Genomic DNA, 125,284 nt, shown 5'->3' on the forward strand with positions numbered 1-125,284 from the left:
GGGGAAAGGGATATGAGCAAATTTTCTAGGGTAGTGGTAATGCTCCACATCTTCTTAAGGGGTTAGAAATACATTTGCCAGAGCTATGTAAGTTTGTGCATGGAAACATGTAAGAAGAATAAAGAAGTCAAACAACTATTAGACTCCATTTAGTGATATTCCTGTTGAAACACTAGAAGGAAAATGTACTGATGTGCTGAAAGTTACTTCAACAGCAAAAGGAAGATGGATCCATGACTGAATAGAGGAATGGAGTGATACACAATAAATGAGAAGCACAGGGTACAAAATTTTTCCATTTTTCTTTAGGTTTGAGAAATTTTATAATAAAAGGAAAGGAAAAATACCTTCCCTGCCCTCTTAGAGTTATATATTGTCACAGAGGATAATCAACAGCAAATAAAACTATTAAGTAAATTATAGATTGAAATAGAAGATGATGAGGGTTGGAAGAAACCAAAGGGACATCGGTGCATGCTGGGTGGGACTCACCATTTTAAACAGGGTTTCATGGGGGACTTCCTGAGGAAGGTGGGGAAAGTAGCCTGCAGCCCAGGGGATGAGTGATCCAGGGGAGGAAAGGAGATGTGAGAATATCACAACATCACATTGCACCCCCTGCATGTGTACAATTAGCATGTGTCAACTAAAATTTAAAACAAGAAAGAAAAAGGTTGTTGGGAGATGTCAGGTTTTGAGCAGAAAAGAGCTTGATCTGACTGATCTTAAAGGAATCCTTCTCTCGTCAGGGTCTAGGGAAGATGACAGCTCATCCATTCTAAGTTCAGATCATGTCTTCCTTGTGGTAGGAATCAATAAATATTTGTTGGATGAGCAATTATAAGCGTAAAATGAAAGTCTTACAGTGGAATAGAGATATTCTTGTACGTGCTTTCTTTTTCAAACCAGAATCATTTACTTGACAGAGGCATTTTAATTGAGCATTTTGAAAATGTGGCAAATGCACTCTTTGGTCCTCTCCATGGAAAGATAAAATAATAAGCCACGTCTAGCCCCTGATTTCTTCAGTTACAACAAAGAAACTGCAGACTTTTGTTATCACTGTAGTGACTAGGAGAGTGATGGCCACCATCTAGGCCCCCCTCTCACCAATACACGCACCTTCTTCCCCTCTCCAAGAATTATCAACCAACTTAAGGGAATAAAAGGTTATGATTTCCCATTAGGTGGCCCTGGCGAAACTTCTGCTCCATGGAGCCCATGTCTGGCCCTTTATGCCTGCAACACATGACCCAGGCTAACCTTCAGCATGAATCCACAGTGATGCTGACTTGCCTGGCCCCATTCTCTCCTCTGGAGACTCCCAGCCTTGTCTTTGAGATCTCTCATTTCCCTTCGATAGTCTGACTCTAGGAGATTATAGATCCTTTTGCTTTCCCACTTAAATATATTCTAGGTAGCCTTGCTCTTTTAATATTTACAGCTCATTCACTCACCTACCACCGGCTCCTAAGTTTACAGGCGATAAAGCACCTTCACTTACTCCAGCCCTGCACACTGGACACCCTGGACTTCCTTCCCCTCAGGTGACTACTCAGGTTCCTCAGGACACCACATTAGTGGGAAAAGGACTATTCAGATGTCCCCTCATAATCCCAGTGTGCCTGGCCACTCTCTGAGTCTCAAGGTTACCTTTGAACCTCTGGTTAGGAGCTTTCATGCAATTTGGAACCCTGTTGCCTGCAGAAGGCTCCCAAAGTTCCAATAATGGATTTGCAAATTAAGCTGCCCTAGAACTTTCTGTGCCAGGAGACAAAACAATTCTTCAGCAAGAGCAAGTGCTGACTTCCAGCCATTTGTATTATTTACTACTGAGGCCAGAAAACAACCCAAACAACAAAAATTTGGTATTTTTAGATGTTTTATCAAGTGAAAAAAAAAAAGAGTTTACTACCTTCATTTAAAACTTTCACAATTTTGAGTGAAGTATACATTAATAAATATTGATAAGTTAATATGAACATAAAATGTGCATTAAAAGTTTTTTAACATAAAAGACAAAAAAAGCAAATATCCTTATTTACTTGTTGCTTAGATTATAGAAAAGTTGTATCAGTTCTTTAGCCATATCAATTGAATCGTTACCATCTGGATTCAATTAATAACATTCTGAAAGAGTGCTAGAAATTTTGAGCAACTAGCTGGAAAAAAATGTCTTGGATTATGTATACAAAGGAGATACATAAACATAGAGATTTAGAAACCACATTTGAATTATGAATTCTGGGGACATAAACAGAATTCATTAATGATTCTAAAATAAGAGTCTTCTGTTTGAAACTACTTTCCCATGGGTGATAAAAATTTATAACAAACAGTAAGAGACACGAGTTTCTCATTTTTTATTCTCCTTATGAGGCAAACATGAGTGAAAATGAAAATTCCCAAGAGTACTCATGGGAGTGACAAACAAGGAGAAAAGAATTGAATGTAGATAATTCACAAAAAGTTAATGCCCCAGTTGCTTTGATTTCCTCTAAATAAAGGTTGGTTGTAATTGTTGGATAATAAGAATATTTTGTTTCAGATGTGACAGCAGCATTTCAAATGGATTATGGTTTCACATTCACATGGAGTAAGAGATTAAGTTTCTGATTTAATTTATCAATGATTCAGGATATGGGATGTCCCTATAGGGCAAAGGCAAATGCATCCTTCTTTAGTGTGGTTCCCATGGCAACACTTGATACTGACCATGCAGCCAGCAACACTAAATTTCCTGACATCAGAATCATGGTTATTCTTTAGCACACTTTTGGTTATTTGATGCTTTCTGATATCATCCTAACCTTTTAGGCTTTCAATTACCCAACTGGCTTTATTACAGAAACTCGAAATCTCTGATCAAATATTGCCCTATCAGACCTAGACCACCCTACATAAAAAATATTCCCATCATTCTCTATCTCTTGAATCTTATTTTATTTCTCTTCAAAATATTTATCACCCTATTATTTGTCTATTGTTTATCATTCACCTCCCTCCATTAGCAAAGCAAACTCTATGAGAGCTGGGCCCTTTGGTCTTCTTCATTGTTATATCTTTACACCAAAGAATGGTGCCTGGTAGATAGCCCCTCGATAAATATTGCCTAATAAATGAATAAATGGAAAAATAACAACTTAGTAGAAGAGACTCTGTTCTATTTTGGATAGTTTAGAATGAGGAGCTTAGAAACATGGGTCAAAAACAGAGGAGGATATTGAAGAGATGCTAACTCAGATGATCAACGATACTGAATAAAAATGGTGGGGGTAGATGAATTCATTCACTAAAGAAACAGTGAGAAGAAAATGAGTAGAGAATCTCATAGAACACCAGTTTTTAAAAGTAAGGTACAAAAGAGAAGTGAGGAGGAGGAGGAATGAAACTTAGGCACACAGTTTTAAGGAGGCCACTGGTCAATGGTGCCCAAACCTGCAATGAGTATCAGCTATATAAGAGCAGGTAGCTAGGAAGGAACACATGATGACCTATGAAAGGCCAGTTGGAGTGAAATGCTGAATCAGAATCCAGGTTGCTGTACCTTCAGAGATAAAGAAAACCAGGATAGAAAGGGAGCAAGCCAAGATCCTCTCTCACATCACTGGAGCTGCAAGGAAATATTTGTTGAATAAATCATACATAGATAGATAAATAGATAGAATTTCTCTTCAGAACCCAAATGGCACATAACTTGTGACTGAAGTCAAGGGATTTATATGGTAAACAAAACATTTTTTTAACAGCACAGATTGTATTAAGGTATTTCCCTAATCAAAATCAATTTACTGAGCAGCTTTTCCTCAATAAGCACAGAGTGTATTTCTACAACTTATTATTAATGAGCTCCTAAGCCTTTCATTTTTATTCTAATTTTCTATTTTTGTTTAAAATGCATTCTTGGGCAATGGAGTGGGACCTGAACCTTGCTCTTTGGAATGGGGAGCCTCTCTGCTGTACACAATGGATTTAGCTTCCCAGGTATGCCAGAGGCAACTCTAATGTGTAAAGGAGCATGCCCTAAACTGAACTCACAAAGGCCTAGCTGTGAAGGTAACATGATAATAAATGCATGGAAGAAGAGACTGTGCTTTCCGCTAGAAGAACCAAAAAAATAATTACATGGAGAAATATATTTCCAGTGAAGTTTAAATAGAAAATTATGATTAAATTTCTTGCTTTTCTGAGTACACAGCAAAGCAGACTAAACTGTGGTTCTCAAACTAGAGCACACAAAGAAATCACCCAGAGGGCTGTTGAAACAGAGATTGCTGGGCCACACTCCCAGAGTTTCTGATTCAGTATTTCTGGGGTGGAGCCAAATAATTTGCATTTGTAACAAGTTCCCAAGTGTTGTGTATGGTGCTAGGAAAAAAAAAAAAAAAAAAACACTCCCAAGAACCACTGGTCTATGCAAAATATACCATACATTTGTATAACTTCTTTTCCTAACTTTCCCCTCAAAGAAAGCACTACTTCCCTGGCTTTCTTAAGTTTTTCTTGTTGAAAAAAAAAATTTTAAAAATTGAAACTTTATAAACAGTAATGAAGTGGTATGAGGAATTAGCTTATCTGAGATCCAGCCTTTCACCCACTTTAGGGCAGAATGAAAGTTTGAACTTAATTCAATAGATGTTGGCCCCTCAAATGAAATCATACTAACATAATACAAGTATCCAACAATAAAAATCGATCTTTCAATTGCAATCTTTCAATCGCAAAACATTCATCACATAAACACTTCTCCCCATCAAAGTCTCTTAATACTTTTCTAGAAAAGGAGATTTGGTGGTCATAAAGTGACAGGAAAAAAAATAACTCTGTGCCACACAGATCTTTTCCATTTTTTATTCATTCGTTTTATTTTTTTGAGCCCAAGAGAAAAAAAAATAGCACACCTAAAAAGGTAAACAATCTAAAAGTATAATACTTAAATTGAGATCTTTGTAATTGAATTATTTGTCTTCCTTTGATTAATATATTGATAAAGAGACCAGATGCATCCTAGGTAGGCATTAACACCAGTGTGCAGAGCTGATAGAGCTGTCTAGCGAGGCTCTGAAAAAGTGTCTCACCTGCTCTACATATGAGCAATTCCAAAGAGGTTAGGGTCACGCCGATTTAAACATTTGTAAGAACAAATTAATACCTGGACAGGTACCAGCTGTAGATTTCTGCTTATCTTCCAGTTCTAAAAAAGTAAAGATTAAAAATTAAATTAAGGCAGGATCCAATAAATATTTTTGATTGTAATAACTATTCACTCAGAGGTTTCAGAACATTGACTTCTAAAGGACACACTCTTTTCTTTTATGCTTGATTTGCTCTTTTCCCAACACAAATAAACAAACTTAACTAGATAAGAAATGCATACTCAATATCAAACAAAATTCAAATGATAAAGGATTATATGTGCTTTTATCCAAATTTTAGCACACAGTTCAACCATAAAGTGCTTGGTTGAAGGTGAAAATAGTACATAAACCTGACTCCTGTTGGACAGGGGCATTAAATTGTCAGTCAGCAAAACACTGGCTGAACTTTCCTCTGGGCATCTCAGTTTTGCCTATCCAGCAGCCATTTCCTATGGAAATTAACTTTCCTAATATTCTTTGTTCGCTATCTAAAATGTTCATTAAGAAGTTCACTGGCTAGATTTCCAGCAAATTGTTCAATGCATGACTTAAAATTTTACACTTCAACAACTTCTGTTCTTACTTCTCATTGTACAAAATAGGTAGTCAAAATCCTGCCATCCTGAATACTCAGAAAATATCCTGAATACTCATGTTCCAAATAACCATAACAAAACCCTGGGTTTGATCCTCAGCACTGCCAAAAAGAAAAAAGAAGAAGAAATATTCACAACTTCAAAGGCTTACCATTTGTATGCTTTGTAATCAATTTCTGGAGTCAACATAGTTCTCAGTAAGTGGATTCAAAACAGAGACATAAAACCAGCACTTTAGTCACTTAACAATGCTCTCTATGTTGCTTTACCATGAAACAATTTGGCCAATATCACAAACCACAAAGAGAGATTTGATTACTGTTCTATCTACTCTTCCGCAAAAGAACTTTGAGATCCTATTTAGAGGTTTGAACACCACGTACACACAGTTATTAACCCACACTTGAGGGAATAACAGCCTCCTTAATACAGGTGACCTGTCACAGAGGGGGGCCAAAGACATAGGTCACATCACCTTCATACCTACCTCAAACAAGGACTGTGAAGCACACTATCTTAACCACAAAATATTTTGGGTGAAGGTAAAAAGAATATCTACAATCCTGACTTATTCCTACAAGGATGTTAAGCTGATCAGTTAGCAAACATTTCCTGAACTCCCCAGTGAGCATCATGGTTTTGTCTGCTTAGTGCCCATTTCCCACTCTAATGGCACAAAAGGCCACTTTTTCCACTAGAAAACCATTCCTCTTCCAATCTCAGTTCCTGTGATGGAGAGCACCAAGGCCACAGATCATATACCTCCTGATTCAAGAAATGACCTCATAACTCAGATTCAGCCAATGACCCAAGCACTTCCTTCTGACAACCTTGATAGCCTTGGTAATCACATGATCCAATGATGCCAAGGAGTAACAACATTAGGACTTTTTTCTAGATCTATTGAGAGAGGAAAGCTCTCTTTCTATTTCATAGGGTACAATTTAGGGAGCTCCTACCTAAAACTGAAGCAAAGACAAAAGAAAGCAGAGACAATAAGTAGAAAAGGACAGATAAATTTGGAAACCTGGTCTAGTGATGGCTAAGTATTCAGCCCGACCAACCCCTGGCCTTCATTAGTTGAGTTAATGTGTGAATTAAGGTTTTTTTTTTTAACATTCAACCAAGAGTCCTAATCAATTATAAGTAACCTAAAATCTGCATGATATTAGGCAAAGTGCCATAAATACTAAAATATGCAGCAAACAATCCCTCCCTCCAAGAACCTTTTTAGCAGTTGGAAAGACAAGAACTAAACACAATAAATAACTAGAAACATATGGCTAGTTCTATAGTGATAAGTTCTATATGAATGCAGAGAAGGGAGACATTACCATAAACTGCACCGATGTAAGATTCCATAATATTAAAAAAAGGCAAGCTGGGTTTGGAAGGAAGAGGACTAGATGTGGCTGCCTGTAGAGGAGGCCAGAGGACATTTTTTTAAAAATTGTAAACTTGAGAGCAGAAATTCAAGAATGCACGTTAAGAGTACGGGGGAAACAACACAGTTCAAATGATAACTAGACCAGAAAAGATTAAACCAGGGGATATCAACAATACATATAGGAGTAAAAAGAACTTAAAAGTATTTTTGCAATGAGAGACATTATAATATTTTGAATGTACTCTAAATGAGATAATATTGATTACTTAACTATAATTGGTAAGTGTTGAAATTGTGCTGGGAGAACAAATGGCAAAAAAACAAAACGGATTGTAGTCTTTCTCCTTCCAGATAGTAGACAGCCCTCTCATCCAACAGCTCTTCCTGCCCACTTCTGAAACTTATCTCAGCTGGAACGATGGGACTATCGAAAATAAACCATGCCACATCAATCTTACTCAGCTCCCATTTAAGACATCAGAACCAATAACAGAGCCGTGAATGAAGAGGAACAGTTTAGAGAAAGAAGCAAAAATAAACCACGGGAGCAAGTGGGGCCATACTGTTATCCAATGTGCTTGGTCCGAGTTTCTTCATGAGATGAAAAGTTTATAATAGAAAGTATTAAAGGCATTTTCTATTTCCACTGTGGTTTTAGCCATCTCCCTTGTGTCATTTAGAAATTACATGGGCAGAGTTTGGGTTGGCTCTTGTTGCAAGCAGGAATGTAAAGTGTCTGTGCCCTCTTTTCCTCTTCTGGGGAGGATTATGATTTAGTTAATTGAATAAAATGTTTTGTTCAGATTTTTAGGAATTTGTTTTGTGCAAGGCCGTTATCACTTTTGTAGTGAATATGTAACTTTGCTGGTTATTATTCTCTAAATTAATAACTTTCGTTTGTAGTATAGTATTTCTCAGGGCTATGAACTGTTTCCTGGGAATTTTGCTGAGTAAAAAGGATTCGACATGACTTCTGGAAATACACTTTTCCATCTAGACTCATCATTCTCAGTAAGTTTGCACGAGAAAAATTCTCTAATACTTCACTTTCATATGCTGAAATTTCTATTTCCACTTGTGGTTTGGTCTCCATTGTTTCTACTGGTACAACATATGTCCATTTGAAATGAGCATGTTACAAAGGAAAAGTGACACACTCTGTGGAGGACCACTCTTCATAAACCTCATTTAACAAATCCTCCCGACTGTCAAAGACAGTTACTACATTGTTGTTTACAAATAGAAATTAAAACACCGAGCAAAATATCCTTTTTGTCAAGCCAAAGACAGAGAAGATAAAAAGAGTTTATAGACATGCTTTTGTTTTGAAAGGATATCATTTAGTAAAAAAAGCTTTAAAAAGTGAAACGCTATACTTAAGTTTAATTTCTCACTCTTCAACTATTTTTATTATTTCCTAAGGCAAATAAACTCAATTATATCCCCCTTCTTCCTTCAGGGAAAAAGTAGTTTTCCACTCTAAACTTAAATATGCATGTTTTCTAAGTTTTATGTTTGTTGAACTGGTAGAATTGGGATATTTTTAAGTCATTCAACATATGACTCAATGACAATGACTTCCATATTTTAAATGTTGATAAATTAAAAATTATTGAATATATATGTATGGCACACAGTATAAAGTTCAGATAAGGTTTCAATATTATGTGAAGCACAAGAAATAGAACAAAGAGTAAAATAATTTCCTGTTTCCTCAGGAAAAGATATCATGGTAGACGAAACAATATCCCCATCCCAACCCTTACAAAGATAGCGACATCTTAATTCACAGACCTATTATATATGCATGTCACATTACATGGCAAAAAAGAGTTTTGCAGATATGAATAAGTTAATGACCTTAAGCTAGGTAGGTTATCCTGAATTACCCAGGTGGGCCCTAAGTAATCATAATCATTGTTAAAAGTGGAAGAGGGAGGGCTGGGGGTGTGGCTCAGTGGTAGAGTGCTTGCCTCACATGTGCAAGGCCCTGAGTTCGATCCTCAGCACCACATAAAAATAAATAAATAAAAATAAAAATATTGTGTCCATCTACAACTGAAAAACGAAAACAAATAAAAGTGGAAGAGGGAGACAGAAGAAAAGGTTCAAGTGATATGAGAAAGGCCAGATCTACCAAGACTGGCTTTGAAGATGGAGGAAGACCATGCATTAGGGAATGTGGGCAACTCTAGAAGCTATAGAGTACAAGACAGTGGATTCTCTTCCATAGTTTCCAGAAGCCAACTCAGCCTGTAATGCCTGTTAGCTCAGTGAGACTCATATTGGATTCCTGACCCATTGGACCACAAGACAATGAATATCTTCTGTAAAGTCCCAAGTTCAGGGCAATTTGTTACAGCATGAATAGAAAACTTAACAGTGGTCTCACATTCCAGATTAGCAGGACTTGTTACAAAGGAAGAATGACACTCTCTCTTTGAAAGACCAGGCCTGAGGAAGGCAGTCTCTCTCCCTCTCTGGAGTCAAGGCAACTGCAATCTACAAAAGACTTTGGTCTATTCCCTTCATTGTCCAGATGAGGAAACAAGTTCAGATACAGCAAGAAAGTAGGTGACCTACCTTAGGCCTCATGTTCAAGATACAGACCAGACTAGAATCCAAGTTCACAAGATTGTGTTAATCATAGCTTGTCCCTAGCCCTTTCACTAATGAATGGTTGTGATTAGTGGACTGATATTGCAGAACAGATTGATAGCATTACCAGTTGTAGGAAAGTGCATATTTTCAGATAATGTCCAAGAGAAGCATATTGCTCTACTCTCTTCCTGTTTCAGGTTGATGATTACACGTGTTCACTTGAATCATCCAGCATCACTTGAAACTCCTCACCGATCTTCTTTCCCTTCACCCCCCGCCCCCCGTCATAGGTGGTACATTCTGTCATTCCCTTTTTGTGGTATCTCCCTTCAGTGCACTTACTGCTATACCTTTTTCCTACTATAAGACGGCCATTCTAACCTTTCTTTAGTTCCTCTTCAACCTCCAAGCACACTACTGCTAAATGACTAAAAAACTCTAAAAATTTTTTTTTTTTATATCATGGACTTGCAGCCACACATTCAGTAGATGCCACTCAAAATTGGGTCAGTTTCAAACATCTTAGTCTATCCTATAACAGGCTTATAGAATTTTACCTCTTTTTAAAAATTCTGTCTCTTCTTCCCACTTCTGTACACAAACCAGTTTTATTGATTCACTGCCCTGGGAACATGATCTATTCTCCTCCGTGCTGCCCTCCTCTCCTAACAGGTCCTCTCAGCTTCCTTCTCCATCTGTCTAAATTCTGCCTCTTTAAAGGTCTGGTGTAAGACACCACACTTTTCTGGGTACTTCCCAAGCCAGAGAACCTGCAGCGATCTCCTATTCCACTGGGGAGCCCTAAAGCAATTGGTCTCTACTACTTGTTTAGCAGTTAGCTTTGACTGCAAATGTCTCTTACGTTTTTAGAGCTTAAATTCAAAATTTTAAACCACTAGGGACTGAGTAGGTCCTCTACTTATTTACACCCAGAGTTTCCTGCTTAAAGTAGGCCCTCATATATTTATGGAGTAACTAAAAATAATTTCTTAAATCCAAGATGGAGATTCAGATGACAATTCCTCTGAGACTTCAATGACAGTGCAGGCAAAGAGCACTACTCTGTGGTTAACTCCTCCATTTAGGAAGGGTTGCCATACATTCAGATACACACAGGACAGCCTGGTTTCTTGATAGTTTTCCGGCTATTGATAATGTTCACTTCCACTCTCAAAAGCATCTTGGCTTACATGACAAATTCCATTGTCATTCTACCCTTAGAGCATTTTGGACTGTGGTAAAGGCAGAAATTAGGAAAAAAAAAAATCCTACCCATATCCAAGCCATGCAGGAAGCTAAGTGGAATTCTCTCTTCTACAGACTGGTCCTGCTCGCCGCTACTACCCCCTGCAAAATCAGTGACCTTTGAATTTCACATGGGAGGTTCAACATTTTGGTGATGCACAGCTTCAGATAAATGTACTTGAGTTGGATACATTTTTAAGATTCTTTAGGAGAAAAGAATCGTAGATGCTGCATATAACTATGACTCTATCCAGCAGTTTAAGAACAAAAGGGAGAGATTTCTAAAGGGAAAAGAGGATTCGGGGAGTTCTTATAAGAATAGAAGTAATCAAAACACAGTGTGTGAGTGCATTTATACTATAATTGTCTTTTGCTATTTTCTGAATAAAATAAAGAGAGTACAATACCATTTCAATTTTTCTGAACAATAAATACATATTACTTTCACAACCATTTAGTATTCGAAATGGGATGCCTTCTCATCCTCTTAGTGTCTAATGTACATTAAATTGACTAACTGCTGCATAAATGTTTTAAAACCTACATTCGTTTTCACAGTTGACTGGTTGAAATGATCAGTTTCATAAATGAATGTCAGTTGTATCTTAACAGTAATAACTTTTTACTGCAAAGTAAGATTTTACTCTATAAGTAATGAGTAAAATTATTAAATGTAATCTTATATTATGTTTCATTACTGGCAGTTTGTCATAAAAAAGGGATTAAGGTTACAGATTTCATAAAGTAGATGAGCGTTTTCACTCATTTGTAGTGAGACCTATTCAGTCTAATCTCTTTTGAGGGTAGTTTTAATTACATTACATCATACAATACAGGGTTGAGAGTTCATGTCCAAACTGTTCCCTCCCTAAACTCTTCAACTTTAAAGGAATCTGGGGAAATGTTAAGTTCAACTAATGAAAACTATAAGAAATGAAAACTATCAAATGCATATCTTGGGCACAGGAACACTCAAGTGTTTGGAAAGGATCTTATGAAACTATTTAGGTTACTAGTCCAAATGTGGCCCAAGTTAGTAGTAACTAAAAAGGATTAATTTTTGTTGCTGTTTTAAAGATTTATAACCTTAGTAGTTAATACTGAAATACCAATTACATTAGAATTATTGATAATTCTTTAATCGCTAAGGGCTAAAAACTCAGATGGCAGGATTCAAACATTTAGAAAAAGACAACAGCTTCCAGATGAATTATAGTAGAGATTAATATTGGAGACGGAGTGTCATTTTTTACCGTCTGTTTTCCAATCATCATGCTACTATTTCCGAAAGCAAGCATGGCATAATCTCACATTCACCTAAATATAAGACATTGTAATTGATATCTGGTTGTTTCAGTGTTTTATGTCAGGAATTAATGCCATCTATCACCCAGGGTTCTCCCTTCTTTGAATGCAAGCACTGTTAGCAGAACATTCTGTAAGGCACAAAAGGACAGACAGTGAGATGCTGAGATCTATCAAGTGGGTTCTCTCTTCATGATAAAGTCTTTACTGTAAAGATCAGCATTCTCTAAGTTTAGTTCCTGAAGGGATAATCAGAAGTTGATTTTTTTTTCTTAAGGGAGGCTTCTAGACAAACTAATGTTTGTATAATTCCTATCTTCTTAAGTAGAAAAGCAGCATAAAACCCTAAAGATATATAAAAGTGACCATTTACCAACATGATGGTTAATTGATTATCATCCCCAGGTATTTTATGCATGTTTTCATTCTGTAAACAAAGAACTAAGCATAACAAATGTATGTTTCAATTGCTGCTCACCTGGTAATAAATAATCAAGTCTCTTTAAAATTTTAATAATTTTTTTTCTTTTATTTATTTAATTTATTCTATTCTAGTACAGTTTTTTAAAATACAAATCAGATTCATTAAATTTATTTATTTTTTTACTGTTCGTTCAAAACATTACAAAGCTCTTAACATATCATATTTCATACATTAGAATCAAGTGGGTTATGAACTCCCATTTTTACCCCAAATACAGATTGCAGAATCGCATCGGTTACACATCCACATTTTTACATACTGCCATATTAGTAACTGTTGTATTCTGCTACCTTTCCTATCCTCTACTATCCCCCCTCCCCTCCCCTCCCATCTTCTCTCTCTACCCCATCTACTGTAATTTATTTCCCTCCTTGTTAATTATCCCATTCCCCTCACAACCTCTTATATGTAATTTTGTATAACAATGAGGGTCTCCCTCCATTTCCATGCAATTTCCCTTTTTTCTCCCTTTCCCTCCCACCTCATGTCTCTGTTTAATGTTAATCTTTTCTTCCTGCTCTTTCTCCCTGCTCTGTTCTTAGTTGCTCTCATTATATCAAAGAAGACATTTGGTATTTGTTTTTTAGGGATTGGCTAGCTTCACTAAGTAATAATTTTAAATACCCTTAAATTTGCTTGTAATGATTAGTAAGTTCTGTTGTTTAATAGATTTAATACTATATACTTATTCTTGTTTCTCTGTCATATTTTGCACTATCATATAGTATTACTAGTTTACCATTTTAAATTTTAATGATTTAGAAAGAATGGTTGTTTCAAAGCAAAATAATTTTCCTTTTCAAAATATTTTTTCTCATAATCTTTTTACACTCCACTGCCTTTTGTCTATCAACTTATCTAGCCATATAAGTCTAGATTTTGAGTTCTTTTCCCTTTGTGAAGATATTATTTTGTTTTTTATGGCTTCTATTACTGCTAAGAAAAATTTACTTTCTGTCTACTGTAATTTCTTTATAGGTGACCTATATATTTTTCAAAACATTTTGTCCTTAGCTCTTAATAGTCTGTCTTTGTTATGTACAGTTTCACCAAAATGTGCTTACATATGGATTTGTACTTATTTATTCTACCTGACATTCAACATGATTTTTCAACCTGAGAGATTATATCTTTCTTCAATATTTTCTGCCATTAACTATAATCTACACCCAGATGTCTGGCTTATTTAATTTAACTACCATGTTTTTAAACCATGCTATATCCCCCATGCACTCTGTTTCTGTTTTTATAGTGCCTTCAGACACATTTAGCTGATTGAAAAAATAATTCTAACTTCTCTTTTAATATTTTAAAATAAATTATTGGATACCAAATCTCTTTATTTTTTTTATTTCCTTTCTTCCGTCTTTGTTGTTTCTTCAGTGATAAATAATGTTTACCATTGTGTGTGTGTAAAGTCTTGTAACAAAATTCTTCCATCTATCTTTTCTGACCTATATACCAGTGGTTGTATGTTCCATTCCAGAAATCAGTAGAAGAAAATCTTTATCTCTCTTTTATATGATGGTCTTTCAACTGAATGAAGGTAGCTACTAGAAATACCTATATCACCATCAATCGATAAATTTATTTGCATACTCTCCTATGGTTCAAAATAAAAATGTGCACACCATAGTGCAGCAAAAAGAAATCTGAAGGTAATATTATAAGGAACTATATAAGATGAAGTCCTAATTCTATTGTTTGATAGATTTGAAACTTGTTAAAAAAAAAACTACTAGACTTTGCTTAGCCTTAGTTTTCTCATCTATGGCTGGAGACAATGAAAACCACATCAAAAAGCTAATATGATGATGGAGAACTCAAGTTACTCAAATATTACCTCTAGTGGAAAGTTTCCTTTAAACTTCCTATGTAGATACTCACTGTCGGTGATTCCATAAACATGGAGGTATAATGCTTTCTGAGAATGCTTATTACATTGCATTTAAAATAAATAGTCTGTGATCTGCTCAGTGGAGTGGATTGTGTCTGGGATCTGAAGAACCCAACACAGCACCTTGAAAACAGTAAGCACCCAATAAAGGTATTAAAACAAACAAACAATAAAACAGTAAAAATAATTTTGTAAATTGAAAAGCACTACTACTGGCCATTTTCTAGCTATATAAAAACTTTCAAATCTCCTCTTTAGCATATTCAATTCCCTAATGTGGTGGAATACAACAAAGCTCATTATGTGGTCACCAAATTCTAGCTCTATTGATTTCTAAAAGTATCAAGACACAATCAAAATATTAAAATCTTACAACTGGTGGCACATAAAACACACTGATTTCAAGCTCCACCTTCTGCTAGCTCCCTCCACATCCTACACTCATGCACATATTCCCGCACCTCAAAGTCTTTTCTCACCTTCCAGGAATCACACTGTAGCTCTCTTGCCTTTTAACTCTACATTTTATGGAGATTACTCAAGATTTGTTGACCTTCTGTCTTCTGGTTAATGCAGCCTGCTTCCAACCCTGCCACTTAGTGACACAAAGGACACCATGGTCCTCCTCCGATTTTTCATCATTTTTTTCTCTCATCTTGGCATATTTAATAATTGCATCTTTGAGCCTATATTGGAGTAAAGAAGGGACCAAATTTTCTCATATTCAAAGCATAGTGTGGAAGTGTTTGAAAGAGGACCAGCAATGGGACTTAAAAAGTCAGAACAAGACAACACAGGGAACCCGATGGATAGACATCAATGGGAGTAGACACCATCATGGAGCAATGACCATATTCAAGGTCTAGATAGGATGATCATATACCTCAGGGGATGCCCACATATAACAAAGGACATTGGCAGAACATTCTGCTCCCACATCCTAATGCCATGAAACTATTTAAGAGGTCCAAAAGATGGATAGTACAGGAAGAAAGGGAGGGGAAGGAAATTGTAAATGATAAAGATTAAACCTGAAATAACTAACAACATCCTAAAGTCAGCACACAAGCTAGGAATTGACTAGAATAAATTTTCCAGTAGAATGGGAACCCAAATAAGAAGAAGAAAAACAAAGTTCTATTTCTTACACATCTGCATTTTAAAGTTGGACAATTAGTGCACTCTCTACTAGATTTTTTTTCTTCTATCCTTGTGTTTTCCTTCTTGTTCTCCTATGCTAATTCTACATTCTTTCCACCTTTTAAAAATCACTGTCTTCAAGGGCTCTTTCTCCTCATTGGGTAAATCTCCTTGGGTAATCTTCATTTCCATGGCTTCAATAAATAGTATGCTTACATAAAACAATTCTGTAATTCACATCACCAGATCAAATTTCTTTTTGTCAAACAAACATTTCTTTTTGCTATAGCATTTACAACTATCCAGGTAGCTTTTATAGACTAAAACTACACCCAAAAATCAATATGTTGAAGTCTTAACCCCCAGTAGTTCTCAAAGTGACTGTATTTGGAGATAGGATCTTTAAAGTGATAATTAGGTTAAAAATTAAGTCAATTATTGGGAGTTCTCATCAAATATTATGAATATCCTTATGAGAATAGTAAATTTGGACATATACATGCACAGAAGGAATACCATGTCAAAACAAGGGAAAAATCAACCCTCTACAAGTGAGGGAGAAAGCCCACCAAAGAAGTCAAGCCTTCTGACACCTTGGCCTTAAATTTTTAGACATCAGAATTCTGAGAAAATAAATTTCTGTTTTGAAGGCCCCAAATCTGTCTAGTCTATAGGAGTATCCCTAGCAAACTATGTAATAGCTTTCAAAAGTAAGTTCCAACTTGACATACAAGAGCCCTCTCCCTCACTCCGCTTGTGTTTCCAATCTTATTTCCCACATGTCACCTTCAGAGAGTTCTAGTACTCCTTGTGCAATTTACCTGTACAAGATTAGCTTTGCACAGGTAGCTGCCTCACCCAAAATGACTGCCCACTGGTCCATGATCTACTCTAATGCCTCCCTATTCTTCAAAGCACATTTCCAAGAGATGCCTTTTAAAATAAGTTTAAACCTTTATTGTGTACCCTCCATATACCATATATAATCACTGCAGTTGGCCTCAGGTATAAATCAAGGAATATCCGATTTAGTTGAGGTACCTTCTTCTCATAGCACCCTGTGCACCTCCATATCAACTTATTACAAGAATGTCATAAATCCTTTCTTGCTGAAAGCCTTTGATTAAAAAAGAATAACTCCCCTTATTAAGCATCTACTGTGTTATCATTACTAGGCACCTGCTATGCTAAGTATCATCTATGCATTACCACACATATCCCTCACCACATCCCTGTAAGGTGGACACTATTATTATTGCCATTTGACAGTGGAAGAAGGTTTGCCTCAAAGAGAAAATTAAGCTTTCACTGCTAGCAAGCACTGGGGCTGTTCTTCAAGCCTAAATTGTCCGATTTCAGTCACTTTATTCTAATTCCACTTCTTGCAGGAATTTCTCAATGACCAGGGTACTGCATTCCCATATGCCTGTCAAAGAACCTGACTCATAACAGGAAAAAAATAAATGAGTTTTAGTGGATAAACAAATAATTACAGGAACCTCTTCAACATAAATATCTTAAATTTGGTTGAAGTAGATGAGGAATGATTGGGTTGTAAACCTCTGAAAGATGGCCCAGGACATCTGGTTGAGAACAAAAAATCATACACCTGAATTTCCTCCTTAGAGTTTTTTACCTGGAAAACTTATTTGACTTCTCTGTGCTTGGAATTTCTCATTAGTGTCCTGGGTTGTTTTGGACATTAATAAAGGTATTTTAGGAGACGTGTTCAACACAGCATCAGACATACACTTGGTGCCAACTAACTGTTAGCTGTCATTATTTTTATTAGGTTGCAATTTCTGCAAAAGAGATTTAAAATGAGACTAGCAATTCATCAGATGACTTTGAGATGGAATCTGTCAGAATAGAAATGAATAGGGCAACTTGTCCAAGGTGTTCATAACATGGCCAGTGGAAAACAGGGTTTGGGGCAACTTTTGCCAAGTAATCTGACATGTTGTAATCATTAAACGACTCTTGACTACAACAAGCCATTCCAGATGGTAATGTGAACAATTCACAGATAAGTTACACATGTGCTCACGATTACATATTTACTCCCATCTTGTGGACTAAAACATTCATTTCTATACTTTCTCACTGATGCTCTCTCTTTGCTCTTGCTGCTTAATTCCAGCCAGTTTTAAATTTCTCCTAACCCATTATTTCAATGTTCTCTTTGGCGACATGGTTTGTTCTGGGTCCAGGTTTTTTTGAAACTTTGACATTAGCCCTCACTGGTAGCAGGTCTGCCAGATTGTGCTCTATGCTGCATTTGATGGAATATATTAATAACCTAATAAAAAGAAAAAGAGGAGCTGGTATTCAAATCCAGATTTTCTGATTCCAGTAGATACCAAACATATACCAGGCTGTGTGTGAAGTTTTCTACAAATGATGAAGGGAACCAAAGCAGTCCTTGAATTCCTGGTACTTACGTTCATGGTAAAGAAAGTCCTTGAACACCAGTGAAATAAATGAATTCAAATTTTTCTAAGTGCCATGAAGACATTTCCATAGCAAGAGCATCAATGTGTTAAAGGATTAGACAATTGAAATGGCAGTTTCTTATTCAAAAGGAACTTCTGTAGGCATATAATCACTAAAATAGAGGCTTATATACATGTTGCTGGGTTGAGGACACTTTCTTTGATTAAATGTTTCTTTTTTAAAATTCATTTTCTTAAGATCAAGTAGATCTGCCTAGTACAGACATGATTTTTCATGAGTGGATTAAGAGTGGGGAAAATTAACCTTCCATTTAGGCTCCCAATTCCTCAAGAAAGTATTTTACAAATCTCTTGCCAATTATGGTGATTATGGTGATGGTACAAATTTCTTAGAAATGGTTTATATGAGGAATGAGACCCATATACTTTCTGAATTATTTTAGCATCATTCCTTTGTGATGAGTGAGAGCTCATTCATAAAGAAGTGGGTTATCATGTATAACATTTTTTCTATTTGGATTAGTAGTCTTTGTTTCTTTTATTTATTTTTATTGGTGTATTATAACTCTACATGACAGAGGAATTCATTTTGCAATATTCATATATGCACATAATTTGACCAAGCTTGTACCTTCCTTTTCTTTCCCCTCCTCTCCCCTTCCCCCAATCTATTTGATCTACTCCACTGATCTCCTATTATTGTTGTTGTTTTAATCTGTGCACTGTTCTATGTATATTAAATTCATTGTAGTATATTAGCACATAGATATAGCAGAATTTTGTAGACTTTATTCCCCAGTACTTTTCCATGCCCTTCTCTTCTCCCTCCTTCTCAATCCCCTTCCTCTACTCTATTTGTGTTCCTTCTATTTTTGAGAGATTTCCCCTACCTTTTTGTATAATATGTGTAACATTTGCAAATACTTGCTGGATTCAAAAACTATGGCAAAAGACATTGTGAGAAAAATTTTAGAAGCTCCATACCACAACCATAGCTGGCTTAGATCTCTTACTCATTGGAGTAAAATCCCATTGCTCTGCAATCCTGTCGCCTGCTACACAACATTCCTGGGTAAAAACCTGACATCAGGTGATGTGAACTAAGTGACAATCCAAATTTCATCCTACAGAATTATAAATTATCTACTTAAAGTGGTTCTTATAAAATCTGTGTTCTGGAGCTGGATTGTACAGGCTCAGTGGTAGAGCACTTGCCTAGCATGTGTGAGGCCTTGGGTTCAATTCCCAGCACTGCATATAAATAAATAAAATAAAGGTCCATTGACAACTAAAAAATAAATAAATAAAATACAATAAAATCTGTGTTCTGCTTCTTAGATGTGAACAGTTAATACTGGGAACCTCCACAACCTATTCATGGCTTATTACAGCTAAAATAACCTACATATTTTATGGACCATCAACTGGGGTTACTTTTGATAAAAACTCTCTGCTTGATATGAAGCACAGATACTTATTTATTTTTATTTCTTTGAATCAGAATCTTTTCTTTTTATCCTAGAAATTGATACAATCTCTCTAGGTAAGAACTTTTCTTGGTTTTTGTCATCCCAATTTGTTCTAGACCAAATGAATTTTAAAGGCAAAAATATAAGAAGCCAATGAAACAAACTACTAAAACTTGATGACTTTAGGTTGACAGTATAAAAAATGTCCACTGTATTAGTCACTCAAGTTTTTGAGCTGATTTCAAATTTTTTTCAAAATGAAAAGTTGGTGGGGAAAAGTAGTTGTTCTTACTGGACTTTATCATGAACGGCACACAGCTAATTTCATAAAAGAAATTCCCACAATTAACAGTTTGGAGAAACCTAATATAGCTCTGAAATATAAGTAGTGATGATCTCATCCAGCAGTTAGAAACGTAAACCTATGAAACAGCAACTAATAACGCTAGCGAAAATACATTATCAGCATCCCCATAAGCTCCCGACTGTCCTTGGGGAAGAAACAGCTGTGAGAGCCCTAATCCTGGCTCCAAAGACACTTAGGAACACAGATCTCTGCTGTAGGAGCCTTTGTTCTGCTTCCAGCCGGATAAATGGAAAGCCTTTCAGCATGACTTCCAAGAAGCAGACAGATGGAGAGAAAACTCTACAATGTGCTCTCAAGCTGACTTCCTGGGGATTTACTCAGGGGTTCCCAGGTGGAAGCCAAATGAAAATATGTGTTGGTCACCCATACACACAGTGGATTTACCCCTTCACCAATTCTCGCCTTTTCTTTTTGACTATTATTCATATCTCACCTTGGTCACTAGAGGTCATTCATTAATTCATACATTCAATCAATGAGTCTTGCTCTCAGCTATGGATAAGGCACTGAGGAGTCCTTGCTCACTAAAAATGACAGCCCTGAACAAGAAGGACAGAGATTCCCCGCCCTGATTGCACATGAAAATCAACAGGGAAACTTGATAAAATTGTAGATGCCCAGGGCCTTATATCCACAGATTCTGATTTAGTAGGTGTGGAATGGAATGTCTGTATTTTTAAATAGCTTTGTAGGTAAGTTTGGTGAGTGATTAGTGTGATAAGATCCACTGAGGCAGCTGTAAGCCAACTCAGCTGAGATCCTTTATTAGCACAAAGACTGCCTCAGTGGAATGACACTTTCAATCGCTAAAACCACAAGGTTTAGAATCACACTCTGTAGAAATGATATAAGAGATCATACATATAGTTCTGCTCCAAAATCTGCCCCCCACTGCCTCCCGCCACACAAACTCGCATATCCACAACTCTAGATTCCCAGCACACTGGATCAGAGTCGGGCTTCAAGCTGCTCATATTCTCTGGTTGTAGGAATTTCACACTTCCCATGCCCAAACAGAACTTCTATCTCTCCCCCAACAAACCTGCTTCTCCCTTAGTCATCCCTATATCAACAAAAAGCCATCTGCATTCATGTAGTGATTTAAGCGGGAAAACTGGAAGTCTTCTTACTTCTTCCTGCAAACATATCTCACTCAGATCCATCTATCTCCACTGTCTCCACCATCCTTCTCTCTCACCCAGTTTGGGATGATAGCCTTCTGCCTAATATCCTCATTTCCTCACCTTCTTCTAATCCACCCTCCACTCAGAAGTTACCTTTTTGAAATACAAATCAGGATATGTCACTCTTACTTAAAATCCTTCAGCTAGGTTTCATTGCATATTGAGTAAAAGCCAAATTCCTGAGTGAGGACTGCTTGGTATTCTGTGAAACAACTTTTGCCTACCTCAGTGTCACTTTCGATTAATACTCTTCAATCAGACTGAACTGCCTTTCAGTTCCTCAAATCAGTAAGTGATTTCCCATCTCAAACTTAATACACACTGTTCCCCCTCCCTGGACATGCTCTTCTCTACTTCTTTATTGAAGCAACTCCTCCTCGTCTCTTAAGTGTCTGTTAAAATGTCCTTTCCTCAGTGAGGACTTTCTTTATCCCAGATTTTAAAAGGGAATTTCTCTGTTCCTTGTTTATGACATCTACATGTTATGATTTGAATTGTATCCCACCCCTGAAAAAACAGAAGGGTGAATCCTTACCCCCAGTGCCTTAGAAGATAATCTCATTTGAAGACAAGACCTTTGCAAAAGTAGTCAAGTTATAATGAGGTCATTAGGCTGGGGATGTAGCTCAGTGATAGAGCACTTGCCTAGCATGCTTAAGCCCTGGGTTCAATACCCAGTACCAAACACACACACACACATACACACACACACACACACACACACACACACACACACAAAGAGTTTAGAATGGGCCCTAATCCAATATGACAGATGTGAGAAGGGGAAATTTGAACACAGATGCATAGAGAAGGAAGAGAATGTGACAAGACGTGGGGAGAAGAGAGCCACTTATAAGTCAAGGAGAGAGGCTTGGAACAGACTATTCCTCACAATTCTCAGAAGGAAAAAAACCTGCCAATAACTTGACATTTGACTACAAGCCTCCAGAACAGAGAAAGAATAATTTCTGTTCCTTCAGCCACCCAGTATGTGGTACTGTTACATAAGCCTTAACAAAATAATATATTATCTGTCCATGTCATAATATTTATCACAATTTTAAATTGCATGTGTGTTCATTTGTTTAATGTTGGCCTCTTTCACCAGATGATAATCTTCAGAATGACAGGAACTGCATCTGTGTTTGCTCATTTATTTAACATTATTACCAACCATTGCACTATGTGCTGTCCCAAGAAAGGCCAGTGTTCACCAAAAGCAGAGAGGAAGTTATGACATCAAGAACATATGTTGGATGGTCTAGAACAGATATAGGAAAACTACAGTTCCTGGTCCAAATTTGGCCCACATTCTGTTTCCGTAATTCACATGAACTGGAGTTTTCACATTTTACACAATTAGGAAAAAATATTTAGTGATATGTGAACATTATATGAAATTAAAAATTTAGGTTCATAAATAAAGTTGTATTGAAATATAGACACATTCAATTACACATTGTCTACACATGCCTTCATGCTACTAAGGAGAGTTATGTAATTGTGACAAGAACCACGTTGCCTAAAATATTCACTATTTGGCTAATTTTAGAAAAAGGAACCTGCTGGGCACTGGTCTAGAACATGGTTTATGAGCTACAAACTGGCCAGGGGTGCTTAACTTCCAGGTGACATAATGCTATAGCTCACATCCTGGCGCATTTGGTGTTCTAAAATATCATTATGACACAAAGTAACCAGCATGTGCACCTGTTTTCCACCCAAACGACATTATAGACTACTGAAAAATTCTTCTCCCTAAGAGAACAGAGTTCTGGTTTTATTAATAAAAATAATGAAAAATTATTTACTGATTACAAATTTTCAAATTTCCTTGGAACTTTGATAGAAAGTATGTTCTCATAAAAAGTGTGAAAGTAAATGGGTCATGATTATCATTGCCAGATACACAAATTTATCGACCCCAAATTAACCTACTACCATAGAAGTCAATGCTTAGATATAAATCTATTTAGTACAGGTAGATTTTAAAAATAAGGACAAAACATGGGAGTGTGCCTCATGTTCATATTCACAGGAAAGTACCATTTACCTTTGGTGGAGGAATGAACCGAACACATTCCAGCCATATGGATAAAAAATATTTTCCACATATTGGACATTTTTTTCCCTGAGAGATTAAGTTCCTGACCTCTGGATACTGTTCAATAGCACACATTAGGAAAGGATGCTTTTTTGCTAGCTGATTCATGACATATCTTGATGTTATTTCCTAAATTAAAAAAGAAGAATATGGTTTCTAAAATTGTTTTTTTAAATCTTACATTACATTGATTCCCATATTACTAATTCAAATTTCTTATTCCTAAGTTTTTGTTAAATGAAGATTCTTCAGTATAATGAATTAGGTTGTAAAGGACTGACATTGTAAATAAGTTTGGTTTTAATTAATATAAGTAAGTTGCTTCCATGGTAATACATTTATGTCTCCCGCATACAGAAATCAAAGTCACAATAAATTTTCACTACCTGTTTAATAAAGTAATACATAGTTTAGGCTCAAATTTGGTATATTTCATTATAGTAAGCAGGACTGCACAAACATTCTGACTGGACTCAAAAATTGAGTGTATCATATTCACTAAGGTCTAAATAATTTTTATAATTATGGCTTACAAGCCAGTATCATCTTCATCAACTAGCAGCTTATCAGGAATGAAGAATCCCGACTATATACCAGTTGTACGGAATCAAAATCTCAACAAAGTGCCCCAGTAATCTGTGTGCATATTAAAGTTTAAGAAGGGCTGTTTTAAATGATTAGCCGTATTAAGTACTTGAATATGCCACCTTGTTCAAGAGCAATAATCTCTATGAACTAAATCTCTGAATTCAACTTCTGTTAGACCTGGTTACATAGGTGTTCAACTGATTTGTGCAATCATAATATTATAATATTAAATAATAATAGAGGTAGTGAGGAAATGGAAGTTGCCTTTTGCCATGACCATCAGCAACATATCATCCTAAAGTAAAAGTATATAATATATAATATGTAAAATCAAATCTTCACTAAGAACACAAACATTTGCCTCACTCCCTAAATGCTGCCCGTTGTCTATGCTAGGAGCACAGAAGTCCTGTATAAATGTAACACAAACACTGCTTGAAATGCTAATGGTATATGGGCATAGTTTACTTAGAACACTTTTTTTCCTGGCCAAACTGAAGAATTCCCAGGAGGATAAGAATAGTCTACATCAGGCTCTGATAGGAATCTTTGGGAATATATGCACGCATGCATACATACATAATCTTTCACTCATTAACCCCAATTAAAATCTTTAAAATTTTTTAAATAAAAACAAACTCCTACAAATTCCTAGAGCCCTGTTCCCTGTTACCTCATCCCTCCCAGTTAACAAGAGACTAGGGAGTTGCTGCAAACAACCCTGAGTGTGTGTTCCTTAAATGTCTGATCCTTCAATAGCACATCCTCCTACCGGATTCAGCTCATTCTCCTGGGTAGTTATAGGACTGAGGTCAGCTGAAAGAATGAATCTGAAAGCACTAATATTACCAGAACTCCTAATTCAGATGTTCAATGTCCCCCTTTTTCAAACTATGTAAGCAGAGCCTAGCTGGTGATTCTAAATGAAATACATTGTTAGCTACATGAATTCAGTGGCTAGGTCTCACTAAAAAGCTGAAGAAAATTCATGGGTAAGTATTCATCAGCCCCAAACAGAATTTGTTGAAATGCATGGGACCTATAAATAGGTTCGTATAGATCACTTTTCCCCTTCATGATTGCTGGACCCAAACATGTTAGTTGCACTCAGTATATCTTGACAATTCTGACATCAACCTTTATTTATATTCTTCTATTTGCTGCCAATGTGTTACTTTGGAGGAATAAATGTACACCATTAAAATATAAAGTAAAGCTATTACCTGGAAATGCAAGTATATATGAAGTAAAATACTATTTACCTGAACAATAGTACCTTTTAGAACACCTCTTAGAGATATATTCAATGCATTTTAGGGGGCAATAAACAATTTAGTAATGGCCTAAGTACAGTGTTATTAAAAATTAGGATATCTTTTATAGGCAAATAAATTGTTAATTTTGAATAGCTTATATGTTATCATTAGAATATTTGTAAGCCAACTATAAGCAGGTCAGTTATTCCTATTTCTAATTCATCATAAATTGGAATTATTTTCATGGGAATTATTTTATTTTTCCTTACATGTGATTATTTCATTTATGTTATGAGATTATACAGCTATGATTTGTATTTATATAAGCATAAAAAATTTTAAATGTAAAAACAAATATGAAACCTTAGAAGAAATTATAGGCTTTGTAACTATTTCAAAAACAGCTGTCATGTTGTATATGAGAGGCACTAAGGAATTCAAAAAGAATTCACTGTCAGATTCAAAGAGATACAGAGGTTCAAATCCTGGTTCTGGGATTTATAAGCTTTGCAATCCTATTTGGACAAGCCTTTAACATCTCTGATCTTGTATTCCTCCTTTGAAAAATAAGGATTTTTCCAATGTCATCACAGAGTTTTGAGAATTCAATCAGCTAACACTGGTAAAACAGCATAGCAGGTATAATGCAATATATTCTGGTTAATATTTTGTTATAACTTAGTTATGAACATTCAGTTTTAGCTTACCTATCTCTGAGATGAAGAAGTTTTTAAAAATTCTCTACCAAGTCATGACTATTTCAAAACTACAATTTTTTGACACCCAAAGGAGGGAGTTTAATCAGTAACATTAACCAAAAATCTAGTCAAGATGACTATGACTTTAAGTACAAATTTAAAATTTATAATAAACTTAAGTTACCTTTCTAAAAAATTCTTAGAGATACTTTTTTAAATACCCAAATATTTCACATACTGCAAGAAAATAGTAATTCTTATGAATATAAAGCATATATTTATATTATGTATTACATGTGATGCTTGTTTGCATATGAAATTAGCTCTTGTGCTTATGGACCTTATAGTTTTGAAAATTAGGAGAAAGAAATATTGCTGTGTCACCTTGAGTGTTGGCAACATTCTTGCCCTTGAAGTCTGTCTGAGAGATTGCTGCCATATTGGGTTACCTGGTCATCCAGCCTCCTTCACAAATCAGAATCTCCTCAGACCAGGACTACCCAGGCTCCACTTTCCTCACCTTCCTTCATCCAATTTCTGAGGCAATGTTGCAGTAGAAGTTTAATGTTCAATTGTTTAACTTTATATCAATATCCAAACACTATTTCTGTGACCTTGAACAGGTCATATAACCTTTCTGGGTCTGTTTCTCTATAAAAAGGGGACCATAATGGTACCTACCTTTCCATTGTTATTAAAGAACTGCATTATCCATTCCTGCTAAATACTTAGAACACTCCTGCCTTGCTCATAGGAAGCTTAAATAAGTGTTAGCTGCTGATATTCAGAAATATTCTGTACTATTCTGATGCAGGAGGAAAAATGAGTTGTAAGGAATTAAATAAATTGAAAGCTACAATTTTTCAATGATTTAGGATTTAATTTCAAAAATGAGTATTTTTTCACAAAACAGTAGGAAATAATATTCTTTATAGAAATATTCTCTAGAAGGAAAATTTGAAAAGAAATAATCTGTAAAAGAATCCATATCTTTGTCCCACCAATTTCATTCATGGAGATAATGTGGACATGAGCTAGGCATTTACTGTGAGTATGGTCATTGTTGCCTGTCTATAAAAACCAAAAAGCCAAAACTTATTTATAATTCAAATAGGCAGAAGTAGTTAAAATGTTATGACATAACAGAATGCCATATTTCTATCAAAAAAGATGTCAATCTCTTTTCCTGACTGGAAAAAAATTCACAATACTTTAAGTGAAAAAAACAAGTTTAATGTATAGAGTTTGAATTCATCTTTGATTTAAAACACATCTGAATGCATAGGAAGTTTCTAGAACAATAATGTCACAGAGAAGAGTGGTTATATCTATGCACACTAGAATTCTGAGTATTTTTTATCAGTTTCTAATTTCTCTACTCATGGTAAGAATCTTCCCAAAGCAGTATATTATAACTAATTTTTAGTTTCTTCTTTGTCCATCTGTATTTTCTAGTTTTCAGTAATTAGTATGTATGATTTATACAAAAAGGAGGGAAATGTATTTTAAAACAAATTAAGCCATTGAAAAAGGTTGGTTGTTTCCTACAACAGGAAATGTGAACCCTATACAATTCCTGAAAGTCTTATGACAACCTTACATGCTCAGCTAAGACCTAAATGGATCTGGGAGAATACCCAAATATGGGAGGATTTGCAATCTGTAACTTGTCAATTATGAATGCAATGCTTTACTATGCTTTCCTATTTCTTTTTTTAATATCACCAATGAGGGGCTTGGTATGGTGGCACATGCCTGTAATCCCAGCAACTTAAGAAGCTGAGGCAGGAGTTTCACAAGCTCAAGGCCAGACTCAACAACTCAGTGAAACCCTCCACAACTTTGCAAGACCCTGTCTCAAAAAATAAGAATGTCTGGGGATGTGACTCAGTGTTTACATCTTCCTCTCCCCCTGCCCCCAGGTTTACTTACAAGTACAAAAAAAAATTATCTTGTTTTAATAAAGTAAACATGAGTTCTGGATCATATTCATTCAGTCAGTAGGATTGGAGACAAATAAAAAGGAGATAGAAGAGGTAAAGACCCCACTAAAACAAATCAAATGCATCTTTAGATGATACAGGAAAAAGTACTTAGAAGGCCAAAGTGAAAATAAAGTCCACTCTTTTGTTCCAACAAAATATTTCCATTTCTCTGTGTTTAGTCACTCTGGAAATCAGATAGGATTACATTGGATTTTGTAAGCAAGTCAAAAAATTATGTGTAGGATGCACATTGCCAATGGTCTTATGTTACATTAATCATTTGTTGGCTTGGCCAGAACACTTTAAAAGAAAGACCTTTTAAACGTTAAACCATGGCTTTAGTTTGAAGACTTATGTGAATGAAGTAAACCTTCACCTGTAAACTCCAGATGTCCTCTTGTTGCAGAGCAATGGCTGGCCGCTTCACGAAAAGTGGGTTTTCCTCACAGTAGAATTCCTTCAGCTTCAGATTCTGAAACTTTTAAAACAAAATAAGAACAAAATGACAGATGTCACCGCCAAAACTGCATCTTCAAAAAAATTAGACTAGAATTATTTAAGGAATCCTAAATTAATATTTTTTAAATGGGACATCTTCTAGAAGATATCATTAGAAGTATAAGAATTTTAATGCTGGCATGAATGGGCAGGATCTTAAAGGTCCCTCAGTATGGTCACATCCCCCATGTTGAGTGGCTGAGAACACTTGCTGAGGGTCACAGAACCGATCAGTGCTAGAAAGGGGTTTAATAACACAAATGCTGGGAACATTTTGGAAATACATGTTAGAAAACCAAGCATGATGAAAAATATTCTGAAATGCAGCATACTCCAAATTTCAAAGCTTGTCTTAGCATCCATGTATGTCCAGTGAAGAGCCCAAGAACTTATGTAGTTTTAAAAGTTAAACTTGTTCAAGGAATTACATCTCTGAACCTGAATTCTGCAATAAAATGAGGACAATAAAATGAAGATAAGACTGAACCTATCTTCAGTGTTATGCTGATCAACAAGTTCCCTGGGAGAAAGATTAAGTGAGAAAGGAAAAGGAGGAAAGAAGAGAAGAAAACAAGAAGGAAAGAAGAGAAGAAAGCAAGAAGGGAAGAAGAAAGAAAGACCCTGAACACAGAGTTGGAAAGACATATCCAAAATCTACTCTTGTGAGCCAAGGTAAGTTGGCTCTGACACAATGCAGCATCTCACAAAATTTATGGGAGAATTAGATTTCTGCGATTTCAGCCCAGGATTTGAAAGATAGCAAGCACTCAACAAATTATAAACAACTGATTTAAAACATCATTCCAGGGCACCATGTCATTAGGTTTCAAAAGTTACAGTAAAGCTTGTACAACATAGAAAAGACTTCTAAATAAAAAAGCCAGCTCAAGGCCTCTTTAGTATCACATTTAGTCCTGGTTTCACCAGGGGCATTCATTCTAACTTCCTTAATGCAGTCTCCCGTGATATCCCACTCCAGGAAACAATCTAGAGAGTTGAATCCAAAGGCAGCCATACTTAAATGCGGGTTACTAAAATTAAAAGGGATACTTCCAGCACTTAATGTTATACACAACCAATTTTTTCCTCCTTGTCTTAATCAGTAGCATTCCATAATTTGTACCTAAACTCACAAAGATTAAAAGATGAGCATCTTAGATATGTAAATAGGATCAATATATGTAAACCCCACTAAAACTTGACCCCAGTTCAGAGGACACGCATTTCTCTTTACAGTCATGTTTTCTTCCTTCAGGTCCTTTCACTATTATTCCATCAAGCACAGTAAAAAGAATTCTGCAGCTTGTAATCCAATATAAATACTATCTGAAAGAAGTTACCTTAATGGAAAGAAAATCAATAGCACTTAATCTTGCCACAGGTAAGTTTCAATAACCTAAAGTCACACTGTTACGGGTTAGATATGAGGTGTCCCCCACAAGCTCACATGTGAGACAATGCAAGCAAGTTTAGAATTAAAATGCTTGGATTATAAAAGATTTAGCCTAATCAGTACATTAATCCTCTGATAGGGATTAACTGGGTGGTAACTGGTGTGACTGGAGAAGGTGGGTGGTTCGTTGGGGACAGGCCTTTGGGGTTTATATTTTGTCTTTGTTGAGCATAGTATTTTCCTTCCCCTTTTCTCTCTCCTTCTCTTTCTCTCCTTCTCTCCCTCTACCTTTCCCCATCTCCCCGCCTCTCTCTCTCCCCCTCCTTCCTCTTGAGATGTCCTTAGCTGTTTTTCTCCATCACACTCTTCCACAGATACTCGGCCTCACCTCAGGCCCTGAAGAATGGAGTCGGCTGTCTATGGACTGAGACCTCTGAAACCATTAGCCCCCAGATAAACTTTCCCTCCTCAAATTATTCATGTCAGGTCTTTTAGCCACAGTGACAAAACAGCTGACTAAAACTCACATGGTCTCTTAATGTCCACTCTGAATATTACCAGGATGTGAATATTCACTTCCTCTCTCTTTAAAACTACTGGTTTCCCGTCAGCATAGCTTCTGAAGAAAACAAAATTATTTGTTATCGTGGTCACTCCAGTAGTAAAATTAGCTACATTCTCCCCTGATAATGAAACATTAACAAGGTCTGTTCAGAGTCTCAGTGCACGCCTGTTTAAGACAGCCAGTGTTATGAGTTTAGTCTCAATTGAGATGATTTTGCACACACACACACACCCTGCAGTTTTGACAGACCTTTTTATTGTCACAACTGGTAGGGGGAGTGCTCCTGGCATCTCCTTGGTAAAGACCAAAGACCAGGGATGGTGCTAACACCCCTTGAGTACACAGGGCCCCAACAAGGTATTATCAAACCCAAAATATCAATAGTGCTAAAGTTGTGAAATTTGGTTTAAAGGCAGAAGAGCATAAAAAGACAATGACCCATCTGATTTGGAGAAGGAATTGGCAGCTCAAGGATGGATTCAAATTCCATTGAGGGTTTTCCTTTTTTTTTTTTTTTTAAGAAGTCTTGAGCATGGAGAAGGTAAGTGTTGTGGTTAAGATATGAGATTTCCCTCAAAAGCGCCTGTGTCAATGCAGGAATATTCGTAGGTAAAATGATTGAATTGTGAAAGCCGTGACCTAATCAGTCCATCCTAGTTTGAATGGACTGACTGGTGGTAAGTGTAGGTAGGTGAGATATCACTGGAGGAGGTAAGTAACTAGGGGTGTGCCCTGGAAGGATACATCTTTCCATCAGCCTCTACCCCTCTATTTTCTTCCTGGCCACAGTGAGGTGAGCAGTACTCCTCTGTCATGCCTTTCTTCCATGATTTTATGCCTCACCTTGGGCCCAGAGCAATGGACTCAACAAACCATGAACTGAACCTCTGAAACTGTGACCCAAAATAAACTTTCCCTTCTCTACACTGTTCTTGTCAAGTACTTTGGTCATAGCAAATGCAAAACTGACAGTAAATGACAATATAGACAGCTTAATGTAGAAGAGAAAGAAGGAATCGCTGAAAGAGAAATGATCAGGTCAAGAACACAGACTGATATTTGAATATTAACATCTTTTAGTTATGCTCTTCTCTGTGGCCAGAGGAAAGAACGTGTAAAAGCTCCCATGGATACCTTTGAAGGAGTGGTATATTGTATGTTGAAGGAGTCCAACATGATTCCTTCTATTTTGTCTTAGAAATGGAAAGACTATCCGTCAAGTTTTGCAGCATGTTATTAGTGTGGAAAGAGTCAAAAGTGGTGAAGATCTAGAACATGCTATAGGATTCAGGAGAGGAATCTAGATAGGGTAGATAGGGATATGCAGACATTTGACACATAATTGCTGAGGAACCTACTGAATCCACACATTAGTCGTGGTCCCTGTCACTTCCCCCTTAGCACCCAGTATCCCAGATCCAACATTTAGAACTTGCAGAATGGGAATATCAGAAAATAAGGGAATTAGCATATTACATGTTCTGAACAATAAAAGGTAGGACTATTCTTTTATGGCCTAGATTGGATAAAGAAAGAAATAACACTATAAATCTCTATTGGACCAAGAAGTTAAAAAAAAAAAGTAGGCCCAAATGTTCACCATAAAAAGACTCCTAAAGCACAAGAAGTAAAATCAAGAATCAATAAATGGGATGGATTCAAACAAAAAAGCTTCAGAAAAAAATCAATAATGTGAACAGAGAGCCTACAGAATGGGAAGAAATCTTTACCACATATACCTCATATAGAGTATTAATCTCCAGGATATATAAAGAACTCAAAAAACTTAACACCAGCAAAACAAATAACTCAATAAATAAATGGGCTAAGGATCTGAACAGGTACTTCACAGAAGAAGAAATACAATCAATCAACTAATATACACAAAGATATACGACATCTCTAGCAATTAGAGAAATGAAAATCAGAACTACTCTACAATTTCATTTCACTCCAGTCAGAATGGCAATTTTCGATAATACAAGCAACAATAAATATTAGCAAGGATGTGAAAGAAATTGGTTGCAAATTGGTGCAACCATTATTAAAAGTGAAATGGAGATTTCCTCAGAAAACTTGGAATGGAACTACCATTTGACCCAGCTATTCCACTCCTCAGCTTATACCTAAAGGACTTAAAATTAGCATACTATAGTGACATGACCACATCAATGTTTATAGCAGCTCAACTCAAAATAGATAAACTATTAAACCAACCTAGGTATCCTTCAACGGATGAATGGATTAAACATGTGGTATATTTACACAAGGAATATTGCTCAGTCTTAAAGAAGAATGAAATTATGGCATTTGCCAGTAAATGGATGGAGCTAGAGAATATCATGCAAAGCCAAATAAGCCAATTCCAAAGAACCAAAATCTGAATGTTTTCTCTGATATAATGATGCTAATTTTCAATGTTGGGGGCAGCAAGGGAAGAATAGAGTTACTTTAGATTAGGTAGAGGGGGTGAAGGGAAGGGAGGGGGAATGAGGGTAGGAAAAATAGTAGCATGAATCAGACATAATTACCCTATGTACATATAGGACAACACAACCAGTGTGATTCTACATCATGTACAACCAAAAGAATGAGAAATTATACTCCATTTATGTATAATATGTCAAAGTCCATTCTACTGTCATACACAACTAATTAGAACAAATTTTTAAAAGTAGAGGGACATGAAATCTCAATGACCTAAGTGAAAAGACATGGCTATAAAATAGTAAGAGAGCTTGAACATAGGAAGAACCAGTAGTCAGATTGTCATTCTGGACTTTAATTCTTCAAATTTAGATCAGGTGAAGATGATGTCAAGATCTAGACATGACTGTATATATGGTTTCAGGAAGTGAAGACTGAGACGCTTATTGAAATCAAGGATTCAAGGGGCTAAGGGAATACAGCTCAGTAGTAGAGCATTTGCCTGGCATACATGAGGACCCAGGCTTGATTCCCAGCACCACAGGAAAGAAGAGAGAGGCAGAGGGTGGTTTAGTCAACTTTTTTGCTGCTATGACTAAAAGATCTGATCAGCACAATTGTAGGGGAGGAAGAGTTTATTTGAGGGCTCACAATTTCAGAGGTCTTAGTCCAAAGAAGACCAGTTCCATTCCTCAGAGCTCAAGGTGAGACAGAAGAGGGTGGCAGAGGAAAGCAGCTCACATTATGGTGATCAAGAAGCAGAGAGATAGAGACTCCAGCTCCAGATACAAAATATATACCCCATGGCCATGCCCCCGACTAACCACTTCATCCAGCCATACCCCGCCTGCCTCTAGTTACCACTCAATTAACCCCATCAGGCATTAATTTACTGATTGGGTTAAGATACTCACAATCCAATCACTTCTTTCCTCTGAAACTTCTTGCACTATCTCACACATGAGCTTTTGGGGGACACCTCATATCCAAACCATAACAGAGGAGGTGAGAGAAGGAGAGGCACAAAGAGACAGAGACAGAGAGAGACCGAATATATCAAAGATTCAAAGAACCTTGAGTCTAAGATATTTGTATCAATACCTTTCTGTATTAATGGTCTCAGATTAATGGCTATCTGCTGAGCATCTGTATCTAGAAGTCCCATGTGTACCTGAAATTCCAACATTTGAAAATTGAACTCATCTTTCTTCCAAATTTTACTCTTTCCTTTTCTTCATCACTCACATGAAATCTCTCACTATGTCCTGTCAATTGACCCTTCTTAAAACTTTCATAATTTATAGAAGACATAGAGGCAAACCCATGTAAATATGGTTATCTCATACTAGATAAAGGTTCCATAAACATAAAGTGGAGAAAAGATAGCCTCTTCAACAAATGATGCTTAGAAAACTGGGAATCCATATGCAGAAAAATGAAATGATGCTATGAAAACCCCTATCTCTCAACCTGCATAAAACTTAACTCAATGTGGATCAAAGACATAGGCATTAGATCAGAGACCCTGTGCCTACTAGAGGGAAAAAGTAGGCCCAAATGTCCACCATGTCGGCTTAGGAACCAAATTCCTCAACAAGACCCTTAAACACAAGAAGTAAAAATCAAGAATCAATAAATAGGATGGATTCAAACTTAAAAGCTTCTTCGTGGCAAAGGAAACAAATAAGAATGTGAAGAGAGAGCCTATAGAATGGGAGAAAATTTTTGCCCTCTACACCTCAGAGCATTAATCTCCAGGATATATAAAGAACTCAAAAAACTTAACACCAAAAAAAAAAAAAAAAAACCAATCAATAAATGGGAAAAGGAACTGAACAAACACATCACAGAAGAAATACAATTGGGCAACAAATACATGAAAAAATGTTTAACATCTCTAGCAATTAGAAAACTGCAAATTAAAACTATACTGAGATTCTATCTCACTCTACTCAGAATGGCAACTATCAAGAGTACAAGCAACAATAAATGTTGGAGAGGATGTGGGGGAAAAGGCACACTGATACATGTAGTGGGATTGCAAATTGGTGCAAACACTCTGCAAAGTGGTATGGAGATTTATCAGAAAACTTGGAATGGAACCACCATTTAACTCAGTTATCCCACTCGTTGGTATATACCCAAAGGAATTAAAATCAGCATACTACAGTGACACAACCACATCAATGTTTATAGCAACTCAATTCACAATAACTAAGCTATGGAACCAACCAATAGATGAATGGATAAAGAAAATGTGGTACTTATACGTAATGGAATTTTACTCAGCCAATTCCCCCCAAAACAAAGGCTGAATGTTCCCTCTGATATGTGGATGCTAACACACAATAAGGGCACGAGGAGGGGAGAATAGAAGTTCATTGGATTAGACAAAGGGGAATAAAGAAAGGAGGATAGGAATAAGAAAGACACTAGAATGAATCAGACATAGCTTTTCTACATTCATATATTAAATACACATCCAGTGTAACTCCATATCAAGCTCAACCACAAAAATGGGAAGTTAAACTCCATGAATGTATATCAAAATTCACTCTACTGTCATGTATAACTAAAAATAACAAATTAAAAAATACATTTTTAAAAAAAGAATCAAATTTTAATAAGCACTAAAAAATAGATAAATCAGCTCTATACTGTACAAAAACCCTTTCAGAATTATTCTTTATTCCCATCCCCCATCCCACCCACATCTGCACCATAACTGAACAGTTTCATTCTACCCTTTGCCCCAGCCCTTCCCCACCTTTATTGAGGATTTCCTATTAAGTAAGTGACTGCAGTAGTTCTCTGGGTTCAGAGCAAACTCTGCTCCCTACGCAGTCCTTTAAATGAAAATATGGTCTAATGCAGCCTATCTTAAAGAATTTCATGGCTCCATTTTGTCCACTATCTCTTTGACCTCATCTCCTAGGCTCTTTCCAGCATCCAACCTGGTACCCATACTGAGGTATTTAAAGATCTCACAACAGGTCTGTGTCTTATGGCACAATTATTTCTTATGCTGTATCCTTTTTAACTCACTCCAATCCTGGATCTTCTCCTTAGAACTAAAATACCATCCCTCCCAGAGATATTTACCAAATGTCTCTGTCTCCTCATTGATCCCTGTGTATCACAGTTCCTATAAACTGCTGAGATATTCGTTGTTGGAAAGTCTGTCTTCATTTAACAGGCTTTGGTGACTTTAAGAATTAAGTCTTAAGTGACTACATCATGTCAGTACCAAGTACAGAACTGAAGTCCAATAAATAATTGATATATAAATTAACATCTTCTCAGAAAATCCTGCAACAGACACCTCTCCTTGGGGACTCAAAATTTGCAAAGGCCTTCTTCTCTAGACTTGGTAAATTAACATGACTGTTCCCCCAGGCCTCAGGAACTATATACACAACCCAGTACACTTCAGACTAACCTAAAATCAGGAAGCAGGTCAAAAGGGAGAGAGTTTAGAAAGAGCTTTTTAATGAAACAGTGGGGGAAGAGACTGAGATTTCACATGGACTCAAAAATAAAATTGATAAGTTATATCAAATTACTACACATTCTTCAAACCATCTCAAAGCTCACAGAGTTACCCTTTAGTGAGAATTGGGATTTCTAAATAGGCTGAGGGTTGAGTTGTGAGGAGGATAAGATTTAAGTGCAGGGAGTATGGCATCCAAAGAATAGATTTAATTATGAATTCTAAAAAAAAAAGCATATGGATAAAATATGTATGTCCAATGGGAAATTAAAGATGCTGCATGACAAACTTGCTATCTAATCAGAATCGTGGGATGATTATGCTGATGACATCATTTGAACATAAGAAAGCCCAAAACTCTGCATTTGGAACCCCTGTCTCACACACCCTGCATGAGTAGGAGAGAAAATAGGCAGAAAGTGAGTGAGAGATATAATCTTTCAGTATTGGCCAGATACATGTCCCAAGAGAGATCCTTAGAGGGAGTCGCAGAGAGGAGGTTCAGAGCCAAGACTGAGAGGAAAGAGATAACTGGACTCCTGGGCTGTGAAAACACACACACACACACACACACACACACACACACACACACACACACACTTTCCCAGTTCTCCTTAGGAAGCAGCAGCTGAAGATCCCCAAGCCCCAGGCCTGCCCTGCCTTCAACATCCTGGGCATTGAAGTTAAAGGAACAAGTCTCCAGCATCTGTTTTGAGCCTCTCAACTTACACATCAGTGTAGAAAGAACAGAACTAAAAGGGTTTATTTGTATCATCTCATAGTCCTCAGCCTATACCTGCTTCAGACTCCACTTCTGCCCTTGAACTACCAGAGAATTAATATCCTGAAGAGGCTTCTGCTTCCACTCTGTCCTGTACATGCCTCCCAACAGTGTCATCTCTTTAAAGTCAGATCACATCACTCTCCTGTTCAAAATCATCCAAGGTTTCTCATTTCACTCAAAACAGAATGCAAATTCCTCACCCTGGTTTCACGACTCTGTTATATTTGGACCCTGCACTATCTTTTTGACCTCATCTCTTAACATTTGCTCTCTCATTTTTCCTATTTCTCCCTCTCTTCTCAGGTAAGACTGGCTTTCTTCCTAAGCATTGTCTACTTTGGGCCCTTTCCATTATCCTCTTCTTGGAACACTTTGCACTCAGATTTGTCCAAAAATTCAGAATATAATGTATTGGTTTGCAAGAAGTGCTTTATGACTCCAAAACTCAATGACCAGATGAGGTTTCATTGCTCTATAAAAGCAACAGGAAGGGCTTCTCATGTGCGCCATAAGATATGTATCTTAACCAAGGAAAATTTATCAAACACAGAGTAGCCCTCCCCAAAAGTAACAATTACAAGAATTTAAAGGATACATCCTTTTTGCCTGTCAAGATGCAAAGAATGAAAATGAGAACACCCACTACACTGTTGCAAACAAAACTAGGGAAATTTATTTGGAAACAAATTGGTAATGTCATTAAAGCTCCTTCTGAATATTATTCTTACTCTTTGACTGAGTAATTCTAGGAATTTATCCAAAAGAAATATTGGAAATGGGAACAAATATTTCAGCATAAAATATAGCTCTCAGAGTTGTTTAATATTTTTAAAGCCTTTTTCTATATTAACAATTTTATGCTACATGATGTTATGTGCCTGAATTCTGGGGTTCTCCGCCTTTCACTCCACATACCTTGAAAACAATCCTGGGTCATCCCTGTCTTCTTCAGCTTTTCTGCCTTTGCACCCAACTACACAAGTGCTGTTTGCAGAGTCACCCCTCAGGGCAGATGGACTCACCAAAAATTCATGGTCACCAACTTCCAGTGTGCTTTCAATGATCACTGGTAATTCTAACCTACATTAGACAGGCTACAACCTGTCTCCTCACAACACTTTTTTTTTTCCAACTCACGATTCTTTACCCAACCATGAAATAGTCTTCCCAGAGACTAGTGAACTCTGTTTACATTTTATTTTCTTTCCTGGGGGGCAATTTTATCTATGGCAATGACTTTGGTTCTACACCCTATAGCCAACTGTGTAATTAAATTCTTCGTTTAGGTGTCTTAAATACACACCAAAATCACTGGGTGCAAGATTAAACTCATAACCTACCTTCCTAGTTTTGATCTTTTCTAGGGATTTCTATCTCAGCCCATAGAAAGTTTACTAACCCATCATCATTTAGAATTTACCTCTGAAATATCCATTGAATCTGCTCAGATGTTTCCACCTCTATTGCCTCAATTTGGACTAAATTACCTTCCTTTCTTTGTTGGCTTCAGCAAAAAATCTACCCAGAATACCATCCACATGCCCTTTGGCCTCCACAATGCACAGGGAAAGAACTTTACAAAATTCAAATCTGATTATGTCATCCCTTATCTAAAACAGTGAGATTTCTATGAACCTTAAAATAAGGATCAAAAATCCTTAACACACTCTACCCTCCTTTGCCCCAGTCCCCTCCCATCCGATCTCTGAATTCCTGTTGGCCCTGACATCCATGTGTCTTCCCACCCTCAGGTTTTCCACCAGTTCACTCTATACAGAGTGACCACTTAATTGAAGGTTACTTATTCTTCAGGTCTCAGTCTGAAGAATAATCGCCTCCTCCAGGAAGACTTCCCCAAGCTGTTAAGTCAGGCTCCTATCATCTCTCACAGACCCATGCCCCTTTCTCTGAATATATTGATTTCAGTTTGTAAATACACATTCACAAAGTCAATTGCTTGGCTAATATCTATTTCCCTGCCTATATGGCTTTGAAGGGGTGGAGATAACCTTGCTGTTTCCTTACCATTATATCCCCAATGCCCAGTGCAGGGTTTAGTACATGTTATATAAATGTATGGACTTGGGAAAATGGATTTGGGAGTCAAATTGCCTTTTTTGAATTCCAGATCTACACTGACTAACTGTGAGAACTTGAGCTGTATTACCAAATGTCTTCAAATAAAATGGGAACAATAATGATAGCTTATTCATAGGATCGATATGATTTTTAAAGGACATAATCTCTGTAAAGAATTAGAACAATGCCGCTGAGAGAATAAATAATTAATACTGGTCATTATCATATCAGATAGTCAACAAGTAATTGTAACCAATTAATAATTTAAACATCTATTATTTAGTATACATTTTATTATAATACCTTTAGTAAATATTTAGATTAGATATCATACACTTAAAATTTATTCAAAATTCAAAAGCTAATAAAATTAATTTATGACAAAAATTTTCATGATATAATATTCAGCAAGGTAAGCAATATGCAAAATTGCTCTAAAAAGATAACTTTTAAAAGATATCTCAAAAATATTAACATGAAGCATAGAAGTACTGAAATATTAATAATTGTCATTAAAGTGAGGACTTTTTATGCACTTTCACATTTTCCTATATTTTCCAAATTTTTCTATAGAAAACTACTTTATACCCAAAGAAACAATGAACTATCCTTTCTTTATTTAAATCTTGAAAAAAAATTGGCTTCCTAATGTGAAATAAAAAGTTACCTGTCAATTTCCTAATTGTCTTTTAATTTTTTCACATTTTGTGGAAAAAAAACATAATTGTTTTCTATTCTTATTTAAAACAAAATCTCCATTTTGGGTCACCACTGACTATCTTTAAAGTCTTACTCTGCCTTTTGCAACCTAATTACATCCCTTGAACATCCTTTTTTTAAAAAAAAAAATGTTTTTAGTAGTTGATGGACCTTTATATATTTATTTATATGTGGTGCTGAGAATCGAATCCAGTGCCTCACACATACTAGGCAAGCGCTCTACCACTGAGCCACAACTCCAGCCCCCTTATTTTAAATAGTATTCCTTTCTCATGAGGACCATTACTACCAACTTAGCATTTAGCTGGTTCTTTCTCCTATTGATGTTCCCAAGTTATGCCTCCATTTACTCTTTGTATTATCTGAATTCTGCAATGCCTCTCTTCACACTGAACTGATAAAATCTTGCCAGTTTATTTTTATGAGTTTTGACTCTTTAACCTCTAAATAATGTCTTGGTCATACTTTATATCATACTTTTTCTTTGTGTAATTGTGCTGACCTACAAAACTAAAGCAATATATCCATCTTATCACTTAGTTCACACGAACATTATGTCAGCTCCACATATGATTGTATCCCTGATATCTAAACATGGCACAACAATGTAATAAAATTGCTCTATATCTGTATTTTATAAAAGTAAATGACCTCAGTAGTTTTCTTTACCCCCTAAGTAATTCCTGGGGGAGTAAGGCAATGCCATTTAGATGCTGCCTTGCCTTGGTTTCATTACACATTTACATTCCCTTTCTCTTAGATAAATCTGTTTATAATTTGACCAGCAATAACTATAGTGGTACAATTGTTCTGTCTCTCATAACTATTTTATTTCTGAATACTTCATATAAAGAACTTATGGCAATTCTTAGATTTTTTCAGATATTCACTTTAAAAATCATAAACTGCTCCTCTTAAATCTTAATTCATTCTGTTCAGTATTGATACCTTAATCACTACAACATCTAAAATATTCATATTTTAACTATTTTACAACAAAGACTTCAAAAATAATCCTTTTGCACACTCCCAATGAGCTTGTTCATTTGTAACTGGTCAATAAATTTGTTCTACAGACATTTTTTTGTTGTTTTTATATATACAGGACAGTAGAGTGTGTTTTGACATATTATTCACGCATGAAGTATAACTTATTTTAAGTAGGATCCCATTCTTGTGATTGTACAGGATGTGGAGTTTCACGGGTGGTATATTCATATATGAACATAGGAAAGTTATGTCTGATTCATTCTACTGTATTTCCTAGTCCCATCTCCCCTCCCTTCATTCCTTTTTGTCTAATCCAATGAACTTCTGTTCTTCCCTCCTGCCTGCTTATTGTATGCTAGCATCTGCATATTACAGAGAACATCAGACTTTGTTTTTGGGGATTCGCTTATTTTACTTATCATGATAGTCTCCAGATCCATCCATTTACCAGCAAAAGTCATAAAGTCATTCTGTTTTATGGTCGAGTAATATTCCATTGTGTATGTATAACACATTTTCTTTAACCATTCATTTGTTGAAAGGCACTTAGGTTGGTTCCATAGTTTAGTTATTGTGAAGTGAACTGCTATAAACAAGGATGTCGCTGCATCACTGTAGTGTGTGGATTTTAAGTTCTTTGGATATATGACAAGGAGCAGGATAACTACATCAAATGATAGTTCTATTCCAAGTTTTCCGAGGAATCTCCATACTGCTTTACACAGTGGTTGCATCAATTTGAGTCCCACCAGCAATGTATGAGTGAGATCTTTCCCCACATCCTCACCAACATTCATCTTCACTTGTATTCTTGATAATTGCCACTGTGACTGGAGTGAGATGAAGTCTTAGAGTAGTTTTGACCTGAATTTCTGTAATTGCTAGAGATGCTGAACATTTTTTCATATATTTGTTGACCATTCTCTATAGCCTTTTCCTCAAGTATTTTTTCTTTTCTTTCCTTCTTTCACTCTTCTACTTTTTACACAACCCATTTTAAGAATATCACTTACTTTTTCCTCTTTTCCTTTCAATTATTTTTTCCCTTCTCCATTCTTTCCCTACTACCATCCTTCATTATCATTTTCTTTTGCCTCTTTCTTATGATTACCTAAGACCATCAGCACAAAATATCTCCAGGCTGTGGACATTCTTGCCCTATGCCAGACTCTTGTTCTTTCTAAACTCTTGTGTATTCTCTTAATTCCTCTATCTTTGTTTTCCCAGTCTTCAGGATTTTACATATTTTCTGAAGTTCTGCTCTCAATCTACAAATTTCAGGAAGAAAAATATGACAGAACAAATTCTGTTCTATTAATACATTGTAGTAATTTTAACATGTTCCCACCAATTCTTCCACACTACTCCTTTAATAGATAGGTCCTCCTCCTCTTCCCTTTGTCCCCTAGACTTAGCATCTCACATCTAATGAATAAAATAAAGAGATGTGTACAACTTCAGAGGTTAAATCATAAAAAGCATTGCAATTCCTGCTTGCTCTCACTTATTCTTGGATTACTTAACTCCGTGGAAAACCAACTGCTGTGATGTGAGGACATCTATGAAGCCCACATGGTGAGAAACCCAGGCTTTCTGCCGGAAGTCCCAGAAGTGTGTCATTTTGGAAGCAAACCCTCCAGCTCCAGCCAAGTCTTCAGATGACTGCAGTCACAGGTGCCAATTTGGTCACAACTCATGAGAGACCCTAAGTCAGAAACACAGCTAAAACACACCCAGCCTCCTAATTCTCAGAACCTGTGTGGAACAATCAATGTCTGTTATTCTAAACTGCTAAAGTTTGTGGCAATTTGTTATATAAATCCTGTCATTATGAAGAAGACGACAGTATGCTAAAAAACAATGAAAAGCCTTTCCTCCACCAAACCCTTCTGCCATCATGTTCTGTGTCACCTCAGGCTCAGAGCAATGGAATTAAAGACTGATTCCTGCCTTCAAAGCTTACCATTCTGTTGGACTCGGAGAACTTTAATTTGAAGCTCTAGAACTACCAGTGTATTGCATTACAATATCCCAACTTAGAAGGGCACAGTGGCATACACCTGTAATACTAGCAACCTCAGGAAACTGAGGCAGGAAGATAACAAAAAAAAAATCAATTCTACTTCTCTGCTTACCAAAACATTTGGATCAATTTTATGTACAGACAGTCCTTTACTTAACAACGGTTCAAATTGTAATTTTTTCAACTTTATAATGGTGCTAAAGCATGTCACACAATCATTCTGGATTTGTTTTCAGTACTCAGTAAATTACATGAGCTATTTAACACCATATTATAAAATAGACTTTGTTAGATTTTGCCCAATTATAGGCTCTTAGTGTCCTGAGTGTGTTTATGTAGGCTAAGCAAGACTATAGACTAAGTGTATTTAATGTATTTTTTACTTCTGATACTTTTAGCTTACAACAGGTGATCAGGATGTAACCCTGTTGTAAGTCATGGAGCATTTATATTAATTGTATAATTAATGCAAAATCAGAAATATTTTTGTTGTATTATTCCTATGTCTCTTCCCTCTGTTAGAAAGTCATCTAAGTTAATTAATGAGAATAAAAGATCAATCAGAATAAGTTAATGAGTGCCAAAGTGCTTATTTTAAGTGACCCAAGAAGAAAAGGAGCCATTGTTGATTGCAACCTCTCAGCTGTTGCGAACACAAATCAAATAGGCCTCCAGTCCTGAACTCTTTCCAACCCATTTCACTCTTTCAGCCATCATATTTCAATCACATTTCATCCATCACATAAACTTGATGAATCCATGACACAATCTTTAGTGTTAAGATGATTAAACTTGGGATGTTTGAAAAGAGAAAGCAAGACAGATTTTTAATTTGTTAATATTTGTTGCTAGACATTACAGTACTTTTATTCCTCAAGAGTAATAGGTTTTTCTCATTTTCATTTCTTCTTGTTCTCTTGCTTTCTTCTTTTGAAAATAAAATCTTCTACATTCCAGTTGGGTTGTTTATGTTGAGTGGCATGCTCACTGTTCTGAAATATGATATAGGACCCCAGTACAACTGGCATCAAAAGAGCTATTTTACTTACTAAATTACAATGAACGTAACAAAATAAACAACCTTCAAATAATTGACTTGAGCCATGATTTTTATTAAATTTAAATAATTATTGTCAATTCCTATTGTGTTTGATCAAAATAAAATGTTACATGCGATAGAATATTTGCCTTAGATAAGGCTAAGCAATAGCTGAGATGGTGTTACACTTTGTATATGAGGTGTCTGTGGAAAAGCTCATATGTGAGACAATGCAGGAATGTTAAATGATTAGATTATGAGAGTTATAACATAACCAGTAGATTTATCCATCTGATGGATTCGAATGGGCTATTAGGTGGTAACTGTAGGCAGGTAGGGTATGACTGGAAGAAGTAGGTCACTGGGAGTGTGGCCTTGGACTATATACTGTACCTGTTGGTGTCTCTCCCCCGCCCATTCTCCTCTCTCCCTCCCTCCCTCTTTTCTTGCCCCTCCACACAACCTTCTACCATGATGTTCTGCCTCACTTCAGGCCCAGAGTTGGCTGACCATGGATTGAGAACTCTGAGACTATGAGCCAAAATGAACATTTCCTCCTAAGTTGTTCTTATCAGGTATTTTGGTCACAGCAATGAAAAGCTAACTAACACAGATGGAAATGAAGAACACTTGATTGTCAGGCCCTTCATATAATACATTCACTGATAATTTTAAGAGAATACTGAAAAAGCTATTTTAAAATCTGTTAACTTTTACCCTTTTTATAATTAAGGTATGCTGAATGAGTTGATATTCATACAACATATATATGCGTGTGTGTGTGTGTGTGTGTGTGTGTGCAGTGTAAGTTCTGATACTCTCCATTCAACTTGCCATCTATAGCACTAGACAGTACACCCTTTGTATGCTAGTGAATCCATTATTGATTAAAGAATATTATAATTAGAAATAAAATAATTCATATGTGATTTCTCCCCCAAAATAAAAATGATGCTAACCAATTTTTAATAAAATGACCACATAGTTAACTATGAACAATGGTAAATTAAATCAGACAACATAATAATGTTTCAAATAATTTTAACATTTTTATTGTAATGGTTAATTTTATGTGTCAACTTAATTGGGCCACAAGGTGCCCAGATATTTATCTAAACATTATCAGTGTGTGTTTTTGAGGATGTTTGTAGAGGAAATTATCAGTTTAATTGATTAACTGAGTGAGGCACATTGACCTCCCCGACATGAATGAGCATTATCTAGTCCGATGAGGATTTGAAAAGAACAAAAGTGAAAGAAGGCACATCAGTCTTCCTGTGCACTTGGATTTAAACTTACATCATTGGCTCCCCTGCTTCCTTTGGGCCTGAACTGAAATTATACCCCTGCCCTCCCTGGTTTTCCAACTTGCAGATGGAAGATAATGGGACTTCACAGCCTCCATAATCATGTGAGTAAATTAATTATAATAAATCTCCTTATGGAGATAGATAGATAGATAGATAGATATCCTATTAGATCTGTCTCTCTAGAGAACACTGATATATCTATTTAAGAAGTATCATGGAGAAGGATGGTGTCAGAAACCACAAGTTAAAGACTCTGCTAAGGAAAGAGGCAATGAAACTGTGATGACAATCAGGAGAAGAAAACAAAATGCCATGCAATAAATTCTGCAATAGAGATACCCATAAAATGTTAACTAATCATACATGAGAGATCAAAGAATATTCACAAAAGAGGTGTTGTTGCCCTGGACAAGAAGGAAATACAGCAAAATGTGCATAGTGGTCCTTCCCCAAGAGCTTCTAGAGTGGTCTTTTAGAACATGTCAGATCATGTCAAAGAACCAAAGTGGTGTTACATCTTATTCATAACTTAGGCCTAGCTCTCAAAGACACTAAAAATTAATCCAGAATACAATTAAACATATATTAGGACCAACAAACTTTTCTTATTTTGCTAGAGCCATACCTCTCTGCTCACTCATGCACACATGTGCTCTCTCTTTTCTCTCTCTCCCTCCCTCCCTCCTTGTCTCTCTCTCTCTCCTTTTCTTTCTTTCCCTATTTATTTATTTACTTACTTACTTACTTATTTGTGATACTGGGGATTGAACCCTGGGACACTTTACCACTGAGCTACATTCCCAGCCCCTTTTATTGTTTTGAAACAGGATCCTGCTAAGTTGCTGAGGCTGGCCTCAAAGGAGATTTCATGCTTCATCCTTCCTAGTCATTGAGACTATGGCATGTGCCACCATGCTCAGCTCCCTGCCTTCTTCCTAAGTGTAACCACCCATCCCAGGGCCCTACAACCTGCAGGTTTCATATGAATCATATATCACCATATGATTCTTCTGCCTGGAAACTTAACTGACCGAACAAGGCCTTGACTCTTGAGCCAAAGAAAGCCAATCACAGCCTGGCCACAAACTCTGATTCAATCATCTAGAATCAAAAGGACTAGCCTAATCATATATTTTGGGGGGGAATTTGATCCAAGAAATATGGAAATAATTTTTCCCTTATTTCTGGAAGCTTAAATGGAACAGCTGTTATGTCAGGGAATGAAGAGTCCACAGTGGGCCATGTGAATGTTGAAGCTATAAGGCAATGGAAAAAAGGTATATAGCCATATTCCAAATGTTTTCAATGCATCTGGAATATGGCTATGTATACCAATAGGGTAATTCATGTCATGACTAAATATCCATGCAGCTGAGGATTCTAGAACCTCCTTGAACTCAGAACCACATACTAATTCCAGGACACCTGATCCCTGCCCAGTTTTACCATATTGTCTGTTTAAATCTTCACAAGATTCTCCTTACTTCCCCCATGTAACTTTAATTAAAATTCACTTATGTTGCAACCGAATTACCAGTTACATGCCAATTCCAACATGTGATAAAATTCTCTTGACTCACAGCAAAAAGACAAGTTTCTCCAATATTTGAGTCACTCCAAATATCCTTCATAATTGCTTTCTTATGACTCTTTTGCAAAACATACACTTCTACTTCCTCTCTATCTAACTGATACTTTCATTCCTTAGTCCATTACTCTTAAGACAGTCTTGTTTTTACTTTTTATTTTGGTTTGGTTTGGTTATTTTGGGTACTGGGAATTAAACTCAGGGGCACTCAACCATTGAGCCACATCCCCAGCCCTATTCTGTATTTTATTTAGAGACAGGGTCTCACTGATTTGCTTAGCACCTCAGTTTTGCTGAGGCTGACTTTAAACTCTCCATCCTCCTACCTCAGCCTCCCAAGCCACTGGGATTATCGGCAAGCACCACCGCACCCAGCTTGTTTTTAGGTTTTGAAAGCAACTTATGTGACTAGTTCTCTCTCTGCTGGGGAGGGGAGTGATATACCTAGAGATACTCTTTCATCATATTTCAAACCCTCCAAGCCATGGTTACAGAAAAAAAGCAAGAAAGAGCAGAAACCAAATTCTTATGAAGGGCAATTTCTTCAGGAAATGCCAAAAACAAAAGTTCTCAACCTCTGGCCTAGGATAGTAGACAACTTAAACTGGAGAATTTCATTTCAAAATCTATTCAGACTGGGCAACAATTCAGAACAGTGAGCTAGAGGAAAGATATTCAAGGATTTTGTAAAAGCTGTTTATAGTTTAAAAACTAATTGTGGCATCTTTGGTCTTCCATTTTTCTTATCTTGACAGGAAATTAAAACTTGAGGGGCTAGATTCACAACAGAAAGTGCAGAAAAATGTCAGTTCGTAGCTCCTAACTTGATTTCCACACCCACAAGTCCCAGGGTGGCTAGGCCTCTCAAAAGCATAGCACTTTTAATTGCACTCACTTTGTTCTTTTTATTCAAGCTAGATATCAATGCTTTTCTTCACTTCCTCTTAAATTACTAGTATCGTAATAAAAAAAAAAATAAATAAAATGTTTTTTAGCTTTTCATATAACTTAATCTTATGTGATAATTTTACTAGAGAGAATCCTGGGCTAAATGGAAGGGTTGAAATCCATTTCTTACACACAACCTCTCTGTACATGTCATTTAAAGCAGTTGAGCCTGTACTTCTCTATAGGTTGTCATTATAAGGTGAAGATCAAATGAGGAATTATTAAAGTACTTGGTAGACTTTGAGGCATTCTAGAAAATGAGGTAATATAGCAAACTACAGTCCATTAAAGTGAGGAAGTCATATTTCTTTTTTCTTTCAACAGAAAATACTTAGTAGACTCAGCCATTATTTTTCCTTCCTTTTATTTCTCATTACTGTTATGATTTGAATATTCATGTTCCCCTTCTTCCCAAATTGATATGTTGAAATTTAATTCCCAGGGTGGTAGTATTAAAAGGTGAGGCCTTAATTATTGTATAATGGTGTATTAAAAATTATAATGCAAAATAAATAAATAAATAAATCATTTAAAAAAAATAAAAGGTGAGGCCTTTGGGAGGTGATAGGGTCATGTGAGCTCTGCCCTCACAAATGGGATTAGTGCCCTCATATGAGAGGTTTTGGGGGAGCCAGGCACAGTGGTACATGCCTGTAATCCCAGGGACTCAGGAGGCTGAGTCAGGATGATTGTAAGTTCAAGGCCAGCCTTAGCACCTTAGACATGAAGCAACTAAGCGATACCCTGTCTCAATGTAAAAAAAATAATTTTCAAAAAATGGTGGGGATATGGCTCAGTGGTAAAGAGTCCCTGAGTTCAATCCCTGGAACCAAAAATAAAATAAAAAGGTTAGGGGATTATCCACCTTTACCATGTGAGAACACAGCTAAGCATCACCACCCTTGAAGCAAAGAGTAAACCCTCACCAGATACCAGATCTGCTGGTGCCCTGATCCGAGACATCTCAAAGTTATAAGCAATTTCTGTTTTTTATAAATAATCTAGTCTAAGTCATTTTGTTATAGTGGACCGAACCAACTAAAACAATTACTTTGCTTCCATTCATTTTTACCAGAAGAGAGTAAATTTCATATACTGACTGTGTTAGTAAACAGATAAAAATATTTCCAGATTCAAGATGGCAGAACTAAATATATTTAGTACTCTCCCTTTCCCATTATGTATCCTAGAAATGGTAAAACTTTAAAAATAGTAAATAAATAGACACTTAAAGACAAGAAGAGAATTTATTACAGGAACAGAAACCATGTGTGGACAGTATCAAATGAAGAAGGAAGCATCAAACCAAAAGGAATGTGCAAGCCCAGAGACGAACTCTTACCAAAAATTCAGGGAATTCAGTGCACAGAACCAATAGAGGCCTTCGGAGAAAAAAAAGGGCTTAAAAAAAATGGGCTGCTCTGTGGACTCAGTACCCACACTTCACCCCACAGCCACACTCACTCCTACCATCCTACTCTATTCCTCTGAATCCCATACACCCATAACTGGAAGGAGCCGTGGTTTGAACAGAGATGTGATGGGGCCCTGAGTGGCTGCCAACACCTGGCACTATACTTGGTGGCATTTTTCAGGCATTTCTGTCCTTTCAGAGCCTTCCGAGTCAGACCTCTGTTCTCTCCTACAACATGAACTGCCAAAAACAGCTACCAACTTTTTAGGGAATTCTCAAGTGCTCCAAATTTTTTTTTAAAGGTAAAAAAAAAATTAAATGATATTACCTGATAATCACAGAATGACAATACCATAGGAGAAACTAGAATTTATACCAGAGAAAATAGATATAATAGGACAATAATATATAATAATTAGTGTAATTCATATCTTCAGGGAAGTAGATTGAAATACTACTTAAATAAAGCAAGAAAAGGTGATAAAAAGAATCAATGAGAAAACTTGGAAATGTTGATTCCTATAAGCTTTCTAAAGCTAAACTTGGCAACATTTAAAAAAATCACTGTGTGCATAATTTTTGTCTCAGCAACAACACATCTAGCAATATTTTGTAAGAAAATCACTAATGGGGAGCTGGGTTGTAGCTCAGTGGTAGAGCACCTGCCTAGCACAGATGAGGCACTGAGTTCAATCCTTAGCACCACATAAAAGTAAATAAATAAAACAAAGGTATTGTGTCCATCTACAACTAAAAAATTTTTTTAAAAAAAGAGAATCACTAATGATGTATGTGAAGATTAGCTACACTGAAATTCATGGAATCCTTTTTATTGTGGTAAGAAGTCTGACATTTTTTACCTGTCAAAAAAATAGGACTTATTTAAATATATACACACATCAGTACTATACAGACATTAGAAACAGTGATGTGGGAAATGTTTACACTAAAAATTTTAAAAGGTGTGTGATAAAGCACATGTTGTATAAGTGATATTAATAATATTGACATGCAAACGTGTAAATATACACTTTTTAAGAAAATACCTATATGTGCATGTTATGTATGCATTCATATGCAAAGATCCGTTTTTTAAAAAAACTAAAAGAATACTAACAAATATAAACCAATATATTGATGGTGTGGATCCTGCCCCTGATGGTATTCAGATTATACATAATTTTGTTTTTCTTTTTCACTTATCTGTATTTCCCAAATAATCCACAGTGGAAAAAAATTTTAAGTTTTTCTGGGAATAATTAGATTTACATCACCCTAATTTTGATTAACAATCTGTAAACTTTCAGAAGACAAGTTTGGGAGAGAGCAATGTGAGAGCCCTATTTTGGGCTAAAAGATTGAAAATACAATTTCCCAAAGTAGATAAAATTTTCCCAGGGCTAAAAATATTACAAGAGTTTCATGAAAGTTATATCAACATCTGGGTGCTGATTCTAACATTTTCTCAGAAGTTTGCAAATTCTCCCACATATCTTGCCCATGAGGTAAAAAAAAAAAAAAAAAAAGTAAGAAATATTTGTTTCAAATTCTTTTCTTTTTTTGTGCATGTCCATGAAAGGGTGATAAAATTCCCAAGGAGGTGAAAATTGGTTTATGGAAAAGATTAAAAACTTTGTAGGAATTATACTGGTTTAGGCCCTACTGATAGTACAAACATATATACAGAATATCACTGATATTAAAATTACTAGGGGTTTGGAGGAGTTATTTTAAAAATTACTGAAAAGGCTCCAAGGTGGGGGTGAGGTGGGGAAACAATAAAACTTAGGAAACTCTGGTTCAGTATGGGACTGTAAAACCCAAATTATTCTTTTATATACCTTCAATTCTAATGACTTTTTAAGCACATACACAAACAAAACACACACACACACACACACACACACACACCAAAATACACACATTTCCTTCAGGAAACTACCCATTAACTCTTATGACTTGCTTCTATATTGAAGTTTCTATGCTAAAAAGGATGAGATTTTATAAAATGCTAGTTTTTTTCTAAGCATTGTAATGCTTCTTATTTTTAAATACAGCTGTGTGAAGCTTTGATGAACTGTGTTCAGATAGTTATTAACATTAGTCCCAAGATTTTAGACTAACAATCATTATTTTTATTCTATTCTGTAATCACTCATATTATTATGATTCTTGTTATAAAGCACTGATTAGGGGCTCAAAATATGTAATTATTCTTTGTTACTTGAGCCCTTCATAATATAACATTTTTTGAGCATAATTTCTTAAATTCTGGCAAGGGTTTTATATGACATAATTCACTTAATCCTCATTACACTTCCTATAACATTCTTTTTTTTTTTTCATTTTTCTCTTTTGGCCTGGTTTGCTATATCAGTTCCAAAAACAGACAATATATTGAGTGTCATGTGTCATTATCTTGTGTAACAAGAGTTTGAAGAGGGAGTCCAGGAGTATTTGATGAGGCCCTATGGTGGCCAGAGACCCATCCTTCCATCCATCATGCTTATGCTTGACAGGGGGGCCATTGTCTTCATACTTGCCACTTATGGTCCTAGAAGGGCTGCTAATCTCAATCAAGTCCAGGAAACAGAGAGGAGGATCACATGTCAACCCCTCAGAGAGACTTCTGACATTCCTCTTGCAATGTCAAAGGCACTGAGAATACAATAGTGTCCAAAAGACATAATCTCCTCTCCAGATTTGTGGTACCTCACGCATTTCTTCATAATACTGCTTGAATTTTTTGTCTATCAAACAGTTCATTATCACTCTTCCTTCCCAGAATATAAGCTCCAAGAAGATAGGGAGTTTGTTTTATTCTCCTCTCTATCCAGAATGCCTAAAACAGTTCTTGGCATTCGAAAGACAAAAAAAAAAAAAAAAAAAAATGGCAGGCCACAGTGAGCATGGTGAGAATATTTACACCATGGAAACTGGCACATGCTAATGAGGGCCCCCAGCACCACCACCACCAGCTGAAAGCTAGATGTGAAACATGGACCAGCAAACTCCTGGATATGTCCTAGTCCTCTCCCTTGTCTGTGTTAACGCTGGAAGCCCCCTCATATGAGTTTTTCATCTTTCAGGGAGTGGTCCTTGGTTTGCTGCTTCTGTGGTATTTACCAAGTCTCCAGCTTGGTGCCCTCTTATTTCTTCCACTGTCCAACTCTCCATTGAACAAGTACCACAGCCCAGCAGAGGCAGGGCAAAACACTAACTAAAACTTATGACTATTTTGCAGATAAATCAGGCAACATCAAGAGGGTGTAGGAGGGGAAAGAGGACAGAATTTATTACCAGCTCTGTGTCTATTAAAATGAGCAAGGACAGAACCTTTGTTGTAAACAGCACTTGGGTGGCAGTTCTGAGTTTGTCCCTTGGAGGCATAAAACCCCTTGTTCTTTTTATATGAGGACAGGTAGTCCTGGGTTGACTCTGCTTATTGTTCCTCAGGGGTCAATCAATGGAACTTGTATCTAAAATACTGAGTCCATAAATAAAAAATTGTGTGTACTGTAAAATATTTTTATAAAGTGGCTTCTCCCACTCTTGTGTTTAATGTAAGTTATATGTTTACCTTTTGACTTTTCGTTGTTTTTATTCTTAGTTTATGGAATACATATTCTATCCAGGAACATAAATCATAATTCCTCTTCCTCTTACATTGCTAATATTAAAATTATATTTCCAAGAGTACTCTTCAGGTAGTCATAGATTATGCTTTTTTGGTTTACTTTTGTCAAATCTCCTTCACCCAAAATTCATTCTCTCATAGGCTGGGTCATATTACTACAAGACTCCCAAATATTTAAAAGGCCATTTAAGGGGAAAACTGGAAGAGGAAGCAATAAAGTACCTTTTAGGAGAACCTACTGAGGGCCCTGACATCATGGTAGCTGTCACTGGGAGGGCTGATTTATAAATCCACAAAAACAAAAAACAAAATCCTGTTTTCGGTGGCCAACTAAGAGATTTCTTGCAATGGGCTGTTATCTGTAAGAATCATAAGGAGTCAGATTCAGTATTCAAACTAGGTTTGTATGGTCCAGAGTATGTCTGACTTTCTGCTGTTAGAACCAACATAGATTCTTCCAATGATGCATAAATAAATAAATAAATAAATAAATACACACACACACACACACACACACACACACACACCCATAATACATAAAAAATGAAAAGCTCATTAACTACATGCATTGATTAAAGATGAATAGGAAGGACTGTGGTTTGATGCAGCTGTAATTTTTTTTTAAAGAGAGAGAGAGAAGGAGAGAATTTTAATATTTATTTTTTAGTTCTCGGCAGACACCACATCTTTGTTGGTATGTGGTGCTGAGGATCGAACCAGGGCCGCACGCAAGCCAGGCGGGCCCGCTACCGCTTGAGCCACATCCCTAGCCCCAGCTGTAATTTTTTATGACAGAAACGCACAGTGGAAAAAGCCTCAGACTCAAAAAAGTACCCAAATACCTGAAGAAATCTCACCACCAAGGGATTCTAATTGATAAGCACCACTTCCCTACTCACAAGCATAAGAAAGGTAAAGTGAACAAAATTGCAATACTCTAAAGTAAATAAAACAACTACATGATTTAAAGCCTCACGGTCTCCCCATAGCTCTACAAACAGGTTTCCTCCTTGTCACTTACTGTCACCCTTTCTTGAGCTGGTTCCAGGACATCCACTGCCCAGCTTAATCGCCTGTGCCTTCTTCTAGCCCCATGGTCTTCTATTCTGTTTGGAATTATTTTCTTGACTTGTCGCTCTTCTCTCTCTAGTGTATCCTCCTAGAAAGCCACACCTGTAATTTTGATATCTACTTTCTGTCCTGGACCACAGGAACACCAGCAACTGACTCTAAGATGTGGAGCCTGAAACATTCCCAACCCCTGTATGCTTCCTTCTCTCAACATTAGGTTAAATGTTCCTTTTGTAGGGGGACCTACAGAGGCTGCCAATTACCAGGCACAAAATGTCCATCCAACAAGGGCTTTCCAAATCAGGAGCTAATCTCAGCTCCTCATCTCGAGTGGACTTGTGCTTTTAAAAGTCCTAAAGAACACATTTCTGTGGGGCTTGACTTCTATTTTCTGAAGTGAGCTAGGACCTACGGGAGTTAGGAGGTATGCCAAGGTGGGCAGAAGCCTCTCACATCCCTCCCTTCTCTGGTTCCTTCATCTCAGCCACCCCTTCCTCAATAATTAAAAGAACATGCAGTCTTGCGGAGCAGTGAGGAACAATATATGACAACCAGGAATTTATACAAATTTGTGTATTTATTTAGACATGTGACAAGCATGTATTAGTATAAATCACTCTAGTAATTAAGAGTATTTTGGCATGCAAGCAACCTAGGTTTGAATTTCATCTGTGTTCTATAATTTTGGTGAAGTACTTTAAATCTCTTCTCAAAGCTTCACAGTATTTTAATCTCTTCTCATATCTTTCACATCTGTAAAATGGGAATAGTAATAGTACCTAGCTCAGGGAGTAACAGTGCATTTTAAATAATATGATACATTAAAGGGCTTAAAACAAAACCAACCACAAAGATCAAAAAATATTGGTCATCATTGTCTTTATATATAAGTTTTACATATCCCCTCTTGGCATATTCCTGTTTACACTAAGTGTCTGTGAACTAGAAAGAGGAAACCTTCACAAACCATCCTGAACATAACACAGACTAAAAATTTGGCCTTCAGTGGCCTTTGTCCAACTCTGATGACTGCCTTGAATCATCAGACCTCTGGTCAATGAAAATTCCTTGCCAGAATTTCCTTGAAAAAAGCTACTGTGGCTCTGATAAAAGTATTTTCCTGGGCCTAATTCCCTAACATTTCTGAGTGGTTGTCTTCCTGACACAGAAGTGAGTCCCCCTCCCCATTATGTTGTAGAATTTTAGTATCAATAATCACTGTGTCTATCTTACCACTCTCTATACTTCCTCCTCAATCTACAGTGTGATTTTCTGTAGATGAGTACTTAGAGTAAAAAGCCAGAGAAATTTGACATTTAGAAAATAGCAGGCAGTTTTCTCTAAATTTATTTGGTCTGTACTCATAAAAACCCTAGGAATAATGAGACAATGGAGCCCTCTGTCTCCTACCTTTACTGCTGACAACAAATCAAATATAGTGAAATATACTGCAATTTTAAAAATAGAGAGCTTTAGATGTGTCTTGAAATATCCTCTCAATCAGGAGCTGTGTTTCATTTTTTGTTTGACTTATATTTTAATATATATTTTATGATCAAAGAAATCTAGGTGGTTTATAATGGAAGATACATAAATTATCGCCAATTAAATAAGAGATCAAAATTTAGAAAAGGGTCATGATTCCATGATTGCAAACTCTTAATTTTTTTCTGAATTGATTGAAAGTTAAGGCAAACATAATTATAAATGGTTTATATAATTTTAATTATAGGAATAGAAATTAAAAGGAATATGACTACATTATTAAAGCAACATATCTATTATCAGAGATTTACCTTTGGAACATCTTGAAAAACGGAAGAACAGAGTCCCCTGAAGGACAAATGGAGCAAGAAACCAATATACAACCAAGCAAATGAAGTGGAAATTGGCGAAGGTTGGGCCAAAATGGAGATACATTCTCACACAAGGTCAATGAAAATTCCTGAGACCCTCCCACTGCTTGTGACTCATAGGCATGAGATAAAAATAAATAAATAAATAGGGAAATCAGGCAATAGATTTGATAAAACATTCATGTATTCTTTCACTCAACAAATTTTGCAAGTTTTGTCATTCACCAACTTGTACTCTAAGCAATAAAAATATAGCAATGAATAAACAGGCAAATATATTGTTCGCATAAGCCAAACTCAGAAACTCAGAGGTCAAAAGTCTTCTATCACATGCAGAAGCTAGAGTAAAATTAAAAAAAAAAGAGAAAGGATAACATAAAGATAAAGGGAAAATTAGTAATGTAGAAGGAAATTAAGAGGCAGAGTGAAGAGATGGGTAAAGGGAGGAAATGCAGACTGAATTCTTAAAACATCATGTCGTGTGCATATATAAATATACCACAGGGAACTTCACCTTTATATGTATGTAGAAATAACCAATCAAATATAAATAAATAGACCAGAAAAAGGAAGTCTAGTGGAGTAGAGGAAAAACGGTGGAGGAGAGGGAGGATGGGAAGGAAAAAGAAGGGATCATGAACTAAAATCAAATCCATGCATGTCTGAGTTTATCAGGATGAACTCAACTACTGTGAATAACTATAAAGTTCTAATAAAAAATAAAATAAAAACACATATATGTTGTTTTCATGACAACTTGTATTCTATTGGTGATAAAAAAATGAAGGATGAATACATATAAATAATAAGCAAATAAACAAAGAAAGTTAAATACTGGTAACTTCTAGGGAAAAAAGTTTAATGTAATATAATAGAGTGATGGTTATTTGATTGGTTGATCAGGAAAGACCATTCTGAGTAATTGATATCTGAGTTGAGACCTTATCATACAAAGGAACCAGCAGTTGGAAGATCAAAGGGAAGACTATTCTTCCTGAAAGGTAGGAAATAAGGAGAGCACCACACTGCTTGGTCAGAAAGTCAGATCTGGGACCTATACATCAATAAGAGAACAGTTTGAGCTAGAGTTAGAATGTTTTGATACTTGTAGAAGAGTACTAGAAATGATCAGAGGTGAATTTTCATTAAGGAAAAAAAGAAGAAATTCATTGATTCTTGAAGAAGGAGTATGGGTTTTTCACTCCAATTTTCTTAGTGTCTTAATTAATCAAGTACTTTCAATTCTAATAAATGAAAAACCAAGTTAATTCAGACATACCTCCCAGTAAACATTAGTAAAACATACATTAAAATCTTCATAAGATCAACAAGTTCTTAAAAGATCATCAGAAATAGTCCAGACAAAATTTAGGAGCAAACAGATATACAAAGAATGTATCTCACCTTTGGAATTAATTTGGTTCCATGGGACTAAAAGGTGTTTTCAGCTAAGAATTAAGGGTACATCAGAAATCATCCAGGCCCCCATAGATAGCAGCTCAGTGTCAAATCTTCTAGGTTTTCCTTGAACATTGAAATTGGATTAAAGTAAATAATGTCTCCATTGAATTAAAGTGATGCTATATTACATTTTCACACAAAAATCAAATGAAAACATATCTAGTAATTCACCTCACCTGAGACTGAAAATTTTTTTCAAAAAATATTTTTAATTACAATGTCCAAGGTAAAGTCAAAGATAACCAACTATATAAGAAAAAAAGATGGTGCATTGGCTTGAATAGGGTTCCTCTGGATAACTCTGACTGATATGGAAGAATGAAACTGCACTAATAAGCAGACAACAGAAATGACCTAAAATGTACTCTGAAATACTGGATATATAGACTCACACATTAAAATCAGTACATTTAGCATGTTCATCAATTAAAAGCCAAGTTTAAATTTTTCAGGAAACAATTGAAAAAATATTAAAAAGTAATAGTATATTTTAAAAAGAACCAACCAGAAATTGTACACTGAATAAAACTGAAATAAGTAACCTAATAAATGGATTTAACAAATGCATTCACACAGCTAAGAAGTAAACTATCCAATTGTAAAATATATCAGGAGAACGTCTCTAGAATGAAGCAGAGAGACACAGAGGGATGGAAAATAGAGCAGAGAAAAGATAAGGGGCATGGTGGCGCACATCTGTAATTCCCACAGATCAGAAGACTGAGGCAGAAGGATCTTGAGTTCAAAGCCAGCCTCAACAACAGGGAGGCGCCAAGCAATTCAGTGAGACTCTGTCTCTAAATAAAATACAAAATAAGACAGGGGATGAGGCTCAGCTGTCAAGTGCCCCTGAGTTCATTTCTCAGTACCCTCACCCTCCCACACACAAAAAAGGAAAGGTGCAAAAAATATATAGTGAGAAGGTATAAAGTTAGTTACAAAAGGAGAATGGGGGAAGTAAAAGCAATATAGAAAAGACAATGACTAAGAACTTTTCAAAAATAATGGAAGGCATTGATTTCACATATTTAAGCAGCCAATAAACTACAGGCAAAAAAAAGGCAAAATGAAATTTATAACTAGAGTTATCATAAGTGAAATATATAATATATAGGACCATGAGAAAATCTTAAAAGCTTCCAGGAAAAGAAAAACAGATTACCTACAGAGGAAAAACATGCTAATGTTTTAAGCATGGGACCAAGATGGACAGCAGACCTCTCAGCCGCAACAATGGAGGCTAGAAGCTGGAAGGTAGAAGTTAGCACAATGAAATTTTGAATGTGGTAATATATGATATTGTCAATTTATAATTTTTCTTAGAGAATAAAGCTAGGGTTTAAATCAAATAAAAACTGGGATAATGAACTACAAGTTGACTCATTGCAAAAAAAAATAATAATGAAAAGACTAAAGAATATAGTTTGAGCTAGAGGCAAATGTAGAATTCCAAAAGAAAGATCAGAGACACAGGAAGAAATAAATAGCAATGAACAGCGATACGGATCCGGGGGGGCTCCCGCCTGTGGTACATCGGAGCCCTTAGCGCTGAGTTCCGGCTTTGAAACAGAGGAGAGAAGAGGCCCAGTTTGGCTCCAGACACCGGTCGGACCACAGTGGAGAACAGTAGCCGCCATTTCGGAGAGATGATGTAATCATCCCCGTGTTCTACTGATCTCAGCCCATTCAACTACGAACAGGTGATAACAGGCTGGTATTTGCCTGCTTCTAGCAGACAGATTTTCTGCTCAGGCTCGGGGCGGGGGTTCTTGTGGAGAATACTCCTAGAGGCTCGTGCCTGGCAAGGCGTGCGCCGGGCACTGAGCAGCTGGATTCGGGTTCCCGGGGCTAACCTGGCCCAGGTCTGAGGAAACTGCGGAGACTGCCGGCGGAGGCCAGCTCCAAGTGGAGCGTGCGCTGAGCTTGGGGCGACTGGGTTCTGACTCCCGGAACAGTTTTGGCCTGGGGCTGGGAAACCCGTGGCGTCGCTCCCTGGAGCCAGCTCCCAGCGGAGAGTGTATCAGATCGGAGAGGCGGGGTTCCGGCTACCTAAGCTGCTTTGGCCCAAGGCTAGGGAACCGGCGGTGACTGCTTCTCAATCAGGGTCCGGCGGGGTGTTGTAGGGACAGAGTGGATCTTCCTCCTGCGCCCAGAGCAGTCCAAGTGACCCGCCGGCGTGGTGCCATGACACCCCAAACGCAGCTGGGGCTGAAGAGAGCAGCCGCCCACGCATAGAATAGGACCAGCGATTCCGCGGCGCAGCAGCCAAGTAACCTCATTTGGAGTAGGGGCTGTGCGGAGCTGCCATCCGAGCAAGCAGGGCAGGCAGACCTGCCGCCAACTGGCAAGACAGGCCAGGTAGCTTGCCAGCGGGGTGGACACGTAACACCGAGGCAGTCGCGTCACACTGGTTGGAGTGGGGGTGGAGCAGGGTCGCCGCCCGGGTCCGGAGGGGGCTCAGCGACCCGTTGGAGAGGTAGTTAGGTACCCCCATTGGGAGTGGGGGCTGTGCAGAACTGCGACCCACCGGCCTAGAGGTCTGCCAGCGCGGTAGACTCGTCACACCAATTGGAGCGGGGGGCCCAGCTGAGCCGCCACCCACATCCAGATCAGGACCAACGATCCCAGGGCGTGGTAGTTAAGTTACCACAATTGGAGTGGGGGCAGAGCAAAGCCACCACCCGTGCCCGCAGCGGGGGCAGACCTGCGACCGATCAGCGGGGTAGACAGACCACCATAATTAGAGGAGGAGCACAGCCAATACCCGCCCTGCAAGGGAGACTTCCCAACTATACAAGAGCAACATAAATAAATAGGGGGTAAATTTCAAAAACACAACAGTGGCACCAAGCAGAAAGAAACGTCAGCAGTATGAAAAGACAAGGAAAGAAAGGACCACAAGCAATGCAGGTCAACTCAACTTTAGAAGAGGTAATAGCTGCAACAGATGGAATGTCAGATAAAGACATCAGGATTTATATGCTTCAGATGATCTGGAGTCTCAAGGAAGACATGAGACAGCAAAATCAGACAATGAAAGATCACATTGACAAACAAATCCAGGAAGTAAAAGATCAATTTCACAGGGAGATAGAGGTAATAAAAAACAAACAAATAGAAATTCTAGAAATGCAGGAAGCTATAAACCAACTTAAAAACTCAATTGAGAATACTACCAGCAGAGTAGATCACTTAGAAGAGAGAACATCAGACAATGAAGACAAAGTATTTCAACTGGAAAAGAACATAGACAGCTCAGCAAGTCTGCTAAGAAACCATGAGCAGAACATCCAAGAATTATGGGATAATATCAAAAGACCAAATTTAAGAGTCATTGGGATACAGGAAGGCACAGAGCTCCAAACCAAAGGAATAAAAAGTCTTTTCAGTGAAATAATACGAGAAAACTTCCCAGACTTGAAGAATGAGACAGAATCCCAAATCCTAGAAGCCTACAGGACGCCGAATGTGCAAAATCTTAAGAGATCCACACCTAGACACATTATAATGAAAATGTCCAACATACAGAATAAGGAGAGAATTTTAAAAGCTGCAAGAGAAAGAAAGCAGATTACATTTAGGGGTAAACCAATCAGGATAACAGCTGATCTCTCAACACAGACTCTGAAAGCTAGAAGATCCTGGAATAACATATTTCAAACACTGAAAGAAAATGGGTTCCAACCAAGAATCGTGTATCCGGCGAAATTAAGCTTCAGATTAGAAGATGAAATTAAAACCTTCCACGATAAACAAAAGTTAAAAGAATTCGCAGCTAGAAAACCATCTCTTCAAAAAATCCTTGGCAAAACATTACAGGAAGAGGAAATGGAAAATAACTTTGAAAACCAACAATGGGAGGTAGGACAGTAAAGGGGGGAAAGTAGTCAAAGAGGATAACAAATCAGGTTTAGTAACATCAATAAACAAATATGGATAGAAGAACAAACCATATCTCAATAATAACCCTAAATGTTAATGGCTTAAACTCACCAATTAAGAGACACAGGCTAGTAGAATGGATCAAAAAACAAGACCCAACAATATGCTGTCTACAGGAGACGCATTTGATAGGAAAAGATATACATAGACTGAAGGTGAAAGGTTGGGAAAAATCATATCACTCATATGGACCGCGGAAACAAGCAGGAGTGTCCATACTCATATCTAATAAAATAGATTTCAAGCCAAAGCTAATCAAAAGGGATATAGAAGGACACTTCATACTGCTCAAGGGAACCATACACCAACAAGACATAACAATCATAAATATATATGCCCCAAATAATGGTGCAGCTGTGTTCATCAAGCAAACTCTTCTCAAGTTCAAGAGTCTAATAGACCAACATACAATAATCATGGGAGACTTCAACACACCTCTCTCACCACTGGACAGATCTTCCAAACAAAAGTTAAATAAGGAAACTATAGAACTCAATAACACAATTAACAACCTAGACTTAATTGACATATATAGACTATACCACCCAACATCAAGTAGCTACACTTTTTTCTCAGCAGCACATGGAACCTTCTCAAAAATAGACCATATACTATGTCACAGGGCAACTCTTAGACAATACAAAGGGGTAGAGATAATACCATGCATCTTATCTGATCATAATGGAATGAAACTGAAAATCAATGATAAAAGAAGAAAGGAAAAATCAAGCATCACCTGGAGAATGAACAATAGCTTGCTGAGTGATCAATGGGTTTTAGAAGACATCAAGGAGGAAATTAAAAAATTCCTAGAGTTAAATGAAAACACAGACACAACATATCGGAATCTATGGGACACATTGAAAGCAGTTCTAAGAGGAAAATTCATTGCTTGGAGTTCATTCCTCAAAAAAAGAAAAAACCAACAAATAAATGATCTCATACTTCATCTCAAAATCCTAGAAAAAGAAGAGCAAAACAACAGCAAAAGAAGTAGAAGGCAAGAAATAATTAAAATCAGAGCTGAAATTAATGAAATTGAAACAAAAGAAACAATTGAAAAAATTGACAAAACTAAAAGCTGGTTCTTTGAAAAAATAAATAAAATTGACAGACCCTTAGCCATGCTAACGAAGAGAAGAAGAGAGAGAACCCAAATTACTAGCATACGGGATGAAAAAGGCAATATCACAACAGACACTTCAGAAATACAGAAGATAATCAGAAATTACTTTGAATCCTTATACTCCAATAAAATAGAAGATACTGAAGGCATAGATAAATTCCTTGAGTCCTATGATCTGCCCAGATTGAGCCAGGAGGATATAGACAACCTAAACAGACCAATAACAATAGAGGAAATAGAAGAAACCATCAAAAGACTACCAACTAAGAAAAGCCCAGGACCGGATGGGTATACAGCAGAGTTTTACAAAACCTTTAAAGAGGAACTAACACCAATACTTTTCAAGCTATTTCAGGAAATAGAAAAAGAGGGAGAACTTCCAAATTCATTCTACGAGGCCAACATCACCCTGATTCCGAAACCAGACAAAGACACGTCAAAGAAGGAAAACTACAGACCAATATCTCTAATGAACCTTGACGCAAAAATCCTCAATAAAATTCTGGCGAATCGGATTCAAATACATATCAAAAAAATTATACATCATGATCAAGTAGGATTCATCCCTGGGATGCAAGGCTGGTTTAATATATGGAAATCAATAAATGTTATTCACCACATCAACAGACTTAAAAATAAGAACCATATGATCATCTCAATAGATGCAGAAAAAGCATTCGACAAAGTACAGCATCCCTTTATGTTCAAAACGCTAGAAAAATTAGGGATAACAGGATCATACCTCAACATTGTAAAAGCAATCTATGATAAGCCACAGGCCAGCATCATTCTGAATGGAGAAAAATTGAAGGCATTCCCTCTAAGATCTGGTACAAGGCAGGGATGCCCTCTCTCACCACTTCTGTTCAACATAGTCCTCGAAACACTGGCTAGAGCAATTAGACAGACAAAAGAAATTAAAGGCATAAAAATAGGAAAAGAAGAACTTAAATTATCACTATTTGCAGATGATATGATTCTATACCTAGCAGACCCAAAAGGGTCTACAAAGAAGCTATTAGAGCTAATAAATGAATTCAGCAAAGTGGCAGGATATAAGATCAACACGCATAAATCAAAGGCATTCCTGTATATCAGCGACAAATCCTCTGAAACGGAAATGAGGACAACTACTCCATTCACAATATCCCCCCAAAAAATAAAATACTTGGGAATCAACCTAACAAAAGAGGTGAAAGATTTATACAATGAAAATTACAGAACCCTAAAGAAAGACATAGAAGAAGACCTTAGAAGATGGAAAAATATACCCTGCTCATGGATAGGCAGAACTAACATCATCAAAATGGCGATATTACCAAAAGTTCTCTATAAGTTCAATGCAATGCCAATCAAAATCCCAACAGCATATCTTGTAGAAATAGATAAAAGAATCATGAAATTCATATGGAATAATAAAAGACCCAGAATAGCAAAAACAATACTAAGCAGGAAGTGTGAATCAGGCGGTATAGCGATACCAGACTTCAAACTATACTACAGAGCAATAGTAACAAAAACAGCATGGTACTGGTACCAAAACAGGCGGGTGGACCAATGGTACAGAATAGAAGACACAGTAACCAATCCACAAAACTACAACTATCTTATATTTGATAAAGGGGCTAAAAGCATGCAATGGAGGAAGGATAGCATCTTCAACAAATGGTGCTGGGAAAACTGGAAATCCATTTGCACCAAAATGAATCTGAATCCCTATCTCTCGCCGTGCACAAAAGTTAACTCAAAATGGATCAAGGAGCTTGATATTAAATCAGAGACACGGCATCTGATAGAAGAAAAAGTTGGTTATGATCTACACGCTGTGGGATCGGGCTCCAAATTCCTCAATAGGACACCCATAGCGCTAGAGTTAACAAATAGAATCAACAAATGGGACTTACTCAAACTAAAAAGTTTTTTCTCAGCAAAAGAAACAATAAGAGAGATAAACAGGGAGCCTACATCCTGGGAACAAATCTTTACTCCACACACTTCAGATAGAGCCCTAATAACCAGAATATACAAAGAACTCAAAAAATTAGACAATAAGATAACAAATAACCCAATCAATAAATGGGCCAAGGACCTGAACAGACACTTCTCAGAGGAGGACATACAATCAATCAACAAGTACATGAAAAAATGCTCACCATCGCTAGCAGTCAGAGAAATGCAAATCAAAACTACCCTAAGATACCATCTCACTCCAGTAAGTCTGGCAGCCATTAGGAAGTCAAACAACAATAAGTGCTGGAGAGGATGCGGGGAAAAGGGCACTCTTGTTCATTGCTGGTGGGACTGCAAATTGGTGCAGCCAATTTGGAAAGCAGTATGGAGATTTCTTGGAAAGCTGGGAATGGAACCACCATTTGACCCAGCTATTCCCCTTCTCGGTCTATTCCCTAAAGCCCTAACAAGAGCATGCTACAGGGACACTGCTACATCGATGTTCATAGCAGCTCAATTCACGATAGCAAGACTGTGGAACCAGCCTAGATGCCCTTCAATAGATGAATGGATAAAAAAAATGTGGCATTTATATACAATGGAGTATTATTCTGCATTAAAAAATGACAAAATCATAGAATTTGGAGGGAAATGGATGGCATTAGAGCAGATTATGCTAAGTGAAGCTAGTCAATCTTTAAAAAACAAATACCAAATGACTCCTTTGATATAAGGGGAGTTAACAAGGACAGGGTAGGGACGAAGAGCTTGAGAAGAATATTTACATTAAACAGGGATGAGAGGTGGGAGGGAAAGGGAGTGAGAAGGGTAAGTGCATGGAAATGGAAGGCGATCCTCAGGGTTATACAAAATGTCATATAAGAGGAATGGAGGGGTAAGACAAGATAATACAAATGGAAGAAATGATTTACAGTAAAAGGGGTAGAGAGAGAAAAGGGGAGGGGGGGAGGGGAGGGAAGGGGAGGGGAGGGGGATAGTAGAGAATAGGACAGACAGCAGAATACATCAGACACTAGAAAGGCAATATGTCAATCAATGGAAGGGTAACTGATGTGATACAGCAATTTGTATACGGGGTAAAAGGGGGAGTTCATAATCCACTTGAATCAAACCGTGTAATATGATGTATTAAGAACTATGTAATGTTATGAACGACCAATAAAAAAAAAATAAAAAAAAATTAAAAAAAAAAGGTTAATTCTAAAATTAAAAAAAAAATAAAATAAAATAAATAAATAAATAAATAGCAATGAAAATAGTAAAACTGATGATAAATCTAAATGAGTGCCATCTTGCAAAATAATATAATTTTTTAAGATACAAAAAATTATAATATACAACAGAAAACATTGAAGAATGGGAGCAGGTAAACAGATTTACAGTTCTTTAATTTTCTAGGATGAGAGCATAAAGCAAGGAAGAACTTTTTAAATTTTTAAGATAGTTAATTAAAAACAGTAAATTGTGTAAAATTTTTACTAAGATTTTTTAAATGAAATCATAAAAATATTCAATCACTACAAAAGTAGAGAAAAGGGAACTCAGAACAAATAGATCAAACTTAAAATACATAGTTAGATATTGGGTGAGCGCCAAATAAATAAAAAATTATGTTAAATTATAATGAACTGAATGCTTCAACTTAAAGACAAAACTTATCATATTGGATTTTTTAAAATGAAGAGTCATGTGCTACTTTTAAAAGATACATCTAAAATGCTAGGATATAGAAAGGTTGAAAGTAAAGGAGAGATAACAGCTATATCATACAAACATTAGCCCAAATACAGCTAATATAGCTGCATTGATATCAGAAAAAAATAACTTCAAACCCAAAACATTATTAGCAACAATTCTGAATATATTAGTACATAGCAAGGTATCAAAATTTTAATGATCACCTTTTCTGATGCTTATGCATCTGAAAATCTATTTCATAAGGCCTGGGAAACATAAAGCTTAAACTAGGGTTTCTCAAACTCAAAACTGACATTTGCTGGGGGCAGGAGTATCAGGGATTGAATTCAAGGGCACTCGACTGAGCCACATCCCCAGCCCCATTCTGTATTTTATTTAGAGACAGGGTCTCACTAAATTGCTTAGTGCCTCACTTTTGCTGAAGCTGGCCTTGAACTCACAATCTTCCTGCTTCAGCCTTCGGAGCCACTGGGATTACAGGTAAGTGCCACCATACCTGGCTCAAAACTGACATTTTAGGCTAGATAATACTTTTTTTATGGTAGACTATCCTATGTATTACAAAATGTTTAGCAGGATTTCTGGCCTCTTCCCCTGGATAACAGTAGTACCACTCCTCAATTTAGATAACCAAAATGTCTCCAGACACTGCCAAATACCCTAGGGTACAGAAATCTTTCCCAGTTGAAAACCATTTCCTTGAACCAATCTTTTTTTATTACTAACAGCCACAAATCAGTTTTGATTTTTCAGACATAGAAAAGCAGTCATGTTTGTTATATAACATTCATATTCACCCATCCATTTACCCATCCTTCCATCTGTCTATCCATTCATTCATCAAGTATTTACTGGGTGCCTACTCTGTGTCAGGCATGGAGCTCTGTGTTTAGAATTCATCAATGAAATGAAACAAAATCCTTATCTTCATGCGGCTGACTTAAGGAGGGGTGGTGGGAGAGAGAGAACTCAATATCTAAATGAAGATCAATAAACAGACAGCATGAGAGCCACGTTACAGAACATCAATCAGACCCACTCTTGATTGGCTGGTTGATTGATTCATTTTTATTTATTGTTTGTGGTGCTAGGGATCAAACCCAAGGACACTTCCTATGCAAATGCTATACCACTGAGCTACAACCTCAAGCCCCCAAGCCACTCTTTATTATATTTTTTCATTTGTTTCTATGCTTTTTCTCCGAAAACTACTGACTCTGGTTTTGTAATTATTTGAACTCTTCTTGTATGACAAGGCAAAAGGACAGACGTTCTGACTCTGAACAAATAACCATGTCCTTCTATTCTCTCAAGAAACAAAATGGGTATTATTTAAATCTTGAAATCTCCTTTCATCTCCAGAATCATCAGACCATTAACTACTTGGCTAGAAGAGTGAAATTTCCAAGTGTTTAATTGATAATAGCTAAACACTGTTCACCAACCACCATACCATGTGACATGGGGTCCTTTTGCAGCACATAAATTTTATAGGCACACAACTCTAGGCTGTCTTCAATTTCAATAAGATCACATATACAAATGGAAAGTCAGAATCTATATTATTTAATTTAGCTAAGCAGAGAAAAATAGTCATACCCCCTAACTTAATTGGGCACTCAATTTTTAAACCAGAGTTTTACAAAAAAAGAAAAAAAAATCAGCACCGCATCCAGAGTAATATTTTATAAATTTGCTCTTTGCTTTTCATTTCAAAAAGTCTATCTTGTGAAATTTTAGAATTAGTATAGTAAAAGAAGCAATAACATATAATTCAACACTGTCCTCTTTACCCACCCCCAAATAAGAAACAGCAGAAAATATGATCTCATTCTCATAAAAGTAGTGACCGGGAAAGGATTTAGTCAAGTTTTGGAACTCGCTAATTCTATATTAGCTAAGCTTACATCACTTTACATAAAACCACAGAGCCCACAGGGGGTTTCCATTAGGAAAGCATTGGCTTGTGTCCCATTATCATAAAGGTCACTTAATGTTGTTCTAAATGTATGTCTCCTAATAAACTCAGCCACTGAAGGCAGCATTGACAACCAAAGAAAAATAACCATTTTCAAATCAAGGTCAAATTGTAGAGAGGCATTTAATGAGCTTCAAGGCTAGGGTAAGAGTTTTCCTTAATATTCAACAGAGACAGAAAATAAACTATCAATATGGGAACAGGAACAAAGTGGATCTTTAATATTGTTACTCAAGAGAAGCAGAATAGCAAATGGGATGAAGCAGACAACTAGAATTTCTCAGGACTCTCTGAGCAAAATGTATACCTCAGTCAAAATCACTAGACTGTGGAGATGTTTGGGGGTGTTCTTGGCTGCAGCTTCGTGGACATTTTGTTGTGTCCCATTTTTAATTTTTGAGGCTCTTCTTAACTGTCTTGCAAAGGAGTTTTTAAAGTTTTCATAGAAGTTTTTACAAAATGATACTGTTTCATTTTCCCAAAGGGCTTTTTCCCCCACAATGTGCTTTCTGGACCACTTAAAGATATATTTGATCATGGACAAGATGAAATTTGTCATTGTCACTCTCCATGTGTTCAATTTCACAGGAGTGCTTCTCTTAATCCAAAACTAAATGGTCTCCCTAGGAATGCCTTGTGAACATGCACGTTTGTGTCTAACTGCTCATACATGGAAACTACTCTGTCCAAGGCAGGTGAGGCCATTTTGAAATGGAAGAGTCATTCAAATATAAAATGGCTTTCTTCACTTGGCTTTAGATTAAAGACAAAAAGATAAAATAGCAAGACCCTGGAAGCATTTGTAAAATACTTAAGCATTCTGAATTAGACAAGGATCAAGCAGAGATGACAGCAAACTAGAGTCTATACCATAATACATGTCAGCCCAGAGTCTGCAGTCAAGAACACTATAACAAGGTGTGCTTAGACTTCAGTGAGTCAAAATCAGTCAGCATTGATATGAATAGAGAAGTCACTTCAAACTAAATGTATCATAGAAAAGAAGGGACCTCAGGATAATTAGTAGGAAATAAGTCAAATAAAGTGACAAAGACAAATGGAAATCAGTGATGAAAGGCTTGTTTTTAAAGAAATATAGTCTAGAAATCAGAAATTGAGAAGGGCGGGATAAGACAGAAATAAAAAGAGAATCAAAGGTGAAGATCTTGGGGAAAGGGTGATAGTTTGTAGGTTCTGTTTTGTTACATAATCAAGGTAAATAAAAAGAATGTAAATGGGTTTGCAGAGAAAAATAACATGGAACAACTATTCAGGGAAGAGCTCATGGAGGATAGGAAGCAGAGCATGCTAGCAAGTCTGTGCTCCCCTTATACGCTCTTGTCACAGATCAATGGTTACCCTGAGATTAGCACCATAGAATCATGCAGGTGATCATATGGTTTTGAAATCCTACAAATACAACTGTGAATTGGAGATGGGTTGAGTGACAGGTAGTTCAGATCAATCCTTAAAATGAGACTAACATTTAATAAATATCATGTGCCAAGACACTGGTAAAGGATCTACATACCTTATCTCATTTCATTATCTATTCATTCTATTTTTGCTAACCACCAATTGCTGTGTCAGACACTTTCCCAACAATGTTATGATACAAGTGTTATTAATATCTCCAACATAAAGAGAAAAAAAAAGATGAGACATAGTGGAATTGGTTTATATGTCGAAGGTCACAAAACTGGGAAACTGTTAAGTGAGGCAAAATTGATTTTTGTTTGGGAACAGTGGATTCAAATCTTCACTCTTCAAATGATTTGTGTTTCTGCGAAAGTCATTGCATTTTTTTTCCCTCCTGTATTTCTCATACTGTAAAACAGAAAAATGTTTTCACTATTCTCAAATTTGATTTATAGTAACATTAAAGAATTCTTGAAGGAAAAAGGGAGGGCACTGATGAAACAGAATAGGTGCTATAACTATTATTTCCCATAAATAGTCCAAGCATAATTATTCTCATGACAACACCATTGCATGAGACTTTTTTCCTGGTTTTTTTTTTTTTAACAAAAACACTATGTGCCTGCAAACATTAGGGATATATAAATACTTAAGATTCTTGACTTTGACACAGGAGCTGTTTATGAAAGCCAGAAATTCAAATGAACATTAATATAATGAATCTGAAAATGAAAGAAAGCAGCAATTGTGTAAAAGTAGTATTGGCTATGATTTACATCTCTTTAAAGCACATTTTTCAAGTCCATTCTCAGCAAAGCACTTCTTGTAAGCTCTCACATTGATCTGTATCCATGTAAATGTTTCAGCTAAACCTGAGTTTCATTTCCAAACTACCACCAGCCAATGTAAATGGGACACTTCATAAAGACAAAAATTCATAACAGAGCCAGACATGGGGCACATGCCTATAATCTCAGCTACTCCGAAGGCAAAGAGAGGAGGATTGCAAGTTTGAGGTCAGCCTGGGCAATTTAGTGAGACTCTAGCTCCAAATGAAAACTTTAAAAAGGACTGGAGATGTAGCTCAGTGATAGAGCACTTGCCTGGCATGCATGAGGCCTTGGATTCAATCCCAACACCACAAAATGAATAAAAAACATGGTGAAGATTGGCTTTCCCAAAATTTCTTCAAAATGAAATTTAGCATTAAAATTACATGCAAAGAAAAAAACTTCTATTTTTAGATTGATAAGTAAACTTTTTTATTTTTTAAATTTGTTTTAATTAGTTACACATGACACTACAATGATCTTGACATATCATACATTTGAATCAAAAGGGGTATAATTTCTCATTATTCTGAGTGTACAGTTGCAGAATCACATTTGTCATATAGTCACGTATATACATATAGCATTACTAGTGTCCATTTTATTCTGCTATCCTTTCTATCCCCCCTTCCCCCTCCACTCCCCTCCCATCATTTCTCTCTACCCAATCTAATGTGACACACTTCTTTTTTTTTCCCCTCACATCATCATACATGTAATCTGTATAATGATGAGACTCTCCTTCCTTCTTCCATGCAATTCCCCTTCTCCCTCCCTTTCCCTCCCACCTCTCTTCCCTATTTAGTGGTAATCTTCTTCTCATGCTTCCCCTCCCTATCCCATTTTGAGTCATCCCTCTTATATCAGAGAAGACATTGAGCTCTGTTTTTTTAGGGATTGGCTAACTTCACTTAGCATAATCTGCTCTAATGCTATCCATTTCCCTGCAAATGCCATGATTTTGTTATTTTTTAGTGCTGAGTAATATTTCATTGTGTATAAATGCCACATTTTTTTTATCCATTCATCCATTGAAGGGCATCTAGGTTGGTTCCACAGTCTAGCTACTGTGAATTGTGCTGCTACAAACATTGATGTGGCTGTGTCCCTGTAGTATGCTCTTTTTAGGTCTTTTGGTTATAGTCCAAGAAGGGGAATAGCTGAGTCAAATGGTGGTTCCATTCCCAGATTTCCAAGGAATCTCCATACTGCTTTCCAAATTGGCTGCACCAATTTGCAGTCCCACCAGCAGTGTATGAGTGTACCTTTTTCCCCACATCCTAGCCAGCACTTGTTGTTGTTTGACTTCATAATGGCTGCCATTCTTACTGGAGTGAGATGGTATCTTAGAGTAGTTTTAATTTGCATTTCTCTGATTGCTAGAAATGGTGAGCATTTTTTCATGTATTTGTTGATTGATTGTATATCCTCTTCTGAAAAGTGTCTGTTCAGGTCCTTGGCACATTTGTTGATTGGGTTTTTTTTTGTTGTTGTTTTAACTTTTTGAGTTCTTTGTATACTCTAGAGATTAGAGCTCTGATGTGTGAGGGGTAAAAATTTGTTCCCAGGATGTAGGCTCCCTATTCACCTCACACATTATTTCTCTTGCTGAGAAAAAACTTTTTAGTTTGAATTCATCCCATTTGTTGATTCTTGATTTTAACTCTTGTGCTATAGGTGTCTTATTAAGGAATTTGGGGCCTGACCCCACGTGATGGATATAGGGCCAACCTTTTCTTCTATTAGACCCAGAGTCTCTGGTTTGATTCCTAGATCCTTGATCCATTTTGAGTTAACTTTTGTGCATGGTGAGAGAAAGGGATTCAAAACAACAATGAAAACCAGCAGAGGGAGGTAGTACAGAAAAGGAAAAACTAATCAAAAAGGAAAACCAAGTCAAGTTAAGTAACAAAAATAAACAAATATGGCTGGAAGTACAAACCATATCTCAATAGTAACCCTAAATGTTACTGGCTTAAACTTACCACTCAAGAGACATAGGCTAGTAGACTGGATTAAAAAACAGATCCAACAATATGCTGCCTACAGCAGACTCATCTGATAGGAAAAGATATACACAGGCTGAAGGTGAAAGGTTGGGAAAAATCATACCACTCACATGGACCTCGTAAACAAGCAGGGGTGTCCATACTCATATCAAATAAAATAGACTTCAAGCCAAAGTTAATCAAAAGGCATAAAGAAGGACACTATGGGAACCATTCACCAACAAGACATAACAATCATTAATATATATGCCCCAAATAATGGTGCAGCTATGTTCATCAACCAAACTCTTCTCAAGTTCAAATAGAAGACAAATAGACCACAACACAATAATTATGGGTGACTTTAACACACCTCTCTCACCACTGGACAGATCTTCCAAACAAAAGTTGAATAAAGAAGTTATAGAACTCAATAACACAATTAATAACCTAGACTTAATTGACATATATAGAATATATCAACCATCATCAAACGGATACACTTTTTTTTCTCAGCAGCACATGGAGAAGAAGAGAGAAGAACCAAAATTACTAGCATACGGGATGAAAAAGGCAATATCATAACAGACACTACAGAAAAACAGAAGATAATTAGAAATTATTTTGAAACCTTATACTCCAATAAAATAGAAGATAGTGAAGGCATCAATAAATTTCTTAAGTCATATGATCTGCCCAGATTGAGTCAGGAGGATATACACAACTTAAACAAATAAGTAAACTTTTAACAATTTTTTTTCAATGGCATATAGGCAATAAATACATCCACAATGTGTCTAAAAGGAGTAAGCTAACTTCATTAAGCAACATATAAATCTCAGCTTCCAACTGTGTAGACATTCCTTATTTTCACATACCAAAATTTCAGTTTCTAGGTAAAGCATTTTTCACAGTGTAAAAGAATTCCATTGTTCAAGAAATGTTCTTTGAGTATCATTTTAGTCAAGGACACAGTGAATTTCTCTGAATGCAAACTCCCACTGAGATAAAAAGAAATGTCTTATTTGTTTGTGCAGAAAAACAGAAACTTCCCTTCTTATTACTTCTGAGACAAAGAATAGATTCCTCCAAAGCAATGTGCTAAGACAGGAGGAGGTCTGAGCTTGCAATGAAGTCTTCATTGCTTTGTTATTCAGCCTAGTGGTTCTCCACATGTGGTCCCCAGACTTGCAGCCTCAGCATCACCTAAGAACTTAATAGAAATCCAAGTGCTTGGGCTTCCCAGCCTACTGACTCAGAAACTCTGGGAGTGGGGCCCAGCCTTCTGGATTTTAATTAGCCATCCAAGGGATTCTAATGTACACTCAAGTTTGAGGCCAACTGCTTGAGACAATCTACTTCTCTGGAGCTTCAAACAGTAATAATAGGACTTGTCTCGGGCTGGGGATGTGGCTCAAGCGGTAGCGCGCTCGCCTGGCATGCGTGTGGCCCGGGTTCGATCCTCAGCACCACATACAAACAAAGATGTTGTGTCTGCAGAGAACTAAAAAATAAATATTAAAAATTCTCTCTCTCTCTCTCTCTCTCTCTCTCTCTCTCTCTCTCTCTCTCTCTTTAAAAAAAAAATAGGACCTGTCTCTTCAAAGGATTATCCAATATCAATAGATTTTATAACATGCAAAATTGTTTTGCAAAATTGCAAATAACTAGATAATTGCAGAGTTATCCAGAATGATAACTTTCAATGCCATTTCTCTATCTATCTGAAAAGTGGTCAGAATAGTTCAGGTGGCTAGATAGATTGCTAATGGAGGATTCTGAGACCATTATTGAAATGTGAAGTTTTATATATGATATTTTGTAATGAACTTTGCATCAAAGACAAACCTCACAATGCCCCCTGGTGATGATCATTAAACCTTTTCTCACTTTTGTCAGCTCAACTTCTTCAAATGATTGCAGTTTGGAAAATAACTGGGCTCCTGGGGGAAAGAGGAGCCAGAGAAAGAAAATCTGTATTTAAAAATTGTTTCAAAGGAACTAAAAAACTTAGTACTTCGTTTTTATCCCTCTTGAAATGACTGACTCATAACTTCTTCAAAGACTGAATGTCCTAGCCCTTACTTTAGAATCCAAAGAGAGAGACTGATAACCCTTTCCTCCCAGAAGTCCCAGTAACACCCTATCCAAAGCTCTTCAGCAGTAAATAACCATAAGTTTTTATTTCCCCATTGTCAAAAGTTATGAGGGAAACTGGACAATTTCTCCCTTTGAACTCTGCAATGACATTATCACCTATCTACTCCCCATCTTTCTCCAAGCTAATCAATGTCACTTTGTCTAATTTTTCTAATTTTAAATTTCTGTATTTATCTCTCTCTTGTGATCTCTCCAGGGCCAACTTCAATTTCCAGAGACTTCCTCAACATGAATCCCAAACTTCCTCCAAAGCAACATTCATAATTCATGCCTACCCACAGTCCCACAGGGGTGAGAGCTCTTCAAATCTTCAAGCTCAGCACTTTAGAGAGAGATAATCAAAGAGGAGATACTCAATAATTTGTTGAATTTATTTTTTATATAAGCCTCACATAGAAAATCTGTATATATTACATAGACTGATACTAAATAGAATATAAAAAATTCAATATTCTACCAAAGTAAAGGATTAAATAGTGTCCCCCAACAAATTTATGTCTACCCAGAACCTCAGAATGTGACCTTATTTAGAAACAATCTTTGCAGATATAATAAGCTAAGATGATCATACTAAAAAAAAAAAAAAAAAAAAAAAAAAGAAGTAAAGCAAAACCTAAGCTCTTACATCTTTTCAAGACAGTAAAGTAGAGGCATATTACTTTAAGTCTCAATTAGTGTTCTATGTTATAGTATTTGTGCAACACTAATATACCAAGGATCCATGTTTCCTGTACTAACTAAACAACTAAGAGTATTTCCATAGACTATCCACTGTCTACCACAGGCCACATTTTGCTACTGTTAATCTCCCAAAGAGAAATGCAAATCAAAGACACTTTTTTCAGACCACTCTTTTTTCAAAGTTTGTTCATTCAAAATATAATCTAACTCCAGTGACAAGTTAAAATGTAAGGAAAAGTAAACACATGATAAACCTAGTGATTAAAAATCAAATATTTGAAAAATATTTGATTAAAGAAAATGTTCCATATATAATGTTAAAACAATAAGATATATATACTCTCCCTTTCTCTCTCTCTCTCTCTCTCTCTCTCTCTCTCTCTCTCTCTCTCTCTCACACACACACACACACACACACACACACACACACACACACTTTCTGCTGCCCTGGAGTTCCATCAGCAAAAAGGCCATCTAGATAGAGCTCCTCACCACGGGACCAGAACAATGAACCAAAATAAACCTCTTTTCTTTACAAAAAACAGACTTTTATAAAGTGTATTCTCCATTTTATTTTTAAAGTGAACTTATAAAAATAAGATGCTTGAAGAAAATATCAGTGTTACCACTGAGAGGTAAATTTAAAAGCACTTAGCATTTGTTATGGTTTGGATATGAGTTATCCCCCAAAAGCTCACATGTGAGACAATGCAAGAAGGTTCAGAGGAGAAATGATCAGATTTTAAGAGTCTTAGCCCAATCAGTGATTTAATCCCCTGATAGGGATTAACTGAGTGGTAAATGAAGTGGTAGTGTATGGCTGGAGACGGTGGAAATTAGGGTAAGGCTTTGGTGTACATAATTGTATCTGGCAAGTGGAGTTTCTCTCTCTCTGCTTCTTGATCACCAGGATGTGAGTTGCTTCCCTCTGCCACACTATCTCTCCATGATGTCCAGCCTCACCTTGAGCCCTGAGGAATGGAGCTGGCCTTCTGTGGATAAGACCTCTGAAACTGTGAGCCCTCGAAATAAACTATTCCTCCTCTGTAATTGTGCTGCTTGGGTCTTTAAGCCATAGCAGTAAAAAAAGCTGACTAAAACAGCATTTTACTCTTCCTATTCTTATTTACTTTCTACATTTTGTACAATGAATGAATTATTTCTATAAAAGCTTCCAGTAAACTTCTACTTACTAGAGACATGGAAAGACAAGCAAGCTAAATGAGTAGAAAGACAATAATTATTTTAAAATAAATCTTAACAATACCTATTCATCCAAGAACCAGAGGACACTTTGCAAACTATTAAGGTGAACAATTTTATGTGTTTTAGAAAGGAATTAGATAACAAATAACTTTATGTGAAGAGTTGAGAATGTACTAAAATGTGTGCTGATAAATCAGATCAACTCAACCTGAGTTTTGGCTTCTCTCAATAGTAGATGGCATCTTTTGAATATTTGGATAGTACTTTTCAGAAAGAAAAAATATACTTGAAAATTGAATATAATGAAACTGTTATGGTTTAGATATGTGGTGTCCCCCAAAATCTCATGTGTGAAGAAATGCAAGAAATTTTAGAGGTGAAATGATTGGGTTATGAGTGCTTTAAGCCAATCAGTGAATTAATCCCTGGATAAAGATTAACCAGGTGGTAACAGTAGGCAAGTAGGATATGGCTGAAAGAGGTGGTCATTGAGAGTGCTTTTGGAGTGTATAGTCTGTTGAGCAGAGTTCTCTCTGCTTCTTGGTGCAATTCCCTGAACTTTTTTCTTCCACCACATGATTCTACCACCACCCTATAGAATGAAGTTGGCCATCTATGGACTGAGACCTTTGAAACCATGGGCCTCAGAGTAAACTTCTCCTCCTTAAAATTGCTCTTTTCAGGTCTTTTGATTGCAGCAATGAAAAAATTAAAACAGAATACATATTATAATATTTTAAAAACTGTTTTAGCAGACTTTTCTAAAAGCATACACATGGAGAGGTCGTGGAAATGAAGACTTTCATTTTTATTCCATATTTTTTGTATTGCTTGAAATGTTAAGGAGGATACATTATTTATACAATATTTAAAACTTTAAAAAAAAGGAAAAAAGGAGAAGTCTTGACACATTTAATTCCAAAACAATTACTTTACTATGTGATGCATGGCAGAATTTTCTCCATAATTAAATAATCCAAAAAGTTTTAGAGTCATTGCATATAAACAAGTATTTATAATGTCCCATTTCTTGTTAGAGATTTCCACTTAATGTACACTTTTATACAAAAGTCCTGATGAAAATTCAGTCTCGGTTATATAAAAGCTGTTGTGAATAAAAAAAATATATTACTGTAAAATAATTGCATTCTCCAAGTGGCACAACAAATTTTAGGTCATAAAATTGATAAATAAAGATCTGTCTTTTTAAGAGGGAGCAATTGTAAGGCAATAAAATAAACCATGTAAAGATAATTCTGCAGAAAACAGTTTCAAGTCTTGGAATTAAAGTATGCTTTAAAGTAAAAGGTACATAGATTTTCCCTTCACTCCTGCTTTATGTATGTTTGAATATTTTTATAGTAAAAAAAAATTTAAAATGTACTATACAAGGTTAATGCCTCCTATTATCACCAGTAGACAGGGAAAGATAGCTCTAATTACATATTACTGATTAACATTTGAGTATTGGTATATTTTTATGTGCAACTTATAATAATAACAATTTCCCTTCTGTAGATAATGATGTACAAAATGATTTATAAGCATTATCTGACTTAATAACCTTAAGTTTGTGGTTTAATATATCCATTTAATAGATGAGGAAACAGCATCTCAGAAGTTAAGCAACTTGTTTGAGATTATAAATTTAGCTAATGAGAAATTAGGCCTTTAAACCTATGTATGTATGATTCCAAAGTCCATGATCTTCATTTCTCTACTATTCTACCTAAAAAACATGTCAATGTTTTTAGAGTTAATTACCATCACTTTGAAACTTACTTTCACTGATGCTCATGGCCTACATTCATTCATTCCTCTGTGTTTGTCATTTGTTCCATTAGTAACTCCATCTATCAAATGTGGGAAAACAATTTTGCACCAATTTGTCCAAACTAATTTGAAGAAAATTATTACTTTTTTAAAAAAAGAAAAATCATTTATAAAAATTTGAGGTGAATTATTTTTGCACCAAAGCTCAGATGAGTTCATAGACTATCTTATTTTAGAATGCTTATTAAAATTTCTGAAATAAGTGCTATAAAGGCAAAACTGACCCAATTTTTTTAAATTTTTGGAACCTAACTCATGGTGTGTCATCAAAATTGTGAGTACAGAATCACTTTGTAGAAGAAACAGTTAATTAACAGCACCACTAAGGTGAATACTGAGTATAGTTAAAGAAAATTATTTAAATTTATTCATTTAAGAAATATATATGGAGTTGATATTCAAGATTCTTCTGGATAAAAGTTTTTTAAAATGCATTCCTTCTTGGTGGAGCGTACCGTCTAATAAAAGACAGACTTGTAAAGACTCACTCCATTGTGAGATCTAAACTGCAGTGGCCCCATGGAAGAAGTGGCACCAGAAGCCAGGGAAGCATCCCAGGTACAGAGAGTTAAATTAAGACCGCAGGATGAATACCAACATGTGGGATTAACCAGGTCCACATTAACAACATCCAACTGTTCCTATATATTCAAAACTGTAAGTTTTGAAAGCAATGTAATAAACCCTTAAAAAATTAAACGTGGAATTAGTAATTCAGTAATACTATGTCTGAGAATGTACACAGAGGAATTGAAAGTACAAACTACAACCAATATTTGCATGCCTCTGTTTATACATGCATTAGTCACAATGACCAAAAGGTAGAAACAACCCTGTTGTCCATGCACAGATAAATGAAGACAAAACAGGGTATCTACATACAATTGAATGTTATTCAGCCTCAAAAAGGAAGGAAATTCTGACATGTTATAGCATGGATAAATTTTAGAGACATTTTGAAATAATAAAAAATGAAATAAGTCACAAAAGGACAAGTGTCCTATGATTGCACTTACATGTGATGCTTAGTATAGTCAAGTTAATAGAGACAGAAAGTAGAATGGTGGTTTCCAGAGGAGGGGGAGATGTCTTATTTTTAAAAGGTAATTATTTTAAACCGTGCATAGAGACCTCTAAAACGGGTGCTATAAAGGGAATGGGGAATGTTTAATGGACAAAGAATTTTAGTTGGGGAAAGTACTTAGTGTCACAGACTATACACTGAAGATGGTTTAAAATGTAAATATTACATTTTCATAAGTATGTGTCCTTTATGTACATACATACACACCACATACACACATTTTTTTTCATATTTGAATCATTCACTTTTCTCATGGGTGATAAAGAAAACCTCAATTTGTATTCAATCAATCAGAAAAAAAAAAGTGGATCAACAGCTATTTATAGAGCATCCCCTGGATTAATGGACTTCTGATTATCACCTTGAATGTTCAAGTATGTTCACTCAAACACACACACACACACACACACACACACACACACACACACAATAGGAAAAACTAGCATTTCTACCCCAAAAGTTAAAAGTTATCAAACAAAGTGTTTCTCAGTTATTGAAATAAAACAAGTTCAAACTTCACTTTCAAATGAAAAAAAAAAGTGTATTTTCATGGTTTAGCTTAAAAACAATTAACAAAAGTGTCATTTTTGGACTAACTACAAGGGATAAAAATTTATGCCCTGTAAAGTAGTAGTTTTCAAAAAACCTGGGTGATCAAAAGCAATGAGTAACCACCAAAAAAATTTAATCATAACTGATATATTAAAATATTTATGATAGCAATCAGAGTTCATTTTGTTTAAATAAGTTCAGCAGGCACCGAATACAAAGAATCAAAAGAACAGGTTTTGAAATTCAAGAGCAAAGCAAATCTTTGAGTCATTTGTATACTTCAAGGTTCCAGTTACTGCAGCTTTTACTGGCTGCCCATATTTTTCTATTCCCAATAGCATCAACAAAATTATTTTCAATTATAATAGAAGTTGGTTTTACTTACTCCTGGTGGAAATATCTGAATAGTATTTCCAGCTATGTCTAGAATCCTTAGATTTTTAAGATGACAAATCCCCTGTGTCAGAAAACAAGAAAGAGAAATGTTATAAAATCTAATATCTAAAATCACAAGTATTTAAGTTCAAACTTGATGACAGTGAGTATCTTTTCCAATTGCTTGACCATTCCCTCCATACACCTTTCCTAAGAAGATCCCTATGGGTTGCCACAGAACTTTGAATTCTCCATTTTTTTGACCACCCCAGGGCATTATAACATGCTATGAGTTAGACTACTTCTAGATTCAGATATCAATTCTGACAGTGAATACGTGTAACTTTGGGAAATTTTATAAGTATGACTTCTCCATCTGTAAAATGAAAATGCTAATAAAAATCCTTACTTCAAATAGCTGTTCATAGATTAAGTAAGTTGCTAACTTGAGTGTTTATGAAAGGGCCTAATATGTTATGAGTACTCAATAGTCTGTACTTATTATTAAAACAGAAAGAATCTGAGAAACAAAACAATTCTGGAATGTTGTTTCTGTTGATAATGCCACCAAAATGTATCATGCATATTCCTTTTGGTTAGCACTGTGCATAAAAAAACTTTCCTTACAAAGGAAATAAAATCTGTTGCTGTATCTCTACCCCCAGTGTGACTGCGTTGCCATAGTAACCACCTGGTTGTTATGGTACATCTTAGTTTTAGCATTTCTAGTAATAAGCAAAGGATAAGTAGGATTATTTTTAACTAGAAACATCAAAAGCTTTTTTATTAATTGAAAAATATGGGCTGGGAATGTGGCTCAAGCGGTAGTGTGCTCACCTGGCATGAGTGGGGCCGCTGGGTTTGATCCTCAGCACCACATAAAAATAAAATAAAGACGTTGTGTCCACCGAAAACTAAAAACAAATATTTGAAAAATTCTCTTTCTCTCTCTCTCTCTCTCTCTCTCTCTCTCTCTCTCTTTAAAAAAAAAGAAAAATATGGGCATGATACACTAAATGATTTCAACCACTTGTCGAGAGAGTTCTGAACAGTCACTCTTATTTTAATGACCAACCTCTCCCTGGAGAATGGTATATGTCTCTTTAGTGGTGACAACTGTCTATCTCTTTGATCTTATCACAGGTTTCATTCCCTAAAAGCAGATGTTGAGATGGAATTTGGGGTACTAGATGGTTTTTAAGGACCTAACCCTATAAAAAGCAGGGTCAATAAGTAGAATTGGCAAATGGAAAAGTCAAGGTGGGCTACAGACCCAATAGACTTCACTCAACTGGGTCGGGAGCTCCTGTGAGTATTGCCATCCAAACTGTTCTCTATCAGGCAGAAAAAGCCATCTATTTATAACCCTTCCTTGCTGTCAATCACGGAATTTGGGAGGTTCCAGGAAGAGAATGAGCTTGGAGAAGAAAGGAGGTTCCCTGCAACTGAATAGCTAACTAAGCCTGTCTGCTGTCCCAACTCCTACAGCTGAGTAACAGGTCCTTGAAGGGAAATATACCATCTATTACACACAAAGTCCTCTCCTTAAGTCCCACAAAACCTTCCATTGCCATGATACTCTCATTATTGTGTTAGCTTAAAAGACTTTCCAACTCTCAATATGTCCTCGGAATCTACAAGTTAAAGTATAAGGGCTTTCCAGCCACTTGAAACACTTGATAGTGCTAACTCTATGGCTGTTAAGTTTCTTGTCCATTTTTTGTTCTTGCTATTCATGACTGCTGCTATTGATCCCTCTTGATATTTTTTGTTCTTGACTTGGTTTTATCTTTACATATTTACATTCTCCAAAATTCCTTAATCAAGAATTAAAAACTCACAAATGAGTGATGACAAAGTTGTACTGTGTGAATTGCAAGTGTTCTGAAGCGTTAAAGATACAGAAATATGAGAGAAAATTATAGGGCATTTGGTATTATGAGATCAGACAAGGCTTTCCAGAAGAAATAAAGTTTAAGCTGAGATTGTTTGATATGTTTGCAATAAAGAATGTTCAATTAAGAGACAAGAATCCCTAGGAGATAACCATAAGGCATGTAGTTGGTCCAAAAGATAGTAAGCAAAAAGGTCTGAGGAAAGAAGAATTCAGATTATGAAATGTCTTTTATGCATGTCATGTGTATTAACTTCTTGGGATTCTTTAGATTGCAAGTTAATAGAAACCCAACCCAAACAAACAAATGGGTAAATTGAGGTAACAGAAAAATTTTTAAATATTGATATTGTCTACAGCTGGTTCTCGGTGTTCAGTAGTGCCATTGTCTCTTTCTTTTGTGACAGCACATTGAAGTCAGAGTCTCCTAAAGAATGGCAAGATAGAAACTAGTAGATCTGGGCTTGCATTCTCCCAGTTTACCAATCACAACACAAAGAATGCATTCGTTTCCCATGAGTCCAGCAAAGTTCCTTCTCATTGATCTAGCTTAAGTCAAATGCCTATCATTGACCAAGTCACTACGTCTAGTGGGATGGAATATTCTGATATGCTGGACCTGACCTGACCTGACCAGTGGGAAAGGTCAACACTAAGGAAACATCACAAAGTGATTGGAGAAGGGGGAATTTCACAAAGCTGAATGCTGATACCATTATGAGAATAAGCATAGATGGATGCTAGGAAGAAAAACATAACCATATATTTAATGTCAACTATATACTAATCACTGAATATGTCACCTATATACTAATCACTGAGTTAAAGGATAGTATTCATAGTATTCATTATGATGAATGAAAACATATGAATTACATCTTTAAATTTTTAAAAAATTGTCATTTGTCCTATTTTACAAAAGCAGATTCCATGGAATATTGCTATCAAGTAAGAAATCTAAGTTAAATTCAGGAAATTCTCTGTTAACAAAGTTAAGCCGCTTTACTATAGGACTTCGCAAGACTTTTAACATACTAATGCATTTTCTAAATCTCCAAGAAGGGGTGATATACCTATCTAAGTTGGGCTGTTAAAACAGAGTACCACAGCCTGGGAAATTTATGAACAACAAAAATTTATTTCTCACATTTTTGGAGACTGCAAGTCCAAGGTCAGGACTCCAGCATATCCTCTTCTGGGTTGCAAACTGCTAACTTCTCAGATCCTCACAGGGTAGAAAGAGAGCTTTAGAGCCCTCTGAGGCCTCTTTTATAAGGGCAATAATCCCATTTATGAGGGTCCACCCTCATGACCTAATCACTTTCCAAAGTCCCCACTTGCTAGTATCATTACATTGTAAGTTAGGGTTTCAACATATGAATTTTGGAGGGGCACAAACATTCAGTCCATGATAGCATCTTTGAAAACACATGTTCTCAAAAGAATACACAAGACTCATACCCTTGGAGAATGGTTTGGGGAAAGATGGATTAGACCTTATGTTAACCACTCTTATTTTAGTTCCTAATTATCTATCTTTGTTTATGAATTCTGAAATTCTTTTGGGGAGCTTTCAAATTCTGCTGCCATTGTTACCTTATGATCTATCTGCCTTACTTCTAAAGCCACAAGAAGTGTAAATGTAATTTACAATGTAGAAGAAAAGATTCATAATTTGCTCTTTATCAAAACAAAGAGTTTTTATAATGCCTTATCACTTATAATGCAAGCAAAAAATAAAAATGACAGATTGAATCACATTAAATGTCCAAAGAATTAAATTATCCAAGGCATTATTTTAGATGAAAGTTCATGATAGGACTGATTATAATTTTAATTTTAAAAACTTATACTTCTTGGGATTTATAAAATTGCAATAAGAGTAAGGTCAAATTTGATGAACACATGTTTAAATCAGACAGATATGGGCATCACCCCCTTTTCTCTTTCAATATTGTGTCAAGTTACAACTGTTCTTGTTCCTTATTCTAATGGTGATAATAAGAAGTGTGATGTCACAGAGCTGTTGTGAACAATAAAAAAATTGTTTCATATGATGATGCATTGCAGCTTTTATAGATTTCCCTCAAACAAAAATTTGTTTTAATAGATTTATTTTATAATTTTAACATTTATTTTATGTGTTTACAGAAATTGGAATTTTTAGGATAAAATTTTTGAAATGTACTCAATTACAGCCTACCACCATGTCATCACAGATTATAGTATAGATAAAAATTTTAAAAGTATTATTCTTATAAAAGAAAAGTGAAATGGTAGGGAGTTTTCACTTATATACATGCCTAATCAATCTGCTAATTTTTTTAGAATCAAATTGCAAGTTATTACTCTTTTTATTTTAATTTTTTTTTCCTGTGGTACTGAGGACTGAATCAGGGGTGCTTTGCCATCAAACTACACCCACAGTCCTTTATTTTTTTTTATTGGTTGTTCAAAACATTTCAAAGCTCTTGACATACCATATTTCATACATTTGATTCAAGTGGGTTATGAACTCCCAGTTTTCCCCCATATATAGATTGCAGAATCACATCGGTTACACATCCACATTTTTACATACTGCCATACTAGTGTCTGTTGTATTCTGCTGCCCTTCCTATCCTCTACTATTCCCCCTCCCCTCCCTCCCCTCCCATCTTCTCTCTCTATCCCATCTACTGTAATACATTTCTCTCCCTTGTTTTTTCTTTCCCACTTTCCCCTCACTTCCTCTTATAAGTAATTTTGGATAACGATGAGGGTCTCCTTCCATTTTCATGCAATTTCCCTTCTCTCTCCCTTTCCCTCCCACCTCTTGTTCCTGTTTAATGTTAATCTTCTTCTCATGCTCTTCCTCCCTGCTCTGTTCTTAGTTGCTCTCCTTATATCAAAGATGACATTTGGCATTTGTTTTTTAGGGATTGGCAAGCTTCACTTAGCATAAACTGCTCTAATCTGCTAATTTTTTGTTCCTTGATTTTGCTGTACAACTGTAAAGGTAAAATTTCTAAGCTGATTCTAAGCTGCAAAAGTCTGAGTTAAAGTGTAAAAGACCGGGCATTGTAAAGCTTCTAAATGGCAAGGCCTGGGCTAAAAAGTAAAGACTAGGTATTGTTAAAATTCTTCTGCTATCCCCGGAACCTGTAATCTCTGTAAAGTTGTTAGGACAATGCTGGAACTGCCCAGTAAATATTTCCACTGACTTTCTGGTTGTTTAATAGCTAAGGGTTCTGAGTTGCTTGGCACGTAGGCATTGCAGGACCTAAACCAATCAGTTTGAATGTGTACCCCACTTAGGAGCACCAATCACCCCTGTCCAATCTGTTCCCGCCAATGTATGCACTAATCCTAACTCAGGGTTGTTGTTCAATTTTCCCGCGCCTCATGATGATTTGTTCTGATGTATGCAAAGCCCCCCACCCTCTCCAAAAAGTGTACTTAAGCTCTGCTTGAACTCTGCTCTGGGCTCTGGGCTGCTCTCCCTTCTTGAGTGAGCACAGAGTCCCAGCGCGCTGGAATGGATCCTCAATAAATCCCCTTTTGCCAATTGCATGGAGTCAGTCTCTTGAGTGGTCTCTCCCTCCGACGTTTCGCCGGACCCCCCTTACACAACATGCATTCCTTGTCAAATTATTTCTAATTTGCATAAGGAAGGAAGGTAAATGTATTGACATGTTCCTGGTAGAATAGAACTCTCGAACTGGGAAATCTGAGGAAAGTTTAGTAAAGGCACTATTTATAAAAGACTAGTTTTAAGGAAGCTAAGGTTCCTCAAACCTTAGAAAAGTGGTTCCTTAAACCTAGCTCACCCTGCCAGAGAAGGTGCCATAGTAATTGCTTCTGGTTCTCTCTCCTCATGCCCTTTCATTCTGAACTAACGGATATCATTGATTATATCCAAGAAGAAGCCAGAGGACAAAGGAGCTCTAACTCCTTTGTTAGATGCCTATAACTAATAAACTGCCCAGGCACAGAGCAGGTTATAAAGAATTGATGACAGATAAAGAGGAAAAATTGAAGACATCCAGCACATATTTCAAATGAACCTGTGCTTTTATTCTATATAGATGGTTATAGATTAAACATATACTACTCACTTAAACAAAACAAAAATACAAGGTTCCATGCTTTGCTTACCTCTGGCAAAACTTCAATGTAGTTCCTGACCAGAAGAAACTTCCGGAGCTTCTTCAAGAACTTAATCTCTTCAGGTATGCAACTGAGTTCATTGTAGTTAAGTTGAAGTTCACGAAGATTCTTAAGGAGACAAAGTTCTGTGGGAATGCTGACTAGCTTATTGCAATTTAAACTCAGATGTGTAAGGCTTTTTAATCTTAAAAAAAAAGCATATGAATGAAATTCATAATAAGAGAATCCACAGTATAGGCACAACCCATTAGAAGCCATGTGTCACTTATTTTACGTACCTCATCTGAGGTTCACTTTAGTCAAGTGTTCACATCTACTGTAAGTCATTTTAGCAAAAAAGTCTTTGCTGAAATTTAATTTTTAAAGATTTCTTTTTAGGGGATTGGGTTGTGGCTCAGCAGTAGAGCACTCGTCTAACACAGGTGATGCCCTGGGTTCGATCCTCAGCACCACATAAAAATAAATAAATAAGGATATGGTATCCAACTAAAACTAAAAAATAAATATTAAAAAAAGGATTTCTTTATAATCAGATGGCTATGTCATAAGTATGTTATATAATAAATATATAGATTTTTTTAAAAGTAAATTTTTATTTTCAATCTTTATACTTATACATTAACTATCAAAAAGGAAGCTAGAGGACAAAGAAAGACATGCATATACATGTGGAAGGATAGATAGAGATATAGGTATAAATAGATATATATAAATAGTAAACACATATCGAGTACCAAGCAGTATTAATTTTTTGCTCTGGAATACACAAAGATGAATCAACTACAAATTTTGCTCTTTTGGATACCACAGTTTAGAAAAAGACATTAAAACCAGAAAGTGAAGATAAAAAATGTACTGGATAGCCAGGTGCAGTGGTGTATACCTGAATCCCAGAGGCTCTGGAGGCTGAGGCAGAAGATCCCCCATGATCCCCATTTCAAAGCCAACCTCAGCAACTTAATGAGGCTCTAAGCAACTTTGTGAGACCTTGTCTCAAAATAAAAAAATAAAAAGAACCAGAGATGTGACTCAGAAGGAAAATACCACTAGGTACTAAAAAAATTTTTTTAAAAGAAAGGAAGATGATAGGGAAATGAATATGAAGGAAATGTGAGTCTACTGTGGCAGATATTGCACTTGAGGTGTATCACAAGTTTTTTTGGAAGAACTAACAGTTTTTATTTTATTCTGAAAAATAGAACTAGTAAAAGAGGAAAACAACAAGAGGGAATGCTAAGCTATAAAAATGTTATGAATAAGGAAACAGAAGGGAATTGTTACCACTGAGCATGAATTGTGTATTAAATATAATAATCAGTATAACCCTGAAGTTGAGGCCAGTGGACAAAAGGACAGTCCGTGTAGGTAGTGAATGACTGGGTGAGGAAGATGGGGGCTGATTCAAAAGGAAATAAAATGCTAATACCTCCAGAGACTTCCCCCTCCCCCAACCTGTTGCCAAGTTTACCTGCCTCCAGGGAATTATTCCTCCCTACAAGGAGTTGTGAATGAGTAGCCCCTGGGTGGCTCCCTTTCTGCCTGTACCCCTGTGTGGCTTGTTCCTGCATTTGGATCATTCCATGTTTTGGGGTTATGAGGGCAGAATGAGAAGTGGGGGCATAAGAACAAAGGAAATCTGAAATCTATAAAAGGACTCCCTCACTCCCTGGGGCACCAGCTTTTGACCCCCTCCACTGTGGAAGAGTCATTTTGCTCTTTCCTCAGCGATTTTCAGGTGCCCCAGGGGAACAGGGACTTAGAATCTGATTCTCCACACGGGTATCATCTCTGGTCTCAAAGTCAGAATTATTTCTCTTATTATTCTTAGGCAGTTGAAAGTGTGAGACTAGAGGTTAGGGAAGGGATGTAATCACCAGTGAGAGCAACTGAGAGGGGACTCCATGCACACAATGGTGGAAACCATGTGAGTGACAGGAGAAAAAAGAAGAAAATGGAGGCGGGGAAAGAGAGTGGGGGAAGCCAACAGGAAGAGTCCTCAGAAAAATGAATACCTGACAATTAAAACTTAAAGGCACACAGAGAAGTCATGAGTAGAGAAATAGAAAAAGACTCAGATCAACTAGTAATCTCTAAAGGCGTGGGAGAAGAGTACTTAAAAATCAAAGGGATGGTCAAGAATTTAAATGTTGAGTTTAAATGTCAAAGAGATATAATTGAAATTAACAAACTAAAGGCTAAAACTGAAAGCAGAGAGAGAAATTATAACGTCAATATTCTAAAGATCTATTCTATCTCTACCTTGTAGCCACAATCGGAAAATACAGTTTAAGGAATTCCATCTGTAGAAACATAATTTTTAAAACTCTCTATAGAATAGGTGAGAAAACATTTAACAAAAGACATGAGGGACCTTTATGTTGAAAACTATAAATTATAACTCAGAAAATTTAAAAGGATTCTAAACAAAAGTAGAGATCCATCTTATTCAAGTGTAGAAAGAAAAAAATACTGCTAACATGTCAATTTTTCCATTAATAGATCTGTAGATTCAGTAAGAGATCCAAATAAAAATCTCAATGGGTTTTTTTGATATTAAAATTGACAAATCAATTTTAATATTTATATGGAAATTCAAAGGACCCAGAATAGCAAGAACTAGTACTAAAGAAACAAAATTAAAAAGAAGGAAGGAAAGAAAAGAAAGAGGAAAGGGGAGGGGGAGGTATGGAGGCATTCCTACAATCCAGTTTCAAATCTTACAAGGCAGCTACAGTAACCAAGGTAGTTCAGTCCTGGGGGGGGAAAAAAAAAAAAACGATAGTGTAATGGATTCACTATTTGTGTCCCCCGCCACCCACCCAAACTCATATGTTAGAGACCCATCACCACTGGGAGATCATTAGAAGGTGGGACCGTTAGGTCATTAGGGTGGAACCTTCATAAATGGGATCACAGCTTTATATAAAAGGCCCCAGAGTGGCCTTGCCCCTTCTACTATGTGAGGACACAAGGAGAAGGCACTGTTCTCTGAACCAGAAAATGTGTCCTCTCAGATATCAAATCTACCAGCTTCTAGAATTATAAGGAAAAAAAATCTGTTGTATATAAGCTACCCAGTTTATGGTATGTTAGAGCATCCCAAATGGACTGAGACAGTAAAATAAATCAACAGAACAAAATAAAGTCCAAATGATCCATAAATGATCAATAGGTTTTTGACAAAGGTGTCAAAGCAATTCAACTAAGAGGGAGTTTTTGAACAAAATGTTCTAGAAACTGGATGAACTTTGACCACCCCCTTCCACCATACATATACAAACATTAATTCAAGATGAATGATAGATCCAAATGAAAATTAAAACTACAATCATTAAAAAACAAAAGATAGAAAACTTTGGGATAGGAAAAGATTTCTTTTTTGGGTGGTCGGGGGATACTGGGGTTAGAACTCAGGGGCACTGGACCACTAAACCACATCCCCAGCCCTCTTTTGTATTTCATTTAGAGACAGAGTCTCACTGAGTTGCTTAGCACCTTGCCTTTGCTGAGGCTGGCTTTGAACTCATGTCTCAGCGTCGTAAGCCATTGGGATTACAGGTTGTGCCGCTGTGTCTGAGTTATAATTATAATTTTCAACTGTGTCTGGCCAGGAAAAGTTTCTTTTAAAAGACTCTCCAAAAGCTCTAATCATAAAAGAAAAAATATTTATAAATTGCCATCATCAAAGTTAAAAACTTCAGTCCATCAAAAGTTACCATTAAGAAAATTAAAAGATAAACTGCAGACTGGAAGAAAATATCTGCAGTACATGAACTTGTCATTTCACTTGTATCCCAAATGCATTAAAGAATCCTTACAGTTCAATTGCAAGAAACAACACAGATATTTTTAATGACAAAAATATTTCACAAAAGAAGATATATAAAGAGTGAATAAGATCATTAAAAGGTGCTTAAGTCCGTAGCCATCAGGAAAATGCAAACTGAAACTATGATGAGACTTTTCTTCACACATACCAGAATGGATACAATTTTTGTAAAAAGGCATACACTTTGTTAAAACTTGGTAAATCTTTCACAAGTTACATAATACCTACACTTTTACCTTTTGATTCTATAATTTCACTCTTAGGAATTGAAATGGAAGTAACATAACTCCACAAAAAGACTTGCACAAGAATGTTTGATAGCTTAATTCATAATAACCCCACACTGAAAACAACCCAAATGTGCATAAACAGAAGAAAAATATAATGCTTTACAGCTCATTCATGCAATAAAATGCTATTTAGGATAAACAAAAAAATGAGCTATTGATAAAAGCATCATAAGATGAATCTCTCTCTCTCTCTCTCTCTCTCTCTCTCTCTCTCTCTCTCTCTCTCTTCTCTCCTATTTCTTTCTATTTCTCTCTTTTCTATTTCTCTCTCTATTTCTCTCTCTCTTATATACATATATATATGCACTAAACAAAATAAGACAAACACAAAAGAAGTTTTGTATACTGTATGATTCCATTCATTTAGTTCTACAACAGGTAAAACTTACTTGTAGAGATAAAAGTCAGTATTCGTTGCTTATGAGAAGTAAAAATCCACTAGAAGGGAACATGAGGAAATCACTGGATTATAGGAAATATTCTATATATTATTGATGTTTGTATTTTTGTCAAAACTCTTTGAAGTATACCATCATGAATTTTATGTGATTTTTATTCAGCAGAGAGAAAATGCCGTAAGATTTGGCTAACTTAAGTACATTATTGACCTTTGAAAAGGATGTACAATAAAATGGGGGGCAGGAAAGAATGAACAAAAGCTATGGAAAGAGCACCTTAGAGAGACCTTGAGGGAGCCAGAGAGAAAGAAAAGAAGTTGACCAATGAAGACAAAGGGGTTGAAAGAAGGGAATTGAGGGAGCTCAAAATCCTTGGTAAAGTAAAAAGCAAACTCATTTGCAAGGAGTACAAAGGGTCATAGAAGGAAAAACTCAGATTGAAAGGGAGTGGAATTTTCTGAGTAGGTCCTATGAAGAAAGGGATGGAGAGTTTTCTTTATTAGTCATTTTTATAATCATTGAAGCAGGTTGGGGGGAGGCAAAAGGCAGTCAATGTAGAAAATGAATAATTGAATCTGATCAGCAAGATGGGGGGGGGCTGGTTAGAAAGGAAAGGAAATCAAAGGAAATCAAATGCTGACATTTTCAAAGCCCTTCCCCTTCCTCCTGTTGCTAAGGTAACCTGCCCCAGGGATTGTTTCACCCAGCAAGGAGTGGTAGAGTTGTTAATTAATGCTTCCTGGGCTGCTACCTTCCTGCTTGGTTCACTCTTGGCCCATCTTTTGAGTGATTTGTCACATAGCCAGATGGGGAGAGGAGAGAGGCAAGATAAGGGGAGGAGAACATGAGAACAAAGGAATTCCCAATGTATAAAAGGGACAAGTCACCCCCACTTTGGATATCCAGCTCTGGGGCCCCTTCTATCTCTGTTCTATCCTTCAAATAAAACTTGCTTCCTACACCTCAGCGTTTCTTGGGTGTTCAGTCTTCACATCTGGGGAAACAGAACTCGGCCCTGTTTGATTTTTATCACAGTATCATCATTAGTTTAATTGACTTTATTCTGGATTACTATATGGGAGTTGGCTTTTTTTTCTTTTTTACTTCAAGGCACTAAATGAACTCAGGGTCTGTTACAAATGTGTTCAGCATGCACTTGGGGGGAGTTAAAAGGAGAGGGAGGAAACAAGTATCCATTTTGGTTGCATTTCTACAGAGCAGGGAAAATTACTTTTCCAAAGAATAACTGAGGAGGAACTACGCTTACAGCTTCTTGTCCTCCTTCCTCCCCAGTGAGCTGATGAATGACTTCACATAACAACCTCACTAGTGGTGAATTTGGACAAAATGAGTCCTTTGGCTTGGTTCCTTCCACTTTGCCTGTCTTTCAGAGATTCTGTCTCCAAGATGCCTACATTCTCCTCCTTGTGAAGCTGTGAAGATCCACCTATGACAAAGTCCTTCAGTGGTAAAACTCTGACCTCCCCTGCTTTGACAGTAAGCTCATGAACTTCTACTCTGGCTTAAGCAAGCCAAAACACCACACATCCTCTTTTTCTCTATATCTCTTCTGGATTCTAAACAAATTGAGAAATAAGACAGGACTCAGAAGGAGAAGCATAGAGCTGCCCTGATTCTTCTCAGATTCTTTACTAGCCCTCTTCTGAATTGAACTTTAATTCACAGGCTTTCCTGCTGAGGTGACTGCTAACTTGAGAGTGGGGGGAGAGGAGCCATAAAGCCATGCGTGTCCAATGCTCTTCCCAAATTCACTGAGTCACTCTTTTGTCTGTGGGAAGAGGTGAATGAGGGAAATAGAAAAAGAGTTAGACTAAAAATAGCTTCCCATAATAATAAAAGCTAACATCCATTGAGCACTTACTCAATCCTAAATCCCTTTTATGGATTAACATATTTGAATCTCAAAACAACCCTATAAAGTTGGTACTGCTTTCATCCTCATTGTGCAGAGGAAGACATTTAAGGAGTGGAAAGGGGAAGAAACTTCAAGGTCAGGAAATGGAATTCTGCTTGGGGAGATGACTGATCAGCTTGCATGTAGGGCCAAGCAAGAATACAGACAACCCAAAACCAGCTCGAAAGTAACGGAGGCCTGTCGAGTTCACCATCCTACTTTTTCAGTGAAAGTTGTCCTTCACTTTTCAACATATCACCTGAGATTTATGATTCCTTAAATATTGTACATCCTACTGCAAATAGAAATAAGCTTTATGAATTATGAAATTATAACAAACTATAGCTGCAAGGCCTTTGACGTTCAGATAGTCAAAATTCTTCTGTTAAGGGATGAGAAAAATGAGGTCCTAGGCAGTTAAATTATTTGCCCAAGGTCATATGGCTGGTGGCACAAAGATATGGCTTAAACCTCATTCACCAGATCTTTTAAGGTGACCCTCTGGTTATTATGTCTTCATCAATACATAAATCAATTGATGAGCTGAATAAGAGGGGGGGAAGCCAATTATTGGCATTTTAATTACTATATATATTTCTCCTCTATACAAATTAAATTAATTCAATTTTTTCTAGGTGCCCTGCCTTATAATATTACTTTCCTTATAAAAGTCTCTTTGTAAAAGATAATACCTCAGCTGGAGGTATAGACAAGTGAATTGGAACAGACTTTAGGTACTGCAGAAAGCCCTGCGTGGACAACTATTCGTAGTTTCATAACCTCCCATAAAATCTGGATGCTCTTACTTTGTAATGCATCTGTTTCTGTTCAACAGGCAATAAAGAGAGTCTCCAAAGTAAACCTGAACAGAGTTCTCTCTCCATCTGTCAGAGGAAAAGCCCAAGAGGGTGTTTTGCCTGCAGAAAGATGAGACCCTCAGCTGGCTCCGGAAAGGCACTGTAATGGCAGCCTGTCTGCACAGATGTGCAGGATAGGAGAAAACAGCATTTTTTGTTGCTGTTGTTAGTGATAATAAAATGGGTGGGTGTTTCTTTTTTCTTTTTTTTTTAAATGAAAATGACATAGTAGTTTTAAATCCTTTGCTTTTATATTACCTTTTCCCTCAAGCTCATAATGGTTTACTACACTCATATAAAATAAAATTTAATGCCCCCAATTCTGTGGCTGAGCAAGTGCTAAGAATCCCAGAGTTGAGAAATCCATAACAACATCAGTTTTAGAACTTTGTTTCAAACCCCCACTTTTCCACTTAGACTACCCAAGTCATGTTGTTTCTGGGTTCTCTTAAGTGTTGGGGAAATCATCTGCTTGAAATCATCACTTTACTTCAGTCCCTCAGAACCTTTGTGTTGTGTTTAAATCCCCCAAGGACATGAGGCTGGACATGAGGCTGGACACGATGCTTTCAGAGGATCTGAATGGGGATGGAGAGAAGGGGGCAATGTTTAACCAAGTCTTGCCATAAACAACTTACTTGCTGACTTCTTGAGGAAGCCACGTAAGGTGATTTCTGTTCAGATTAAGCAGGATCAAATTTTGTAAGCCATCTGTTAGAAAATAATTTCAGTCATTTGAGCCATCTGTTAGAAAATAAGGTTTAGTCACTTTTATATACACCTTTGTTTTCCTTCTGGCTTTTTGCTTTGGTTGCTGTTGACAAATACCCTCATAGAGGTCAGGCACGGTGGCATATGCCTGTAAGCCCAGGACTTCAGAGGCTTAGGCAGGAGGATAACAACCTTGAGGGCAGCCTCAGAACCTTAGAAAAACCCTCAGTAACTTAACAAGACCCTGTCTGAAAGAAAGAAAGAAAGAAAGAAAGAAAGAAAGAAAGAAAGAAAGAAAGAAAGAAAGAAAGAAAGAAAGAAAGAAAGAAAGAGAAAGAAGCTTTATTTTCACATTAAAGCTTCTCTGAGTTCCATATTTACATCCTCTCTCTTGGCTCTGTCTCTCCCTACCCAATATGTTCTTTCTCTTTTGAACAGATTTGCTCTCTTTTCCCATGCTGGACCATTCCACAACTCCTGAGTTTGAATGTTCACAGTCAGGGCAAAGAGAGTTCTCCCTCTCAATTGCCTACAGGAATCAAGAAAGCCTTATGCTTTGTCAACCAGAGCCACCACCATGTAGCCAACTCCCTGTAATTATCAGGGGGGAATATGATTGCAGTGTTGTTTCTTTTTGTAAAACAGAAAAGAGCCAGAGATCTAGACATTTTTGTGAACTCTCCTACTTGAAAATTTTGGCACCCGGTTAAAAATTTTGAAATGGCCAACGAAACAGAACCAATTTATTTATGACCCAGATTTAGCTCATTCCATTTGTCTCAGGTCATGTGATTTTTCTCAAACCAGTTAAACTGTTTTAGACTATCACAACCCTCAAGAAAGAGAGTGTATGACTGATTCAGGGTGGTGATGCATGTCTACTCTGGTCAATCTGCTTTGGTTAGAGGGACAGATTCCCATGTAACACAGCAAGGCTTTCAACCCACACTGAACAACGCTGAACCCCTGATGCCAAATCACTTCTACCCCTGGATAATCAGGACCTTATAATTTAAATAAAAAATCACAGGGAAATTTTCAAATTTCTACCTTGACAGCTGAGGCTGTAACTCATGGTAGAGCCAGCCCTTCCTAGCATATTCAATCCCCAACCTTGCAAAATATATAAATAAATAAAGTACCTCGTGGTTATTATATGAGAACGTGATTGCAGTGTTGATGATGTATGGCACCCCTGTCCCCCAAATTTCACAGAAATTCATAAAGTCTATAACGTGTCTCTAGTTTTGCCATTAGGAACTGTTATGGTTTGGATCTTGAATGTTCCCCCAAGGCTCATGTGTTGATGTTGGTCCCTACTTGATAGAGCTATTGGAAGATGGTAGAATCTTTAGGATGCAGGACCTAGTGGAAAGAAGTTAGGACAGTAGAGAAGAGCCCTGGAGGAGGGTATTGGAAACCCACCCCCTTCTTCCCCACCCCCTGCTGCCTTCTCTTTGCTTTCAAGCCACTGTTGAGGTGAGCAGTTTTGCTCCTCACATACTTTCCACTATGATGTGCCACCTCACCTCAGGCCCAAAAGCAACAGAGCCAAATGCCTGTTATGGTTTAGGTATAAGGTGTTCCCCAAAAGCTCATGCAAGAGATGATGAAAGAAAGTCTAGAGGAGAGATGATTGGATTATGAGAGCTTTAACCTAATTGGTGCATTCATCCACTGACAGTGATTAACTGCCTAGGGTAAGGTAACCTAGGCAAGTAGAGTTTTGCTGGAGGAGGTGGGTCAGTGGGCTTGTTCCTTTTGGGTTTATATTTTGTCTTTCTTGAACAAAACACCCTCTGCTTCCTGGTGCCATGTCATGAGCCACTTTCCTCCACCATATCCTTCCACCACAATGTTCTGCCTCACCTCAGGCCCCAAGGAATAGAGTTGGTCATCTATGATCTCAAACTGTGAACTTCAAAATAAACCTTTCCTCTTCTTGTCAGGTCTTTTGGTCACAGCAGCGAGAAAGCTGACTAACACAGTACCCAAGACTGAAACTTCTGAAACTGTGAGCCCTAATTAACCTTTCCTCCTTCTAAGTTGTTTATCTCAGGTATTTTGTTACTGCAATGACAGCTAACTAACAAGGTGGTTACATGCCTACAAGTGCCTACATGAGTTAAAGCTATATAGACCACCTGGGATCTCTTTGTCATAAATGTATCCTTAAACCCACTGTACCTATATTATTAAATAAGAGTGGCATACTGAATGGAGAAGTATTTAGCTTAAAACACACACAAAGTAAAGACTGCAAGTCATTGGATCTCATATCTTTCCTTTAAAATCCTTCCCTAATTGACTCATATTTAACATTTTGATCAAAAATTGTGACTTAATAGCTGGAGCAAATTAAAAATGAAAAGAACAAGGAGAATAGTAAAGAGCTCCTCTTGATTTTTGTTTTCAAAATATTTTACTCTGACTCAGGAAAAAGACCTCCAAAGAGTCTCAATGTACACCAATTCTGAAAAGGAGAAAATGAACACCAGTTTGGTTTAAGCTTAACACTAACGTTTTTTATTCTCTCAGATCTACATGGAAATTAATATTTGTTATAAAAATTGAAAAGCAAAAAAAAAAAGTAGTGCCTCAAAAATTTCTTAATCTTAAAAGTGAAAATAGCTCCAAAACCAAAAAAAAAAAAAATGATTAAAGCATGAAAAATTCTTTCTCATTTCAGTCCATATTATTAAATATGAGGGGTTAAATTTGAAACTATAATGTCATTCTTTGACTAACTTACCACATGCTCCAGATGCAAATCTACAAATCTTATTTCCAAATAAATGAAGCTTCTTCAAGGAGGTAAGGTATTTCATCTCTTCTGGGACTTCTTCTAAAAGGTTGTTTCCTAGATTTAGTATTTTCAACTACAAACATATAGAGATTTAATCAGCTCATACATTATCCACCTTCATATGAAAAAATAAATAATTTAAGCCCCTTTGCTCAGATCTACCTAACTTAAGGAAACCAAGATATTTGAGAATTACTTCATTTACACACCTGAAAATATCTTTATGAAGTTCACTTGAGCTTCATGCTCAAATGCTATGCCAATTAAATCACAATTTAGGTCTCAATCAAAGCACTCAACTTCATTAAAATCATATTACAAATTCTTGTAATATGTAAGAAAATTCTTGGAAGAACTTTTGCTATTATGAAAAAATTAAAAGGGGCATTTTAAAATGAACTAATGACCCATTCATAACTCACTTGAGCAACCCAGCAGTATTCCAACATTGTGACCCACAGAATCAACCACTGAAATCTCAGTAAAAGGAAATCAGAAACAGCTAAAGATCTGAAGACTTCCATCATACTATTCCCAAATGAGCTAACAAGACCACTCCATTATGTGGATATAACTGGGGGTCTTTAACTTTGGCGGCCCTCTGTGTGATCACAAAATTCACAAAGGCATCTACTGAAATGGTCTGAGTAAGCCAGAGAAGATGTACCCTGGATGTACCTGTCCTACAAATAACAGATTGGTCAGACATAGGAAGAACTGCACATAGAAAAAGTTTAAAAGTTCCCTCTTAGTCCTTTAGTTCAATAAATCAGTGATAAAGGATTGTTTTCTAAAGCATGGCAGTTTTCTTTCTTTCTATTTATTTATTTATTTACTTATAGTGGGAATTGAACTCAGGGGCACTTAACCACTGGGCCACATCCCCAGCCCTATTTTGTATTTTATTTAGAGACGGAGTCTCACTGAGTTGCTTAGAGCCTGGCTTTTGCTGAGGCTGGCTTTGAACTGGAGAGCCCGCTGCCTCCTGAGCCGCTGGGATTAGGGCGTGCACCTCTATGCCTGGCTTTTATTTTTATTTTTATTGGTGCATTTTAACTGTACATAATAGTGCATTAATTGTTATATATTTATATACGCAATATAATTTTGTCAGTTTTGTACCCCATACCTTCCTTCCTCTCCCCTCCTCCCTCCCCCTGGTCCCCTTCCTCCACTCTATTGGTCTTTTCAAGAGACAAAAAATCTGCTCTTTGATTTCCAAATGTAATTTACCACTCATGGACAATTATCAACTTCACGGTTTAGACTTTTAATATTAAGGGCAAAAGAAAATGAATCTTGGGTGCTTTCACAAATCAATTTATGCAAGACAAGAAAAATAATTAAGGTGCAAATTTGAGCAATTTTACATTTTTACTTATATTTGGTATAGACTTTTGTCAATGGTTTAAATTAATATAAAAAAAAAGTAGACAGAGACTTTTACAATGAAATTTCTTATCCCAAGAATTCATGGTAATGGTTTCACTTCCATTGTGTTTTCACCTGAGAATTAACATTGTTCTATATACGTGTGTATGTGTGTGTGTGTGTGTGTGTGTGTGTACACGTGTGCATGTGTACACAAGCACAATGCATTTGTTAGTTTGGAGACCTTATTCTATTGTAAAGGTGAAGTTGAAATACATTCTTGCAGTCATTTGAATGAAAAGGCTTATTTCAGAGTCTGTAACAAATTATCCCAACCATATCTTTGCCCTTTTTAATTTTTTTCTCCCTGCTCTGTCCTTTATTTACTCCCTTCCATGTTTCTCCCTCAGTTGATTACAAAAGTCTCTATCTCCCGCTTTCCAGGATAAGCAGTGTCACATAAGCCAAGAGGAAAGAAAAGGAGAAGAAAATGATTTCAAGAAGAAAGATGCGGGTCAACTCCCGGGGGGAAGGTTAAGTTTAAGAAAGTACAAAAAGAGCCACTGGATTTAGCAACATGAAAGCCATTAGTGACCTTAACAATAGGGGTGAAGTGCTGGGCAAAAAAGTCTGATTGAAGTGGGCTGTGGATAAAATATAAGAAAGCAAAGACAATGACTTGTAGAAAATTCTTGTAAGAACTTTTGCTATTAAGAAAAAAATAAAAAATAAGCAAAGAACTGGAGGGTATTTTTTTTCCTTTAAATTCAAAACTAAAAAGATAGTACAGCTTATTTATATGCTGATAGAAAAGAAAATCCTATGGGAAATGAGAAACTAATTATATAAGGAGAGGGATAATTACAAAATCAAATGATTTAGAAGATGGGACTCAAAGTACAAGTGGATGCTGGCCAGAAGAGTAGGGGCTCGTCATCTGGGGTAGTAAGAAGAAAGGTAGAGAAAGCAAGAGCAGGTAGGGAAGAGAATGGGTTTGGTGATGGAAAGATGGGGTTCCTGACTGGCTGGCAGTATCTGTTTTCTACACAGGATATGAAACAAAGTCATCCAGTGGGAGGAGAAGATACAAGAGTCTGAAGAAAAGGAAAAAAAAAATCATTGTACAAAGTAAGCTAGAAATAACACAGGGGGACTGATTACCATGGTTGGTTTTTGATCCAGTTTAGCTCCCAGGAAAAAAAATGTTGCAAAAGACACAGATGACCCAGAAAGGCCATCTTTATCTGATGTACTAACTACAGAGCAGTTTGGCTAAAAAATGTTACACAAATTCTAAGCTTTACAAGAAAGATTGTGAAATGTAGACGTTAAAAGGGGGTGAAGAAAATATGACCTGACGTTCGTTCTTTCTTTTCTCCCTCCCTCCCCCTTCCTTTCTTCCTCCCTCTTCCACTCCCCCTCCCTCTTTCCTTCCCCCTCTCTCAGGAATTTAACTGAGAGGTGCTTAACCACTGAGCCACATCCACAGCTCTATTTTATTTTTTGAGACAGGGCCTCCCTAAGTTGCTGAGGATCTGAAACTTGCAATCCTCCTGCCTCAGCCTCCTCAGTCACTGGGATTATAGGTGGTGCCACAGCACCCAGAAAGGTTATCCTTCATAGAGTAAGATAACCAAAGGAAGTCTCAGTGGTGGCCTTTAACTTCACACATTTCTCCTAAAGGACAGATGACAGTATTCACATTCTGTTGCCTTGGCAAACATGCAGGCTTCAACACATATTACTTAAATTATACCTAAGGTGCAGGAACATTGAGGAAAAGACTGAGTTACCTTGAGAAATGTCTCACAACCTAGATGCTTCATGAATTCAGTTATATTTATCATGTGTTTATAACATACTGGAAGCTCTCTTCTGAATGTTACAAGTACCACTGTGAACAAGACCCAAAAGATCCTGCTTATATGTTGAGAAGTGGGGCAGACAACAAATAAGTAAACAAACAGACCACCAATTCCCTTTTGTGCTCAGTGCTAGATATGAAGGAAAGAAACCAGGAAAATGAGATGAAAAGTAACATGAGGTCAAATTAGATTGTAAGGAAATCAAAAATCTCCTCTGAGGAGGAGATGTTTGAGGTGAGAAATTTAGGACTTCTTGATAGGTTGTTCAAAATGGTTTACTGAAAAGATCTGCAGAAATAAATACACACACACACACACACACACACACACACACACACACACACTACCGTCCCACAGGAAAGAGTTTTTGCCATGTTTCATTAGTAACACTGCATGGTTGTGGATAGTTCCTAAAGAAAGTTTTTCAGTTATATAATATACAACCTGATAAGTTTTAAAGCCTGCTTTACTTCAATAACTATCTAAAGAATGAATTTCTGTTGGTATTCTTCGTAACTCCTCTGTCCTTTGGAAATTAGCATGTAGCCTCTTGTTAATAACTTCTTATAAACCCCTGACACAGGAGTTAGAGCATCTCACAATTAGAAGTACCTTTTATAAGTCATCAAGTCCAACATAAAAACACAGTTGGGCATTTCCTCATGAACACATCAGTAAAAGGAGCTCTTTTATCCTGTTCAAAAATTTCATCTATTCATTACCTTTTGTAATTTGGCTTTCTGTAACTTCTAAATAATTCTTCCACATCAACAATAAAAAATAGTTTTATTCTCCTATGTAACAATCTTACATTTTTGAAGATTGTGATCATATTCTTCCTAAATGTGCTCCATTCTCCCCTAACCATGTCCCTTAGGACATAATTTCCAGACCCCTGACCATCCTGTCTGCTCTCTAATCTTTCTGAGTGCTCCCCTCTGAAGATGTGGTGCCTGGGGTGAGATGAGAAATGAGAGCTCATAGCACAGATGCTGGTGCGACCTTTGGGTCTCCCTAGGGCAGATGATTACACTCGTGTTAATGCATTCTAACATGGCATGCACTCTTTCAGCAACAGGGCGCATTGTTGGTGCATAATTAATTTTGCCTGTGGCCAACAAACCCCCCTAAGTTAGCTGTCATGCAGATAACCCACATCCTGAACTTGTGCAACTGAATTCTTTTCTTAACCTAAATATATGATTTACATTTAACTCTGTAAAAATTGTATCTTGTTGGTTTTGGCTCCTAAGTCATCTCCAGAGGGTCACTCTTAATTCAAAGCCTAAACCTAGACAAGACTGCAGAACAAGCTAGATCTGTTTTTCCCATCTCTACTATGAACAATACACCCATTGTTCTTATAATACTTTGATGGTCGAACTTTGGAATTATTAAATATGGAAAATGACAAACCCCAAAATAGTGTGTCCTGGGAAGAGGAAATGAGGAAGAATGCAACATACATTGATAACATTGACCCTTTCCCAATACATTCTTTCCCAGTGACAAGACAAGCCCTGGGGAGGAGACATCCATCAAGCCTGGAATGACAGTCTCTGGGAAAAAGCCAAAACATTGATCTTTCCCAAAACAAATCCTTCCCCAGACCCTCCATCTTGCCCAGTAAAAACAGATCTCAAATTCCTGAGTCCCCAAATTGACATGCTCATTAATTTAAGTCACCTCTCAGTGTAATCTATATAAGCACAGATTCCCACTTTGGCCAATGACTCATTTTCCACCAGGAAAGTGGTCCACCAGATATGTGATTTCACCACTGAATAAAGGCTGTGCTGATCCATGAAGTTTGCACCTGGCTCGGTCCTTTTGCACGAAAACAGGAATCACCTAGAACTTTTTTCTCTTCCTTCAACTAAATCAACTATCACCAATTTCCACTGTCAAAATTGCTCCTAAATGCATCTTTACACTTCTGTCCCTTAGTACTAGTGCTAATTATGCCTGCCTATGACATTGCATAGCAGAAGATGCAAAGAATGGGATGTATTATCACTTAGATTCCTTTACCCAACTCTACTAGGCAATACCTAAATAACTAACTGCCCAATAATCAACCTTTGAGGAATTCCCTACCTAATACATCCTGTTTTCAACCTCCCTGTAGCCTTTTCTTGGTTTTGTACACTTGCCACAAATAGTCTCTTTCTCTCTCCCAACTCTTCCTAAATTTATTTAATTCCAATGGCTCCATCATACCTCTAACTTAACTGTACAGTGGCCTACCTTGAGGTAGATACAGTTCTTCTTTCCAACTGAATAGGAGGAAAGCATGTCAGTGTTCATTGATGCCTTCGGATTATAAAATCTAGCTTAAATGTATAGCAGCAGTCCTTGTATAAGTAGGAGAGAAGTACATCAAAATTTAAGAAGAAAAAGTAACTGATTAATTTATTAATGATAATACTAAGTGCTAACACTTAAGTGGAATTTAGTATGTGACAAATAGTCTTGAACACTAATATGGACCTCACAATAACACTGATTTTAAAGGAAACTGAATCCAAGGCCCAAACTGTGATTTAGAGTGAAATAATGTCTCTTGGCTCTATGATTTATACTCCCAACTTATTATACCAACTACACTATCTATTTTCAAGGAGAACTTACTCTTGCTCAAAATGATCGTACATGCACACATACACCTACAAATGTACACACAAAATGGAATTGTCTCACATACACTCATTGAATGTACACTTTAAGTACACTTCTTTTTTTGTGTGCATATTGTGCAATAGTCAAAGCACAGGCTTTGGAAACCATCCCCTATGCAGTGTACTAGCTACCTGATCTTGGGCAAGTCACTCAAAATGAGAATGGGGATGCTAGTAGTATCTTCTTCTTAAAGCAGTTTTAAGAATTGGCATCAGGGGCTGGGGCTGTATCTCAGTGATAGAGTACTTGCCTAGAATGTGTGAAGCACTGGGTTCAATTCTCAGAATCACATATAAATAAATAAAATAAAGAAATACAACACTTAGGAAAAAAAAGAAAGGAAGAAAAGAAAAGAATTAGTGACAGTACTATGAGGTACCTGGCAAATAACAGCTATTATTAATTACTAACTATAATCTTTTGGGCCCAGGTCCTGGGAGAAAATGTTACACATGGTGCTAGAAATGCATTAGGTATTTTACACACACACACACACACACACACACACTTCTACTTATTTTCAAATTTTAAACCTATTTGCTTTCTTAACTTCTAATTCATTTTTTCAAATATTTCTACAGTCACAGTCACTTTTTTTAAAAGGCCTGGGGCACAAAGTTTAATACAGTTTAAATCATGATTAAATTACAAACACACATTCATTACTCAGTACAAGGTAAACCATGCCTGTTAGGTTTAGCTGCAGGCACAATATCCATAAATATGCTATAGGATCTGTAGGATCTCCATGTGTAGGGTCAGCCATGGGCCTAGAAGTCAGCCTGCTTCACACTAATAACTCTCTAACCATAGTTGTGGGCTACAGTTACTAACAACAAACCTATTTTCTCTTCTAGTTTGAATGAATTTAGAAAATCACTTTATATTACAAATTACTAAAGGGGAACCCTCAAAAACTAAGAGACACTTAAGAAACTCTTTTAGGCTGGAATAATTGAGAGAAACGTTCCTGTGCAATTTAACACTTGGAGAGTAATGGATTCCATTTACTGAATTACATCTAAAATCAGCTTGGACAATGGATATGACTCATAGAAGCTTTTCTAAGTGGTCTGATTGCAACAAAACCTTAAACACAATCCAAATGAGGCAAAAATCCACTAGAATTGGGTACTAGCTCGACTGCCACTATCGACTATGCGTGAGCCTCCAGAGTTCACAAAGTTCCTGTAGGTCCCCTTCTCACAAATACGTTACCTGCCAGGAGATCAGTTCAGCTTCTGATTAAAATAGATTGCCCACAAACAAAATCTCATTCTACTATTTAGCATCTTTCTCTACCCAAGGTTCTAAACTTTTTCTTGTAACTTTGTGTGTGTGTGTGTGTGTGTGTATTGAGAAACACAAGATCTGCTCTCTTAGCAAATTGCAAATATGCAATATAATATTACCTCTAGCAATATAATTGATCGTTACATCTTCAGAGATTTTTTTACAATGTAAAACTGAACATTTTACCTGTTAACGTACATCTCCCCATCTCCCATGTAACCACCATTGTATACTCTATTTCTAAGAGTTTGAGTTTTTTAGATTCCACATAAAGTGATCACACGTAGTATGTCTTCCTGTGTCTGACCTATTTCACTTAGCTTATTTATGAGGTTTGTCTATGTTGTTACAAATGACAGAAATTCATTTGTTTTAACACACACACACATACACACACACACACAAACACTTATCCATTAATCCATTTATGGACCTTTAAGTTATTTCCATATTTCATCTTCTGTGAATAATGACATAATGAACATAGGAGTGCATATGTCTCTTCCACATTGTATTTCCTTTGGATATATAATCAAAGGTGGAATTGCTGGATTATAAAGGTAGTTCCATTTTTTTATTTTTTGAGGAAATTTACACTGTTTTCCAAATTGGCTATACCAATTTATAATCCCACCAATGGTGCACAAAGATTCCCTTTCTTTACATCCTCACCACAATTGGTATCTTTTCTCTTTCTGATCATAGCCAATCTTTCAGATATAAAATGCCAACCCATTTTGGTTTTGTTTGTATTTCCATTAATGACTAATGGCTTCTTTTGAGCAATGTCTATTTAAAAGTTCTTTTACTCATTTTTAATCAGATTATTTGATTTTTTCTATTGAATTGCAAAGTTAAGTTCTTTAGTTATTTACATATTTTAGATATCAACCCCCTGTTATATCCAGGATTTGTAAATATATTTTCCTTCTCATAGGATTCCTTTTCACATTGTTGATTGTATCCTTTGCTATGCAGAAGCTTTTATGGTGTAGTCCTACTTGTCTGTTTACTTTTACTGTATACTGGTGTCATGTTCTAAAAGAATCATTGCCCCAGAGCAATGTCAATAAACTTTTCCCTTATGTTTCCTTCTAGTAATTTTACTATTTGGGATCTTATATTTAAATCTTCAAACCATTCTGAGTTCATGTTGGCATGTGATATGAAATACAGATCCAATTTTCTTATTCTCCACATGGATATTCAGTTTTATCAACACATTTAGTAAAGGGACTATACTTTTGTAGTTGTGTGCTCTTGGACTATCATCAAAGATAAGTGCACTACAAATGTATGGATTTATTCCTGGGCTCTCTATTTTGTTCCATTGTCTTATTTTATGGCAAAACCATGCAGTTTTGATTGCTATGACTTTGTAATATATTTTCAAACCAGGAATTATGATGCCTTCAGCTTTCCTCTTCTTGCTCAAGATTGCTTTGGCTACTCAGGACCTTTTATGCACTTAAGGATTGTTTTTCCATTTTTGTAAAATATACCATTGGGATTTTTTTTTTTTTGTACCAGGGATTGAACTTGGGGGCACTTAACCACTGAGCACATCCCCAACCCTTTTTATTTTATTTATAGACAGGGTCTCACTGAGTTGCTTAGGGCCGCCATAAGTTGCTGAGGCTGGCTTTGAATTCACAATCCTCCTGCCTCATCCTCCCAAGTTGCTGGGATTCTGGTGTGCACCACCACACTCAGCTATCATTGGGATTTTGATAAATATTGCATTGAATTTCTAGACTGCTCCTGGTAATATGAACATTTTGAATGGAACATTTTAATATTGATTCTTCCAATCCATGAACATGGGGTGTCTTTCCATTTATTTCCTTGATCAATGTTCCATAATTTTCAACATACACACCCTTAACCTGTTACACTTTAGATATGAAGTTTCTCCCCCAAAGCTCATATATGAAATACTGCAAATATGTTCAAAGGTGAAATGATTATATGATGAGAAGTGTAACCTAATTCATGGATTAATCAATTGATATAGATTAACTGGGTGGTAACTGTAGGATTAACTGGGTGGTAACTATAGGCGGGAAGGGTGTGACTGCAGGAAGAATGTTGTGAGGGGCATGCCTTTGGGATTTACATTTTGTCCCTAGTGAGAGGAACTCTCTCTGAGCATCTTTCCTCCACCATGCCCACCAACCATGACATTCCGCTACACTTCAGACCCAGAGTCATGGAGTTGGCTGACTATGGACTGAACCTATATAACCAGGAGCAAAAAGAAACTTTTCTTCCTCTAAATTGTTCTTCTCAGGTCTTTTGGTTACAGAGATGCAAATCTGGTCAAAACAACCTCTATGGTTAAGCTTATTCCTAAGTATTTTATTGTGAATGGAATTGTCTTCTTGATTTCCTTTTCAGATAGTTTATGGGGTTGTTTGACATCACTCTGGAGCAATACTATACCACTAAGAAGTTAAAGTCTCAGTAGCAGTACAGAAGTCTTAGTGCAATCCTGAGCATAGAAGCAGATGAAGGAAGAAATGAAAGTAGCTTGGAAAAAAGGAACTCACTAGGTGTCCCTGTACCAAAATAGGATACAATAAACCAGGATAATTAATCCCTCTTTGATAGCCAGGCTTAGAAAAGAAGAGATTTTCATATAGATGATGGAGAAAGAAGAGGTTTTCAGTGGATTGGACAAGAGAAAGGAAAGACCTGATGCTGATAAATGGTATAAATAATATCAGATCCTCTCTGTTTTGGTAGGATTGAGACTCAGTGCCCAAAGAGGGAAAATCTATCTACCATCATTCTTCTCCTATTCCTCTATATAACTCTCTCCTTCATTATTTTAGAACTTCCACAGGATCAAATTCTCTGACTTCTCTGACTAGAGACTCAAATAGCATAAAGCAATTGTCTTCCATTAACACTTTTTGCAATTACAATTTTACATTTATCTATATATTTATTGCCTTTCCTAACTAAACCTGAGAACAGGGACACATGGATGTTTTGTTCCTTTTTATATTGTCACTACCTAGCAGAGTACCTAGACTACTGCAGGCATATATAACTAGTTATTAATTATATGAATGAATGAACAAAATTAATTGGGTTGGGGTGATAAGAACAGTAAACATATGAAATGGGGAGACTGGGGACACAATAACAAATTTATAAGCTACTCAACTCTGCTTTGAGTTGGTCTTATTTACTGTCAATTGTTTATGGTCAAATAAAAAGCTATGGCAGACCAGGGTTTGTCCCAGGCAACCCACTCATGTGAGCAGCTTAAGGGGAACATTGCCACACTGCCATGGAACCTTGTGAAGCGTTTCAACAATGCTAACACAATTAGACATGACAGCTGTTTGTTTCTTTGGGGATTTTAAAATGATGTCTTATTTGCCTTTAAGAAAACATTTTCCTAGATGATTCCACAATCATAAGAGTATTGTGTTCATTTAAGTTGGACTTTGAAAATTGCTTCCATTGCATTCCACTTGAGGTGACAATACATGGCTTACTAGGTGCCAGGCAGTAGAAACAAGACAGTTTTGCCCTCAAAATTCATATAGATTTATTTATAAATTATTGACATCTCAACATTTCAACAATAATAAGCTAAATACAGTCAGCATAAATTATAAGAAATCAACTCATTTTTTTCCTGTCTCTACAGGTAATTGAATTTTTCCAGATCATCACTAGTTAAATTAGCAAAAAGAGGGGAGGAGGAGAAGGAAGATCTATATTCATTAAAGACCCTCCCCTGTTTGTTTTTTTTTTCGTTATTGTTAGTTACATCATAATGGTAATACCAATTATAATAGTAACTAAAATGTATTGAAAGTTCTATGTGCTAGCTATGGAATTTTATATATATTAACATTTGATTTAATCCCTAAACATGAAAGAGAAGCAACAGTTTTCTCGAACCTATATTCTCAGGACCAGCTTAAACATAAGGAAGTAAATGGGATACATTTGATAAAAGAATGTGTACACAAACAAGGGCAATTCCACATAGTGTCCAAGCTGGCCATCTTCAGTCAACCTGATTCTTATTTTTTTTTTTAAGAACTGTAGATTGAAAACCATCCTCTGAGAAATTTCACACTAAATATATAGACTAACAAAATAATAGAGCTGAAAACAACCTCAGAAGAAACCTCATTTTATAAATGTATTCACTGGTTAGGTGACCTTTGACATGTGACTTAACCTCTTCCTGAACAATACTTTTAATAACAGCTGGAGGGTAGCAATTCCCTCGCAGGATTACATAAAATGAATGAGGATCTCCTGCTCTGGTATCTGGCTCTCAATAAGTGACTGATGTTATTCTCTTGGCTTGTGAGTGCAGAAATGTAAAAGTGGTATGCTTGTTTTAGGAACCAAAGAATTATCAAGACTATCTTAATACATTGCATTCTGTGAAGGATAGAACAAAAATCATCATAAATTATAAAAAAAAATTAACCCTTTTTTTCCTAGTCATTACAAGTGATTAGAATTTTGCAGAGCTTCTTCAGTCAAATTAACAAACAAAACAAAACCAAAAATCTCAAAAAGAAGAGAGAGAGGGGCTGGGTTGTGGCTCAGCGGTGGCACACTTGCATGGCACATGTGAGACACTGGGTTCTGTTCTTGGCACCATATAAATAAAGAAGGTCTATCAACAACTAATATAAACATATGTGTATACATACACACACACACACACATATATATGTATATATATATATATATATAATAGGAAGAGAGAGAATTGGAATTCTCCAAAGAACTAAACCCCTTTATTTTTATCATTGTTGTTGGTTATATCCTAATGGTAACAATCAATTATATTAGCAACAAAAATATATTGAAAAGTTCCCATGTGCCAGCTATGGAAATTTATAGATATTGACATCTAATATAATCCCCAAACTATAGTAAACTGGAATTCCTATGATGATTAAAGAAAAGGTAGTAAAAGACAAGCACAATACCAACAAAAGTAGTAGATGGATGGATAGTTTTAAAATCATTATTGATGAAGTGTATAACTTACAGCGATGCAAGAAAGAATTCAAACTAACTTTTGAAAATTACATTGTGGATTTTATACAGGAAAACATTACAATAAGGATTGTTATGTTTATTGAAGTATAGCATATATATCCCAGGTTATAAAGACCACAAGGACACTTTTCATCACAAGTCATTCAACATTTCAGAGGATACCACAAGCCCCACCTCTTTCTCCTGCTTTGTTTTTCTCCTGAGTACTAATCATCCCCTGGCCTCCTAATTGGTTGTTTCCTACAACTCTTTTGATGAGAAGCAAATCCTGTGAAGGCAGGATTTCCATGTTTTGCTCACTGCTGAATTACCAGTTTCCAGGTGCTCAATACTGTTGTGGATTGAATAAAATGAAGGCAGAAATTGAGGGTGTAAAAGGAGTCAGAATCAAAATGGAGTTAATTTGTGAAGCCCAAACAAAAACATAAACAATATAATAATAATAATAATAATAGAGCTGGGAGATTATGAAGGAGAAAATTATGTTTGTAGGGTGCTTGATAACAACAACCATTGATAAAAGACTACCAGAACCACAACCTTGCAGGAGAATACTTCTGCCAGGACTCCTATTCAGGAGTTGTCTTCTCAAATTTGTCACCAACCTTGTGGCCCAGGATTATTCTATCAAAGTAATTTACATAATCCTCCTCATTTTGCCTTTAAAAATTTCCCCTTGTCTCAACCTCTTTGAACACACACATAGTTTACCATGTCACATATATTTATATTGCAGTATTCTACTAGTTCCAAATAAATGTGCTAATCTTTGGAGAATCTTTCTCTGTATGTTCCTTAGATTGGCAAGACCCATAGAGATTAAGTGCTTTCTATTTAACTAAAAAGTGGCTGAACCAGTACAGTTATTGCAACACTTCTATAAGGCAGCACTTCCAAACTCTTATTCAGTCCTCTTATTTTCAATCTCTCTCTCTCTCTCTCTCTCTCTCTCTCTCTCTCTCTCTCTCTCTCTCCCTTTTTATTAGCAGTTGCATGGCTGAGAAATATTTCTGAATTGTGTCAAAAATCTATATCTATTCTTCAAGTATTTCCTGTACATTCTTTTGTAGTTGCTTCTAGAACTTCCATTACAAAGGGGAAATAGTTTTGTTTTGACTTTCAAAATTCCACAATCTTTGAAAAAAAACTACTCATTTTTTAAGAAAAAAATACTAGTCTTTAAGAAAAACTATTAGTTCATGAACAGTTAAATTGCTTAATGCCATTAGCCTGAATCAACCTTGTAAAGCTCTTTAAAGATGGACCAAAAGTAGCCAAGTTTCAAATCAGTTGAATTTGTAGCAATGTGATTTCTTCTTTAAAAATAAGAGTTGAGCCAGACATAGTGGCCCCGTGACTTGGGAGGCTGAGGCAAGAGGATGGAGAATTCAAAGCCAGCATCAGCAAAAGCCAGGCCCTAAATAACTCAGTGAGACCTTATCTCTAAATAAAATACAAAATAGGTTTGCAGATGTGGCTCAGAGGTTGAGTGCCCCTGAGTTCAATCCCCAGTACCCCCACCCCCCAAAAAAATATTAATAAGAAGAATTGATCCAGTTCCTTCTTGAAGAAATTGAGAGAGAGTAAATTGAAGTCAAAACTTAGGGTTACTCGGGAATAGTAGACATAATGAGGAAAGAAGCACCAAAGAAGTCACAAAATGAAGACAATGCTATGGGCAATCAATCAGACTGTTGCACCACTCCCACCCCCAAAGTGTATTTTAGAACATATAAATCTTTACTACAAAACTATTAATCAAATGTGAGAAAGATTTGCTAGAACAAAGAGACCAGGCCAGATGCAAACTTCACAGATCATTTCAGCCTTTATTCAGAAATGGGACTGCACAAACGGGAATGGACCCACTTTCCTGAACAAAAGAGGGGACTGGGCTTATGTAGGTTATACTGAGAGGTGACTTAATTAATGAGCGTGTCAGTTTGGGCACTCAAAAATTGGAGGTCTGTTTTACCGGGAGAAATGGGAGGGAGTCTAGGGTCAGCAGTCAGGCTCTGGGATTTATCTTATTAGACCTAATGGAGGGCCTGGGGTGGTTGATATCTGGAAAGGATTTGTTTACAGAAAGATTAATGCTTTGGCCTCTTCCCAGAGACTGCTTTTCTAAATTTTATGGACACCTCTTCCCCATGTTTTGTGTTATCACCCGGAAAGAATGTATTGGGAAAGGATCAGTGCTCTCAATGTATGCTTTCCTTTTCATTCCCCCAGGGCTCACTATTTTGAGGATTTGTCATTTTCCATATTTAATAAGAATACAGACACTTTCAGGTATGAAAAAGATAAAAAAAAATCACATACCCAGACTAAGATGATATTTAGAGAATTACCACTAAAAAAAACCTAAAAAACAAAACAAAACAACAACAAAAAAAGAATATGGGGTAATATGGAATACAGAAAAACCGTGGGTCCAATCAGGAGGGCAGTAAACCATCAGTCCAATCAGGGCAAAAAGACAGTCAATATAGGTAATAAATGGAAAGTCAAGAAAAAAGAATTAAAGGTGATTCTTTATAGAGGTCATGAAAATGGATCATGAAGATGGAGGCTGATTCAAAAGGAAATAAAATGCTAATACCTCCAGAGACTTCCACCTCCTCCAACCTGTTGCCAAGGTTATCTGCCTCCAAGAAATTGTTCCTCCCTGCAAGGAGTTGTTAATGAATATCCCCTGGGTGGCTCCCTTCCTGCTTGTACCCCTGGACAGTCCCTTTCCCACCTTTGGTTACTCAACATTTTGGTCACTGAGGAAAGATAAGAGGAGGAGGGGGCATGAGAAGAAAGGAAATCTGAAATCTATAAAAGGGGCAGGATACCCTCATTCCCAGGGCACCAGCTTTGGACCCCCTCCTCTACAAAGGAGCCCCCTCCCCTCCACCCATCCACTTCCCTCCTTTAAATAGAACTTTTTGCTTTTGCTTCAGCATTTCTCAGGTGTTCAATCTTCAACACTGGAGGAATGGGATCCAACCATGATTTATTTTCAACACAGGTACCAAAGGGGTGTTCTGCCCTGACAGTGACAGCAAACCTAGATGGCAATCAACTCATATTGGGGCAGGAGGATAGAGAATGGAAACTACTGGGGAAGAGAGCATTTGATAAAGTATCTAACATGACCGAGTTTGAGATTAAATGAGGCCGTGTTAAGGCAAATGTATAAAGGGAAAGGAAAGGCAATTAAAAACTCCAAGTGAACAAAATGGTATCTAAAGAAAATATAATCACGGTAGATTGACTCCATCTGAATGGTATTTACTTAATAACAATATACAGTTTAGAATTCTCCAAGAGGCAAAATAAAGATTTGATCAGGGTTATAACGGAATGAAATGTAAATAACACACATCATAAAAATAAGAAGAGTGATATCTAAAATGGGTAAGTGAAGAAAAAAGAATTAAAGGTGATTCTTTATAGAGGTTACCATTGGGTACAAGGGAGGATGGCACAAAAGATAGTTTTTTATGTTAAGCTTTTTTTTTAGAATTTCATTTTCTTGAAACAATGTACAGTATTATTACAACAGAAATAAATTCAAGCAAAGAGAGAGAATCCAATCATGGCTTAGTCAAACCTTAAATCATTTTGCATAGAAATTCATCTACTCATTAGAAAAGCTCAAATCCTTGTTGCCTTAGAAGTGTGCTATTTGAAGTTACTACCCAAGGGAGGAATTTATGAACATTACCCTATTTCTTGTAAAGATACAGCCATCGATAACAAGCTCAAATAACTTCTTTAAACCTAAAAAGGCAATGAGGCAGAGTGAAGATAAGAAGATATTTAGTTTTTGGAACTCAAAGATCAGTGAGCTAAAATGGCTTAGCTGCTTATACGTTCTTTTGGCAATGATGACAGTTTAGAAGTGAACAAAAAGAAAAAACAACGTTAATATCCCTGGCCTTCTCTCAACCTCAACATTTTTCGCAGCTGGAGATTCACATTGTTACACAGAAATGTTTAACACAAGCATCTGGGATTCATTCATGTCGATTGTTGCTCCTTAAGAAGGGCATTCCTTATTTAAAATATTAACCTTCTTTTAAGGACTATTTCAGAAGAAATGAATGTCTCCTCCTTCCTATTCCTTGCCAATGCTCCATTTCAAAGTTTTGACCTGCTCCAGGAAATTGAAAAGGAACTCCCTTTCTACATCCTAAATGTCTCTTCATTTCTTCTGTAAAAGCTTAAGGACCATCCTCAGGGTGAACAGCCTCTCCTGGATCCTCAAACCTGTTTCCAGATGTGAGCCCCCAAGGTAGAGAGCAGACCCAGGCTTCTAGCCCTTTTCCAGATGACAGCCTCCAGAAAGATGAGTGTGGTAGAGAGACCTAATCCCCTGATTCCAGATGTAGGCCAAAGAGCACATGAATAAATTGAAACATCTCCTCTCCCTACCATGTGTAATTCCCTAAGCAAGAAAACCTTCTGATGCCTGTCCAACAACACTCCACACTAAGTCTCCAGAGAGCTATGTCATCATAGATCAAAGTCTTATTGTTCTGTCTCTCTTCCTATTTCCATCCTCAACCCAAAGACACTCGATTCCTCACCTGGGTCAAGGTGCTTATCTCCGGGCACACTTTGGAGATTAGGTTATTTTGAAGACATAGATTCTTCAGGTCAGGCAGTAGTTCTAAAGTCGAGGGCATCTTTCTTATTTTTTTCCCATTCAAAGTAACGATCTGAGTTTGTCCATGACCCTTTATTGCTCTAATTAACAATCTCTCAGTCATGATCTTTGAAGAGAAGTAGAAAATGAAGAAAGTAATGTCACATCAAAGATTAGAGTTCTTTATTATTCATCTTTAGAATCTTTAACTGTAGAACTGGTGTGTCATAGAAACAGAAACATTCTGAGATCCTCCCTGGTGAAGGTGGGAGGCACTGGATGGTTTCCTATAGAAAAGGCAGAGGGGGAAAATAGCTGGTTCAGGTTTGGAGCAGGAAATGTGCAATATAAACCTTGAATACCTTAGGCCAGAGACAAAGATGTTATCAAAGACGAGATCACATCAAAAGGACACAGGAGCCAAGTTCTGAGAGCTCCACTAGTTTAAGATGAAAAATATTGAAGATCTGGGGAGGAAAAAATTAGAGTGGATTGAAACACATCAAACCATATTAAAATCTAAAGAGTTCAAAATGGTATTTTTTTTAAAGAAACTCATTAATCACACTGGGAGTTGCTAACTCAATATGAAATTGATAAGGAGGAAGAAATTAAGCTTTATTCTGTTTTTCTAGTATAAACTGCATCAGCATAATCTAATAATTAATAAAGCTTTTATTCATAGAAAAATTTAAGCTAATAAATACAGAAGGAAAATAGCTTTAGAAGATTAACTATTTTTGCAAGTTTCTAAAGCAATAAAGAATCTATGCAAAAATCAAGTTGAATGCTAAAAGTATTCAATGAAAGGTTGCTAAGAGACTTTATAAGGAAGGAACCAAGTTAATAATTTAACTAACTAATCAATTTTAGTCATCATTAAAACTGGGGCAATCACATGTTATAAATTCTATGTAGGATGTAATAAAAAGTACACAGTACCACCAAATAAATTTTCTTGCCAAAAAGAAAAAAATTGAACCTGAATCTAATCATGGCTTCAAGATCTAATTACCCAGTTTCTAGACTGCATATTAAAATTCTTTTCAGGAAAGCATTCGGTTAAATCTAGAACATGGAAAATTTTATAGGGCCAATGGCACAAGGTCTCATCAACAAATCAATGATTTCAATAAAAAGAGAGAAAACTGCTGTGAAGAAAATGAAACATAAGACAAATAACAGACAGATGCAATGTCAGACCTGGGCTGACTCCTGATTTGAATAAAAATATCTTGGAGTCAATAAAGGAAACTTATTCATGGACTGTGTATTAGGTAATAGGAATTATTAATCTGGTTTTCTGTAATAATGAAAAGGTGTATCACTTAGCTTAAATGGACTTAACATTTAGAAATGCATACTGAAATTTTCAGGTGGAATAAGATGATGTCTTGGATCTTCTTAAAATTGCCCAGGGGAAACAAGTGTTCAGAACAGATTGAACAAGATTGAGAAAACATTGACAATTATCAAGGCTGAGTAGGAGGTATGTAGAAGCTCATGATGCTAGTTTTGTTATTATTGTGTACATTTGAAAAAAACAAAAAGAAGGATGTGGAAGCTTCAGCCGACGATATTTAATTATTACTAGAAATTCATTTTTGTCCAGATAGGAGGAGACTTGGAGGTATTTAGGGATATATATATATATGTATATATAATATATATATATATATATATATTATATATATATAATTTAGAGTGCTAATTTCCAAAAATGTAAACATTGTAAAATATATTCCATCTTGAAAGTATTCTGATCACAAGTCAACTGTTCCTTTGGTATTCAGGAATCACTTTATTCATTTATTCAACAACATTAAATTTATAGTGACATCATGCAAACATCATTATCCTAGCAGTAAAATAACAGGTACTGATTAATAGTGACTTTCAATTATAAGGAGGACAGATAAAACAATTTTCAGCTACCTCATTACTGTTCTTTGTCTTATCTCTTCCAAATCGATCGTTCAAATATAGTTTTAAAAGAATCAAATTATTATATCTAAACAAAACCATGTCTTCATTAAAAAAAAAAACACAAGAAAACCTCTCTTAATACCCATCACCTCTAAAGTGGTGTTGTAATGCTAGTACCCCAGCTGACACTAACCACCACTGGCTATGTGTTAACTGTCTTAAGTGGGTAGAGGCAACTCCAGACTGATTCTGTTTCCCGTTCAATTGCTGAACTTATAACAGTTTTTGCTTTTTTTTTGTGGTTTAAATATGAGGAGTCTCCCCCAAAAGCTCCTGCTAGTGCAGGAATATGCAGAGATAAAATGATTAGATGAGAGCTATAATCTAATCAGTCTGTCCTCATTTGAACCGACTGAATAGATAGCAACTATACACAGGTGCGATGTGGCTAGAGGAGGTAGGTCCTGCATCTTCCCTGCCTCCCCCTTCCTGACCTTGCCATGAGCTAAGCCCTTTTTCTCCCCTGGGTCCTTCCCCCATGATATACTGCCTCACTTTGGACCCAGAGCAATTTGGAATCGGCTGCATATGGATTAAGACCTCTGCAACAGTAAGCACCAAATAAGCTTTTCCTCTTCTAAGTTTTTCTTGTTGGATATTTTGGTCACAGCAATGCAAAAGCTAACTAAAACACTTTTCAATTCTAAAGAATGGCTCCTTTATATTTAACAATTCTTCCTATGCTCACTTCTCTCCTCTTATCTTTTACTATAGGCAGCTAGAAGATTCTTTTTTTTAAATTTTTATTCTTAAGTTTTAGGTGGTCACAATATCTTTATTTTACATTTATATGATGCTAAGGATTGAACCCAGTGCCTCCTGCATGCTAGGCAGGCACTCTACCACTGAGCCACAACCCCAACTCCAGCTAGAAGATTCTTAAGAGCACTTTCAACATTCTGCCCAGAAAGCTCCTTAGCTATCATCTAGTTGATGAAATAAATGTTTTATTTTTCACTGTTAATACTGCCAGCATTGCTAGCTTTCTGCTACTATGTAACATTAATCACCTTTCTTCTAGCTTCCAACATTTTCCTTCCTTTAGACCCTCACTGACAGCCTCCTAGTGACATGTCTCTTTTTGGGGGGCAGGGAAGGGTCTACCAGGGATTGAATTCAGGAGCACTCAGCCACTAAGCCACATCCTCAGCCTTATTTTGTATTTTATTTAGAGACAGGGTCTCACTGAGTGCCTCGATTTTGCTGAGATTAGCATTGAACTGGAGATCCTCCTGCCTCAGCCCCCCAAGCAGCTGGGATTACAGGTGTGCACCACCACATCCAGCTGACATGTCTCCTTTTAATAGATTCTCCAAGGTCCTTCTAACTTGCATTCAAAGCCTACTCCCAAAACTACTGCTACATGGCTTAGGTATTTTGCTGTAGCAGCAAGTTCTGTATCACATTTCAATCCAAAAGTAAAATAAAAACAGTTAGAAATTATATGGAATATGGGATTCATTATAGGAATTTGACCATATGTATGCCTATTGCTTTTGTGCCTACTGCTGTGCCTGCCCCAACATCCAGAGAAGCCGAAAGAGAAGAGTTGTCAGAAATGGGAAGAAACTTCATGCTCAGCTGTGAATTCATTCCAAGGAGTGAGTTAGCAAATCATCGACAGAGGGCATGTTATTAACAATTGATGCCTCTGCACCTATTGCATTGATTTTCCAAGCTGTCACTTCACATATGGCTTCTAAATTTTTTGCACAATGTCTCCTGTATCCAGGATTGGTCTGAAAATATTCAGGGAAGAAGATCCTGAGATAAATCCAAGGTAGCTAATAGTGTACAACACAAATCCACCACAATAGCACCCTTCACACCTGTCTGCTTCTCTTTCCACTGTTAATATCATATTCCAAACTCTCATCATTTTACCTGCTTCCATTATACTCTCCCAGTCATCAGTCATCTTTCTACTATATGTGAACAGAAAATCTTTGCAGTGTCTCATATTGCTTATTAATTAAAATACCAGCTACTGAATTCATACTAAAGACTTATGACAGGATAGTCCCAGGGACATCACATGTCATTTCTTTACACAAACCCTGTACTCTGCTCTTAGAAAACCACTTGCTAGTCCTCAAGGACATCAGATATATTTACCCCATTCCTCATGCTGCTTATTTTGCCTATATGACTTTTCCTCCTATCTACCTGCCTAACTTCCTAATCCTTTGAGGAACATGATCAAATATTTCCACACTGTTTTCCTGGAACTGTGACCTTCTCTCCAGGCAGAATTGTTTCTACATCTATGTTTAAAGAGGACTTTAGACAAATTCCAATTGCTAATTTTGTTCTTTTCGTATCTCTCCCTGCTATACTAAGCCATATTTGAATGGAAATCTCCAATAGCATGCTTGGCATAGAGCAGGCATTCAGTAGATGTTTATGAAATTGAAATGACAATTTAGCTTGAGGTGATGTCTGAAAGAGCATGACATATAAAATACAACTGTGACATAAAGTTCATGCAAATATAGGAAAAAAGAAAAGAGAGAGGCCTGTAAATTAAAAATATCAAGTGACTACTATTTGTCAGACACTGTCCAAGATGTATAATGTAGTCATCTCTGTGTGTGCAGGTTTTGCATCCACAGATTCAAAACATCGAAATCACAAGTATTTAGAAAAAAATAACTGTTTGCACTGACCATGTGCAGGATTTTTGGGGTCATTATTCCCAACAATGCAGTCATAATGACTATTTACATAGCATTTTCATTGTATTGGGTATTTTAAGTAATCTAGTATATGGGAGGGTATGCATAGGTTACATAAAAATAATACAATATTTTATATAAGGGACTTGAGCATCCACAGACTTCGGTATCCAAGTGGGGTCCTGGAATCAATCCCCTGCAGAGTCTGAGGGACAAATACATACAAATAAGACAAAGTCATTGTCCTTAAAGTGCTTAAATGTCTAGATTAAAGGTAAAAATGAAAATAGATCAATTTTTATTAAATATTGAGTACCATTACATTCCAGAAACCATTATAGCACTGAGGCACAGGGCACACACTACCTGGCTTCTCTCATGAAGCTAACACTGCATTACAATTAAGTAAATGCTAGTTTAAATTTAAAAAAAAAAAGGGGGGGTGGTGAAGAGCCTGATCCTGTTGGTTCAAGGATGATTTACTGCTGTTGACGGCTAAGTGCTGGCATAACAGGTAAAAAAACAACTAACTAGTTGATGAAGTAAATGTGAAAGAGGAAAATATTTAATTAAAAGAATGTAAAGAAAAAGTTCAGAGGTTAGGAGGAATATAAATAACTGTAGTACAAATAGAAATAAAAGGGGTGAGGGGAAGTGACACTGGAGGGGTATGCAGGACTAATCATGAATGTCATCCCTTAAATAGCATAAAAATGGATCCCATCCCAAGGGAATGGAGAACCACTGGAAAGTTTAGGTTAGGAAGTATATTAACATATAATTAGGATTTGTTTTAATTGGGTATGGTAAGACTCACAGACATCGAAGTGAATATCAAGAAGGAAGAAGTTTATACTTAGATCCCTAGAAATAGGAAGCATGACATAGGGCCACATAGGAAAGGGCCAGCATGGGTGAGGTAGAATAGCAAAAATAGAAGGTAAAGTCTCAGAGCCTTTACTGGGACTTCTAGTGGAAAGATAAAGCAGGCAAGGTAAACAGTTCAGGATTGGTAGTTTGAATAATTCCATTGTCTTTGGGCTATAAGGAGTGGTCCCCAGTTCTCTGGCATCTGGCCCTGGGATGATTAAGGCAGAGGAATATTGCCTGCTGGGATACAGGGACCAGATGGAGGAGGGAAGGCTCAGGACTACTTAGTCTGAGTATCAGAGGCCTGCTTCAGGCTGTACCCTTTGCTATCTCTAAGAAATGGCTAATCCCACGAGGAGCAATCTCTCCCAGTCAGAAGGTATTGTGGGTTTTGTTTGGTTTTGTACCAGGGATTGAACCTACAGTGTTCAACCATTGAGCCACATCCCCAGCCCTTTTAAGTTTTGCTCTAAATTGCTTAGGGCCTCACTAAATTCCTGAGGCTGGCTTTGAACTTGCAATCCACCTGCCTCAGCCTCCCAAGCCACTGGATTTCAGATGTGTGCCACCACACTGGGTCAGAAAGGTCTTTTAAGGTGCCAAACATAATATACAGAAACTTTCTTTCATGTAAACAATACAGGAAGATAGTAGTCAGATTTGCATTTCTGGCAAATCACTTTAGTAGCATGATGGAAAGGAAGCGTTGAAGGGATAAGACAAGAAGCCATTATGAGGCTTTTGCGAACACAAAAAAGATGGAGATGAAATGATATGTTACACCATGATCATTTCATGGGTAAGACTGTGACTACTAGAATGCTCTTTTCATAGGTACATTAGATAGCGTAAACCACAATTTAGGATGTGAAATGTGGAGATGAGAGTTGGGTAATATTTGACAGGATAGGGCTGTGGCATGGGTCCAGGTTTATTAAGATATTAGAAATATAGAAAGAGGGATGAAGAAAAAAAGTTTGCCATTTCAAACTTTTGAGTTTTGACCTGCATCCAAAACTCATTCCCCATGGATAAGTGATTGCTGGACTGGTGACTGCAAAGGCAAGCATTGCTGAAGTCTCTGCTGGATGGACTAGTGGAATGTCAGCATCCAGAGCTTTCCCAGTAACCAGAAATCAATCCATTTGGCAGGAAAATTGAAAAATCACCACTTTTGAGATAACAATAGCCTGTGAACTTAGCACAGAAATAGGAACCTAAAATTGGATGCTAACCCAGACAGTAAGTGACTTATCATGTAAACTTACGTCAATCAGTCAAACTGGCTATATCTCCCTTCTCATCAATGAAACAACAAGAAAGAATAGCAATCTATTCCTTTGAGATTGCATGGAAAATAGCTAAGTAATGATTATAAACTACTTTGGAAGTAGAAAGTACTGTGAGAATGTGAAAATACATAGCATTCTAGAACCTCAAAGACTTTAAAGTTAAAACATTCATTAATTTTAATAACACAGAGAAGGCTTGTTTCATTTATTAACACTCTATAATACAAGAGAACCTGGCTAATTCTGACAATAACCAGGGCCCCTGTGACAAATTAAAGGATTTTAAAAGCTGGAAAACTTCATGAAGAACAGGAGTTAATAAATATGGGTTATGGTGGAGACCAATGTACTTACTTGATTTGTTTTGGCAAGCTTATTTTGTGATTAAAGTGTGGTCTGAGACTTGGGGCAAAAGTTTTCAAATAAGCAGATGCTTCATGTACTCGAAAACTGATGTAGAAATTCTCTGTCCTGTTATAAAGAAGAGAATTTGGTTTCTCTTGATATACTTTTTTTTTTTAATATGGAAACAGAATGTTTGATTATTAAGACTTCGGAATCTCAAAGGCCTGACTTCTAGGGTTAGCCTTACCCTGACTAGCTATGTGGCTCAAGTTAGTAATTCTCAATCTCTTTAAGTCTCATTTCCTTATCTATAAAAGAGAGTTGAAAATGCCAACCCCTGCTTTCTGTGAAGAGCACATAAGCCCACATACTAAAGCACACTGGCTGGCACAAAGTGCTCAATAAGAGGTAGTTATGCTTTTTCTTGTATAATCTCACATATACAATTAAATCAAGATCTCCACTCTTAGAGTGGGTAAGCACTACCTCTGGCAAAACAATGTACTAACATGCCCACTACACCAAAGACCTTCCACCTTTGTGTCACTATCCCCTTCTTTATCCATTGCTGCTTTGACTTATTCCTTAGATATCTAATTGCACTCTTGTTAAAGGGGTTCAAATGGCATGTAGGTGAGCATCTGTCAGAAATGTTACATAAAGAATCCTTATGTTGGCTATGAGATTGGAAATCTATTAGTGGTTCAGACTTTAAAAGTAGGAAATGATTCATGGGAAATACAGTTAGCAACTTTTAATTTTGCCAAGTAAGGTCATTTCAAAAACTACACTCCCAATTACTACCAGCATAATTTCATAAAAGAAGGAACATTTTAAATCCCTCTGCTAAAAGAACATAACCTATGAGTAAATTTAAATTGAAATATGCCTCATGAAAACTAACCATCATATACTAAATTTTTTTGTTTTGCCACTGAGACTAGCTTACAGACCAGCATTTAATTACCTTGTCTACAGGAAATTCTCAAGATTCTACTTAAAAAATGCACACACTGTTTTTTTAGAAATATGTACCAAATACTAAACACATAGAAACTAGAAGAAGCCAATCAAAATAAAAAAGTAGCAATGAATAGATTAGAAAATTGAACACTGAGATAAAACCAAGACCAATAAGATAGCTAAAGACATACAAAGTCTAATTATCAAGGAATAAACCAAAACAGGGAACATAGGGGAGACTGTATAAGACAATGTCAAGATTATGACTGGGGAACTGGGCATTTTTTACTTAAGACAAGAAATATGTTTGCAGACCACGAGGAGATGATTGTGGGTAAACAGAAACAACACACGTCCCATCCAAAGCAGACCACAAGTACTCAGCTCCTGCTGAGTGTTGCTATGAGAAAATATTTTTTAATTTTTTTGAGAAGCTAGAAATACGGACTTTTGAGTGAAATCCCCTGTTCTTAAATGCTACCTACTAATATTTTTTTCCTTTTTAATCACTACACAAGCCAAACAAAATATGCCATAAGAATGTTTGCCATATTTTATCAGATACTCCTTGGTACTTCCTTGGTCTCATATCAGACTAGCTACTGAAAATTCCTTTGTGCTGACTACCAATGGCCATAATGAAGCCCCACCTCTTTCTAGCATCTTAAGGCGCTGCTTTATGAACCACCTTGACAGTTTCAGTTTTCCAAAAGAGATTAATGTCCTATTATGGTTCTGCCTCCCTCCTAGTGGCATTTAGGCCAAAAAATAAAATAAAAACACCCAAATAATAAACATTATTCTCACAAACATCACATAGAGAAAATACTAAAATGTTAGATGGATTACCTAAACTTCCCTATTTATCATTACAGTTCTTTTACTAGGGAAATATTATCATTCCTATTTTATAACAAGCCAACTAGAACTCTGAAACATTTGTTAGTAAACACCAAGGTCAAGATGTAGATGCAAGTCTGATCCCAAATGCCACTATTTCCAGCACATGTGACAATGCTTAATAATGTTCATCAAATATTCCAGCTCCCTCACTTCAGATCACACGGAAGGATTGCTCTTCTGGGCCTTTTTCTATTTGTGCAAGGCCATGTGACTGACTGCTACAAATGAATGGAAATAAGATGTGTTTCTTCTAAGCCAGATTTGTTTGCTGAAGTGAGACCTTTCAGAATGTTCTCTTCTAAAGAAGTTTGAGGGTGATAATGCCAATAGTTTGGGCACTCAAGTGTAGAAACATGGAGTACAGCCCAGCCAACTTGCAAACTGTAGCAAACAAGAAATATTTCTTTGTTAGTATAAGACCCCAAGATTTTTAAGTTGTTAATCACAGCATAACATAGTCTGTCCTGAATGCTACTACCAGTAATCTCAGAAGCCAAATAATCACTGGAGGATGATATGGAAAAGGAAAAAAAAAAAATTAAAGCCTACTGAACTTTTCAATGATTCATCTAAAGTCCATCATTAGGTAGTTGTCAAAGTCATGAAATGCAGATGAATAACTAATATGCCCAAAGTTTGTTCTAAATTAATTTCCTTAGAACTTTGCAACATCATTAGCAATAACATATGATCCAATAAGTGGTTCTCAACTGGGGACAATTTTGTCCCCAAGGAAACATTTTTTGTTCTTAAAACTAGAAGAAGGTGCCAGTGGCATTTAGTGACTAGAGGCCAGGGATGCTACTGAACATTTTATAACACACAGGAAAACCCCTATTACAAAAACTCATCCAACTCAAAACATCAACAGTGCCACTGTTGATAAGCTGATCTAATTGTACAAAGCCTTTACAATTTCAAGCAGGGGCCATGGGGTGGGAATGACAAATGGCAGATTCCAAAACAGCAACCTACTTTTTAAAATGTGGTTATATTTTTTGTTCATCAAACTCATCAGGCATTAGATTCTTATTAATCCACGAGTTTATACTGTATTGAGTGAAATTATAAAGAAGGGTGACAAAAAAGAAATTGCAAGAAACAGAATAAGTCATTGTTATTCAGAGAATTGTTTAATTCAGCACCTTATAGAAAGGTAGTGATTTATTTCAGTAAGTTACATTAGTCATCCTGAGTATTCTAAAATAAGAAAACTATAAGCATTATGGTCAGTCTCTTAAGGCTTTTAACTTCTTAAAAATCTGTATACTTATTTTGGTTGATCCTCATATTTTGTACATTCACTAAAATCGGACATTGTCCTAAGTGATGCACAAAAATAAACCAATGGTAGAATGCTATAGGTTGAGACTTCCTGATATGAAATGCTTGGGATAGGAAGCATTTTGGATTTCATGTTCTTTCAGATTTTGGAATACTTGCCTAATTGTGAGATATCTTGGGAATGGGACTCAAGTACAAACACAAGATTGTTTCATGTATACCTTATACAGATTTTTATAGCATGAATGTCATTTTATAGAATATATTTAATAATTTTGCATATAAAACAAAGTTAATAATGTGGATTTTTATTGGTACTCAAAAGTTTTGAATTTGGGGGACACTTCAAATTTTGGATTTTCAAACTTGGGATACTCCACCTATATTAGAATAGAAAATACTCTTGGGTTCCCTTTCTCCCTTTAACTGACCAAAAGAACTAAAGAATTCATCCAAGTAAATTAGAAAGCAGACCTTTAGTGAGGAAGCACAATTCTGTCATTTCCATCTCTCTATTCCCAGCCTAGCGGCAACTCCTCAATCATAAACTTTCTTCTCTACCTAATATCCCAAGACTATCAATAAACATTTATTAAGCACCTAATGTAGGTTAGGCAATGTACTAAATATTTTGACATTGGTCAACAAGTTCTTGTTTATGAGCATTTAAAAGACTAGGGGGAAAAAACAGAACAAATGTTCAATAAAAGTAACTAATTATAAGTACACAGGTACTAGGAAGAAGTATGCATTAGACTGTCATACCTAACCTACCTTAGGTGGGAGGCATGAGGGAATGTGTGCTTCAGGGGATCCTTTTTAAGCTGAGACCAGGAAGACAACTAAGCTAGGTAAAGCAGATAGATTGAAACATTCAATTCTGAATGGTATGAACTACCATTTGAACAAGGCCCACAAAGTATGAGAGAACAAGGTGGGTTCCCAAAGCGTCACAGTGATACTTCCTAGAACTTGTATTTTAAAAAGCTGGGCATGGTGTTGTGTGTCTCTAAGCTACTTCTGGAGGTTGCAGCAGAAGGATCTCAAATTCAAAGCCAGAATGAGGACATAGTTCAGTAGTAGAGAGCTCCTGGGTTCAATCCCCAGTACCCTCCTCACCCCTCACAAAAAACCATGAGTTTAAAGATGAGATGAATAACAACTATTTAAATTAGACTTAAACTAAGA

The 125,284-nt window shown here is 36.5% G+C and overlaps 1 protein-coding gene across 2 annotated transcripts; it reads right to left on the bottom strand.

The window, feature by feature from the left end:
- Positions 1–5,083: 5,083 nt before the first annotated feature.
- Positions 5,084–113,908, bottom strand: Lrrc69 (leucine rich repeat containing 69). 2 transcript variants are annotated; one of them, XM_026384994.2, is made up of 8 exons: positions 113,720–113,908; positions 96,829–96,955; positions 94,004–94,076; positions 86,065–86,260; positions 80,044–80,115; positions 28,274–28,375; positions 23,320–23,499; positions 5,084–5,194 (listed from the first exon to the last, which is right to left on the bottom strand). In XM_026384994.2, exons 1-8 carry the CDS (start codon positions 113,900–113,902, stop codon positions 5,084–5,086), a joined length of 1,044 nt encoding a protein of 347 aa, XP_026240779.2. In that variant the 5' UTR covers positions 113,903–113,908. The 2 variants fall into 2 exon arrangements, with proteins under 2 accessions (XP_026240779.2, XP_026240786.2); XM_026385001.2 differs by lacking the exons at positions 80,044–80,115; positions 86,065–86,260; positions 94,004–94,076; positions 96,829–96,955 and having other exon boundaries at positions 113,720–113,902.
- Between the last annotated feature and the right edge of the window lie 11,376 nt (positions 113,909–125,284).

This window comes from Urocitellus parryii, chromosome 7, assembly GCF_045843805.1.
Source record: "Urocitellus parryii isolate mUroPar1 chromosome 7, mUroPar1.hap1, whole genome shotgun sequence".
NCBI classification, from domain to species: Eukaryota; Metazoa; Chordata; class Mammalia; order Rodentia; family Sciuridae; genus Urocitellus; species Urocitellus parryii.

Coding starts and splice junctions, on each gene's coding strand:
- Lrrc69 (XM_026384994.2), bottom strand. CDS start 113,902: ATGACTGAGAGATTGTTAATTAGAGCAATAAAGGGTCATGGACAAACT. Junction 23,500..28,273: donor AGGACATCTGGAGTTTACAG/GTGAAGGTTTAC, acceptor TTTTTAATTTAG/GAAATAACATCAAGATATGT. Junction 5,195..23,319: donor GGTTCATTCCTCCACCAAAG/GTAAATGGTACT, acceptor TTACTTTTTTAG/AACTGGAAGATAAGCAGAAA.